The 144,179-nt window shown below is 36.0% G+C and overlaps 1 protein-coding gene across 3 annotated transcripts; it reads right to left on the reverse strand.

Moving 5' to 3' along the window:
- Window positions 1-4,350: 4,350 nt before the first annotated feature.
- On the reverse strand, window positions 4,351-100,663 carry LOC131045282 (uncharacterized). Of its 3 annotated transcripts, none has more exons than XM_057978842.2 (10): window positions 100,370-100,663; window positions 99,815-99,857; window positions 99,158-99,452; window positions 97,368-97,606; window positions 95,630-97,106; window positions 61,299-61,390; window positions 61,048-61,122; window positions 10,989-11,050; window positions 5,771-5,840; window positions 4,351-5,223 (listed from the first exon to the last, which is right to left on the reverse strand). In XM_057978842.2, the coding sequence occupies exons 3-10, from the start codon at window positions 99,393-99,395 to the stop codon at window positions 4,636-4,638; spliced, it is 2,841 nt and encodes a 946-aa protein (XP_057834825.1). In that variant the 5' UTR covers window positions 99,396-99,452; window positions 99,815-99,857; window positions 100,370-100,663; the 3' UTR covers window positions 4,351-4,635. The 3 variants fall into 3 exon arrangements, with proteins under 3 accessions (XP_057834825.1, XP_057834824.1, XP_057834823.1); XM_057978841.2 differs by having other exon boundaries at window positions 99,815-99,908; XM_057978840.2 differs by lacking the exon at window positions 99,815-99,857.
- Window positions 100,664-144,179: the final 43,516 nt, after the last annotated feature.

The raw sequence follows: 144,179 nt of genomic DNA on the forward strand, positions 1-144,179 counted from the left end.
CTGGCCAAAGCATCTTTTTGGGCCAACTATTGTCAAGCAAGTTTGAAGTAGAAAATTACCCTTCTCCCTTGCTTCATAAATGGCACCCGTCTAGCATCGACTAAAAATCCAAGCATATAAATCTTACAAATACTTAAATAATAAAACAAAAACAACAATCTTTGCATATCTACCTGATATTTATATGCAACATGAAAAAAAATGCAATCACATTTATTTCCAAAAATCTATTACATGATGTGTAACATAATTTATTATTTTATCTCCTCTTGGAATAATAAATCACTATACAACATTTCTTGAACATCTTACTAGAGCATTCAAAAATAGTTAAGAATAAATCCAATACTTTCATCCTCCAAATATCCTTACACAAAGGTGTCATCTATTACCATAATTGGACAATTGAATGGCGCATTTACAAACTTAGGCTAAGATCTTCTCATAATAGTTTATAATAACTAACAATCATATCTAAGATTATAATGAACCACTACATTAAATGTAGATAACCATAAATTAACCGATTGATTTTTATAATATTTTCACACTAAATCATATTATATTAATGTCTAATACACTAACCTTATTGATTCAATACCAATAGATCATTGTTAACTAGAATTGTTTAATTATTCTAATAAATATCATCTTTAGATAATATCACTTATATACATGTGCCACAACCATTTTCATAAATGATATGAAAGAATATCAAACTATGTGATACCTTGTTATAAACAATAACATATTAATAATAAGGATGATTCATGTTTAAACCTAAACAAATAGTTTAGAACAAATGTTCAGGGATAATAAAAGTAATTTAAATTAGAAGGTTCAAATACTATCTAATATACAAGGCTTCAAAAAGATGATAATAAGATATGATAATAAGATATGATTAATTCAACCAAATGATAACCATTTGTTAAAGCATGTAATTAATGATGCAATTTGATAGACTAACAACCTAAATAGAAAGTATCTAAAATGATAACAATTTAGCTCTATGTCTTATTCAACTACATATTGATTGGAATCAAACTTGCTTATAACAAGATACTTACATAAAGTGGATCAAACATGAATCTACAAAAATTAAAAGATTTCCTAGGATTATTATACTTCTATTAGCAATTTAGTTTATGTGATAAGATGTATGAAACCTTTCTAATTTCATGTTAAGCATCAATATTAAATTCTAGAAGTCCATATATGCACTAAGGCAGTATTAAACTTATTGGAGTTAGATCTCATTCTTTAATAATACTAAGAACTTAAAGATCTCGATGTAATCCTTAAATCTATATCTATCCTCTTTGATTTATTCATATAACCATAAAAAATCAAAGTATAAATAAATAATGTATTAATTATTTAACTCATTATACATAATTAAATAAAGATTAAATTCATATAAATCATCTATCATATCTTAGAAACAATTCATGAATACATTTATAACCTTAATGGAAGCGAAAGATTAGATATCAACATATTTTACAAGCTTACAATATAAAATCACTAAGATAAGATTAAGAGAGGAAAAGTGCACACTAATGAATTTGAAATAGAGATTTTTTCGTATTGCTAAACTTATCTACTTCCTAAATTAATAGGAGTTCAAATTCTTTTGTTATTATAACCATGCAGTTTCTAAAATTTCCCCCACAAAAAAATTGCACATATAATCGTTAAGAGCTAAGTAGCCATTTTTAAACTAAACCCAAGTACTAATGTCATGTTGTTGATGCATTTACTATTAAAAGCTTCTTTCAGTTGTTGCACAAGGAATCTCATTATTCTTATGGTTCAGACATAAGGAGTTAATATCAGCTAAGTGGAATCCTATTCCATAGAAACAGACATACTAGTTGATGGTTCATATGTCATCTATAGACATTAACCTCAGTAAACCAATAAGAGGTTTAACAAGTCGGTTCAGAAAATAGTTTAATCGATTTACATATATATCCAATTGGTTAAGTTTTTAATCTTTTCGATGACTAATCATCGTAGAGTCCATTTAAAAATTTGCTAAGAGAAGGAAATGATTTCAGAGTTTATATAAGTCAGCTCAGAGGATAAAGCAAGTCGATACCCAAAATAATTGATTTAAGAAAGAATGGAGTCGGTTCAGAGAGTATAAGTAAATCTATATAGAGATGACTCATATCGTTAAGGATTTCTTATGTGCAAATTCACCTATCTCGAAGCTCTCGGGACTAGCATAGATTTATTACTAGACATCACTGAAGGGATCGACTAGCCATGCATTCAAGAACTATTCGGTCAAATGATAAGAGGTATTAGTGGATCTAAATATAAAATCTGTTCATGCATGAATAAATCCTTGACTGGGTAACAATAAAAACAATGCATTTAAGTAAAAGAAAAGGTCTTATGTCATATTCTTCTTGGACATTAGATTCAAGAGGCAGAAAGAAAAAGAGATTTAGACGTCATATTTTATACTGTGCATGCTTTTCTTTGCTGGCTATTTATGTAATCCATAGACTGTTTGATCTTGTGAACGTGATTAAAAATATTCATTCATTCTCCATGAAACCCCTCTAAGTCAATTTTAAAGAAAATTTTCATTACCCCACATTACCTCTCATCACTTATCTGAATTAAAAGCATTTGTTTCATTTCCCATTAAAAATGGCTATTATTAACCCTACAAGGAAATACAAATTAAATTTATATTTATATATTTATTCAACAAATAAAATTAAGGCTATGACATTCCTGCAGTGGCACTCAGCATACATGTCATTGATTAAGGTTTTCCTTGGATTTTACACCTATTGTGTTGGTGAATATCATGTGGATCCTAAATTTTATATACCCTCTCTCTTTAAGTGGATCCATCCATGTATGCAAAAACACCTAAGAACGTATCATGGTGCAAAGGAAGCATGTATGCATGAAAGTGAATTTGACCATATGCATCTACAAGAAAATCAGCGCCTCCTTTTAAGTCATCTTGCAAACAAATATATGGTTTTGAATACAACTTAATGAGAAGATAAAGATACAAAGACACTAAACAAGGCAAAAACAAGCAATATCCTTGATGATTTATTGAACCACAATAGACTAGAAGTCATCATGCAATAGGCTACAAACCCAAGGACATGACCCAATGGTTAGACTAACATTGAACTTGAGCCTAATCTTGATGAAACTTCATGTTCACTTATTAAAAGTTTCCATCACATTGTTTAGTGTTCATATATTACCAAAGTATATATATCTATGCTTATTTATGATATATTTTACATCGACATATACATATATACGAACCTTAAACATAGAAAACAAAATTCCAAGGACAATGAAATTATTGATGATCACATGATCACTTTTTCATAGGTCGCACATTCACTACTACCTTAAGTTTACATCAGTAACATACTTTAACTTATGACATTTATTGATGACGATATTTATTTGTTAGCCTAGCTATGCACACCATTACATTTGAAGTCCATGTGTGCTCATTATAATCAATTTTATCATTTATGCCATATGTCACGTGCATTTATTGTATTATTATTCTTTGACTTCAAAACAAGCATCATATCACCAATGCTCAAATTGAGTTTTGCTAGCGCCATCTGTTAATTGCTTAAGCGAGGTGGATCCTTGCCAATTTTTTATACAAACGAAATTTTCCTAGCTCCATTCTTGCCCCTCCCTCTCTCATTTATGATCATTGCTATTTAAATTTGGATCGCAATTGTTCTTATTTCTACTTGCACCACAAAAACTATTCAGAAATCTCTTTCTTCTATTTTTCAAGCTTTCGTTGAGAGTACATGACAAAAATCCTACATAATGACATCTTGCAAGATCCATTATTCTATATCAACTTCTAATATATTCTTTGACATCTAAATATTCAAACTTTATATGCATGTTTGTGATTGCTACATACTTTTAGAAACAAAAAATTCTAAGATTTGAATGCACTTTATAATGCCAAAAAAATAATAAGACAAAACACGACACAAAACCAACAAACTTCTTTTTAAAGAAAAAATGTTGATGGTAACAAGTATTTTACTACACAATATTGACTCAATTACAATGTGATAGTGACATGAGATTCAAAGAATCATGTCTCCAATTTAGTAGCAATAAGACAAAAAGTTCAATTAAGATCAGACACACAATCATACTATAATTAATATAGTTATTTATTTTACTCATTTATCTTTATTATAGAAGCTACTTAAACTTATATAATTAATGAACATCTCAAAATTTGCTAAAATAATACTGTGATACAAAATTATAATAAATTACACTTTAAATTTTATAATTTTAAAACAATCAATATGATAAAAATAGAATATTTTGTATTTTATATATAAGTTTCATATATCCATTTACAACTTAAAAGAATGTAAGAATAACCCACTAATGCTCAGCCATGTTTAAGGAAATCTCTGTCTTGTTGCTTGCATCACATGTTAGAAGTATTCACAGGATCATCTATTTATTTTCCACGGCTCCTAATGGAAAAGAATATCATCCAAAGCCACTGGAAACGTTTTTAAATGCAAATATCAATATTTTAGAGAATAATGAATACACAATTTGTCAGCCAAAATGTAATACAAATTACAAGCCCAAGCCTAGTGATTTTGGTCGTTTTATTGCTTCAATAGGTTGGACAATACCTTGTCCATCTTTCCCCAGGCCAGTCCCTTCAACGAAGCCCATTTTTACCATCATTCTAGACCCAAAACCTTTTGTATGAACTTCGAAACTACCCATTTTGGATGAACTTACTGAAACCTTTCTTTCTAAGCTCAACCCATTTTGATGGGCTTTAACATTTATTTCAGCTATATTTACACACGAAACAGATGTTTCAGCAATGCCGGCATCTGGTTCCATCGTGCCACTAGAAACAAACGACATTGGCTGGTTTGCATAGTCAGTAACACGTCTCCTCTCACTCTTTTTAAGGGTACCCACCTTTTTATTGCCAGACACAGCAGTGTTACCCGAATGAACATAGACAATCTTAGATGGAGTACTCTTGAATTCGCGGAAAAAGGATTCATCATGTTTCATGCTGCAATAAGCTTTGCGAGCAGCACGCCTTCCTTTAGCATCCATTCGATTTTTTTCTGAAGAGGGCTTTGCCTTGTTGAACGAGCTTCTATAACTTACTTCGTCTGATTCCCAACCATCACCCAACAACTACAGATACAAAAATCATAATGTCAAAAAATACTTGTCCCAATAAAAAAGTGAAGCACTAGACCAAACAAAACACTAATATCTGACGCAAATGAGACAAACATGCCAAATAATCTATACATGCCCATACACCTTGACGACTTGTTAGACATTGACATCAAATAATAATCTTTGTTAAAGCAAATTTGTATATAAGGTTTTCAGTTAACTAATTGTATCTTCATGCATGTCATCCTTTTACAAGGTGCATCGAACAAACTCAGAGTTTAGAATATCCATTAGTGGTTGCAAACTGCATGACAACCACCGAGGCTAATTTTCTATATCGATCTCTCTTATGCAAACAATCATGGAAACCTACGCTTCTATAAATATTTCTGGCAAACGATAATACATGAGCTCGGTATAAACATTTGATCGATTGCAAATACATCTTGGTACACTTACTTATAACCTTATTAACTGAATGATAAGAATTAATGATTAGACTAAGCCAAAAGGTACAAAATGAACTAGACATAACTAATATCGAAACAGACCAAATTACCTTCAACAATCGGCTTTTGTCACTGGCAGACGGCATACACGTGTGTTTTGTGCGAGTCACCGTCACAATCCTGTAAAGCCATTCGCGTTGTAGGATATTAACATGAAAAACTAAAAAACATCACAGATGTAAAACTGACTGTAAACACTTCTAATTCCCCAATCATATAACATTACTAAATCCCTTGTTAGATATGCAAAAGAAGAACAGGAATACTAAATCCCTTGTTAGATAGGCAAAAGAACAGGAATACTAAATCCCTTGTTCGTATGGAAAATGAAATACAGATACCATTTTTAATATTCATGCAAAATTACTTCCAAACACCTGATCGCTATTGTTTAAATGAAACCTCACTGGTAAATTTTTCGAATTTAGATGTAAAATTGATGTGGTTAGAAAGTGTGTCTTGAAAAATGGAACCTTTGTAGGCACATTGAGGTCTCAGCTATGGTGAAGGGAATTTTCTTGTTTCCTTCTTGTCCAATGAGAACTGTCCTAGACCCTCACAGGTGGACCGTGGTTTATGGGTAAAAATGGATTCCACCTTTACAAATGGAGGCTGGGTTTTGATCCAGCATTGGTTTCCTTTTCTACGATCCCCATTTGAGTCCAGCTTTTGGTGTGGTCTTTGGAGTTCTCGGAGGAGGATGTGTTGATTGGTATTGCAAACTCTATTGGTCAGCTCACGCCTATTGATTCAGTTACAACATATAGGTCACAGCTGCTCTTTGCTAGATTTTGTGTTTTTGCCAGTAGTCCATGGGAACACTTCCCCAATAGTTTTCCACCGCCCCTGCAATGAAGAACATCTCAGGGACGCATAGACAGGAACAGAATGCCCCCAGTGCCACCCTGGTCTAAACAGTATTCTCAACATTTAACTTTTTTGCAAAGCGAAACCAATTGTTAACACCTCCCTTGTTTCTCCGTTCAGATTCCGTGAACCCTTTTGATTCAAGAAGAAAGCAGAGATCTTTCTAAATTACTAAAATTTCTGACTTCTTTTAAACATACATCTCTACTATTTTCAGGTGTCATTAGATCATCAATTTCTTGTTGTTGAATAAAGTTAATAACAATGGTCATGAATTACAAGCAGTTATCAACCAGAATCAAGCTGTTGTCAGCATTGTCCTGTTACAAGCATTCATTTTCGTTTTATATAATATATTTATTATTGTTATAACAGTAACACCTAGTTCTTTTATCCTGCATCCATTTCAGATTTCCTGAGTCAAGATAAATACATTCAGTGTTAATGCTGATTTTGATTTCAAGAATGAAATTGATGAGGAATTGATTGCATGCAGCCAAATACAATCCCCAAGCAGAACCAGAGACAGTTCAACTGCGAGTGATTGAAATACAATTGCCCTTCAAAGTTATCACAATTTGCCAAGGGGCCATTTAGCAGAAATAATCCATTACAGCAGTTAGCAACAATAGTTGACACAAATAGAGAACCTAATTCAGGTGGAAATTGATAATAGAAATGCGACAATTGCCCAAATGGTTGGAATGGCAGCATGACAAGGATCAATGCACACTTTTTGCGTATCCTTGGTAAAGAAGTTGGGGCCTGTGAGAAACTCACTTGAAATGAGAGTTGAGATGATCAAATTAGCTCAAAGAGAAATCATTGCACCATCAATTTCTAGTACACCAGAAGGTTCAAGTAGACCACCTTCATTTTATCATTTGGGGTAAGTGCAGTGGAACCTCACTGAACCCAATCAAAAATATGTTCAATGTGAGATACATCACATCTTTTGTATAACCTGTTTTCATTGTCATCGAATGGATTCTAAGAGTCCTAGTCTTGAAGAGATCTATGAGTGCATTTATAGCATGCTTCGCCAAATGAAGACTGCAATTTGTGCAAAAGACCCACCCTAGAGTTGCACAATGAGCATAGTCACCCCATCATCTAGAAAAGGTGTGAGAAGTTGAAAATTTTCTACACATGGCTGCATATACTTTGAATCCAAAATGGTATGTGGAAAGAGTTGGTAGATGTAATGAAATAACTTTCACAAGATGAATATAATAGGAAATTTGCTGCAAATACTTGATAATAATATGCCACTTTGAGTGGGCAATATTCTAATCCACTTTGAGGGGGATACCTCCAATAGTCTTCAATAAGAACTCAATACTCTACATGATGATAATAACTAGCCTATACCTCATATATATATACCATACTTATGCCTTGGGCACTACCTAGGCCAGATTAGATACTTAAATATAACTCCTAGAACATAAATACATATATATGATTACATTAATGATTACGTAGCTTATATAAGAGTTAAAGTAGCCACAAGCCGACTACTCATAACATTATACACACTATAGGGTTAGGGGCATAGCAGTAGACTTCTTCCTAATAATGATCATGGGTAAGGAATGGCCTCATTAAAGCCTTCAAAAAAATGCATAATTTAGAGGAAGCTTCATTGATCAGAAATGAGTTGTTTAAGTTCATGGAACTAGATGGTTACAAGACTTTGGCAAGGATTAACAGAGGCACTTTGGCACTGTATAAGCTAGCTAGTTGGTGGACAATCTATAGACCTCCAGGAGTCCACAGACTCACCAATCATCTTCACTCTAATTCCCCTGCTACTAAGAGGGAGTGATCCACATATAGCTTTATCCACTCTCTAAAGACGAACGGACTTAACGCTGTGAGAGTGAAAACTGTAAAGTTATTTCAATTTCAATTAAAGAACAAGTCATGAACTATGTATGCTATAAATGTATATGAGGAATTATGTTGAAGTCTAATAATTCTGATTTTATCTGCAGGTCTGAAAGAGAGAGATCATTTTATGTTTTCTATGTCTCCTCCAAATGAATTCAATTGGTATAAATATCATTTAGGCAACCGGTCAATTGGTGTATTGACCGGTCATGCCTTTTAGGCATGACCGATCAATGCACCCATTGATCGGTGCCTTTGTAATTATACTATTAACACAAGGCTGTTTATCGGTTCAAAACCTCGATAGCATATTGTAATATAATATAATGATTGATCAAGATAATGAATCGGTTCATGTAAACACCGATAATTCAAAATGCACGATGTATGTAATCCAACCGGTGCAGTTGTTAACCACTGTTAATTCCAAATGAAGCGGTGTATGTATTAAGCCCGATAACAAATATGCCCGATGATTAAGCCCGATAACAGATGTGGATCGGTGCCAATTGTTACGCACCCGATAGCAAGTATGTATCGGCTAATAACCCGATAACTTATAGCATTTAATATGCTAAGCAATGTTTGTAAAATCCGATAATCATATGCAATATAAGTTTAGACATGAAGCATGTAAATAACAGAACAAGGAAGGTTAGAAATATCTTATCTTGCATAAGCTACCATGCATTAACAAAAACACTCGTTGCAGTGCATAGTACCTTGTGTCCGGCTCACTGCAAAACATCTTTGTATAGGCAGAGCCCAACACAAAGGTGGGGCATAGAGCCTAAGGAGCCACAACAACTTGATGATGACCACAATGTGTCGATGGGATTGGAGGAAATAGATCCATTGATGAGGATTCCCATATATGCAGCTGCAGATGATGATGATTCTGATTTTTGAGCCTTCTGCTCAAACAAAAACAACTATAGATATTGCTTTGGCAATCTAATTTTCTCATTCAGATGCTTGTCACTTGTATGATGTGACTCCAATTGGTCCTTTGAACTTTCAACTTATTTGTATATTCAATTTGCAATGGATTCCAATTTTCAGCTACTACGATGATTTATGAATGATCATTGATATTCAAATATTAATTATACATATTGTTATTTTGATGTATGAAATTCAATCATGATTCAACAATTTGAATTGGTCCCTGGCATTGTTTAGTTTAACTTACATGTATCTCTTTTTAGTTTTTAACTTTTTTATTAAAACTTTTTATGAAAGCCATCCCCAAAATTTTAGAATTTTTTTGCCAAACCCAGCCCCACATCCCCTCGTACTGGAAACTTAGAGAAACAAAAGCAATGTCTTTTGCTGATACAGACAAACCACTCCCATCTTCAATTGCTTTATCGTTGAGCATTAGGAAGCAACATATATAGGTGGAAGATTCTAAAGTAATTCGTTTCATCTGCTGAAAATCAGATCATTCTTCAATAACTTGCAACCCCAAATTTGGTTTGTAGAAGCTTTTAAGTAAGAGGATTTCCTGTCCGCTTCAAGATTTAGCAGCTCAGGCATTATCAGTTAAGGTCATCCATACTCTTGACATTTCGAAAGAAATGGATGTTATGGTGAGTTACATCTCTAGGGTTAAGGTTTGATCCCCTATCATTGGGCCTTCATCTGTTAACGCTTTGAGAAATTTGGGGTTGAGAACCCCTAGTGTTTGTGGGATTCAACCATGCTGTCTGTTAATTTGGTAGAGAAGGGCTTTAGTTTTGGTCCTACAAAGAAAACTTTGGATAGAATGCAATGCCCTTCGGAGTCCTTTGGCTTTAAGCCATCATGATTCGATGCTTCATGTCCTCTTCTTTAGCTACATGTGGTACTTGTAGCTGGTTTCTGTTAATTGTTGTTTTATCTCAGTAGTTTGTGGAGCTTTAATGTATCTGATTTAGCCCATGTAAAAGATTTTCGCCCTTTCAAAAACCCACCTTTGCCCAAAAATTATAAACACTGCTTCCATGATGTCTAATAAAAATAACATCATTTTTGGCTTGTCAAAAATACAATGATAGAGTTTAAGCTGTCTTGAGAAACTACTGACTAGCATAATTACCCTAGCATGCATATTCTAAACAATACTTGTAGAGAAAAATATTTTCTGGTAGAATATATTAAAATTCATTATTCTCGTACTAAATCAGTGTTCAATTCATCCACTGAAAACCAATTATTATGCATGTCATGACAATAGGTAGAAACTTTTCCAAAAGGTCAAACTTACTAGATTCCAATTTATTTTACCTGCACAAAGACATTATTGAAAGGGCTTCAGAACATAAAACTGGCCTCACACTATTCAATTCCAAAAAACTGAAAAAGCACTAAAATGGAATGAATGTGAAGAAAACAAAAAAAAGATTGTAATGGTTATGTCACTAAAGAACCCCAAAGATAACTCTCATACAACCAGACAAAAGAGAAATATTTATTGTCTTACAGATGCTAAAACAGTATATTTTCAAAATGTAGATATGCATGTACCTTTTCTTGCCAGAACCTTGTCGTCCACTTTTCAAGCGATAAATTGAAGCAAGTCGCTGAACCTAGAAAAGCCCAAACATCACAATAAGCCATTGACATCTTTTCATAAAATTAACACGAAACCATGCAAAACATAGCATATACCAATTTTCTAAGCTTGTAGGTTCCATATAAAACTTGCCAAAAAGAAAACAGCATAACTTAAAACTCATCATCAAAGTTAGTAAAAGGCAGCATCCTGGTGAGTAAGCTTTATGCTTCAAAATCTGTATTTTCCAGTGAAGACATGATAAAAAAATTTAAAAATTAAAAAACTATAAAGAAATTATTTATTTCATACCTTCTGAAATTTCAAAATATCTCAGTTGTAAATGTTTTGATATAAACGGAAAAAATGCCTTAAGATGTTTATGATATTACATATGACCATTCCTAAGCATGTAATAAGTTATTTCTTATTCCAAGCCTAAAATTAAAATGTCAGTTTCATGGCCATGCCATCACCTGATATCCATCGGCACTGCACAGAGTTAGTTTTTTTAACTCACATTTCATCAGGTGGCTTCCCTCCTTTCATAAGATTACAATAATATTATAACTTACAGATAGTTGATCTTGGGACAAGCACTTTGACCTAATTCACAATCTTTGTTCCTAGTTCACTTTATCGAACAACAATTGCACTGTAGATGGTATTTATAATGATGACAATCTTGGGACAGAAGTGATCTAATGTTTGGGCTTCCACACAGAAAAAGCCATCTGCACTATGATATCAACTCATAACACGTGAATTTTTCTCTCACATCTTGTGAAAATCTCCATATGCTTATTGTGAATTATAAATGTAAGTTTTGTGTAAAAATTTGCTAGAAAAGATAAACCATGCTACTATTTTACTTTGATTTGGTATGTGGGACTCAAATGCACAGCCATGCTTATTAGCCACACAACTTTATGCTCTAAGATCTCCAATGAGGGATACCCCAATTGCCTTTAACAGGGGATCCCAGCAACACAAGGATTGCCTCTAAATCAAAGATCGAAAATGTGGACTCCACACTGACTTGGCAGCACAAAAAGTTGACTCATTCTCAAGACTTGGCAAATTGCACCCAAAAAATTATCACATTTACAGAAAAGAGAAAAAAAATTAATGCATTTAGAGAACACAAAAGCCTAATTTGATAATCAATTTGTCATAATTCAGAATATGTATAGCTGCTTTCTGGATTTGGTTGTGTGACTTTTTGATGCAAAAAAAATTCACAAAATCAAATCCAGAAAGCAGCTATACATATTATTATGGATTGTGGAAATCTCATAATTTAAATAATTCAAAATTTCAAACATTGCGTATGTGATATGACCCTCAAACTCCCAAAATTTGAAATGTCAAAGTTTCATGGTCAAACAAGACAATGTAACACAAAAAAATAATAAATAATAAATGTATAACAGCACTGTTACTCTTTACGTATTCATTGTTGGAAGATTAGAGGTCTGAATAGTCCTTTTAAGTAGCATCTTTTAAAGAGTTGTATAATAAAGCTGAAAGTTGGCATCCTCCATATTAAGGAAACTAAGATGCAGGAGACTACTTCTGTTCAGACTGTTAAGCTAAGTCACCACATTCGAATTCGAATTCGAGTTTGGCAACCATAAAATTTGGATTAAGTTCGGCAAAGGCAAAATATTCGGAAAAAAGATTTGGCACTAAATTCGCCTTTATAAATTTAAAAGTATAAAAGTATATTAATATAATATATTTTCTGCATTATAAATATACAATTTTATTTATATATATTTATATTAAACAATAAAAACTAATAAATATAAATAAAATTAATATATTACATATATAATAATATTAACAATATATGAAAACATGATATAAATGAATAATAAAAAAATTTATAAAAACATAATAAAAATTTAATGTTATTAAGAACATATTAAAAATAATACATTGGAGGCGAAGAGGGTTATCGGAGGTCCGGAAGAAACCATCCATGTCAGAGCCTTGCAAACCAAACGACATTGGCAAATACTTCGCGGAGCCCTGCAAACCATAGATAAAATGACACGCTGGATAAAACAGGAGGAAAAAAAAACACCTGAGTGGAATGAAGCCTTAGAAAACATTTTTCGTCAAATATAATTAAATAAACATAGCGTACATTACAGATATGAATATTCGACGAATTTCAGCGAACTTTTGGGTAACTTTTGAGGTTTGCCGAATTTCGAATTCCATGGCTGAAATTCGGCGAATACAGTGACATAGCTGTTAAGGATATTTGGCAATCAGCTTATTATCGTGTTTGTTCGACTGAAGGGGCTTCTGGAGGTATTGCTACCTTGTGGGATCCTGCTAGATTTATAGTTGTTAAAATGCCTCATTACAAGAACAACTTGATGATCTCCATGGAAGATTCGTATAACTCAGTCAAATGGAATTTGGTTAATATTTATGCTCCTAAGTCGAGGGTTGTGAGAAAAAAGTTATCGGATTCCTTGTCCTCTTTGAGTTTTGCTAGACAAACTGGAAAAATAGATGCTTGGAGGTGATTTCAATACGCTCCTGTTTCCTTCTAAGAAATTGGGTGGTATAGATGACTTTTCAGATAATATGATTGATTTTGCTAGCTTTCTCTCATTAGTAGGGCTTATTGATATTGATTTGCAAGGATCTCTGTTCACTTGGTCTAATAAGAGGCAAGGAATAAATCACATTCAAGTTAAACTTGATAGGTTCCTGATTTCCAACAGTTGGAATATTCTTCCTAGACTTTCTTTATCGGGGCTCCCTAGGACTGGTTTTGATCATAATGTTATTTTACTCAATTGGGATGATGGCTGTTAAGGGTCCTTTTCCTTTCAAGTATGAAATTATGTGGACTTCTCACCGTGAGTTTAAAGAGCTTGTTAAAAGTTTGTTTTAGAGTCCTTGTCATGGTACTTTGATGTATTGCTTAGTTAAGAAGATAAAAATTGTTAAAGAAAAGGTCAAAGGTTGGAATATGATCTCTTTTGGGAATATATTTCATAAAAATGAAATCACTATCAAAGATCTAAAAGGCATTCAGGGGCAAATGGAGGAAGGAAAGATTGATATGGAAACATGTACAAAAGAAAGAGAGCTGCACTTTGAGTGGTTTAGACTTAGACTTTCAAATATTGAGTAAGTCTTCTGGAAACAAAAATTTAGGATTTAATGGCTAAAGGAGAGACAAGAATATAAACTTTTCCCATCAATCCACTATGAAACATAGGAGGAATATGATAAGGAACTTGACTCTTGAAAAAGAACTGACCTAACTGAGGAAGATGATATTGCTGAGGCTACTGTTTCTTTTTTTAAGGAAATTTTTGCTGACTCAAATCCTCATTTCTTGGGTGTGGAAGATTTGATTGATGTTATTCCTAATATGCTGACTGACCAGGACCTTAAGGATCTAGGGAAATGCATCTTGTTGAAAGAAGTTAGAAGTGCTGTGTTCTCTTTGGACTGTATAAAGCTCCCAGGCCTAATGGGTTTCCTCCCTCATTCTTTCAAGATTTTTGGTATGTTATTTCAATTGATCTTCTCAATGCTGCCAGGCATTTTGTTTAGATTGGACAAACTTCTAAATCAATTAACTTCCACTTTTATTGTCTTAATACCTAAGAAAGCTGAAGCTTCCTCTATGCAAGACTACCGACTGATAAGCTGTAATATTGTCTACAAGATTTTCTCTCAACTCATTGTTAATAGGTAAAAATCTATCTTTCATTGGCTGATCTCTCCCAATCAAAAGGGATTTGTCAAAGGCAGACAAATTTTGGATGTTGCTTTATCCATTCATAAATATTTACATTCTATGGAGTATAGCAAAAAGTAGGGTATGGTTTCAAAATTGGATATTTCTAAGGCCTATAATAGGGTTTCAGGGCCTTTTTTGATGGCTGTTTTGCAGAAGTTTGGTTTCAAAGGCAGAATTTTGAACTTGATCAATTCTTGTGTCTCTACCCTGGAGTGCTCTATTCTTGTTAGTTAAGTTCCTAGGGGTTATTTCTTGTGTGGCAAAGGGCTTAGGCAAGGTAATCCTCTCTCACCATATCTTTTTATAATTGTTATTGAAGTGCTCGGAAGGAATCTTCAAAAGAGGCTTGACTCAAGATTGCTAAAGGGAGTTAAAGTTGCTTCTTTATTGCCTCCTCATCAACAATTTGTGGATGATGATATTGTTTTCGGGGATGCTTCAGTGGTTGAGGCCGGTCACTAGAAATCTATTTTGGAGGACTATGATAAGGCCTCTAGGCAACACATCAACTATAACAAAAAAATATGTTATAATTCAACTCTGATCAACAACTATAGGTTGTCAAACTGCTGTCCTACCGGCTACCTACCTTGGTGTGCTTTTGATTACTAAGAAGCATTCAAATATTTTTTGAAGTAGTATAGTTGAAAGGGTTCAAAAAAAGATGGTTGTTTGGTGTTGATTAACAAGGTGAAAAAGCTTGCAATATGAACTCAAACAAAGTGTTTGAAAATCAAAATCTTAAAGTAACCCTTAAAGAATGTGATTGCAAAATCAAAGAAAGAAAGAGAAAAACATAATTCAAATAACATCATATATACATGGAGAAACCCCTAAGGGGAAAAAGTTAAAAACTCCACCACAGTAAGAGAGGCAAGTATATATTACTAATCAAATGAGACGTTACACAACAATACACTTCTCCAAAGATCTCTGTAGAATCCGGCAACACCTAGACACCTACACAGCTGAACAAAACTTGATGCAAACCACTAGCTCAACACCCCATTTTATAGAAGCTTCTACGAGTGAATACCACTATGGTATCACAAAACAACAAGCAACAAAACCACTTGAAAAATCCCACGCCTACCTTCTTGGAATCATGCATGCAGCCCAATATAGCCCACTTATAGATGCTCTTATAGTTGTCATAAGGGATGCTCTTATAGTTGTCATAAGGCATCTTACCAACTTGGGTGCCTATGGACCAAGATAGCAATATTTTGTCATAAATGCTTTCATAGTATCTTATGACATTTGTCATAACGGTCATAGATGCTCTTACAACATCATACATCTGTCCAACAAACCCAAATTAGAAGATTCCAAAGTGGACACCTAGCTATTTTGTCCTTTTCCCAATGTCCAAACGGTAACTATAACTTTGTCTTTACATTGGCTCTTTTACCACCATTAGTTAAATGATTTCATCTCTTATGGGTAAATTACAAATAACATTAGGGGACCAAATAGTTCAAGGATTTACAAGGTTGATGGCACCTAAATCCTAACAGTTGGAAGGGTAAGCTTCTTAGCCAAGTTGGAAAACTTCGGCATCGTAAGGCTTCACTTCAAAATATTCTTGTTTACTACCTTTCCTTGTTCAAAATTCATGCTTTTATTGCAGATAGGATTAAGCAAATTTAGAGGAAATTCCTCTAGACTTGTATTGAGCAAAGATGAAAAAATCGGCAGAAAATTGCAAAAATCGCGATATATCCCGAGGCTTTCAGCCCACCGATTTAATCGTCCAAAAAATCGTCTACGATTTTTTCATTAAAAATCGTGAATCGTGTGCATTGAAAATCGCGATTTAATCGCGAAAAACTAATAAAAATCGCACATTGAAAAAAGATGGAGCCGCAACCCTAAAAAGTAAAAAGTTTAAAGTTAAAAACAAAAAAAGGGGCAAATTCGCCGGTTTCGACTTTGGAGGTTTGACTGCAGCCTCCCCACCGACGCGGCATTCATATTGTGTTACATGTTTTTATTTATTTTCTTTGCTCATTCATGATTCGAAATTTCGACAGCATTCATAATACATATTAATAATTTTGTTGAGCTTAATAATTGTATCATATGTATCTATGTCGACCTACAGTCACACCCAAATAAGAATCAATATTGGATCAATATTTAATAATAGTGTATATTTTTTATAATAGAGTATACTGTATATTATTAATTTACAGTCACACCCAAATTGGATCAATATTTATTAATAGTGTAACTGTATATTATTAATTTACAGTAGTTTTCCTGCAACACGGTATGAATAAAAAAATGTCACAAAATTAATTTGCACTGTAAAATTCAGTCACGAATGAGCAATTTTTTTATTAACTATTAATTTGCAGTAGTTTTTAATTAAAATTCATACTGTGTTGTATATTTATTATTATACTGTAGTTTTCCTAAGACTGTAGTTTACTATAGTTTCCTAAGACTCTAATTTACTATTATTATCTTACTTACTCTATTATTAATTTACAGTTTACTACACAGACACTATTATTAAAATTTAATTTATTACACAATACACTGTATTGTGTAATAATAGTAATAAATTACTAATAGTGGTGTGTCACTGTGTAATAATAAACTGTATTCACGATCTACAAACTGCAATAGTGGTTTAAAAATAACAGACTTGAGAGGTATCTAATTGATAATGGAGGCACCTACAATTAGCTTGATGAGACATTTATCTGGATTATGTAGTTTGGTACTTTGGCTGTGAGTCGTGACCATGCTAAATTGTCCAATTTTAGTTTGTGTTCATCTTCAATTTATATTTATTGATCCATGTTTGATCTCTTTTGATAGGTTTCTTTCGAATTTGTATAAAAGACAATGGCTTTTGCAACTAGAGGTGGTACAAGTAGAGGTGGTTGTAGAAAGAGGAATCCTATGTGGAAACATGGCACACCAGGTGCAGTGGAAGGTGAGGTTATTTGTAACCATTGCACGAAAACTATGACCGGTGGCATATACCGATTCAAAATTCACCTTGCACAGATCAGTGGACAAAATATTACGGTATGTGACAATTGTCCTAAAGAGGTTCAAAGGGAGGCAAAAGCAAGACTTTCAGAATTTGAGCAAAAGAAGGTAGAAAAAAAGAGGACAGCAGAGGCAATGGCAGCCCCAACAAGGAATATCAGTTCTACAGAGTCATAAAATATTGGGGTGGGTAGGAATATGTCTGGTTTTTTCATTCCTCGTAACACTCCTGGTGCACAACCTGGATTGTTAGGCACTTCATGGAATAAGGAAGTGCATCAGCGAACAAGAGCGGCAGTGGCTAGATTTTGGTTTTACAACAATATTTCGTTTAGTATTATTGAGAGTCCATATTGGGAGCAAATGGTCAGTGGATTGACCATTTCTGGTAAGGGGTTCAAGTCCCCAAGTCATTATGAGTTGAGTGGTCCATTATTGCAGGATGAGGTCCAAAACACACATCAGCTGGTGGAACAACAAAGGAGGAATTGGGAAAGGAATGGCTGCACCATTTTATCTGATGGGTGGACGGATAGTAGGAATAGGACACTCATAAACTTTCTAGTTGCTTTAGGGGGACAGGTGATATTTTTAAAATTGATTGATGCCTCAGATCAAGTGAAGAATGCAGAAACCTTGTGCAACATGTTGGATGAGGTGGTGACCAAAGTGGGAGTGCAGAATGTTGTTCAGGTTGTGACCGATAATGCAACTGCATATGTGGCAGTCGGTAAACTTCTACAAGCTAGGCATCCGTCATTATTTTGGAGCCCTTGTACTGCTCATTACCTTGATTTACTCCTCGAGGACATAGGGAAACTTAGTTGGGTGATGAATGTGGTTGAAGATGGAAGGGAAATCACAAAGTACATCTACAACCACACATGGGTTTTGGAGGTTATGAGACAACACACTGATGGTAAGGATCTTGTGCATTCAGGAGTCACACGTTTTGCCACGAATTTCCTCAACTTACAGAGCATATTACGTGCATTGCCCAACCTAAAGAGGATGTTTATGAGTGAAAGATGGTTATAGAGCCCGTATTGTAGGAAGCCTGAAGCAAAGAAGGTCGTGAAGGTTGTTTTTTGATGTTTGTCATGTATATATATATATATCCTAGATGAAACAATTATTTTATTAATTAATAATAATTATCAACGAATGATTATTTAAAATTTATTTATTATTTAATTATTGTTTATTAATATTTACTACTCAAATAAAATAAATTAATATTATATTTTACGTATTTTGCATTGTAAACATAATTTATATATTTGAAATTATAAATATATAACTTATATATTACTAACTGATGTTATACTCCCTTTACTTATCGGGAGGTCTTATTTCTCATCGTCTCTATACAAGAGACGTAGCCTTTCTTTGGAACCGGCAGTGAATCTGACATGACCCTTTGGGGCAAGGGTGTGACTAGCCAAAGAGGAATTAAAGGAGAGTAAAAAAAAAGACATCGGCAGGGGTATATGGATCAAATGATGGGGACAAAAAAAATAGGGAATGGCATGTGTTGAATCTTAGTAGCTTCAGTAAGATAAATGATTGAATGAGAGACTTCATTTATCTCTCATTCAATCATCTACCTTATCGATATAACTACAATCTAAATGTAGACCTCATGATTAAATAAATGAACTTGTTATAATCATCTTATGTGCATAATCGATCATACTATAATCATATTACTCATGTTGTGATTGTAATAAGATCAGACCAGATTTATGATAACTATCATAGCTATCATATGATAGCATCGATTGATGATATCATATGATAACTATAATAGTTATCATCCTAATCTCACATTATACCAATCGGTTATCTGATGATTATATTATTTGACGTAACCTGATTGTTTATCGGGTGATTATACTACTTGGTGTGACCCGATTGTTAATCGGTTAATTATACTATTTGGCGTGACCCGATTGGTAATCGGTTTAATATGTTAAATGACGTGACCGATAGTTATCGGTATAACACTTAACTGAAGCGGTGCCTATGCACCGATCAAGACATGTCTTGATCGGGCATGTCAAATGACATGACCGGTCAAGGCATGTCTTGATCAGTGGGCATTGTCTATAAGTATATGTCAATGAAATGTTGTAGAGGCATAGAAAATAATTAATGTTATCTTCAGCAACCTGTGACATAAGAAGCAACAGAAAATATCAGTAAAAGAATAACAATATTATACAACTTCAGACTTGAACATAAATTTGAATATCATTTACATGGTATCAGAGCCACGCTGATCGAACCTGAGGCATTCAAATTTGAGAAGTTCAAACCGAAGATATTAACATCATATTTCCCATGGCTAATGCTATCAGATTTGAGGACAAACTTGAAGGAGGCGACAATTTCTCAGCATGGAAGTTCAGAATTACGATGATTCTAAAAGAAAATAAAGTTGAATCATTCATAAGAGTTGAATCTAAAGAACCAGAGAATGAACCTGACAAATCGACATGGATTGAGGGAAATGAAAAGGCCATGAAGATCATAGTCGATGAAGTGAGAAATCACATCATGCCAATAATAACAAAGCATGAGACTGCCTACCATATGATCAAAGCACTCGAAAGTACATTTGAGATAAACAATGCAAGTAGAACCCTAGCTCTAAAAAGGGATATAAATCATTTAAGTATGAACAAAGGAGAGTCAATCAATGCATACTTTATGCAAATATCAGCCCTAAGGGATGAACTGGTAACGTTTGGATATGAGATCCAGAGCAAAGAGCTTTTGAGATCCAGAGCAAAGAGCTAACGCTCATTGCTCTAGATGGGTTGCCTAGTACATGGGAAACATTCGTCCAAGGCATTAGTGCAAGAGCTAAATATCCGAAATTTGATAGGCTAAGAACAGATTGTCTTCAAGAGGAGTCAAGGCTAAATAAGAAGGGGATCAAACAAAAGAACATAGATGAAGATCTCCATGTTCTAAATACCAACTCCAACAAGAAAAACAAGAAGAAACATTTCAAGAAGAGAAAGAACCGACATGAGAAAAGGTCATCTAAAAGAGACAACTCTCACATTCAGTGCTTTAGGTGTGATCAACATGGACACTATGCAGCAAGATGTCCGAATAGAATCAAACAAGCAGCTACATTTGCAAAAGTTAAAAGGGAAGAATATGACTCCAAGAAGCATGTATTCTACTCTGCCCTCTCCAGTCAAGTATCCAATAAATCTAACACCTGGATCATTGACAGTGGGTCTTCAAGACACATCACTGGGTATAGAGAATTATTGGATTCCATGTTAGAAGAAACTGATGAGGAAGTAACCATTGGTGATGACTCTACACATCCAGTGAAAGACGTCGGTACCTGCACCATTAAGTTGAAGACAGGCATGTCTCTTCAACTCACCGGAGTTCTATTCGTTCATGGCATCAAGAGGAACTTAATCTCCATATCTGCACTTGAAGATGATGGGTACAGAATAACATTCATGAATGGTAAAGTCCTAGAATGGCCACAAAACTCTTCCATCAAGAAGGCTACAACCTATTGTGACGTTTTCACACATCGCCCCATTGCAAATGGTGACCCCTGCTTTTTTTTGCTTTCTAGGGTTTGTTTTTAGGTCTTTTAGGGTTTTGTCCGTTAGCCTTTGCATTTTGAGTGTCGCCAAGGGGATCACATGGATAGCAAGTCTGGCTTGAGTGAAGTCCTAATCCTGAAATTTGGCTAAGTCTGGAATGTCCTGATCCTAAAATTTGACTAAGTCTAGAAACTGAAAAACCTCCAAAAACTAGATTTTGCAATATAACTCCTGGAGGTCTGAAACCACTCTCAAACATCCTGAAAGTATATATGGAATATAACTTAAAGTATAAGAAATCTTATACTTAAATGTTATATTCCATAAAAATTATCCTGATAGAGAGTTCAAAAAGTCAAAAAGCGCTCCTGTCCTTCACTGAGGATCCAGAGCGAAAAGCGCTCCTGTCCCTCTCCAAGGGACCAAGGCGAAGCGCTCCTGTCCCTCACCAAGGGTCCAGGGCGAAAAAGCTTATTTAAGTCATTCCTGACCTTGTTTGGCTAAATTGAGACATCAAAGGCATGGCGGAGGTCGAAATGAACGTGATAGAACATCCAGACTTGATTAAAAACAATGAAATGATGGAGTTTTTGCCTAGAAGGGAAAAAGTGCTCCTGTCCCTCACTGAAGGACCAGAGCGATTTTCTTTATGTGCACAATTTTAGACCTTTTTTGGACATTAACTCTTATTCGTAACGTGAAGTAAGATGAAATCTTCCCTAGCAAAGGAATTTCGAGGTGAAAAGTGAGACAATTTGGCTTAGAAGGCAAAAAGTGCTCCTGTCCCTCACTGAAGGACCGGAGCTTGAATTTCAAAATTGCACTACCTTTGCAAGATTAAAGCAATTTTACGATTTGAAGAAGTCAAGGGAAGCATGTTTTGTCCATTGAATATAATTTAAGCAGTTCACAAAGGAGTAAATCAACCCAAATGACAAAAAGTGCTCCTGTCCCTCACTAAAGGACCATGGCACTTTTTCAAGTTTCTCCTCTTTGTTTGATATTTTATGGCAAAACTTGACTTGGATGGGAAGGACGAATGATGTTTTATGCCTTAGATGCAATTGAGAGGTTTAAAGAACAAAGAAGTATGCCAAGATGAAAAAGTGCTCCTGTCCCTCTCCAAGGGACCAGAGCGATTTTCCAAAAGTGCTCCTGTCCCTCTTCAAGGGACCAGAGCGATTTTCCAAGAAAGTGTAAATCTCTAGCAAAGACAAGGCAAGTTTGTGATTGAAATGAATGGAAGAGGACATGATTAGCCCATTGAAGATAATTTGGGAAGCTAGCAAAGGACGGATAAGCTTGAAGTTGAAAAAGTGCTCCTGTCCCTCTCTGAAGGACCAGAGCGCTTAACATGTTATCTAGCCTTTCTCACCAATTTTGGACAAATTGAGGCCAAGGCGCAAGTTTGAAAAAATATTTAAAATGCCTTGAAGTGGAATTGAGATGCGAGAGTTGCAAATTTTGACGACAATTGGCAAAAGTGCTCCCGTCCCTCACCAAGGGACCAGGGTGCAATTTCCAAATATGACCATTTACCTTGCATTTTGAAATGATATTTTTATTACCAAGGCTCAAGATGGAGTGAAATGTGATGTTCTATGCCTGGAGGATAATTTGAAGTTGATATGATCAAGAATTCATGCAATGGACTCAAAAGTGCTCCTGTCCCTCACTGAAGGACCAAGGCGATTTTTATGAAATCAACAATTTCCCTCCGAAATTATGCTAAGGCAAGGTTGTGCGAGATAGGAAGGATCTTCTAAAGCATGGTGAACAAAGACTTGACTTCAAAATTTGAGAATACTAGCCTAAAATACTAAAAGTGCTCCTGTCCCTCTCCAAGGGACCAAGGCGAAAATCTTTGGAAAATCAATTTTGCCTTGCAAAAACAAGTTAAGCATGCATAGAGTGGACAAAAGAGATCATTGCTTACTCCACAACGAGAATCGACAAATGAAAGATGAAGGATTGAGGACAAAAGTGAAAAGGTGCTCCTGTCCCTCACCCAGGGTCCAGGGCGAAAATGTTATAAGGCACATCCCTTCTAAAAGATCAAGTGAATTAAACTCAAGACTCCAATCAAAAATGTCATTTTAAAATGCCTAGATGAAGCTTTGAACGTGAAAATGAGGAATGCAAGGCCTAAAATGCAAAAAGTGCTCCTGTCCCTCTCCAAGGGACTAGAGCGAAGTCATTGGCATTCATTATTTTTTGCCATATCCCAACATTACTATCCTCCAAATCGCATTAGATGCCAAATTGCTAACTTTGGAATATTTGGAAAAATTAATTAAATTGGCATTTAATAAATTAATTTTGGGCCTCAAAAAAAAATCGAATTTCTATTATAAAGGCATTTAAAATTAATTTTTGTGAAATTAAAAATTAAAAGTTGAGCGCACAAGGCATTATTTTGCCTTTATTGTTAAGTCGGCCTTCTTCTTAGTGGGATTTTATTTTATTTTAAAGCTTATTTGCTAGGTCGGCCTCAACAAGGATCAAGGTAAGCGCTCTATATAATGGGAGAGGTTCTTTAGCAAATTCAAATCATTCTTGCATTATCTCTCATGCGAACTTGAAGAGCAATTTGAGGAGGGCGAAATTCATCTTGAAGGCTATTGGAGAGGCGTATTTCTTGCTAGTTTGGAGGATTATTTCCAGATTTTTTGAAGACATTTGAAGGCGAACTTCCAAATTTTTGGAGAAGCTAGTGGAAGGTGAAGCTCTTTTGAAGGCCAAAGAAGGCGTACTTCATCCAAGGGAGGACTATAAATCTTGCCCAACAAAATCCGGTCTTCTTCATTCATTTTTCAAGGTTTTGTACTTAAATACTCAAAGGAGGAGGTATGAAGAATTACTTTTTTGAAGATCTCATTCAAGACTTATTGTGATCCCATTGCAATTTTGTAAAGTCTAAGTTTTGAAGATCCGATTTCCATTCATGATTAATTTGAAAATGTATAGTTCTTGATTTATCATGACTTTTTTTCAAATTAATATCTTAAGTTTTACCTTTGAAAGGTTTTTAATTTCATGCTTTAAGGTTTGATGCTCAAAAGACTAACTTTAATATTTTGTGTAGGCATCAAATGAAGATCCCGGAGTTGGAAAATCAAGCCAGATCAAGGACGGTCTCCTCCAAGAAGATCAAGCAAGGATAAGGGCGACTCCCTCCAGTCTAGCATCGACCAGGATGACCTTCTTCGATCCAGCACCATCAGGATAAGGGCGACCTCTTCCAATCCAGCATTCCAAGGCGAGGTACATCATTCATCCTGCACATCAAAGACAAAAGGAGTCGGAGCAAAGGGTTCGTTGAAGGAGCAGATAGTTCCAGAAGAGTTAATTAAAGCTAGCTTCTCAACAACATCAAGTTGAATATCTACCAAGATACAAGTGTCAGACGAGGTGGCATCCTAGTCATCACTCCTCCAGTCAGTGTGGTCCACCTCAGCATGTCCAGATTCAATGTACCTAACTCATGGGTGATGGCACAAACTTCGATGTACCTACCCCGGCTATCCATTGGTCGATTTTTCCAGAGAGGACATGTGTTCAATTAATACAATTATTTCATTGGTCGAGCATTAAATGTTATGTAATGGTTGTAACAAACCCTAATTAGGGTTTTCATTGTAAAATCTTGGCCATTGATCTCGAATTGATCTAAGCCATCGAATTGTATTAAGGGTACTATATAAGCCCCGACTCTTCATTTTGTAAAGGTAGTAAGTTGGAAGTAGTTGGAAGGAGTTAGTGAATAGAGAGTAGTTAGAAGGTGATTAGAATAGCAATTAGAGTAGAGTAGAGAGAGAAGGCAAAGATTGTTGCCAAGATGTTGTTGTAAAAGACTTGTAACTTCATTGAAGAAATGGTGAAATTTATGGGTCGATTCGACAATTTGCATGGTCTCTATACTTCTCATATTTGATTTCGTGTAATTAGATGAGTGGAAGAAATGTGCTTGATTGATGGTGGAATTCGTATATCCATACTACTAGCAGTGTGTTGATTGCAGACTTGCCTTGTGTAGTCAACTAGAATCATTTAGCTTAAGCTTAACTTCAATTGTCACTTCTTCATTGATATGCATCAACCTGATGGTGTCTATGCCTGCAGTGATGATTTGAACATCATAAAGCTTTCTTTCGAAGATCGCACTAACCTTGTGGAGATGGTCCTGTGATGTCAAAACAAGACTTAGTTAGAATTCCATCAAAGATCATTCATTGCTCTTACATTCTTAGTGTTAGGATTAGATCCTTTCCTCGCCCTCATCTTTTTTCCTTTTTTTCAAGTCAAAGCTAGTAGAATCCTGTGTTCCAGCAATAATCAAAGCAAATCAAAAGTTCGGTCATTGAGTGTAAGTCCCCTTGTGATTCCAGCAAATCACATCATACCACAGAGAGCTTATCCACACGTAGAGATCCTACAACGAAGAACCTTGGAGTCATCCTGATTGATCCTTTTCCGTGATATCTTCAGCAATCAGAGGCTTTACTCAAGAGAGGTTAAGGTACCCTTGGGTATTTTATTCTGTGTTTGATAGTGTACAAAATAAACGTCAACACAACCCTAGGACATAGAAATGGCTATTTATACGAGGTATGTACTGAATCTAACCTAGCCCTACTTCATGAGATTACAGATTCAAATGAAATTTGGCATAGAAGATTAGGTCATTTAAACTTTCATGCTTTATGTTCAATGGAAAAATTAGTAATTGGTTTGCCTAAGTTAAAACAATACCATTCTAGTACATGTAAGGGGTGTGCCCTAGGCAAAAATACTAAGAGTTCCTTTCAGAATAGTTCCAGGAAAACAAGCAATATTCTAGAACTAGTTCACTCTGACCTATGTGGGCCAATGTTTGTACCATCATTAGGGGGGTTCCTTTACTATGTAATATTCATTGATGACTTCTCTAGGAAGACCTGGATATATTTTCTTAAACGTAAAGAATCTGAAGAGATTCTCAAGAGATTTAAAGAATTCAAATCTCTCTCTGAAAACTCTTTCGAAAGGAAAATAAAAACCTTAAGGACTAATAATGGGAGGGAATACACCTCAGACATTTTTAGGGAATTTTGTAAAGATGCTGGGATTAAGAGGGAGTTCACTGTCCCTACAACCCCCAACAAAATGGGGTTGCTGAGAGGAAAAATAGAACCATTGTAGAGGCAGCCAAAGCCATGCTTCTTGATCAAAACTTAGAAACTCGTCTTTGGGCAGAAGCCTCCAACACTGTTGTATACATACAAAATAGATGCCCTCACTCCCACATTGAAGATAAAACTCCTTAAGAAGTTTTCTCAGGTATAAAACCTGATATCACTCACTTTAGGATATTTGGATGCCCTGTCTACTTTCATATACCTAAAGAGAAAAGAACAAAACTAGAACCCTCTGGAAGAAAAGGAATCTTTGTTGGATATAGTGAAACCTCTAAAGCCTACTAAATATTTGTGCCTGGACATAGCAATATTGAACTTAGTAGAGATGTAATATTTGAAGAAGACATAGCCTTCAAAAGAGCCAAATACTCTATTGAGTCAGAAATCTATGTTCCATCTTCATACATAGAAGAGGATTCCACTCCTGAGATTCAGAGGGAGTGCTCAGAAGAAGATGAAGAACAAATTCCTCCCCAAGAAATCGCTAAGAAAAGACCTCTGTGGGTTCACAAAACAATGGAAGATACAAGGGATTTTGCAGCTCCTTCAGGAACTTTTAGAGAAAGTAAGAGGCCTCGAAGATTCACAAGCTATGTAGCCCTAATGAATGATCTCTCTAAATCAGAACCTTCTAGTGTACCAAAAGCTCTTAAACATCAAGTTTGGAAAGATGCCATGTCAGAAGAATATAAATCCATCCTCAACAATGATGTATGGGAAATTATTCCTAGGCCAAAAGGGAAATCTGTTGTCTCATCCAAGTGGCTATTCAAAATCAAACATGCTGCATATGGTAGCATAGAGAAAAATAAAGCCAGTTTTGTTGCCTGGGGGTTCTCATAGAAAGAAGGAATAGACTATGATGAGACATTTGCTCCAGTTGCTAGATACACCTCTGTCAGAACAGTACTGGCCATTGTAGCAGCCAAAGGTTGGAAAGTCCATCAAATGGATGTGAAAACTGCTTTCTTGAATGGTGAAATTGAGGAGGAAGTCTACTTAGAACAACCAGAAGGGTTTGAGATCCACAATACAGAGACACATGTGTGCAGATTAAAGAAAGCTCTATATGGTCTAAAACAGGCTCCCAGGGCCTGGTATGAAAGAATTGACAGCTATCTGCTGGGATTGGCATTCTCAAAGAATGATGCATATCCGAATCTTTACTTCAAGAAAGTCAAAAGTGGCATGCTGATATTGATCTTATATGTTGATGATCTTCTGATTACAGGAGAAAATCACCTTATTGGTCAATGTAAGAAAGACCTTGAAAAGGAGTTTGATATGAAGGATTTAGGCCTTCTACATTACTTCCTTGGATTAGAATTTTGGCAAAACTCTAACAGCATTATACTTAATCAAGGAAAATACACCTTAGACATATTGAAGAGATTTGGTGTGATGAACTGCAAACCCATGACTTCTCCCATGGAAACTAATCTTCACAAACTGAAGGAGGCAGAAGCAGATTCCCCATTGGTAGATCCTACGCTCTACAGACAGATGATTGGATCATTAATGTACCTGGTCAATACTAGACCCGATATCTGTTATTATCCAGTAAATGCCTTGAGTCAATTCATGTGTGAACCTAAGGAGATTCATCTTATGGCAGTAAAACATATAATGAGATACCTTCAAGGCACTCTCAACTATGGACTCAAGTATGAGAATATTGATTTGAATCTTCACGGGTTCACTGATTCAGATTGGGTTGGAAGTGTGACTGACAGGAAAAGCACCTCAGGGCGTTGCTTCAACTTGGGTTCAGCCATGATATCTTGGATTAGCAGGAAACAGTCTTCAGTAGCTCAGAGCTCTACAAAGGCCGAATATATTGCAGCTTCCATGGCTGCACGAGAAGCTGTATGGCTACGGAAGCTACTTGTGGGATTATTCGGAAAACCAATGAAGCCTACTATAATTCATTGTGACAATCAGAGTTGTATAAAACTCTCCATGAACCCTGTGTTTCATGATAGATCCAAACACATTGAGATCCCTTATCACTATGTGAGAGATATGGTGGATAGGAATGTGATTCAGTTGCAGTATATCAGTACAGAAGACCAGATAGCAGACATACTGACCAAACCTCTAGCCAGAGTGAAAGTTGAACACTTCAGAAAAGGTCTTGTTATGATTGAGTTATAATCAATTTTGTAATTTGTACTAATATATGAGATGTTTAATGTGTAAACTTCTTTTGTCGTGTTATGACTTTATGGGCTCCACCCCCTGTGTACATTTCTAAAAGGTGACGATCTTTTAGACTATGAACACTTGTATTAAACATTATGAGGTGACGATCTTGTAATGTTGATATCATGCTGACTTGATATCACTCTGACTCATGGATGTGCCATGATATGCTATGGTAGTTTTTATGTGACGTAATGTCAATGCACATACCATAACCTGGATATAAGGGAATTCAACATTCTCAAGTATTTTATATCCAAGGTATCGCGTGTCATGTGATACTAATATCACGTGTTATGTGATATCTATATCACGAGATGATGTGATATATTCCTGTGTCACTCATTACGTGATGCATCATGTCACGAGATGATGTGATATGATCCTTTGTATTACGAAGTCGTGTAATACATTTTATTATGAGAAATATGATGCTTATTTTTACATAGGTCTCCAGTTATCTTCCCTAGCTAAGAGGGAGTGTTGAATCTTAGTAGCTTCTGTAAGATAAATGATTGAATGGGAGACTTCATTTATCTCTCATTCAATCATCTATCTTATTGATATAACTACAATCTAAATGTAGACCTCATGATTAAATAAATGAACTTGTTATAATCATCTTATATGCATAATCGATCATACTATAATCATATCACTCATGTTGTGATTGTAATAAGATCAGACCAGATTTATGATAACTATCATAGCTATCATATGATAGCATCGATTGATGATATCATATTATAAATAGTTATCATCCTAATCTCACATTATACCAATCGGTTATCTGATGATTATATTATTTGACGTAACCCGATTGTTTATCGGGTGATTATATTACTTGACGTGACCCGATTGTTAATCGGTTAATTATACTATTTGACGTGACCCGATTGGTAATCGGTTTAATATGTTAAATGACGTGACCGATAGTTATCGGTATAACACTTAACTAAAGCGGTGCCTATGCACTATCGGTATAACACTTAACTGAAGCGGTGCCTATGCACCGATCAAGACATGTCTTGATCAGGCATGTCAAAAGACATGACCGGTCAAGGCATGCCTTGATCGGTGGGCATTGTCTATAAGTATATGTCAATGAAATGTTGTAGAGGCATAGAAAATAATTAATGTTATCTTCAGCAACCTGTGACATAAGAAGCAACAGAAAATATCAGTAAAAGAATAACAATATTTTACAACTTCAGACTTGAACATAAATTTGAATATCATTTACAGCATGAACAATCGGGAATATATGGAAACAATAATCAGATCAGAATCAGGGGGGCTAATATTAAGTTACAGGCAGTAACATCCTTGTTCGTTGTGATATGCATAGGGTCATGTTTAATATGTATGCTTAATATAAGAAGCCTAATAATGTTCTTATGCAGAATTTAATAAATAAAATACTAATAAATTATAATAAAATACTGATAATAATATAGTAAATATGTCCGAGGGGTTGAGCTTAATTGGTTAAAACACTGGGTTCTCACCGTGGAGACCCAAGTTCAATTCCCAATAAGGACATCTAAAATGAATTCTAAGCTGCGGTTTCGGCCTATTACCTACCAAAAAAAAAAAAAAATATAATGTAAATATAATATTGATAATAGTATAATAATAATTGTCTTCGGACATGTAGTGTCGCGGTTTAAACACTTCATTGGTCAAGCAGCCACCAAGGTTCAAATCCCTACTGGGTCATTGTGCTCGCAAGGCCTTGTGCCTTCGCTAGGCCATTGTGCTCGCGGATTTGAACAAGTGAAGTGTGGGGATGAGGTCCCCCGTTTGTGGCCTCACCGGTTCATAGCTCCGGGTCAAAGCGTTCACGTGGAGCCGGAGGGCGTGTCGTGCCAGCGTCACCGGTCACGTTAAAAAGTTTACCAGGCATAGTTTTTAAAAAACAAATAGTATAATAATTATTATTATTATAATATTGACTGAGAAATGCTCTGCAGATGAATATAACAATAAAAATAGTATATATATATATATATATATATATATATATAAAATAATGTTTTAATCAAACAAATATATATTAGAATATAAATAAGAAGAATTCTTAAAGTGAATATCAGATAAATAACAATATTAGATTGTAAATCAGAAAGAGCTCATAAGGTAATAAACAGTACGAATAATATGTTTATATAAAATTCTTGTGACTATTGTCATTGTTTAAGAAGTTGGCAATTGAGATGTTTCCAAAAAAGGGCAGTTTAAATCCAGACAATACGAGGATTCCCAACATAGGGTGGGGATCAGTGTCCCAAGAACCTTGAGGGACAGGGTCCCAAGATAGGGTAAGGGCTAGGATCTGTAAACTTTGAGGGAACCTATTGTATTTGGTATCTAAGCACTTTGGTAACATTCACATCCTCTTCTTTATTAAAACTGAAGTAGTAACAAAATTTGACACTTGCATTAAGAATTATGGATGTATGATAGATGAGCAAGTTACTTATTAATAAATTAATTGATTGAACTATGGAATATCACTGATTTGATTCATGTTAAGATATTATTGTCTCCTAATTGATTTAGTTTTAGGTCATAAGTATGTTTAGATAGATTAGTTATGGTTAAAACAGGCCTAAACCTAGTAGGGGACATTACAAGTGGTATCAGAGTATAATCCTGTCATCCTGTGGGACAAAGCTACAACATTGCTCTTTAATATTTGTGTAGTTTCCAAATGAATATTTTATTTTTATAAGTATGTGCTTCCTACCATTTGTGATTACTAAATTTATTCATGTATGTTCCTTACTTGGGGGGGTATTCATAGGTGTACGGCTCATGTATATGCTTCATGTTCTATGTGTATTTATGTATATGCTTCTTGCTTTAAAGTCTATTTATGTGAATGTATGCCTTGCTCGTATTTATGTGCTTTACATGTATACTTCATACTACATGTGTATTCATTTGAATGCTTCTTGTCCTAAGTAAATAATTGACAATGCAATTCGAATAATGCCATATTAAATTAAATTTTAACCCATAGATTGAAGTGATCTGATTCTTTGCCTTTCTCGAATACTTACAAAGATAAGGAGTGTGTGGGGGAAAGGCAGAGTAAATCGGTCACATGGCGAAAATGTCCCAAGACGGGTAGCAAACTTTGAGGGAGTCACATGTAGACTGTGTCATGCGCCCTTTGCACAGTAAATCTTCCATCTTGTAAGGTTTAGCAGAATAGGGAAGAGGAGTCTCATGCAATCTATGGGAAGTAAATGATACAACAAATTAATATTATTATATGGGGTTCTACTTTTGATTGATCTAGAATAGTCCCAAAGATATGAATTGGTTGGCAAACGTGGATCAATCCAATGTGCTTTAAACTGCATGCTTACTCTAAGTGTACTCTTCATATGTGTACTTTTGTTTGCCTCACACTTGTTTACTCCATGAGGACATTTCTCATGTATGCTTAATGTTTACTGGCATGTATTGGAGTGTACTGTTTCATGCTTTCATGCTTGATGTATTCATTGCCTTATACCTGGCATATGTACTTCATGCCTTATGTGCATTTATGGTTCACGACTTGCAGCTATTCAATGGGCAATTGTTTCATATACTTTAAAAATATATGTATGCCTTGTGTCTTTACGTGTGCCTCATAACTGATGTGTCTTCAGCATGTTCACCTTTCTTATTAATGGTTTGTACCTTACATATATCTGTGTATTGCTTCAGGTCTTACATGTCTTATGTGCATACTTCATGCCTCAATGCATTAGTATATTACCTTGTATTTTATGTGAATGCTCCATGCCTTATGTATATTACTTCATGTTATTTCATAATTCATGTATATACTTATGGATTTGTACTACATGTCTAATATGTATTTAATTGAATTGCTTTATGCTTTAAGTGTATTTGTGTGCCTTATGTATGTTTCTCTTAAATGTGTATACACTTCGTAATTTGTGGATAATTATGTGTTTACTGTGTCTTCAATATGTTGCTCCATTGTATGTTTTATACTTGTACATGTATTACTTGTATTGCATAATTATATGATTGCTCCATGTTTGTCACGTTTTCAACATGACTATGTCACACACACCTTCCTAGTGTATGCTTTATGTCTTGAATATGCTTCGCATCATGATTGATATGTTTTCAATGTGTTATTGAATATGCTTCCCATGTGCATTCTCGAAGTGTATCTATCATGTATGCTTTACATGTGATTGCTTCCTATCTAGTGTATGCTTGTTCTACATAAGTACCTCTCTCATACCACATACATTCCATATGTATGCTTCGTGACTTAAGAGAATTTGTGTGCATGCTTCGCACCTTATGTGCTTCATAACTTAAGTGGATCCATGCTTATGCACTATATGATTCGTGTGTTACATGTATTTTACTTGTATGATGCATGCCTGAATTGTATTGACTTATATTACACATATGCTTCACACCTTGTGTATATTCATGTGTATACTCTATGTTTTACGTAGATGCTTCTTGCCATATATGCTTTGGATTTACACCTTATGTATTCGTATGTATGACTCATGTCTTAAGTGTTCATGTGTATGCTTGATGTATTGGGTTTTTGCATTGAGTGTTTACTCTGTATATACATGCTTTACGCTTCAAATCTTACGTGTATTTGTGATTATTGTTACATGCATTACTTATGTTTATGCTTCAAGACTCCCATGTATACTTCAAGCCTTGCATGTATTTAACATGACTTTATGCCTCACGCTTCATTCCTTGTATGTATTCACATTTCATGCCTCATGACCTTATATGTATTGTGTGTATACTTCATGTATGCTCATATATACATATGCATACCTTGTATCGCGAAGTGCCTTACTTTGGGAAACTTGTCAATTGCTTGAGGACAAGCAATTTTGGGAAGGGCGGACTGTCATGTCCCCTCCTTGATTGTTATATATATATATATATATCCTAGATGAAACAATTATTTTATTAATTAATAATAATTAACAACGAATGATTATATGAAATTCATTTATTATTAAATATTATTATTTAATTAATGTTTATTAATATTTACTACTCAAATAAAATAAATTAATATTATATTTTACGTATTTTGCATTGTAAACATAATTTATATATTTGAAATTATAAATATATAACTTATATATTACTAACTGATGTTATACTCCCTTTACTTATCGGGAGGTCTTATCTCTCATCGTCTCTATACAAGAGACACAGCCTTTCTTTGGAACCGGCAGTGAATCTGACGTGACCCTTTGGGAAAAGGGTGTGAGTAGTCAAAGAGGAATTAAAGGAGAGTAAAAAACAGGCATCGGGAGGGGTATATAGATCAGATGATGGGGACAAGAAAAAAAGAAAATAGGGAATGGCATGAACAATCGGGAATATATGGGAATACTGATCAGATCAGAATCGGGGGGCTATTATTAAGTTACAGGCAGTAAAATCCTTGTTCGTTGTGATATGCATAGGGTCATGTTTAATATGTATGCTTAATATAAGAAGCCTGATAATGTTCTTACGCAGAATTTAATAAATAATATACTAATAAATTATAATAAAATACTGATAATAATATAGTAAATATAATATTGATAATAGTATAATAATTATTATTATAATATTGACTGAGAAATGCTCTGCAGATGAATATAATAATAATATATATATATATATAATCAGACAAATATATATTAGAATATAAATAAGAAGAATTCTTAAAGTGAGTATCAGATAAATAACAATATTAGATTGTAAATCAAAAAGAGCTCATAAAGTAATAAACAGTACGAATAATATGTTTATATAAAATTCTTGTGACTATTGTCATTGTTTAATAAGTTGGGAATTGAGATGTTTCCAAAAAGGGGCAGTTTAAATCCAGACCATACGAGGATTCCCAACATAGGGTGGGGATTAGCGTCCCGAGAACCTTGAGGGACAGGGTCCCAAGAATGGGTAAGGGCTCGGATCTGTAAACTTTGAGGGAACCTATTGTATTTGGTATCTAAGCGTTTTGGTAACATTCACATCCTCTTCTTTATTAAAACTGAAGTAGTAACAAAATTTGACACTTGCGTTAAGAATTATGGATGTATGATAGATGAGCAAGTTACTTATTAATAAATTAATTGATTGAACTATGGAATATCACCGATTTGATTCATGTTAAGATATTATTGTCTCTTAATTGATTTAGTTTAGGTCATGAGTATGTTTAGATAGATTAGTTATGGTTAAAACAGGCCTAAACCTAGTAGGAGGCATTACAGTTCAGGAGACACGTTTTGCCACGAATTTCCTCAACTTACAGAGCATATTACGTGCATTGCCCAACCTGAAGAGGATGTTTGTGAGTGAAAGATGGTTGCAGAGCTCTTATTGTAGGAAGCCTGAAGCAGAGAAGGTCGTTAAGGTCGTTTTTGATGATAGATTTGCCAAACTCATGGAGGAGATCATCAATGTAAGTGTTCAAAGTTCAAATTTCAATTGATGATTTATTTTTTAATTTTCTAATATTACACATTGCTGATTTTTGTTAAATTTGTCATGTCTAGTTGTCAGAGCCATTGGTGAGGGTTCTACGAATGGTGGATGGGGATAAAAAACCCATAGGGTATCTATATGAGGCCATGGATAAGGCCAAAGAGGCAATTCAGCACTTGTATGGGTCAGAGAGGACTAAATATGAACCCATATGGCACATAATTGATCGAAGGTGGAACCGACAACTCCACCAACATATCCATGTTGCTGCCTACTATTTGAACCGCAAGTTCTTTTACTCCTGCAGTTTCAAAATAGATGAGGAGGTTCAACTTGGCCTTGACACATGTATTCAGAGGTTGGTTCCTGATGAAAATATTCAAGACATCATTGTTGATGAGTTGCAAAGGTACAAGAAGGAAGATGGGCCATTGTTTTCTTCACCTATTGGTATTCGTAAGAGAGACACCATGCTGCCAGGTAAAAAAAAATGTGCTCTTAAATCTATTTTACCATTTATTTCAATCTTTAAGTTTATAAAAATCTTTACCAAGTTATAAATGCCAATTTGTATGCTTGCAGATCTGTAGTGGGAAGATTATGGTGCCATAACGCCTAATCTTCAAAAGCTTGCAATCCGCATATTATCTCAGCCTTGTAGTGCTTCTGGTTGTGAGTGCAACTGGAGTGTCTTTGAGGCCATTCACACAAAAAAGCGCAATAGGTTGACTCAAAAGCGCTTGAATGACCTTGTATATGTGCGGTACAACCTTCGACTGCATGAAAAGAGGGTACAAGGGAACAATTCATATGACACACTTGACATTGATGAGATTGATCCATACACAACGGATTGGATTGCTGAACCTGATGGTGCTATTGGTGATATTGATGTGAATGCATTTATCACTGGCGATCAGTTAGATGAGATGGAGAGGGAGGCAACTGAACGGGCAGCAAAGATGGCAGAACGTGAGAAGGCAGGAGATGAGTTTGCTGATCCAGAAGAGGCAAATTCCTCACCGGTTGAGGATATTGCAGCAGCAAGAGCTGCTGCAACACCATCTACTTCAGCACCCACTCAGCGGCAACAGAGTTTTTTGAGCTTTAGTCGTAGACGCAATCTATGATTTCCAGTTTTCAATGATATGAAACCATGAACTTAATATGTATTCAAATTTCACTGAGTTGTTTTGTGGTGAAGGCTCTACAATATGGATTTGACTCAATCATATTTACTATTTAGAACTTGAACTTGTTTTTTGGTATATCACTTTGCTATATGGTATGTATTTGACTCAAAGTCTCAAACTATGATTTATATATGATGGAAACCAGTAATATGCTATTGTGTTCTATAAATTTAGCGTATACATGTGTTTTTTTAGAATATTTTAAAAAACTATATATTTTCAAATGTTCGATAATTTTGCCAATTTATTGCCGATTTTTTCCTGATTTTTCCCGATTCCCTATTTTTTTAAAATTTTCGGCCAAAAGATTTATTGCCGATTAAGATATTTACATCTTTGGTACTGAGGACCATTCTAGAATTTCTTTAATCAACTGGGAGAAAGATTGCATGCCTAAAATGTTTGGTGGTTTGGGTATAAGGAGGCTCCAATTATTTAACAAGGCTCTTCTGGCCAAGATTGGTTGGAACTCTTTAGAAGGACCTAAGGAATGGGTTGCTATTCTAAAAGCTAAGCATTTGAGTAATTATGACCAAGGGATTTTCTTATCCTCTTCTAATCTACCTCAAGGGCTGGTCATGTGGAATAACTTGCTAAAACTCAGAAATATCCTCAAGAAAGGTATTTATTAGAGACTTGGTAATGGGAAGAAGATAGCCTTTTGGGATGACTTGTGGAATAATAGACCTTCCTTGTCTTCCTCCAATCACCATGCCAAATCAAAGATATGCTTACAAGATTAAATGGTTGATATTTTCATTGATACATTGATTGGGATGGAGATAAGCCATGATGGAAAGACTTTTGGGGTCAGATGACTAGAGGTAGGCTTCTTATGAGTGGTAGACAACAAAGTTGGAATGCTGATGCCCAACTTCTAAGACAACAAATTGTCAAATTTCTTTTATGTTCAAGCGTTGACAGACAGAAACTTCCCAAGTTCACAAGGAATGGATCGGAGAATCCTACAAGGCATTGCAAGACATGTGAAACAATATGGTTGGTAAGCAGTCAGATTGATAAAGATTATTGGTTAAGGTCATTTCCCACAACATTAAGGGGAGCAGCTATTGACTAATTCTACACACAGAATCATGGGATAGCTTGAAGAAGGCATTCTAGAAGGAATTTAAACTCCTGAGGGACAACAATGAAATTGTGGCTGAAATTTATAACACCAAACAAGGAAAGCATGAGAAAGTGAGAGTTTACAATCGTAGGCTCAAGGAGTTGATAGATAAAATGGAGAACCAACCAGTCGATGGATTGAAGAAAAGATGGTTCATTGAGGAACTAATTCTCTCCTTGTGAAAGAAAATGAAGGCGGTGCCTCCGTCTTCATATGCCAATGCTTACAATCACACGATTGAAATTGAAAGTGAAAGCAAAACACCACAGGGAAAGAAGAAAGCAAGCAACGATGAGAGTACGAAGGACAGCAGCAATGAAGATGAATCAAAAACAATACAAGACTTGAGAAAGAACATGATGCGTATGATAGAAGAATTGATAATTGAGAAAGAAAATCCCAAGGAAAACAAAGAAATATGGTGCACCAATTGTAAAGTGGAAGGTCACACAAAAACAACCTATCTGAAAAAATTGTCTTGCAACATATGTCAAGTACTAGGACATGCCATCAAGGAATGCCCCTACAACTTAAAAACAAGAAGCACACAAATCCTCTTTGCCCAAGGGGAACAAGCAACCCCGTCGACCACACCACCAAAACCACTTACCAATCCCAATGCATCACCTAACAGATATTGTAACAAGCGAGGAAACCACTATAACAATAATAATAATAATAACAATAGTGGGCCAAGGAGTAGAATACAATATGACACGAAGGGAAGACCCATGATCCTGTGTTGAAAGTGCAATGCACGGGTCACTTCACTTGAGAGTGCCAAAGCAGTCAAAAGTTCAAAACAATGCAAGCATGTTGTGCAGGTGGTGTGGACCTAGAAACCATGAAGATGTCAAGTACCCGAAGAGAAAAGGGATAAATATGCTAGTCGTGGAAAAGCCAGACAAAGAAGTACCGACAATCACCAGGTTGCAAACGAAGAAGGCATACCCAAACCCCCATACAAAGAGGACTTTGAGAAGCCAAATCTTACGTGGAATGGGCAATGGCAGATAAAAGAAGAGCCTCAAATGAAGCCGCTAGTACTCCATTATGGTCGGAGTCAAAAAAGAATATAGTACGACAGGTGGTGCAAACAACAATACTTACAAAGGTAATAGACCTACAAACTATGCCACAATTGGGATGGCCATTACTAATATAATTGGTTAAGACATAGTTGACGAGAAACAATGCAAGCCATAGGAGGAACCAACAATGAAACCATTAGGTGAAGGTAACCTAACTAGCGATCCAATGTTACTTATGGTAAGCATTGGGAGGAAGCTTGCCATCGTCGAGATGGAAATAATGGGACAGAAGCTCACAAATACCATCATCAACGGAGGCTAGGGAGTTAATGTGCTAACAAAGGACACTTGGAAGTGCCTTGGGAAGCCAACACTCTGGCCGCCAACCTTCGACTTGGTGGGTGCACTAATTGCATTAAGTTGTTGGGGACACTAATTGCACAAAAAGTAACAATTGGCACGCAATACTTTTTCTTGGATTTTGTAGTGTGGTGACCTTTTTCACACATCACCCCATTGAAGATGGGGACCCTCTCCTTTCCTGCTTTCTAGGGTTTTTGTTAGTGCCTCGTGGGCTTCCGCTTCAATTTTGCTTGGTTCTGTCAAGTTTTGAACGGTTTGAATCCTAGGGATTGAAAGTCAGTTTTTGCAAACCAAGTGATAACAGAGTCCAGACACCATCAAAGTGCCTAGAAACACCAAAGGACGAAGAACGCAATTGATTTGAACGAATTTGGACAACTTTTTTATTTTTAGAGCGTTTGTTTTTATGCTTTTTCCCTATTTTTTAGGGATGTCTGCTTTTTGCTTTTTCGGAGTGGGGACCTAGGGTTTATGCTGGAACCATCGACCTGCATCGATCGCGATCAAAGATTTTCAAGTTTTGACCCAAAAGGTTAAGTTCCTACATTTTAGGGGTCATGACGCTTCGGATGCTTTACCTAAGTTTGGATTTCAAATATCCTTCTAATCTGGCGAAAATTGGTGAAATTATCAAATTTTGAAGTTTTTCAAGTTTTTCTCAAAGTCTGGCTAATCAATGTTTGATGGTGAGTGTTGTGACAAGAAGTTCAAAAAGTCTGCCCTAAGGAAAGATCAAAAGTCCGCCCATGATGAAGAAGGTGCCTAAGTCTCTCAAAGTCCGCCTTGATATGTGGTGCCTGAGATGGGAAAACTTTGCCCTACCTTGCCTTGAACAAGATTCACAAAGTCCGCCCGAGGTGATGGAGAGGGAGTCCAAAGAAGTCCGCTAAGGTGAACTCAAAAGTCTGCCCTCCTAACATCATGACCAGCTCAAACTCTGCCCAAGCAAGGCCATGAACTCCAAACCTCCGCCCTCCTTGGTGCCTAGGAAGAGAAAAGTCCGCCTTTCAAAGTGCATGAGGTTGAAAAGTCCGCCCAAGAAGAAGGCAAGGTCATGAACTTCAAAAAGTCCACCTTGATGGAGACTCTCCAAAGTCCGCCCAAGGTCATGAACAACAAAAGTTCGCCCTCCAAGCAAAGTAGATGGTGTTGTGAACTCCAAAGTCCGCCTTGATGGAGACTCTCTAAAGTCCACCCAAGGTGAGTAGTGTTGTGAGCTACAAAAGTCAGCTTAAGGTGAGTGTTGCCTAAGACTCACAAACTCCGCCCTTCAACACTCAAAAGTTCGCCCTCATGGTGTATGCTTAAGATATCAAGTGCCCAAGGCAAGAAAGTCCGCCTTCACCTTGAGTCCGCCATGGATGGGATGCATGAAAGTCCGCCTTGGAGGTATTTTAAGAGGTTCAATGCAAGGTAACTGTGGTCATGAAGATAGTAAAGTCGGCCTTCCTACTTGGAGATAAGACAAACAAAAGTCCAACAAAGGTCCGCCTTATAGATGATGATGATGATGATGGTGCAAGTAAGGTATGAAAGTCCGCCCTCCAAAGTCCGCCTTGAAGTTGAGTGCATGAAGTCCACCCTATGAAGGAGTTTTTAAGGTGCACAAGACTCCAAAACTCCGCCCCATGAATGATGGAGACTATTAAAACTCCGCCCTACTCCTAATAGCCAAGGTGTCAAGATGTTTAAAGTCCGCCTAAGGAGAGGTGTAAATGGTGCCTAAGACTCAAAGTCCGCCTTACGAGGAGAGCTAAAGTCCGCCCCATAGATAATGGAGAGGGAGCTTGAAGAAGTCCGCCTTGTTAAATTTAGAAGGTGTTTGGAGGAGAGAAAGTCTGCCCTCCTAAGATCATAACCAACCTAAAGTCCGCCTTGATGGAGGTCAACTAAATTTGAAAATTGGAATATTCCGAGTGATGTCAGCATGATCTTGGAGAATTTGAACCGAGTTTTGAAAATAGAAAGTTTCTTGAGGGATGAATTTTGGAGATTGAGTTGATTTTGGAACTGTAATCCGAAATAGAAAGTTGCATTCAAAGGAATTCGAACTCAAGGATGATGACTATGCAACTTGAAGCTGAATTAGAAACTTTCTTCATAAACGCTTAAGACTGAAATCAAAATGGAAACAGATTTTAGAGAGGATCTGCGTGTTTCTAATTATGAAATTCAACTTCAATACAAATAAGACATTCTTTCCTTCATTATTTTTCACAAGAGTTCGAACTTTCAAGTGTTGAGAGCAAAGTTAAGAGACATTCTTGCAGGTTGAGGGATATTCGAAGGATATTTCTGCAGATTGAACATATTTTTGGAGAAGTTAAGAGACATTAAGTATCATTTTCAACCTTATTCTCTCGCAACATACACAGATTTTGGAGATAAACCAGCTGATAGGAGGCAGATCTATCGAAGTTTCTGGGTTTTTGAAAGTTCCTTCTATCTTCTTGTCTTTTTCTTCTAATTCCACCAAAGGTGAAGTTGGTTTTGAAGGCAGATTTATTAAATTTTCTGAGTTCTTTGTTGGTGGATTCTAAAGGTTTTATCCAAATTTTCAATAAGAAAGATCAAGCTAATTTGACTATTCCTTTCTTCTTTCTTATTTTCTGCCTATCCAAGCAAGGTCGAATGAGGTCTTCAGAGTTATAATCTAAGTTCAAGTTTAAAATCAGAATTCAATATTCTCTAGGTTTTCACATATTCTTCAGAATTCTCAGAATACCTACATGTGAAAATTTAATTTTTATTACTAAGTGTCGAGAGCAAAGTGAAAATACCAACCACTTAGCCACCAAACTCACAAGATACTCTTAAAAGTATAAATTTTAACTAAAGTTGGTTTGATTATTTTGCAGATCTCACAAACAGGATGAAGTTTTTGGTGGATAAGGGTTCCCCTCCGGAATCCAAGATGAGGTCTAAGTGGAAGCTGGTCGGAGACACGAACCTGGGACATATCAACTTGAGGGAGTTCAAGAAGCGACTGTATGGCCTTGACAACTTGATGCCTACCACAACTGCCAAAAAGATGATGAGAAATGGAATTGTACAGGCTGTTGGTTTCCTTCCAGCAAACACTATAATTCTATAAGCCAAGAGATCATAGCACCTGACAGGATAGTCTTGGCGAATGTCAGCAATGTTTTTATCAGGGAAGCTTTCCGCATCCCTGAATATCATAACCCTGTTTACATGACCAAGGAAGAAGCAACACAGCTATACCAAGATAACATTGAAGAATATGAGGCCAACATCAACCATCATTGTTTGGAAAAACCAAAAGGTGTTTCCAAGTTACCTAAAGATATTATAAGAGAATATTTCAAGGAGGATATTGGAGATTTGATAGTTTTGCTAAACAGGGTCATGGGTAGTCCACAAGGCGCGCCATTTGAGCCTTGGATGTACTACATCAATGAAATAAACACCGGAGTCAAGATGATTGATTGGGCAAAGATTATAAGTGATAATCTTGATGCCCAACTGAAGGATTTAGAGAAAAATATGACATTCTATATGAGTTCCTATCTGGTGTACTCTCTTGCTCGAACCTACAGATATAGATGACTCACCTGTAGAGGGGAAGTGGGAAATAAAGAAAATCAATTTGTTGTCTACGATTGCTAGCCGCAGTTGCACTTAGAGGAAAAATTTCACTTCAAAAGAGTCAATGATGCATTCTTAATGCACATTACTAGGACACTCCAAGGTGGTCTGCATCACAGGCTCTCTCAGGAATCTAGAGATTTTATCAGCAGATTCGGGCATTGGTACATCCAATATCCTAAGTTTACTTATCTAAGAATTCAAGGATTCTCCGTATCTCCTTATAAGTTACCTATGTATCCCACCAATAGGGTAATATTGCTTGAAGTTGTCAGGCAACTGGAAAATTATATGATCATTCAGAGAGAGAAGCAGAAGAAGGCAAGGACATCTTCTCTTTGTTGATGATTTATAGTTTCGGTCGGAGTAATCTCATAAAATCATATGTATAAGCAATGCTGATTATATCATCAGTATGATTAATGATTTGTTGATATGAATATATACATATTAATATATGTAATAATAATAATAAGTGTTCTTATTATTATTATATATATGAATATTTATCTATACATAATTTATGATTGAAATATTAAATCATTAATCATGTTGAGAAATCATTGAGATTAAATTCATGTTAAATCGATAAGTAATATCGATTTATATTAATCACATTGTTTATACCGAATTGAATATGAGCACCGTATCTATATGATCATAAGTATCGATTATATTGATCAAATGGAATGATCAATATAAATCGATTCTCCACATTAATAGTTCGATATCATTTATCGCTGTGTATATCGACTATAGTCGATCTCCTTCCAAAACGATTATGTGAATCGTTACTTGCAGATAACAATGATAACCAACGATTATGAGAATCATTAACTGTTGTTAAACGATAACAAACGATTATGAGAATCATTATCTTACAAATCGGTTAATTGTTTCGGTATGTTGAGAGGCATCTCAATGAAGAGACATGTCTCCACGTGGAGGCATGTCTATGCATCGACATGTCTCCACATACGTAGAGGCATGTCCGTTGATTGACATGCCTATACCGTAAGATATATATTATGATGGAGTTTGATTCTAATAGGTAAGTACAGTAATCGAAAGTGAAAGCCATTAGACATCGATCTCCTTCATTTGCAGTCCTGCAAATACTTTATGAATTAAGTTGTGTTCTCTTCATATAAGCAACAACTTGCACATAGAATTCATTGTCATATAACTTAGTTGTGAACCAAGTATTAGAAATAAATTAAAACTACTCACATATCTAATCTGATCCAAACTTTAACATGGTATCAGAGCTAGTTTGAAGAAAAGATCCGATCAGATTTGTGAAAGGGAAACAACCAATCTCCATTAAAAGTTCTAGAATTCTATATTCGACAAAATGGTGAATGGAGTTAAACCTGAGGACCGACTTGAAGGAGCTGCAAATTTTGTATAATGAAAGTTTAGAATGATGCTCGCATTAAAGGAACATGAATTGAACACTCTTGTGGAAAAGGCCTTACCCATGCCCGATGAAGAAGACGAAAAACTCCTATGGACAAGAAATAATAATAAAGCTATGAAACTATTGGTGGATGGAGTAAAAGATCATGTTGTCCCTATTATCTCAAAATTAGATACTGCTTATCTAATGTTTTCAACACTAGAGAACACTAGCAGGGTTCTTGCTCTAAAACAGCAACTCCACCACATCAAGATGAACCAAAATAAAACTATCACTTCATATTTCATGAGGATAACGGAGCTAAGAAACCAATTATCTACAATTGGTCACACATTCGATAGCAAGGAGTTGACTATGCTGGCACTCAACGGACTTCCTACTTCTTGGGAATCATTTATTCAAGGAATTAGTGCTCGATCCAAACTCCCCAAATTTGATCGGTTGAAGACTAATCGTATACAAGAAGAATCCAGATTGATCACTAGAGGGATTGGAATTAACTCCCAAAATGAAGAGATGCAAGCCCTAAACTCTCAGTCTCACAAAAGAGGAAAGAGGAATAACTCCAAGAAGAGGAGAGGTAAGGACTCAACTAAGAAGCAATCATTCAAAAGGAAGAGGGACCTATCTAAAGTACAATACTTTAGATGTGATAAATATGGTCACATTGTTGTAAAGTGTCCTGACAAACCTAAGCCTCAAGACTCGATTGTTAAAGCAATGAGGCCAACACAAACTCTGAAAGATTTGTATTCTACTCAGCTCTATCCAATCAAGTATCAACCAGCCTTAACACCTGGGTAATAGACAGTGGGGCATCTCGGCATATAACAGGATTCAAAGAGCACTTAGACACTATGATAGAAAAGTATGATGAGGAAGTCACAATTGGGGATGATTCAAACTACCCAGTGAATGGGATTGGAACCTATACCATTCAACTAAAAGCAGGCATCGCCCTTCAATTAACAGGTGTACTATTTGTGCCAGGCATCAAACGCAACTTGATTTCCATATCAGCTCTTGAAGACAAAGGATATAGAATCACCTTCATGGATGGAAAAGTCTTTGCCTGGCCTAAGAACTCAAACATCAAGAAGGCACACACCATTGGAATTCGACATGGATGCCTGTACAAACTTTGCACCTCTCCTTCACAAGCACTTATTCATGAATCTTCTCACACTTGCGAATTATGGCATAGAAGATTAGGGCATCTTCATTTTCGTGTTTTACCCTCTATAGAGAAAATGGTGACAGGGATACCTAAGCTGACTCAAGAACATGAAGGAATCTGCAAAGGGTGTGCCTTAGGGAAGAATACCAAGGGTACATTTCATAATAGTGAAAGTAAATCCAAAAATGTATTAGAAGTTGTTCATTCTGATTTATGTGGACCTATGGCAGTACCCTCCTTAGGAGGATTTTTGTATTATGTTATTTTTGTAGATGATTATTCTAGGAAGACATGGATATATTTTCTAAAGTGTAAAGAGTCTGATGAAGTCCTTAAAAGGTTTAAGGAATTCAAGGCTTTAGTAGAAAATATATAAAGTAAAAGTATAAAAACCCTTAGATCAGATAATGGGGGGGAATACATCTCTGAAAACTTTTAAAAAATTTGTAATAATGTTGGGATTAAGAGGGAGTTCACTGTTCCGTACAACCCTCAACAAAATGGGGTAGCAGAAAGGAAAAACAAAACTATAGTAGAAGCAGCCAAAGCCATGATGCATGACCAAAACCTTCATACCTCATTCTGGCTTGAAGCCTCTAGTGCTGTTGTGTATATCCAAAACAAATGTTCACATTCCTTTCTTGATAACAAGACTCCTGAAGAAGCATTCACAGGAATCAAACCTGACATAGGTCACTTAAGAATTTTTGGCTGTCCTATTTACATTCACATCCCTAAGGAGAAAAGATCTAAATTAGAACCCTTTGGGAAAAAGGGAATCTTTCTTGGGTATAGTGAGACTTCTAAAGCCTATAGGGTCTATATTCCAGGTCAAAAACAAATTGAACTACGCAGGGATGTAATATTTGAAGAGGATGTTGCATTCAAAAGATCTAAGGATGTTAATGAAATAGATGATGAATCCCCTCAATACAGTGAAAAAGATCACTCCTCTGAGATTTAGAGTGAGACTCACGAATCAATTGAAGGCAACAATCACATTGATCCTATGGACTATATGGATGAACCTAGGGACACTAATGTGACTAAGAAGAGACCACTATGGACCAAGAAGATGATTGAGGCTGAAAATTATGCAACTCCAAAAGGAACTTTCAGGGAAAGTAAAAGACCTAATAGATTCTCCAGCTATATTGCACTAATGAGTGAAATCATAAATTCAGAGCCTTCTACTGTTGAGGAAGCCTTCCAACATCAAGCCTGGAAAGAAGCCATGACATAAGAGTATAAGTCTATTCTCAAGAATAATGTCTGGGACATTGTGCCTAGGCCTAAGGACAAATCAGTAGTGTCTTCTAAGTGGCTTTTCAAAATCAAACACGCTTCCGATGGAAGTATTGAAAAATACAAAGCAAGGTTTGTCGCCAGAGGATTCTCTCAGAAAGAGGGAATTGATTATGAAGAGACATTTGCTCTTGTTGCCCGATACACTTTTGTCAGAGCTTTGATTGCTATTGCTGCATCAAAGGGATGGAAAATCCACCAAATGGATGTAAAAACTGCATTTCTAAACGGTGTAATAGAGGAGGAAGTCTTCTGGAACAACATGAAGGATTTGTAGTGCATGGACAACATTCTCATGTTTGCAAATTGAGGAAAGCCTTATATGGGCTCAAACAAGCTCCTCGAGCCTGGTATGAAAGGATAGATCACTATCTATCAAGACTTGGCTTCTCAAAGAATGATGCAGATCCGAACCTTTACTTCAAGGTAATAAATGGAGATATGTTAATTCTTATCCTTTATGTTGATGACTTGTTAATAATAGGCCAAGAGCATCTCATCATCAAGTGTAAACAAGACCTTGCATCCGAATTTGACATGAAGGATTTAGGGCTTCTACACTATTTTCTCGGTTTAGAAGTATGGCAACAGACTAATGGGATTATCCTAAATCAAGGGAAATACATTATTGACATTCTAAAAAGGTTTGAAATGATGGATTGTAAGCCTATGTCCACTCCCATGGAAACAAACTTACACAAGTTAAGAGAGGCAACTTCAAGTTCTGAATCAGCATATTCCACCCTCTATCAGCAGATGATTGGGTCATTGATGTATTTAGTCAATACTAGACCAGATATTGGTTATGTTGTGAATGCACTCAGTCAGTTCATGTGTGAACCAAACCAGTTACATACAGTTGCAGCAAAACACATCTTGAGATATCTTCGTGGAACAATTGGATATGGCTTAAAGTATAAAGATGTAGATCTAAACTTATATGGATATACAAACTCAAATTGGGCTGGAAGTGTGGTGGATCGTAAAAGCACATCAGGGTGCTGCTTTAATTTAGGATCAGCTATGATATCTTGGTTTAGCATAAAGCAATCCTCAGTTGCTCAGAGCTCCATAGAAGCAGAGTACATTGCGGCATCTATGGGAGCACGAGAAGCAGTATGGTTGAGAAAACTCCTTGTAGGATTGTTTGGACAATCCTTAGATCCTACCATCATCCACTGTGACAACCAAAGTTGAATAAAGCTTTCAGTAAACCTAGTATTTCATGACAGATCTAAACATATTGAAATACCTTATCACTATGTTAGAGACATGGCGGAGAGAAAGGTAATTCAGTTGAGGTATATTAGTACTGAAGATCAAACAGCAGACATTCTCACCAAGCCTCTTGCCAAAACAAAGGTAGAACACTTCAGAGGTAAAGCTTAGTATGATCGAAATGTAAATTCTAAGTTTGAGTCTCAGCATTATTATTGTACTAATATATTCTAAAGATGTTTAATGTAAAGTCTTTTTGTCATTACATGACTTTATGGGCACTTGTGTGCATCATTAAGAAGTGACAACTTTACAATAACTCTACAGTCTATCATGATACATATCATATGGTTGATATCTGTGAACATGTCATGATAGTTCATATCTCTTAAAAACAATTTCAACTGTATATCATAAGGTTGATATCTTGGATTGTTGAGATATGTCATGGTGGATATTAAGTGCTTAATATCTGTGGGTATGACATGATCTTCTATATCCCTATGGTAGGCATCATATGGTTGATGCTAGTGCACATACCATAATGGATATGGTGAGCTTTTGGTGAGTATCATAAGTGTTGATATTTGTAGACCATTGCTCCTGATATCATATAATGATATCTACTACACTATGTAGTTCTTCTATAAGTACCTTGTGATCCTCCTCCCTAGCTAAGAGGGAGTGTTGATGATTTATAGCTTCGGTCGGAGTAATCTCATAAAATCATATGTATAAGTAATGCTGATTATATCATCAGTATGATTAATGATTTGTTGATATGAATATATACATATTAATATATGTAATTATAATAAGTGTTCTTATTATTATTATATATATGAATATTTATATATACATAATTTATGATTGAAATATTAAATCATTAATCATGCTGTTGATAAATCATTGAAATTAAATTCATGTTAAATCAATAAGTAATATCGATTTATATTAATCACATTGTTTATAACAAATTGAATATGAGTACCGTATCTATATGATCATAAGTATCGATTATATTGATCAAATGGAATGATCAATATAAATCGATTCTCCACATTAATAGTTCGATATCATTTATTGTTGTGTATATCGACTATAGTCGATCTCCTTCCAAAACGATTATGTGAATCGTTACTTGCAGATAACAATGATAACCAACGATTATGAGAATCGTTAACTGTTGTTAAACGATAACAAACAATTATGAGAATCGTTGTCTTGCAAATCGGTTAATTGTTTCGGTATGTTGAGAGGCATCTCAATGAAGAGACATGTCTCCATGTACGTGGAGGCATGTCTATGCATCGACATGTCTCCAAATATGTAGAGGCATGTCTGTTCATTGACATGCCTATATCGTAAGATATATATTATGATGGAGTTCGATTCTAATAGGTAAGTATAGTAATCGAAAGTGAAAGCCATTAAACATCGATCTCCTTCATTTGCAGTCCTGCAAATACTTTATGAATTAAGTTGTGTTCTCTTTGTAAATGATTTTCAATTTACATTTAATATGCAAGTTATATTCTAGTTGATATTATCTTGTTCTATGTATTACTGATTTAAAATATAAATCTGACTATCTTCTCTTGTATGGCAGGTGGCAGGTGAGAGGAGCATTTATTAATTTTGATGGCCTTTCTCACGAATGCCATTTGATATATATAGCAGAGTGGGTACGGTCAAGCAATGCCTTGACCGGCCATGTCTTTTAGACATGGCCGATCAAGACATTACTTGATCGTGCCCCTTCGCTAATCATAATAATACACGGTGTTTATTTACCAACAGATATCAAACAATGTGTGCTTATATTAACACCCGATAACAATCGGTGTATGCTTGTCTTAACACTCGATAACAATCGGTGTATGCTTGTCTTAACACCCGATAACAATCGGTGTATGTTTATTCTACCACCCGATATTAATCGGTGTATCACTCGATATCAATCGGTGCAAACATATGTTAACATCGATGCTAATCGATGTTTGGTTTACTCGATAATTGTTTGTTTACCATTAAATAAGTTAACCGAAACAAATCGGATTGCAATGGTTAACCCGATTTAATAATTGGTGAACAAATAATGTAACCAATATTAAATCGGGATTCTATGCTATAGAATGATAATTGACAGTTAAGCATTTTGATCGAACTAATTAGATTGATCATATACAAATAAAGAATGGTTTATCAAATGAAGGCTTGAAGTTATTCATCATAATTATCGATAGGATAAATGATTGAATGAGAGACTTCATTTATATCTCATTCAATCATTTATCTTACCGAAGCTATCATGCATTAACACTCTTCATATAAGCAACAACCTGCACATAGAATTCATTGTCATATAACTTACTTGTGAACCAAGTATTAGAAATAAATTAAAACTACTCAAATATCTAATCTGATCCAAACTCTGATCCAAACTCTGACACTCTCACTATTGGAAATGGATTGGAGACATGTCCATCGTCACAGGCTGCTGCTAGTGTTGAAAAGGAGCTTGCTTGGTATCCATTATTCCAGTATAAGGCTACAGCACATTTTGACCCTTTTCACAAGATGAAAAGGGTCGATGGTGAAATATTTGAGCATAGACCGGATCTCGAAGACTATTGGGCTGATGCAGCTGACAGTTTTGAAATCAGAAAGAGATTGTGGTCCAGACTTCCCCTGAATTTGATTAGAGCAACATAAGTATTTTGAGTAGCAGATCAACTTGAAGAGGATCCCGAGTTTGAGCAGCCTCACTTTGACAAACTGAGAAATGAGTCCCTTGCCTTGGTTAATTGGTCAGATTCTGAAAGGTCGGACTTGAGTGACCTTATGAGACCAATAATTGAATATTCGAAATGGTGGGCAAGTGAGAAGGCGAAGGATCTTAAATCCAAAGGTACCAATCTCACATATGATCTCATGGGGACCAATGAATCAATGTCTTCAAACCATGGTGTTTCGTCAAGTGCTGGGTCCAAGAAAAGGAAAGAACCCACTGAAAATTCTCTAAGGGGTAAAGGAAAGAAAGTAGTCGGAGATGCAGGCAGAAAATATAAATCTGACGAGGGTCAGTCAACCTTAAGTGTTGCATCCGCTGCTCCAATCAAGGCTACAGTTGATGAACAGAGGATGAATATTGATATAGGAGTAAGAGCTCCTTCCCCTTCAGTGGAAGAGGTAATGGAAGAACCAGCGCAAGAGCCGGATTCTATTAAGAATGTAGAGGTTAAAGAACCTAAGTCTCCAAGGGAGTTCCTAGATGGTATAGTTACAAGACCAAAAGAAATAGAGAATATGTTTGATGAAAGTGGCATGGAGTAGTCAACCATTCCAGATTGGCTAAAGGAAAGAATAAAAGCTCAGGCTCCTAAAGAGGATCATTTAGAGGAGAACACAGCAGCATTCTTGGCTATGGTGAGTAAACTGATTGAGATAAGACCGCCCAAGCCAGCCAAGAGATTCTCTTTAATTCAAAGAGATAATACAGGATTCAGAACAGTGCAGGTAGTTGTACCTAAAGAAGGTAAAACTCGAGACATGTTGCTCCGGAAGATTATAAGATCACTACAATAGAGTTGGGTAAGCCTACTCAGGCTCAAGAGGTCTAGTATTTTGATGATTCTTGCAACACCATCAAGGCAAGACTAGCCAAGGAGAAGGAGAAAAGAATTAAGGTTGAAGAAGAGAATCGACAATGGAGAATATATGCTCTCCATCTAACTAAGCCACTTGATCATGAGATACTTGTTACTCTGCGCATACCTCTTCCGCAAGAGTCATTAAAGGAGTATGAAGACATGAAGGCAACCTTCAAAGAAGTGAAGGAATGGACTGAGGATGCCTCAGAACGTGTTGACATACTCATTGAGAACCTGATAGCAGCACATGAGTCCACATCTTCCTTATTGAGCAGAATTCGAGACATGGTTGAAGCTTGGGAGATAGTGAAGATATTCAAAAGAGGATTATTCCATATCTGAAGGAAATCAGGGGACTTACTCGGCAAGATCTTGTAAACAAGAAAGTCATCCAACATGGTGACCTGTATGATTTCAGCACTTGGTACTTTACCTTGGTTACAAGGGCTTAATCTCTAAGAAAATCTGAGGATAAGTGTGTAGAAATTGAAAAAACCGTCAGAGATATTCAAGACAAGGTTTTCCTTGTGGCAGTTGAGATATTACAGCAGGATGAGGTGCGAGAGAAGCATCTGCGTGCGGACAATTTGAGGGCCAAAGTTCAAGGAAACTTCTTCAAAGTTACTGGGCCAGTTCTCAAGGAAAATCCCTCCAGAGTCTCGAGCTTCATGCGCATAGACGAAGATTTCCTGACACAAGCACTCGGCTGGGAAGATACTCTCGCCACTTGTATCGATGACATGGATATGGTTGACTTCCAAATCAGCAATTTGCCAAGTGTGACCCTAGAGGAGGTGCGGCTTATTGTGTCCAGATACATTGAATCTACAAAAGGGGAAACTAGACACTCAACCCAGTGAGAATAGCAGCTGCATCACTTGTCTTCTTCTTGTTCACTTTAACTAATAGAGTTTTTGGAAACTCTAAATAGGATTTATAACTTTCAATGGGCCCTTGATCACTGTTTGATCTCAGTTGTTCATTATTTTCTGAAACTATATAAGGCTACCTCCTCTCATTTGCAGAGTGTGAGGTTTTTGATATATTGTTGCATGAAGGTCGTTTTTTCAAATAAGACATTACATGTGCGCTTTCTCTTAAGGATTTGTAATCTTTGTTATTTGAGTGATTAGCATGGTTTCAATTTCCTCAACACATTAGTTAAAAGTTAATTTAGATTTGCTTTCAAAGTTGTTAGAATTGAATGAAGGATTTGATGAGTATTAATTAACGGTGTATCTCTGCTCATACTTTTGGTGAATGGATGATTTCCATTTCACTATGCAAAGTTAGTCTGAGCATATCCCATGTGTATGCCAAAACTTCGATCATAAGCACAACCCGTCCAAGATTGCACCTGCTTTGTGTAGTTGTCCTTAGTGTAGCGAAGCAAAGTGCGGTTTCCCCAGAGCACCCAGTTAATACCGTCTCCAAAATTCGTAGGTTTAGATCAGCTTTCTTAAACCCTATCCCCTTTTTCCCTTTTTTTTTTTTTGAAAGTCTAAATCTCGGAAAATCAAAAAAAAAAAAAAGAGAGAGAGCCTAAAAATTGATAAATCCATCCAAGTCCAAAAGCTTAAAAGACATTCGTAAACGTAAGTCCCCCTTGAGATTTTCAGCATACACTACTGTTGACGTGTATTTTGTACACAATCATACACAGAATAAAATACCCAAAGGCATCTTATCCTCTCTTGAATAAAGTCGCTAACTGCTGAAGATATCGCAAGAAGGATCAGTTAGGATGACTCCAATGTTCTTTTTAGTAGGGTCTCTACGTGTGGATAAGCTCCAGTGGTATGATGTGATTTGCTGGAATCACAAGGGGACTTACATTTGATGATTGAACTTTTGATCTGCTTTGCTGGAACACAGGCTCTTACTAGCTTAGATTTGAAAAAATGGAAAAAGGATGAGGGCGAAGAGAGGATCTAATCCTAATACTAAGAATGTAGGAGCAATGATTGATCTTTGATGAAACTCTAACTAGGTCTTGTTTTGACATCGCAGGACCATCTCCACAAGGCTAGTGCGATCTTCGAAGGGAAGCTTTATGATGTTCAAATCATCACCGCAGGCATAGACACCATCAGGTTGACGCATATCAATGAAGAAGCGACAATTGAAGTTAAGCTTAAGCTGAATGATTCCAGTTGACTACACAAGGCAAGTCTGCAATCAACAAACTGCTAGTAGTATGGATATGCGAATTTCACCCTCAATCAAGCATATTTCTTCCACTCATCTAATAACATGAAATCAAATATGAGAAGTATAAAGACCATGCAAATTGTCGAATCGACCCATAAATTTCACCATTTCTTCAATGAAGTTACAAGTCTTTTACAACAACATCTTGGCAACAATCTTTGCCTTCTCTCTCTACTCTACTCTAATTGCTATTCTATCAACTATATTCTAACTCTTCCAACTAACCTATTCTCTCTAATTCCTAATGCCTTTACAAAATGAAATGCCAGGGCTTATATAGTGCCCTCAATACAATTCGATGGCTTAGATCAATTCGATATCAATGGCCAAGATTTTACAATGAAAACCCTAATTAGGGTTTGTTACAACCATTACATAACATTTAATGCTTGACCAATGATAAAATTGTATTGCTTGGACACATGTCCTCTCTGGAAAAATCGACCAATGGATAGCCGGGGTAGGTACACCGGAGTTTGTGCCACCTTCCATGAGTTAGGTACATCGAATCTGGGCATGCTGAGGTGGACCACACTGACTGGATGAGCGATGACTAGGATGCCACCTCGTCTGACACTTGTAACTTGGTAAATATTCAACATGATGTTGTTGAGAAGCTAGCTTTAATTAATTCTTCTGAAACTATCTGCTTCTTCAACGAACCCTTTGCTTTGACTTCTTGTGTCCTTGATTTGCAGGATGATGATGTACCTCGCCTTGAAACGCTGGATTGGAGGAGGCCGCCCTTGTCCTTGCTTGATCGTCCTTGAGGAGACCATCCTTGATCTGGCTTGATTTTTCTTGAGGAGAACCTTCCGACTTGCAGATCCTTCGAGCTTGGAGTCGCCATCTTGATACCTACACAACATTTCAAAATTAGTAACATGTTTTGCAACGTGGAAATATAGACTAGAAAGAGGATTTAAGTTTTAAATTAGGAAACCTCATGATAAATCTTTGAATTATCATTTCCTAAATTTAACTAAGCCACTTGAGATTGAAAATTCAAAATTCAAAATTGAGACTAGGAGAATCTCGCCATACCTCCACTTGGGAATTAACTCTAAGAAAAGATGCAAAATTAAGCAAGTTTGCTAGGCAAAATGTGGTCAAAGTCTTCAAAATGTGCTTCTTCTATCAACTTCACCACTTCTAGCCTTCAATGTCTTGAGGAAAATTCGCTCCACCTCTAGCCTTCAACTCGTACTCCTTCTTGGACCAGATTTCGCACTCCTTCATTGCTCCTTCAAAATCGCACTTGGACAAATGATTGAAAGATGGATTAACATGCTCAACACACCCCTCTTATATAGGCGCTCATCTTGATAATTGCCCCTAGGCCGACTTGGAAAATAGGCCCAAAAAACAAATAAAATTTAATAAAAGAGGGGGCCGACCTTGCAAAATAATACCCCAAGCGCTCCCTTTTTTTTTAAATTTAATTTAATAATAATTAATTAAATGCCTTTGTAATTAAAAACTTCGATTTTTTAAATGCTTTAAATTAATTATTGAATGTCCATGCGCTATTTTTTAAATACCAATTTAATTAAATCTTTCACATTTTTATCGAATTTGGCATTTCAATGTAATTCGAAAATATTGGCACCTAAGCATGGGAGGAATAAGGGACACTAACCACATCGCTCTGGTCCCTGGGAGAGGGACAGGAGCGCTCCTTCATTTTGGCCTTGTTTTTCTTGTTTTTCATGTTCAGAGTCATGTCTTAGACGTCCAAAATAGCATTTTAATTGGGAATCTTGAGCTTAATTCGTCCCTTTTGTGGAAGGAGTGAGCTTTAAAGTACTTTCGCCCTGGTCCCTTGGTGAGGGACAGGAGCGAACTTGCCTTTTCCCTTGGGTCTTTGTCTCTTTAATCACCAATTTATATCGCAAGGCAAGTAACAATGTTATCCATTCATTCCATGCATACTTTACTCGTCTTTTACAACGCAAATTTGATATTTGAGTGAATATCGCCCTGGTCCCTTGGTGAGGGACAGGAGCGAACCTTTGTTCCTTGTGCTCATCCTTGTTTATATCAACTTGCAACTGTCTTCACAGTGCAAAATGATGTTCTTTACTCCCTTTCGAACACTTGAAATGTGAGTGGCAACTTAAATTTGGACACACTTGAACATTTCGCTCTGGTCCCTGGGAGAGGGACAGGAGCGAACTTGGGCATTTCCATCACCTTTACGGTCTTTGATACTTTACTTCCTCTCCGAGGCGTTCCAAACATCATTGCCCCTTTGTGTCTTAGCTTGGAGTGATTTAAGCTTGGAGGGAATATTAAATAACCTTGAGTTCGCCCTGGTCCCTGGCTGAGGGACAGGAGCGAACTTTCACTTGTAGGTTCAATCATGCTTTGCTAACTTTTAAAACCATCTTCAATGGATCCGATATGCTCCCCTTCACTCATCCTTGACATGAAATTTGCTTCATCTTGGCGAGAGATTTGTCTAAGGAAGAAATCGCTCTGGTCCCTGAGAGAGGGACAGGAGCGCCTAGGACAATATGGGCTTCACTTGGCGTTTTTACAATCTTCAAATTATCTTCAACGGACTCGTTACGCCTCCTTTGCTTGCCTCAAACTTAACACTTACTTGATTTTCGCCCAAAACCTGTCTTATAAGGAAAATCGCTCTGGTCCCTGAGAGAGGGACGGGAGCTATCACTTAAATTTGCCCTGGTCCCTGGGAGAGGGACAGGAGCGATTTTGCTTCTAGGGTCAATTTTCCTCATGATTGCGCTTTCAAGTTATATTCAACTGATAAAATGTATCTCCTTTGATCTTCTCAATTCGCGAAATCGTTCAAATCTTTCAAGGACAAGGCAATTTTGGATTTCAAGCTCCGGTCCTTCAGTGAGGGACAGGAGCGATTTTTGTCCTCCAGGCCCAAATGCTTCACTTTTCACCATGAAATGTCTTTGCTAGGGAAGATATCATCCTGCTTCATGCTATGAATAAAAGTTAATGTCCAAAAAAAGGTCTAAAATTGTGCATATAAAGAAAATCGCTCTGGTCCTTCAGTGAGGGACAGGAGCGAATTTGACCTTCTAGGCAAAACTCCATCATTTCATTGTCTTTGATCAAGTCTGGATGCTCTATCATGTTCATTTTGTCCTTCACCATGCCTTTGATGTCTTAATTCGTCCAAACAAGGTCAGGAATGGCTCAAATAAGTATTATCGCCCTGGTCCCTTGGTGAGGGACAAGAGCGCTTCACCTTGGTCCTCTTGGGAGGGACAGGAGCGAAATTCGCTCTGGATCCTCAGTGAAGGACAGGAGCGAAATTTGACTTTTCGAACTCTCTATCAGGACAATTTTAATGGAATATAACATTTAAGTATAAGTGACATTTCCTTCTATCTTTCTTCTTTCTTATACTTTAAGTTATATTCCATATATACTTTTAGGATGTTTGAGAGTGGTTTCAGACCTCCAGAAGTTATATAGCAAAATCTAGTTTTTTGAGGTTTTTCAGTTTCCAGACTTAGTCAAATTTCAGGATCAGGACATTCCAGACTTAGACAAATTTTCAGGACCTACTATCCTATTGATCTCCCCGACAGCACTCAAAATGCAAAAGCCAACTAACAAAAACCCTAAAAGACCAAAAAAAACAAACCCTAAAAAAGCAAAAAGCAAGGGTCCCCATTTGCAATGGGGCGATGTGTGAAATGGTCACAACAACTACCCAAGTAGCTATCCCACTAAAGTCACTTGTTCGCACATATGGACCTTGGAATCAGCAGTGATTTTTCAAGAGAGGATAGAATACCGTTGGGTATCTTATTCTAATGTTTGGTAGATGATAAAACGTACACCAACATGTAGTCATCCAACTACAAAAGAAGGCCTATGATGCACTCCTCAAGAGAGTTTGGTTGATTATCATATCAAAAAAAGAAAAAATAATCAGTATAGTCCTAATAGTGACACAAGAAGGCAAAGCATCCTGACAAACAACATCATTTCTTCTATTTTTTAGGCTCCAAGAGGCTATCTAGAGTATTCTATTTTCTAGAGGCAACATATGAGCAACATCACAAGGTCTAGTTTCCCCTCTAAGGTCTTCCTTGTCTACTTTCTCCTCCAACATCTGCTTTTTTGTTCTTTTTGGTTTACCATTGACTTGAGTCCATTCCTCTTTCGAATTACTATCCAACAACTTCACAGGAGTCTGAATTGCATTAGTACCGAATCCCAACAAGGAGAGGGATTCTTGCAAATCTCTACTCTGCCCATCCAAAGAACTAGACAAAAGGCCAACATTATCCAAAATAGTAGCCTTGGTAATATTATCCTGATTAGGACTCGAAAATATCCACCATTCTAAACTTCCTTAATTTCAATTTCCATTTCAATCTCTCCATCTTGTTAATGTAGATTAGATTTCTTAGTAGATAAAATAGAGGTGTCTTTTAAATTTATTATCTCCCAATTGATGATCTTCCTAACCTATGATTCTTGCAGGTTGCTACTAGGATGAAGGGAGATAGTATGTTCACGAGATACATTGAATTCCTAAGTTTTAACAATACTTCAAGTGCTGCTGATTATATCACAACTATCGTTGTGTTTAGAATAAGATCGATCTTCTTGGAATTGCACTGATTGATTTTGGTACGCTTCTCATCAATCTGTTTGTGAGTCATATATATTAGATGGGGAGGCACATCGATGGATAGGCATGTCTCCACACGTGTGGAGGCATGTCTCTCCACCGATATGTCTGTCCATCTAATATAACCAATACCAGTTCATAATCGGTAGTATTAGTAGACCGTTTATTGTTATAAACTAATACTGATTCATAATCGGTGGCATTAACAATTCGTTTGCCATTACAAACAATTAAATAGATATCAATTCATCTTCGGAGGTTAACTATTCAATTAACACAACCGATTCACAATCGGTATGTTAAATTGAAAAGTCAGTTAATCGATACACATAATCAATTTAGATAAATCGATACACATTATCGATTTATGTTGGATCGAAGAAGATAGTCGATACACTTTATCAACAGTGAGTGGATCATACATGATTTTCGATTTTATACTAGGGAGATGACAGTCGATATATGATCAATCATTATATCATTTAATTTATTCATGGAAAGATTATGTATGTATATTAATGTACATAGTAATAATAAACTCAATGATTATTACCATGTATATTGGTATACATATATGAAATATTTTGATGATGTAAGTCTTATTCATGATCATATTTATCTGACCGAAGCTATTATCTTTAACACATCTTCCAATATTTTTGAGGGAGGAGAGGAAACATAACCCTCACCATTAACAAACTCTTCCTTTTCAAGCAGAGAAGCAAATTGTATCTTCACAAGGACATTATTTTGGGGTACAACCTTCTCCTATTCTTTACTAAAACCTACAAAACGTATCTCGAAGTCATATTCCTTGTCCACAGCAAGTGCAAGGAAAGCAACTATCTCTTGTAACTTTTCCTTTGGACTGGCCTTGTCTTGCACCTTATTAGACTCATCATCCGCCTTCTACATGACTTCCTCCATATTCTTTTCATTCAGGTTTCGATCCAAAAGCATATCCTTGTCCTCCATATTCTCAACCTATCTGACCATATCCATTGCCAAAGCCAAAGACTTGGGACAACATTCTAGTCTTGTTGACCAACCACCCTTCTATTTCTAGCCATAAGTTGTTTTCTATGGTTATCACTCAAATGACCATATCTCTAACAAATCTAGCAAAAAGCCCTTGCATTTTCATATTCAATGGTTTGGTTCCACATACCATATTTTGATTTTAGAAAGATGCTAGAAGGCAAAACCGTGTTAATTGCCACATCAACACATATTCTAGCAAACACCAATCTAGATTTCTATTGTGTAACTTTGTCCACAAGAAGTAGATTACCGAAGGAATTTGCAATACCCTAAAAAAAATTGTAATTCCAAAACTCCAAAGCCAACCTCGAGAGGTGAACCCAATTTGGAACCACTAAGCCTAGATCATCCGACGAGTCAAACCCACGCTTCCATCTACATAAAGAGAGGAAATTCTTGTATTTTTTGTCAAAAGACCAAGGACCACCAATTAGCACCTTAATCAAGTCTTCTTGAACCAAAAAGCTAAAAAGGAACAGGCCATTAGCCATAGTGCTAATATTAACTACCCTTTAGCTTCCAAACTGCATCTGCCCATTTCCTCACTTGATCAATATTAGGTCGAAAAGCAAGAAACTTATCAAATAGGGACAATCGTAAAACTGCAATTGCTTCATCTTTCAAAATGCCAAGAGCCACAACCTCCGGCCATTCCACCATACAGGAAACCTTGAATGAGTCTAGAACCCTGGATTTGCTCATATTTGGAGATCTAGCACCCACCAGCTTATCAACATAGGGCACAAGATCCTCATCCAAAAAGAATGAGTCAAGACCATATGGACAGGAAATAGGAGCCTTTTCTAAATACCGAACAATCACCACGAAGAAGACAACACCTTATTCCTCTTTGCTTCATCCTTTGCTGCCGTAGAAGCATCGGCATTGGATGGGGGAGCCCATGGGGGTTGTTGGTGTTGGAAATAAGCCACACTCGGACTGACGATGGATTGGTCCAAGAGGGGCCAGTAGCTCAGTGGTGGAGCACTCCAGCAGCGTATGGAAGGTCCTAGGTTCGAGTCCTAGTTGGTCCATGTCTCAACATGGTATCAGAGCCAGGTCCAGGCTAGGAGCCCCAAGCACACGAGAGGTGTGGCTTAAGGGGGGTTGTTGGTGTTGGAAATAAGCCACACCCGGACTGACGATGGATTGGTCCAAGAGGGGCTAGTAGCTCAGTGGTAGAGCACTCCAGCAGCGTATGGAAGGTCCTAGGTTCGAGTCCTAGCTGGTCCATGTCTCAACAGGGGTCCCCCAACTAAGAAATCCATTGACTCCAAACCCTTGTAGACTTCAGAAATTTAAAATTGCAAAGCGTGCATGGAGATCCTTGATTGTTATTAATAAGGTAGTGTAATTCTTCAATGTTATTAGCGACCGAAATAATTTGAGAATAATTTTTCAAGTACTACTATTACCATTTTGTTCAATTTTTTTTGGATAATTTTAACATATTGCTATTTCCTTTTTGTTCAAAATTAAATAACATCAATTTTTTTGTGTAATTTACTTGTAATCCAAAAAAATAGTTTATTTGGCTTTTTAAATTCGAGTCTGTACAATTTTTCAAATGTATGGATTGAAGAATTATTTATATTAACTTCTACAAATGCAAACACAAAACCCATATAAATTCCTCATTTCGCTCCCTACAGTTCATAATCTAAAGACAAAAGAACCATAGCTACTCATGAGCACTTCAAGACATCTCTTTTAGAACTGATATAAAAAAGATGGATGTACAGATCATAATTTTCATAGTTTTACAACCAAACAATGTTTCAAATTTAAATGTATTACCTGTGAACAATCACGACTATGCATTGGCTGGAATGCTACCATGTCAACTGAATCTAGCACCATCTTTTCCAAACTCTGAAGATAATGAATTTCAAAGTAAAGAACATGCAAATCAAAATTCTATATATTTGAAAAGTTACAAGATATATGCAAACAAAGAATATTAAAATATTATAAAAATTAAATTAATGATATAGAACATGCTAAACAATCGAGAATATATATATAGCTATATTTATCGACCAACTCACATGATTAATTGATTCTAGATCAACTCCACGACGTAGAGATCTTTCCCGGCGTTTTGCAGCTATTGTCTCCTTGTGATGTTTCTTCTTTGCACCTATCAAATGTGCATTTGATTAACGTAATAAAAAATAGCTTGTTAAAGCAATACATATTCTTGGCATATTTTGTTTCTCACTTGAACTAGTTTTGGCATGTTTATCAAATTACTCTCAAAATAATTGAGGTTTTCATTACAGCACAACTATCATTGATCAGGTTACTGCTTTCCATTCAAATTAGATTGTCTTACTAAAAAGCAATAATTTGGTAAAGAGGGGCACTTAAAATGACCTTACCTATGCATTCAATTTGAAATTTTGGAAAATAAAAATATTGACACAATAATTAGGCAACCATCTATCAATCTTTAAAAATACTAAATATTAATGAGCATTTAATGCAAGAGCATCTCAAAGGTGGGTTCAGCCATCATCATTAAGCAAAATTATATCTATGTTGCAAGTTTGGATTATGGGTGGCCTAACCCTATATTTCCAGATGCAGGAGGCAATCTCTACTCTTCAAAAATTCAAATTTGAATGTTTTCCCTCTCATTTGACACTTGTACACTTGTTCATGATACCACACAGAAGTGAAGAATCATATTTTCTCGTAAAGGCTTGGGATGGTGGGCATCTTGCATGTTGCTTAGTCAATTTGCATGTTTGACCTTCATTTGCATGCCATTTCCCTTGAATGGGATGCCCACACATGCAAGAATTGCAAATTGAAGGGAATCTTGAAAGCCTTTTCTTTACTATGATGCCTAGGTGAGGAATGCATTTTCTGTTAGACCAGTGCCGGTAAGGGTTTACCAGAGTGTATGATAGCAGCCGATTACCAGGCCAATACCACTGACCAACAATTGAAATCAAATATACTTCACTTGATCCAAACATGCCAGAAGTGTCCAACAGATAGTCTCTTCTGTCGGTAACACTAGATCTTATACCGATAACCAAAACTTGTCTATCAGTAACCAATCATAATGGCTAGTGTTGACATCAATGCAACACATAATCAATTCTTCCATTATGCCAACAATCTCCCCCTTTGGCATTGATGGCAACACTAGATGTGAAAAAATCTAAGTACCAAGAAATGTCAAACAAGTCTCCCCCTGTGGAAGACAACCACCAATCAATAGATATCTTTGTAAGGTTCTGAATGATTTTTCACATTACTATCATTCCCCCTTTGACATCAATGCCAAAAATCTGACAAAAAATATCAAAGCAATAATATAAACTTTTGAATCTCAAAGCTGACTACTCCCCCTGAGTAGTAGTACCACTCATCAGTGTCGGAATGAATAATGTCTTTGATAATGCATGTCGGACTGATGACAAACTTCATCAATCAAGTCTCTGCAGGAGGGGCAGAAACCCCTAACCTATCTCTCAAATACTCAAATGATTCCTTAGACAGTGGATTAGTGAATATATCTGCAATCTGTTCTTTAGTGTTCACATAAACCAATTTGACTTCCTTTGCTTCTACCTTGTCCTTCAGAAAGTTATACTTTATTGAAATATGCTTAGTCTTAGAGTGAAATACCGGATTCTTAGACATGCCAATAGCTGCAGAGTTATCACAGTGGATAACTATCGGTTCACTACAATTTACCCTGATATCCTTCAACATTTGCTTCATCCACAAGACTTGGGTGCTATTAGTTGTTGCTGCAACATACTCAGCTTCTGCAGTAGATAAAGAAATGCATGATTTTTTTTTACTGATCCATGAAACCAGTTTCTTTCCCATAAAGAAAGCTCCACCAGAAGTGCTCTTCATGTCATCAGTATCTCCTGCCCAATCTGAGTTAGTATATGCACATAAAATGATATCATCATTTTTAGAATACCATAATCCATATTCTGTTGTTCCTTGCAAATACCGGAATATCCTCTTTACGGCACATTCATGATTTTCTTTAGGATTACTTTGATATCTTGAAACAATACTTACTGCATTCATAATATCAAGTCTAGTCTAAGTTAGATATAACAGACCACCAATCATAGACTTATACCTTGTCGAATTTACCGATGAAGAAGTATCCTTGATAGATAATTTCTCACTTGTAGCCATAGGAGTACTTACCGGTTTGGAATTTTCCATACCAAACTTCTTCAACAATTCCCTCAAATACTTAGTTTGACAGATAAAAATGCCTTTGTCAGTTTGAGTAATCTGCAAACCTAAGAAAAATTTCATCTCACCAATCATGGACATTTCAAATTCATTCTTCATGTTGTTAGCAAATTCCATGCACAATTTATCTTCTCCTCCAAAAATGATATCATCAACAAATACTTCAATAATTAGAATATCAGTATCAATGATCTTATAATATAAATTACTATCAGCACTGCCTTTAGTAAAACCAAGCTTCAAAAGATATTTGTCCAACCTTGCATACCAAGCTCTAGGAGCCTGTTTCAAACCATATAAAGCTTTCTTCAATCTGCAAACCATATCTTTATCATCTGTCAGTGAAAATCCATCAAGTTGTTCAATGTAAACTTCTTCCTCAAGCTCACCATTCAAAAATGCACATATAACATCCATTTGATAAACCTTATAGTTCTTATAAGCTACATAGGCAAGAAATAGTCTAACGGCTTCAATTCTAGCTACAAGTGCAAATGTCTCACCATAATCAATTCCTTCCATTTGAGAATATCCTTTACAAACCAATTTAACCTTGTTCCTTATAACTTGACCATCCTCATTCAGTTTATTCTTAAAAACCCATTTAGTTCCAATAACATTCTTATTTTTAGGCCGGGGAACTAAAGACCAAGTTTCATTCTTCTCTATCTGATCTAATTCATCTTCCATAGCCTTTAACCAATGTTTATCCTTACAAGTTTCAATAACAGATGTTGGTTCAACTTGAGAAATAAAACATACCTCTTCATTTGCCAGTTTTCTTCTTGTCATAACTCCCTTGTTTCTATCTCCAATAATTTGATCTTCAGAATGATTTAATCTTACATACCTTGGTGTCTTTTGAACTTCCGGTTCACTGCTCTGATCATCAGTCACAATTGAATTTTCTGATTGTGCCGGTGTAACTGTCTCAGCTTCCTATACCGGTTGAGGCATTGTCGGTTCAGTTATGATCATTTCCACTATCGGTTCCCTATCATATGAAATAGAATGATTTATGTATTGTTCATCCACTTTCACATTAGCACTCTCCACAATTTTCTGCAATCTTTGTTATAACATCTATATGCTTTGCTCTGAATTGAATAACCAAGAAATATCCCTTCATCACATCTAGGATCAAACTTTCCAATTGAATCATCTCCAAATCTGACTTGACCGCCATTGTATTCTTGCAGGGACAAAAATTTCCCCTTATCTCCAATCATATGATGTGAGCATCCACTATCAATTACCCATTCATCCTTATCTTCAACTTTTGCCGAGGCCTTTTCTTCATTTTTGATAACAGGTTCCGGTTCATCTTCCTTCAAAGCATAGAACACCCATTCTTTTCCATTTCCAAGTCCACTAGCAAAGTCTTTTGCCGGTTCATCTCCAGAGTTATCAGTAACTCCTTCCTCATCTGCTATGTAGCATTGTTTACTTTTCTTGAATCTATATATGTTTTGGTTAGGCTTAAAAAATTTCTTAACTCTTTCCTCAAACCTTGCATTCCTTTCAGGACATCGAGATGCAAAATGACCAATCTTATTACATTCAAAACACTTAAAATGTGTTTTTCCTTCATACTTACTTCCAATTGGTCCTTTAGGTACTCTTCTAGCAAATAACGCTTCAAGTTGCTCAAGTTCTTCATCTTCTTTCCTCATGTCTTCCAATTTTTTTGCATATAGGGCTTTCCAATTACTTTTGCCGGTAGATGTTGATAATGATGCATGAAAAGCAGGTTCAGACTTTACAGCTCCAGAAGATCCAAATTCTTCAAGCTCAAAAACAGATAATTTCCCAATCAGAATGTCTCTGTTAACTGAAGTGTTTGCCATTGTTCTTAACTCATTAATTGCAGTTGCCTTCATCTTGTAAGCCGATGGAAGGGCTCTCAAGAATTTGGAAACTATTTCATCTTCACTTGGAAATCCTCCACAACATTGAATTCTCATAACAATCTCATTTACTCTTTCCATAAACACAGCAATTCTTTCATTATCTTCCATTTTCAAGTTTTCGTATCTTACTCGGTAACCATCAAGTTTAGCAATTTTGACAGTAGGATCACCTTCATTCAAAGTTTGCAATTTGTCCCACATAACCTTAGCCGATGATTTATTAGTCAATCCCATGATCTGCTAATCAGTAAGTGCACATAAAAGAGCTTCTCTAGCTCTGCAATCATTTTCAATATTCTTATCCAAGTCTGCAGGAGCAGGATTGCCAGATGCCGGATCATAAGGTGTGTATCATTTCTCAGTGATCTCCCAAATATCTTTTCTAAGACATCTAAGTCTCCATTCGGATTTTCCATATCCCATAATTTGTTCCATCAAGCTTATGGATTTCTCTTCTTAAAATAGATGCCGGTGGATTAGAAGTGTTAGTTGCCATAGGATCTACCTCAAGCGGTTAAGCTTCTGCAAAAGAGGACCAAAGCTCTGATACCAATTGTTAGAATAACCGGTGAACAACTGAGAGGGGGGGGGGGGCGGGTGAATCAGTTGTTAACAGATTATAACTTTTAATCCACAATACAACCTTAAACAAATCAAGTACCGATAAAGCACATACAGATGCCAATAGGAACAGATACCGGTAAACAATTCAATTTAACAATTAACCAGATAATCAATGCAAAGCAATCATACCACATAACACCATGATTTGTACGTGGAAAACCCGGAAAGGGAAAAACCACAGTGGGAAGCCTACCCACAGTCAGATGATACTTCTGCAGAAAGTATGTGTTACAATGAGGGGCTTGCACTTGTAGGAAGGCACACTGCCTAGAGCGTACTGCTCATTACAAAAGAGTCTCACTGACTACAGAGAGGCTACAACCATCTCAAGATAAATCGACAATAATCCAATAGAATGAACTGCTAGAAAAAGCATCTACCATGCTTGATTACAATCCCGGTTAAGCTCAATGTCGGAAGACTAAATCCTCTTCTGAATCCAATTCGATCAGTAATGATTGACCAACTCCTCTGCCTAAATGATATTACAATATTCGCATATTACATTCCTTGACGATGACCTTTTCCATAACCATGATACATTACGAAGAGTTTCTACCTCTTATTTATACAAACCCTAAGGCCTAAATCGATTAGGTCAGCCACCTAAAAGATATTACAATAAGATCATTACATAATTCCATATTACAATGATATGCCATGTCGGCTTAAGACCAAAACAATAATAACAAATCCATAAATCATCTCGAAACATCCAGGTAACGTGTAGAGTACGCGTTAGCATGATTCCGGTCCATAACCTAGATAGGTACCGGACCTATTCTGGGTCCACCACGCCAAAGCAATGTCTTCAAGCAGTTTGAAGCACGATCAAAGAACATCTTCAACGTCCTGAAATCCATGAAGAAGTTGCACCAACACCAATTATGCATCTTGTCATGATTCCTCAATGAAAGCTCTGTCGATAAAGCCTTAAACCAATGCCGGCAAGGGTTTACCAGAGTGTATGATAGCATCCGATTACCAAGCCAATACCAACTGACCAACACATGAAATCAAATATACTTCACTTGATCCAAACATGTCAGAAGTGTCCAACAGATAAGTCTCTTCTGCTGGTAACACTAGATCTTCTACCAGTAACCAAAACTTGTCTGCCGGTAACCAACCATAACAGCTAGTGTTGACATCAATGACAAAACATCAATGCAACACATAATCAATTCATCCATTATGCCAACATTTTCTTGGTTCTTACTTTGATCTTGAGAATGGTTCCACTTCAGAAAGGTGTTGCACTGTCTTGGATCTGCATTTTCTTTGATGAAGATTCTCATTTTGGTGCCACACTTGGAGAGGTGTATAAAACCCCTTGTTTAAATTGGTAAATGTTAGCTTCTATGAGAGTGACAGGATGGATGAAGGAGATACAGTTTCATCTTTACTTTTAGGTCATCAGAAGCTCAAATGAAAGAATTGGGGGGAACCCAAATGAGAGGAGACTAAGGACAACTGTGTTGTGGGATCAGATTAAATGTCAAGCTGTCTTTTTAAGTTTGTGTATGCAAGTCAGCAGATAAGGCATTCAAGGATTGCATATGGATTGAGAGATTGTGAGTGTTATTTGGGCATGATGGAGGTGTAAAACCCATGATGTATTGCTTTCAAACTTTGGGTAATTCAAATTGTAATGTCCCTTTCAAATTCTCCTTAATTCTTGAAATAATATCTAACTCACAATTATAGCAGCATAGTCAATTACAAATATTATATCAACTTCAGAAAACTACAATTTTAACAGTTTATTTTAGTTCAGATATAATGTTTATAATATATATCAGAAAACAGTGAAATTATCCTTTGTATCTGCTGTTAACTATCCCAAATCTGCAATGACCTGTCTTCACTAGAATGTCTTTGAATTGCCTCCAAATCTGCCTGAATCAGGCATTTTCATCCACTAACTCAGCAATGGAAATTAGGGGGTTTTCATCATCAAATTTTAGGCCTTGAGGGGTTTCATCCTTAAATTGCTGAACCACAGTCCATGCTCCACAGGGAGTAATAATTAGATATAAAATGTATTCAATGATGATGCTTCTTCTCTTTGCTTTATCTCTCTTAAATACCGTTTTCCTCCAATAGACATAACCCGTCCTATGCCTCTTGATATTATTTAAAATAAGATTTTATTTATAGTTTTATTTTATCTATTACTTAACCTTTGTTTGGATATAGTTTAAGTTTGACGAGGGGACATTACACTAATAGAATACAGTGATTGTATATGTTGTGCTTAAAATCAGCGAGTGTATGGATGTATATTCTCATTTTTACATTAGATTTAAATCAGCAAATTTTGTGCGTCTTTCAGGAGTCTTTGAGTGTGTTTACAAATCATCAAATAATTGTAATTATGCTCAATCAAATTTGAGTTGTCAGGTTGGGTGTTGTGATCCGTTCAAAGTGTCACTGCTAGGTTGATTTGGGTATTGTTTTGGTTATTAGGATGTGATTTGGATAGGATTTATATAAGTGATTCAATTCAGACTATCCATGCAAAGAGTGTCACTGCTAGGTTGAGTTGGGTCTTATTAGGGTGTGATTTAAATGGGATTTATATAGTTGTTTCATCTCATGCATTGAGTCTAAGTTTGTGGGATTGTTTGTGTAGACACCTAAAATTGACCCAACACCTGGGAACGTCACTCTTACTAACTTTCCTCCTAATTAATTGAATAATTAGAATTATTTAATTTAACATTATTCTTCTATTAGAATTCAAAAATCAAAATTCCGTCTAATCCCATAATTGAATAATTTTTAATTATTTAATTATCTAGTTTTCCTCAAAATCTTAATTAAATAATTTTATTATTTAATTAAATCTCTCATATCCACTTTAATTAAATAATCTTTATTATTTAATTAAATATCAATTTCTACCCCACTTCTCACAACTAAATAAATTAAAGAATTTATTTAATTGTCCATCCCCTTTCAAAAATCAATTTCCTCCAAAATGAATAAAATATTTATTTTATTTATCCTCCTACAGCAAATGTTTAAAACGGCTGATTATTCCCTCTTGCTAACTACCACTAACTTCCACTTCAACTCACAATCACCTTTTTCTGACTGAGCCAATCAATCCACTTCACTCACAATCAATTCAGTTAACAACCTAGACATCTGTCCTAACAAATCAATCAAGCCAATTGACTAATCAATCAATTCTAGTCACATGAGCAAAAGACTCTCAGTCAAAATGTCTCAACAATCCTCAATCGTTGACCATTTTGCTGATCTTTAAATCTGAACCGTCAATTGATATCATGAAATCTATAAAAGCAAACCTTATTTCATTCATCAACAACCATAGTCTTTGAATTTTTGTGCTATCAAACCGCAGGAAAAGTGCTATGATTCTAAGAGCCATCACATACAACACAAAAAGGAAGAGAGAAATGGAAGCCTCTTGCATAAATTCGACATTTGGTTTGCTTTGTTATTGATTTATGCTTTTGTTGAATTTGTTTGCACTCTTCCATTGATTGTGATTGAGAATTTAGTAGTAGATTTGAGTTTGTGGTTGCTCATTTGATCTATTACACTATTCACTGTATTCCCCCAATTTTCAATGCGTACAGTTTGGTCTATCTGCAAGAAGAAAGCTGCTGTTCATTGGGACCCCATCCTTGGTTGCATCAACATTACTCTTGATTAAAGATTTTAAGCTTCCACAGTGCACAAAATATTTTACGAATAGATTTTGAGGCCAACTGTGTGAGATGGTAAAGAAACAAATTTGCTCATGGTCGATCTCATCGCATGAAGATTTTAGTACCATAGCAAATTGAGTCAAAGAATTCCATTACCTAGCTGAAGAAGGAACAAATCTGGGATTTTTCTAGTGTCCAAGCTGACAATGCTAGGTAATTAGAAGTCACATAAATAGAAAAAGGTCGTTACCATGTGGAAGAAAACATGCAAAAACACTACCAATTCCTAGAAATGCCTATAAGAGGCTGAATTCTTGATATATTACTCTTTAAAAATTGGGTTCCTGGTATAAGGTGACGTTGATCAAAAGACACTTTCCTGACTTTCTAGTTAAAATCGGTTTGCATGATAAAATAGAACACTCCACCTTTAAGCAGCTCCAGAAATGAAATTATGCATCCCATGCCACCCCACAATAGAGAGACTGACTCCATCATCAGTGTGAGTAACTGTACTTGGAGAGACAAAAGACTGCTTCGCAAAGTATAATACAAGAATCTTTCAAAATTCACACCCCTGTTCTTTTGATTATAAGAAAGAATAAACGGCTTCCACTCCCATTGGGAATTTGACACTTGCCATGACCAATTTTTGCATGCTGCAAGTGTATATGCTAGGAGGCTTTAGTACACACCCCACTGATAGGTTTCATGCAAATTATGTAAAGTCTAATTAAACTCCTAAGAACTGTGGAGTTTAAGGCTCCTAGCTATGGCAGAGTGAAGCTTCATTCTGACAACTATACAGAAGTGAACCTTGAAAGGGTTGGTGTGGTACTACTTTTCTCAGACAAAAATGATTATCCCTGTTTGTTTACAATATGCATGGGTTTTCCTAGTGTTTCAAACAACAAAACAGAAGCCACCACCCAAGTCCTTGAACTAAAAATTGTCCTCCAAACCGACCTTAATTTCCTTGGGATCAAAAGTGACTCTATAATGATAAAAAGCAATCCAAATTCATTGTCCTTCACAATACATTTGAGAAGACAGCCATCATCAAAAAAAATTGAGACTATTAAGTTTGGATGCTAGCAAGGATATGATCACCTGTAACATAATACATACAAATGGTGTAGTCAAGGGTCATATGACAAACGATCAACAAATTAGCCAGGTTAGTGTGCACAAACCCACATAAGTGAAAATTCACGCTCAAATACTTTCCTTTTAATTGGTTTGTAAAAAAGTACAGAAAGTAGCTGAGAGAGAGCATACTCCAAAACGTGATTGCTACCTAGAACTTCATTAGATCAACTTTGACTACACAATCAAACAAAATTTTGCATTCTATTTTACTTTTAGGCACCGTAGCAATCTATCTTTTAAGCAACACTCACTCACTAACCTCATAAGCTTCACAATTTTGCCAGCTTCACTCTTCTAAATGCCAAAACCCAAGGGCTTCAAACAAAAACACTCCTCTAGTCTACTCCCAAGGGCTCCAAAAAATCCCATCTCTAACTTGACTGAATATTTATTTTCACAGCTCTAGTCTTCTACTAGAAAGATGAGTTAATGAAGGAAAAGATAAAATAATTCACCTTCATTTGTTAAAAGCTCTTGGAAATTAAACTGAAACCAAACTTACACAATTGCAGATGTGACTTGAGCTATATGTCACATTTTGACATCCTAAAAGACATAAAAGAATGAACAAAGACACATCCTATGCCTCTAAAACTAGGAATAACTTGCTGAAGTGCACATAAATTGGTTCCCATTCAGGACTAGTGATAGAATATGCATGGTGTTGTGACCTTTTCAAACATCGCCCCATTGCAAATGGGGACCCCCTACCTTTTTTTTGCTCACGCGTCTAGTTGTTTTTAGGGTTTTGTTAATTTGGCAGTAATTCTCAATCTCTGAAAGCAATTCATTTTCAGAAGTTTGCACATTGAGCTATCTTAGATGAAGGGTCGTCAAGATTGCAGGGTAGAAACAAGCGCATAATATTGACAATTTTGCAAATGTTGTCAATATTGCCAATTTTTTGCTAGAATTGTCAAAACTTTGTCATGTTGTAAGGTTGTCAGAAAGAAGTCGTAGTGAGTGAAAAATTAGAAATTTCCTTCTAGGGTTCAATTTTCTCACCCTTGGAGAATAAATGATGAGTGAGAAAGAAATTTGAGATTCCCTTGTGGAAATCGACTTTCCACTCTTGAGGAAAATTTAAGAGGTCAATTTTGAAGGAAATTCAAATCTTCTTTGTAAATCAAGGAAATAAAATCTCCCTCGTGCATTTTGATTTTCACCGTTAGTCTTATTTGGAAAATAGAGGAGAGAGAAATTTTAAGGCAATAGAATTAAGCGAACTTCCTTTCAAAACAAGAAAATTTAAGCAAGCATTGAACAAATTTGAAAATCTTCCTTGTAATACAAGGAAATTTAAACCTTCCTTATCTTGTGCGCTTTTGGTCTTGACAATTTAAAGAATGATTTTGAAAGGTTAAATTTGGGCGAAATTGAGACTTCCTTATAAAACAAGGAAATTGGAAAAACTTCCTTCTGAAATGAGGAAGGTTAGATCTCCCTAATCATGTGAGTTCCTTCTAAAATGACAAAGATTGAGCTTCCTTATTATAAGCGACTAAGTGTTGATCAAAACTTCCTCCAAAAACAAGGAAGATTATTAACCTTATGCAATCTTCCTCAAAAAACATGGAACTTTTAATTAACATTGTGCGATCTGTTGCATCCCTCTTTCTTGACTTTGGAAAATGCTTATTATGCTTTGGTTTAGCTAATCAATGGCATTGCTTTTGTGTCTGCTATGAATGAAATTCATATAGAAAGGAAAATGATTGATGAAGTTATTTTGTTATCAGTTTTTTATGAAATTTGACAATATGATTAAGATGTGGGCTAATTGAATTTTCATGTAACCAAGTGTTTGCAAGAATTGCAACACCCTCAAGAGGCAGGGAGAGTATCATCAAGAGGATTGCAGATTTTGGAAAAGAACATTGCCATTGAATTTCGAACCAGAGAATTCGGACGCATTCCTAGAGCGTCACGGCCTTGGTTGAGTAAAGTCTATTCCATCTTTCTTGTTGGTGTTGGCCAAGAGTCACCTTGTCACCCTAGCGTCGTTTGAGTCATCTAGCATCCTTGGTTAGAACCAACTTCTTGCCGTTAAGTGTTCATGTTTATTATATATATATATATATATATATATATATATATATATATGTATGTATATATATGTATATATGTATATGTATGTATATGTATATATGTATGTATATATAATATATATATATATATATATATGTATGTATGTATCTATATATATATATATATATATATATATATATATATATATATATATATATATATATATATATATATATATATATATATATATATATATATATGTCAGGGAAGGCCATCATCTTTGAGGCATAAGTCTTCTTGTTGTAACGTTGGAACGTTACCTCCCTAGCAAGAGTTGTGTCGATTTTCTTGGCTCATGCTTCCTTTGGCGATAGCCACCCTGTGGGTAGTATTTATATTAGAATTTGGCCACATGCAGGGGTTGTTTCATTTGGGGAAAATCATCATGATGTTCGAAAGGTGTTAGTAGGGGACAGTGTTCTGTAATCATTTCATTGCTAGACGATTTTTGTTCTGCGATTAAGTGGTGAAAGGCAACTTATCCAAGTCGCTACCGAGATTGTTTCTTGTCAAGCTTGGGGCATTGTTAGAGTTCTTGTCCAGTTTCCAAGCCGATTCTAGTTCAGCTCGGCTAGCATTATCAGTCTGTACCATCATTCACAGGTATGAGACTACTCCTTTTCAATCTCTGTAAAAAGTATATTTTTTAACCGTGTTCATCCATTTTGTTTATAAGAATCAAGAGTTGATTTCTTAGTATGTTTGAAAGTTTATTTGAGCCGTTTACTTAAGCGATAATGTATGAAAGAAGCTCGATGAACATATTGTTTTACTTCCGTTATTGCATGTATTATTAGTTAAGTTGAGAATAGGATTGTGTGGATGCATTCATCAGGAGTCCTATGCAGCGTACCCACCACATGGTATTGCTGATGGGTGACCCGAATGTTGATATTCTATGTATGATGAAGCGTGTACATTACTGATAATGTTGAGATTGTAATCAGTCCTGTTTCGAATGTTTGACCTTTTTTTTTAGAAGTTATTCTCTATGGAATTATGGGAATCATGTGTAACCGTAAAACCATGTCCATTATATCTTAGCCATTTGGAGAAAGAATGTCTGATGTGTATTGTTGGATAACTCTGTTCTACAATCTCGATTATCTGTTATGATTGTGAAAATTGTTATGTATCTGTCTGAACCGGGTCAAGGAAGTATGGTTTAACACCAACACCCTGTAATAAGTTGAAGGTTTATGCTCAGATCCTTAAGGTTGGTTCATACCGATGTCTGTCCTTGATGTATGGTTATCCTGTGGCTTATCATTGGTCAGTTAGAGCTGAAGAGATGTTGCAAGTATGCAACTGTACTTTTCATTATGCCGAGTAAGGTTGGTGGACATTGACTGCACACTATAGTGCTTGTTATGAAACCTTGGCCAAGGTGGCACTACAGTTAGCAAGTGACCGTCAGTTCACAAGAACCAGATACACCACTAGCCAAAGTGTCATGGTAGTTAGGAGGTAACTATAGTTTATGATTGGCTAGTCAGTGTAGGTTCTAAACACTAGCCTCAAAGGGCTTAATGGTATTTGTTCTATCCTTAATCTGCTATCCTCGTGAAGGGTCGGGCCCTTCCAGTAGGAAGAGGCACTGGGGACTTATGTTCATGGTTGGGCAAAAAAGCCCTTGATGATGCTCTACCTCTCTATGTTTTTCATCGTGTATGCATTTGTTGCAGCAAGAAGTTTGTTTTTTGTAATCTCTTAACCCTCTTCTTTCATTAGAAATATAATTAATTACTATTTCAGTTAATTTCCTTTCTGCTGAAATGGTTAGTTAGTTGGTAGTTAAAGTTAGTAACTGTTTCTTTTTCAGCTGAACTTAATTATTAGTTGCAATTCTATCCGTAGAATTTTATTGAGTTGTTGTATTATTTCTTTTTAATATTATGGTCGTTACACGATCTTCCTCAAAAAACATGAACTTTTAATTGCCTTAATCAATCTTCCTTCTAAAACAAGTGGAAATCGAGTTAATGCAAGGGCAAGAAACACGGAATTCTTATTAAGCACACCAAATTCAGCAATAATCTAAATGCTAAAATCACAAGAGATGAAGGTTGCCTACTTGAGGAATGAAGGGATGTGATTTGTATTGACAAACAAAAATATTTAAGGCAAAGTCGGCTGGGTAAACAATGAAGAGATACAACCATTAGGTGTAAAGACTATAAAACAAAGGAAGAAAGTGATATTTATTTCAAGGCAAAATCAAATCTGCAAAGTCAAGTTCGCACCAAGACAATCAAGAGCAAATTTGCATTAAGGAAGATACTCTCAAGTTCACAATCAGCCAGCAGGTACTAGAATTTGAAATTCAATATTGTTTTCCAGCATTGAAAGGCAAAGTTAAGAGCAAAATCAAAATCGTTGGAAGAAGGAAGAAGAAGAGGCTGATCATAGATCAAAGCCTAATTTTTTTTTTGGCTGAGAAAGAGCAATCAAATTTGTGAGGAGTTTTATATTCAAGTATGAGATGCCAGATTTTGGTATAATTTGTGAGGAGTTTTATATTCAAATGTTGCAAAGTTCATAATAGTAATCCTAGAATTATCATTTAAAGTGTTCATTCTGATTTTAAGACTTAAATTCAAGATTCACAAGCAAAAATCAGAAATTAAGTAATTCTGGAATTAGTAACTTAGAAGCACTTTTTTAGTCATTATTTATTAATTATTTCCAAATCAATATTCTTGACTTTGAGGTTTGTACAGAAGCATGTTGGGAGCAAAGACTGGAGGATGTGCAAGGAAAGTTCAAATGAAGACCGCACTTAGAAGTTTCTTCCTAGAGCCTCAAATTCCATCGAGATGGAGGAAACTTGGAGATACCAACTTGGAATAGTTTGATTTGGTCAAGCTCAAAAGAAGAATGTTCGACACTCGAGATCATAGGCAATCCACCTTAGCAAACAACATGGTTAAGAATGGAATCTACCAAGCCGACGGTTTCTTGCTAGCAATTCAATGTAATGAGTTGATGGTTGAATGCACCAGGCATTATGATCCTCAAACAAGGACGATATTAGCACCTAACAGAGTAGTTCTTGCATTCCTCTAGGAAGAGGCAATTAGAGAGACATTTGGTATTCCTCACTGTGATGGGAAGTTGAATAGAACAAGGCAAGAATCCATGGCATTGTTTGAAAAGGCAACTGGAAGATGTATGGGACTTGTTACTTCAAATTGGATGAGCGGACCAAACAGACCACAATCCAAGCTACCAAAGAAGCTCATGAGCACTAATTTCTAGGATGAGTATAGCGATATGGTGTTTGTTGATGGCAAAAGTCTGCACTTTCAGTCAACGCAAAATAGAATGTTGAATGTATCCTACCCTCCCTTGAATAAGGAAATAGCTAATGCTATTCTGGTTGATCATGGGAGATAACCTCGAGGTTCATATTGTCAGGTCTTGACTTGCTAAGGATAAGTCAAGGTCCATGTGATTTGCTGGTAATCACAAAAGGGACTTATGATGCCTACTTTACGGATAGACTTTCAAAACAAGTTCTACAGGCATCTTTACAACTTCATAGGCCTCACCATCATCAAATTTTCAATGTTCATGATGTTGTGTTAGATGCTTTTACAACAAATTTTGAAAATAAATAGCAAAAGGAAGGATTTAGAGATCCTAAGGACAATGATAGTAATGGTTGGTGTTGTAGGTAGGCAGATTTCAAATTAAACTAGTTCCTGCTTAGCTAGAGATATACTCACAACTCCACAGGAATAGTACAAGCTCCAAGGGAAATAAAGGGATTTTCAGACTATGAATATTCATTTAGATACCCAATTTTGGCGCAATCTGAAACTAACATTCATAGTTGAACTATGAGTAAAGGTAGGCTCAAACTAACCATGCACAAGGACTTACAATCAGTATGCCTCCAATGGTATGAACCTGAAATCAAATCAAATACCCTCACACTTCACCATTAAGGTCACTTAACTTCAACTAACTTGATGAAAAGAAACCATGCAAATAGGTTAGGGCAAATGGCAAAACACCATGCTTCAATGCTTTATTCATTTGTTCTAAATGCTATTACAACAATTCATGTCCAATAATTCCTACTCTATTCTACTTCTACTTCTAACAACTGTCATTTCTAACCTACCAACTCCTAAAATTCTAACTGTCTAATCCTTCTAACCCCCTACAATGAGAGAGGCATTGGCCTTTTATAGATTTTACATTCTGAATCAATGGCCAGGATTCCATCCATCCAATGGCTCTGATCTGCCTTCTAGAAGTCTTCAAAGATTTTTGGTTAATGATCTCAACAACCATCAACCACTGTTTAAGCTACTTCAAACTATTTTTAATTAATCCCACTAGACGACAAAATTTCATGGGGCTCAACTTGTGGCCCCCTTTGAATTGCATTAAATAGGGCCAAAAGTAGTCATTTTACAATAAAATAATTGCTATTACAATAAATCAAACTTCTATCATTCCTAGCTGTTCATTTTCTGTTTCTGCATACTCTTGTAGCATTTTATGTCTACCACTACCTTGCAGAATTTTGGAAACATCACCAATTGGCCCTGCAACACACTACTTTGTTATCCTTCCTTCAATCTCATGCCCTAGCTTTCAACTTGTTGTCGTGCTAATGGTGGTAGTGGCCTTTGCTCGTCCAACCCCTCTTACTTTGCCTTTGGCTCTGTTCATTGACAGCTTCAGGGTGTCGACATGGAATTCTCCCTCTTTATCTTGGGAATTCTCCAGCTTGTTCCTACCCTCAATTGGTGCTCTAGATTGTAGTATTGTATAGCTTTCCTTACCCCAAGAATCTCTACGTGGCCTCCTTTGAGATCCTCATCCTACATGAACACGTAGGTCAAAGATCAATCATCATTTCGTCTAGTCATTCATTCACTATTCATTGAAGATCTGTCCCTTACAATGCTCGTTATCACTCACTTTTTCACTCATTCCCTGAAGGAAATCAAATTGATTACACCCTTTCTGATTCAACATTTGAACATTACTCTGCAATTGTATCTACGAGGGTCTTTTGGCTTTGAGAAAGCGATTTGGGTAGACCCAAGGATCAAACTTGGCATAAGGAAGTCCTGCAAGGGTAAAGTCAAACCAGGTTCTACACTCTTACCCCAAATTTGGAGAGTTTGTGCAAAGTTCGGCCTGAACTTAAGCATTTGCAAAGTTGAAAGAAATAAGAGTTGTTCTGATCTTTTGAAAATGTTGAACTTCATAAGCTTGGGATGAACTTCGGCCTAGGAAGCACCTTGGGAATGAAGACTATTCCTGATTTTGAGCTTCAATCAACACTGATTTTGGAATGCCACTTTGTTTGTCTAGGAAAGCTCCTTGATGCACTAAATCCCACCTTTTTGTGACTACAAAATCTAACTTTGAGAAGAAAACTTGGGAATGAACCTTGGCATTTGGAGGAGCATTAGGAACATCATTGAATTTTGGCATAAAACGAGAAAGTTCGGTCTTAAGCTCAGCCTTGGAAGGATCATTGGAAATAAGGCTTCTTCCCACCTTTATGAAAACACCTAAGTTTGGAAAGCTTGGATGGATTCATCAATCTTTTCAAGGGGATTGGAATACCAAAAGTTTTGAAAACACCGAACTTTGCTTATGTTTTGGTGAACTTCGGCCTTTTTTTAGGCGTTTGCAAGGGGATTGGGAAAAGAAGTATTCTGACTATCTACTTGCTAAAGCCGAACTTGAAGAGGTTTAGGATGGATTTTGGTGTTTCTTAGGCATTTGCAAGCACTTTAGGAATAAGCCATAATCTGACTTTTGGGCTTAAAAACGCCAAATTTGAGTTGCCTTTGTTCTAATTTGACCTAGGACTGCCTTAGCTTGGGCTCAAGATGGAACCCATTGAATGAATTCAGCACATTAAACATCTTTGGCAACAATGCTTTTTTTTTTCCAAAGCCAACCATCAAACTTTGCAGAGGAAAGCCCAAAATTCCTTCCTCAACTTAGGCTGGCCTATAGTTTGTTGGGGGGGTGGGGGGGGGTTTAGGCCTTGTTCCTTACCTCTCCTCTTCACTTGCTTTGTTCTTCTTATGCCTAAGCCCTCAAGCTCCTATGTTGCAGTACAAAAACAAGTCCATAGGCCCAAGTTCACCCCATTTCCTCATACTTGGACTTCACCCTGACCCCCTATACCCCAAAGCTCTCCCTCTCTCTAATGCTAGCAAGGCAAAAAGGAAGGGGGGTCTCTGCCAGAGACAAGAAGTGTGTGCATAGCACAACAGTGCTCGTGCTAAATAGAATCATGACGAGTCCTCAAGGAACAATTTTTTGAAACGTGGATGTTCTACTATATAGAAGAGATTTCTCTAGGTTTGAAGATGATAAATTGGGCTAAGCTGATTAGCAACAAGCTAGATGTGCAATTGAGAGACTTAAAAAGGACAAGAACATTTTATATCAGTTCTTATGTGATATACATGTTGGCCAGAAACATAAGGTATAAGGGGTTGATATGTAAAGGTGAAGTAGGAGTTAAGAGAGGTCAACTCAAGGTATATGACTGCTACCCCCAATTGCAACTGCATGAGAAGGAGCATCGCAAAAGCGTTAACGATGCATTTTGTGAGTCACCATTAGCACTCTTTCAAAGGGTGCTAATGGTGAAAGGGTGTGTCTCTTGCCAAAGGGCATTCATGATGAAGAGGTGTGACCTCTCCCTCACATTGAGAGATATGAAGGAAAGGAATCAAAAGCATCCAGGGACATCACCATTTGATCAGATCAGATCATAACTGTTGTTAAGTTACAGGCAGTAACATCTTGTTCTTGGTGGTATGCATGGGGATGTGCTTAATATGTATGCTTAATATATGAAGCCTAATAATGTCCTTATGCATAATTTAGTAGTTTTTATATAGACTGCAATATGTATGATACTAATAGGGAAATCAGTTATATATATCAGTTATGTCAAATTTAATTTATGTATGGATATATATTAGTTCATAGTACAATAGAATATCAATATATTCACAATCTACGTACTTAACAAATTCTAATTCTTCCCCAAAAAGAGTGTCATGTCCCCTCTTTGATCGTTATATATATCCTAAACGAAGCAATTATTAATATTAATTAATATAATTGTTGAAATAGTAGCTAGCTTGGATACCTATCTATTGTATTTTAATGTTGTCAATGACAATTAAAATACACATGTATTATCTATTATGTAAATCAAATTTTGGGCTGGACCCAATCATGTAGCATGGAGAAAATTAATTGTAACTTGTAACGTGGTGACACTAAATTGTTACTTAGGGCTGAGCCCAAATACATGTGACTTGTAATTATGTCTTGCTATGAATATCGGGCAAGACCTATATATAATGTAACTTGTGTATAGGACAGGCCCTATAAATGTAATTTGTAATTTGGTCTGACCCTAGTTGGGCGATGTAACTTGTGGTCCTATATTGAATGTAACTTGTAACTTGTGAATAGGGTAGACCCTATCTTATGTATCTTGTAACCTTAACCCTATGTTTTGGCGCCAAGTTGAAAGGGCCGACCTAGAGTGAATTGATAGGCTGAGTCACATATATATACAAAGGCTTAGTCATTGTATTAACACACACTCAGTGAATTGTCTTCAATCAGAAAATTATCTCCTTCATTCAGCAAATTGTTTCTCTGAGACAGCGAACTATTCTCAAGGATAGCGAACTTCATCTTGTGGACAGCAAGCTTCATTTGAAGGCTCCAAACTATCATTGATGACAGCGATCTTCATCCTAGAGCAGCGAACAATATCTCTGGGGCAGCGAACCTCCTTAACAGCAGATACCCTATGCTTAGACATAAGTTTATCATTTATCCTTAGTTGAAGGCGTTATCCTATTGTGCATAGTTTGCTGGTTCTAATTGCTTCAAGTGTCGAAGCCATATTGTAAGATACTTCTGATTATTGCATAATAAGATCTGAGATCTATAGCTGGGTTTTTCATCTCCAAGAGGGAGGTTTTCCCAGGGTATTCTTGGTGTTCCTGTGCACATTGTTTTTTGCTTTCTGTTATTGCTATTTTTGGTACAGTCTGATCCTAAAATTAACAATAATAATTAAGAACGAATGACTATTTGAAATTTATTTATTTATTAAATATTACAGATTAATATTTATCACTAATAATATTCTTGAAATGGTCAAATAAAAATAAATTAATATTATATTATAAATTATAAACATAATTTACATATTCTTAATTGTAAACACGATTTATATATTTAAAATAATTAAATAAAATAATAAATTAATTCCAAGAATATAAATACCTTATTAACAGTACTTATTTAATTAATAATTTTATAAGAATAATTATTATCAATTATTTATATGGTGAGTGGACGGAACCAAGGGCATGAATATTTTTGTGGCTATGTTGTCCAAGTTGAGAGTATTGTATAAGAGCAACTAAAGAAATAGCAATTATGGTGCAATTTACTCATGTTTTTACTCATGTTTCAACACACATAAATTAAGATAGAGAGGTGCGATCATCCAAAGTAAGTAATAATTAGTGATTAGTGTATCTAATATAACCACATACCATCCCCAAGCAAAGAAAGAAAACAGAAACGGACAAATGAAGGGACACTTGATCAGCGATTTACCAAGCAACAAACAATAAACATTAATATATTAATAACCATTGACTAGTCAAATAATTTCATGATGCTGCGATTAAGGGAGGAACAAATTGAAATAACAAAGAGGCAGTTATAATTAGTCTAAGTCGGTGAACTTCATAAATGACTCTTAAAAAAATCATGATTAAAAAGGCATCGGGTCCCAAGAAGGAATCAAAGAGACATGACATTCCAAGGGACGGGTCCCACAGGAAATGAGACGACTCCCCTGTCCTTCCTTAAGGATATAAAAGGTAGGAAGTAAGCTATCTTAGGAAAGAAAAAAGGTAAGGATTTATTTCTCGGATTTTTTAGCAGACTTTGGGGAAATTCGGAGGGAATAACAAAATAAAAGGGAAATATATATGCTGGTAGTCATCGTAAGTTACAGGCAGTAACATCCTTGTTCTAGGTGGTATGCATGGGGATGCGCTTAATATGTATGCTTAATATATGAAGTCCAATAGTATTCTTATGTAGAATTTAATAATAATATAAATGCACATAGTAATATAATAGTTATAATTATAGATATTACTATAATAATTATAATATTTATAATTATTATAATATATTTTAGAAACTAATCTGCAGTAATGCATAATAATTCATACAATTAGTAATTAATAAATATGTAAATGATTTATAATGAATCAGAATAAAATTAAGTATCTAGTATGATAGAGTTAATTATCTATTGGGGTAGATGAACAATTTACTTAGTAATAAATTGATCGATTGAACTATGGAATATCACCAATTTGCTTCACGTTAAGATAGATTTGTCTCTTAATCAACATAGTTTAAGTCATAAGTATATTGAAATAGCTCGACTATGGTTAAAACAAGCCTAAACCCAATAAGGGACATTACAAGTGGTATCAGAGCATAATCCTGCCATCTTGTGGGAGTAAACCACAACATTGCTCTTCAATATGAATACACTTTCCAAATGAATATTTCATTCCTTACAAGTGCATGCTTCCTACCTTGTGAATATTTGTGATTACTAAATTTATTCTTCATATATGTTCCTTACCTGGCAGGTATTCAGAGGTGTATGGCTCATTCCATACATATATTCATACAGGTTTCATACCTTGCCATGATATGCTTCATTTTCTATGTACCTATGTACATGATTCCTGCTTTAAAGTCTATTTATGTGAATGCTTATGTATGTGCTTAATGTCTTGCTCGTATTTATGTGCTTTACATGTGTATTCATTTGGAACGCTTCTTGCCCTTAGTAAATAAGTGACAATGTAATTCGAATAATGCCATATTAAATTGAATTCTTAACCCATAGATTGCAGTGATTTGATTCTTCGTCTTTCTCTAACACTTGCAAAGATAGGGAGTGTGTGGGGGAAAGGCAGAGTAAATCGGTCACATGGCAAAAAAGTCCCAAGACGGGTAGAAAACCTTGAGGGAGCCGCATGTAGACTGTGTCATGCGCCCTTGGGACAGTAAATCTTCCATCTTGTAAGGTTTAGCAAAATAGGGAAGAGGAGTCTCATGTATCTATGGGAAGTAAATATTTGTGGTTCTACTTTTGGTTGATCTAGAATAGTTCCAAAGATATAAATTGAGTGGCAAACGTGGATCAATCCAATGTGCTTTATATTACATGCTTACTCTAAGTATTCTCTCCCATATGTGTACTTGTGTTGCCTCATACTTGTTAACCCCATGAGGACATTTCTCATGTATGTTTAATGCCTGCTGGTGTGTATTAGAGTGTACTATTCCATGCTTTATGTGCTTGATGTGTATTCATTGCCTTATGCCTGACATATGTACTTCATGCCTTGTGTGCATTTGGATTCATGACTTGCAACTATTCAATGAATGTTTGTTTCATATGCTTTGAAATTATTTGTATGCCTTGAATGAATGCTCATATATTTGTATGTATGCTTCTTGTCCTATATGCTTTTTCATATGAATGTTTCATACCTTATATGTATTCATACGTATGGTTATAACGTAAGTATTTTCATGTGTATGACTTAGACCATGCGTATATTCATGCCTTGCAATGTATATGTTTCATGTTCTACATGTGTATGAATGCCTACGTATGTGCCCAATGTCTTGCTCATATCTATGTGTCGTACATGTATAATTTATACTTCATGTGTTTTCATACAAATGCCACTTGCCTTAAGTATATTCATGCGTATTCTCTATGCCCTATGTGTATACTTTATGTTTATGTGTGTACATGCTTCATGCTTTAAGTGTATTCACGTGCATTATGCATGTTTCTCTTAGATATATGTTTCATGTATATTTGCAGATAATTATGGGTTTTCTATATTATTAATCATTATTCCATAGATTGTAGGGATTCAATTCTTCTTCTTTCTCTAATACTTACAAAGATAGGGAGTGTGTGGCGGGGAGAGGACCGGTCACATGGCGAAAATGTCCCAAGACGGGTAGAAAACCTGGAGGGAGCTGCATGTAGACTGTGTCATGCGCCCTTGGCACAGTAAATATTCCATCTTGTAAGGTAGAGGAGAATGAGGAAGAGGAGACTCATGCAATGTATGACAGCTAAGCATACAACAGATTAACAATTATTCACCATATTTGATAATATTTTAACATTTCATTAAAGGTGTTCTATATGGATGTATATGAGAATGCTCAATGTTGTCATGTTTTCAGCATGTATGCTTTGAGTACTCTTTGCTTATATACTATACATACTTTGTACCTTATGTGTATTTGTGTATTGCTTCAAGCCTTGCATGTCTTATGTACATACTTCATGCCTCAATGTATTTGCATATTACTTTGTGCTTACATGAATGCCCTATGCCTTATGTATATTACTTCATGCTTATACATCATGCTTTTTGCATATGTCTGATGTGTATTTAAGTGAATTACTACATGCTTTAAGTACTTGATGCATATTACTTGCTTTGTACCTACTTCATGTTTAACATGAATTTACTTGTCTACGATTCATATCTTAAGTGTATCCCTGTGTATGAATCATGTGTATTTCTATGTATGATTAATACATATATTGTGTATACTTCTTGTCTGCTTCCCGTCTTTATATATACACATATGTACACCTTGTGTTTTATTGGGAGATGACTCAGTTTGAGAAAATTGTCAATTGCTTGAGGACAAGCAATTTCGGGAAGGGCAAACTGTCATGTCCCCTCCTTGATCGTTATATATATCCTAAACGAAGCAATTATTAATATTAATTAATATAATAATTAAGAACGAATGACTATTTGAAATTTATTTATTTATTAAATATTATAGATTAATATTGATCACTAATAATATTCTTGAAATGGTCAAATAAAAATAAATTAATATTATATTATAAATTATAAACATAATTTACATATTCTTAATTGTAAACACGATTTATATATTTAAAATAATTAAATAAAATAATAAATTAATTCCAAGAATATAAAAAATAAGTTTATAAGAATAATTATTATCAAATATTTATATGGTGAGTGGATGGAACCAAGGGCATGAATATTTTTGTGGCTATGTTGTCCAAGTTGAGAGTATTATATACGAGCAACCAAAGTTCCCAGACTAGGACTCGGCTCGGACTCGGCAAGGCCGACTCAACTCGGACTCGGCAAGGCCGACTCGACTCGTGACTCGGCTATGACTCGGCAAAATAAAAAAACCCTTAAAATTTAGAGATTTTTAACGATTTAAAACTTGTTTCATGCACCCATTATTGAATAAAGCTTAAAGACACTATAACATCACCAAATAGAAGCTCTAGCTCATCCTCAGCCTCAGCCTCAAAGTAGTCTGTCTGCCTCCTACAAAGGTGTCTAAGGTAGGTCTTGGATGACTGAGTAGCCATAGTCTCTGCCTGTGAGGTGCCACAATGATCAGCATCAGTTGTACCTGTGCCGGATCGTGCTCTATCCTCCTCCTCTGCCATAGCCACAGCCTCAGCCTCTTTGTTTGCCATGTCTGACATGCCGCAGCGCAAGTCCTGGAGCTCAGACTCGGCGAGTTTTACCATAACTCGCCTGACTCACCCGAGTCAGGCGAGTTATGAGGAAAACTCGCCGAGTCCGAGTCACGAGTTGTCAAAACTCGCCGAACTTGACTCGACTTGTTAGCTCGGCAAACTCTCCTGACTCATGGCGAGTTTGGGAACTCTAAGAGCAACTAAAGATTTTAGCAATTATGGTGCAATTTACTCATGGTTTTACTCATGTTTCAACACACATAAATTAAGATAGAGAGGTGCGATCATCCAAAGTAAGTAATAATTAGTGATTAGTGTATCTAATATAACCACATGCCATCCCCAAGCAAAGAAAGAAAACAGAAACGGACAAATGAAGGGACACTTGATCAGCGATTTACCAAGCAAAAAACAATAAACATTAATATATTAATAATCATTGACTAGTCAAATAATTTCATGATGCTGCGATTAAGGGAGGAACAAATTGGAATAACAAAGAGGCAGTTATAATTATTCTAAGTCGGTGAACTTCATAAATGACTCTTAAAAAAATAATGAGTGAATAGGCATCGGGTCCCAAGAAGGAATCAAAGAGACATGACATTCCAATGGACGGGTCCCACAGGAAATGAGATGACTCCCCTGTCCTTCCTTAAGGATATAAAAGGTAGGAAGTAAGCTATCTTAGGAAAGAAAAAAGGTTTGGATTTATTTCTCAGGGTTTTGAGCAGACTTTGGGGAAATTCGGAGGGAATATAAAATAAAAGAGAAATATATATGCTGGTAGTCATCGTAAGTTACAAGCAGTAACATCCTTGTTCTAGGTGTATGAAGTCCAATGGTATTCTTATGTAGAATTTAATAATAATATAAGTGCAGATAGTAATATAAAAGTTATAAATATAGATATTATTATAATAATTATAATTATTATAATATATTTTAGAAACTAATTTACAGTAATGCATAATAATTCATACAATTAGTAATTAATAAATATGTAAATGACTTCTAATGAATCAGAATAAAATTAAGTATCTAGTATGATAGAGTTAATTATCTACTATTGGGGTAGATGAACAATTTATTTAGTAGCAAATTGATCGATTGAACTATGGAATATCATCAATTCGATTCACGTTAAGATAGATTTGTCTCCTAATCAACTTAGTTTAAGTCATAAGTATATTGAAATAGCTTGACTATGGTTAAAACAAGCCTAAACCCAGTAAGGGGCATTACAGAGAGGTGCGGTGTTGTTAGGGAGAGGCAGAGTAATCCATCCCAAAAATAGATGAGCCCCAAGGGTGAATGGACTGATGATCCTGAAATCTGGGCTGCATTATGAGCGTCAAGGGTGAATGGACTGATGTTCCTAAAATCTGGGCTGCATTATGGAGGTGGTGTCATCGCACCCTAGACAAGTAAATCCCCATCTAGGGTTGAGAATTAGAAGGGACTAAGATTAGAGCTTGAATAAGGACAATATCCGTTCTACTATGAGCAACCATAGTTATTTAATATGTAATTAATGTAGCATAATAAGTAGTAATGTATGTTGCTCTTTAGGAAATGGCAGCCTCTTGATAGGGGACATTACAATTGGTATCAAAGCTTTGATCCTGCCATCCTGCAGGGTAAACACAAATCAATGAATCATTCTATTCAATAAGAAGGAATCTAACAATACATGTATTTGTGTGTATTCTCCGTGTTTTAATGTGTATACTCATTGTTTGATTCATGCCTAATATGTTTCCAGCATATTTATTCCACGTGTGTTCTAAAGCCATTTCATATTGGAAGTCATTTTGAAAACTCCATGATCAATCTTGAGGATAAGCAATCTTGGGTGGGGCAGACTTTAATGTCCCCACTTTGAAATATAATTTAATAATAAATTAAAATACAAAAGAAAAAAATTAAAATAAATTAAAATGTAAAAGAATATAATTAAATATAACTAACATTTGATTAAAGTTAATGAATGGTCAAAAGGCATGAAATGATAAGTTGTGATTCCCCCAAATATGAGGTATAAAAGAGAAAAGAGAACTCATTTGAAGGCACAATCATTTGGGGAATCAGAAGTGCAGATCTGATTTAAATAAAAAATGCAGATCTGATTGTGAAAGGTTGTGTCCCTTTCAAAGGGCAGAAATAATGAAGAGTTGCACTCTTTCAAAGGGTGCTAATGGTAAAAGGGTGTCTCTTGCCAAAGGGCATACATGATGAAGAGGTGTGACCACTCCCTCACATTGAAAGATATAAAGGAAAGGAATCAAAGATTCAAAAGCATCCAAGGACATCACCATCGATCAGATCAGATCAGATTAGAACTGTTGTTAAGTTACAGGCAGTAACATCTTGTTCTTGGCGGTATGTGTTGATGTGTTGTTTAGGCACATGCGAACACAGAATAAAATACCATAACTATCTTATCCTCTCTTGAACAAAATCTCTCAGATGCTGAAGCTTAGCTTGAGGATCATTCGAGAAGACTCCAAGGTTCATGAATGTAGGGTCACTACGTGTGGATAAGTTCAGTGGTTTGATATGATTATGCTGGAATCACAAGGGGACTTACATTCGAATGGCTGAGTGCTTGGTTTACTAGAACTTAGATCCTATCTATTTGACTGGAAGATAAAAAAAGAGCAAAAGGAATAGGGATTGAGAAGTCTATGCTAGGACCTAGAATGTAAGAATATAGATGAATGACTATATGGAATCCTACCCAGCAAGGTCTCACCATCAACTTGAACAATTTGACACAAACTTGGTGCAATCTTCTAAGGACGTTTCAAGGATGTTCGAATCAATACCATCAAACATTGATCACCATTCAAGTTAATGCATAAGCAATGAGTGTAGAACGATTCGAAATTAAGCTCATATCATTCCAATTGACCACACAAGACGCACTTACCATCAATAAGAGGCTAGTGGTATGGACTGGACGGATTCCGCACAAATACATTCAACAAATTCTTCCATTCAATCTAATCAACATCAAAATAAATTGAGAAGTAGAACCATGAGGCTTGTTGAAATAACAAATTTCACGATAACTTCAATGAAAAGAGTATCTCATTTACAAGTCATACCAACATTTCTTCCCTCTCCTAATCTACTCTAAATGCTATTCTAATTGCTATTCTATTCACTTTTCACTACTCTATTCACTACTAGCTAACTATTCACTATTAGCTATTAACCTTTACAAATGAAAGACTCTAAGCTTTTATAGAGAGCTCATTTACAATGAATGGCCAGGAGTGAATCTCCATCAATGGCCAAGATTTTACAATAAAACCCTAATTAGGGTTTGTTAAAACAAACTTTCCTTATCCAATGAGAAAATTACATTCAATGAGCATGGACCAATAGATAACAAGGGTAGGTGCCTCGAAGTTCGTGCCATCACTAGTGAATCGGGTACGTTGAATCAAGACATGCAGAGGTAGACCTTCCCTGATTGGCGAGTGGTGACTGGGATGATGATTAGGATGCCACTTCACACTTTGTAGGTTTGATCTTCTAACTTTGATTAACTTTTCTAAAACTATCTACTTCTTCAATTGTGCTCGATGTAGGCTTCAATCATAGATGTGCAAGGTGTACATCTTAGTTTTGAAGTATTGATGTACTTCTGATGTCACCTTTGTCTTTCTCCTTTGAAACTCCAAACCCTTTCTCTTGTGACTCTCTTCATGTCCTGCAAAACAAACAAGCAAGTATTACACATACTTAATATAGGTTGATTAAAGCATGTAAAGAGGATTCGCCATCATGAAACAACACTTGAAGTTGCTTTTTTTGCTCGTGAAGAGAAGCTCTCGAAGTCTACTCCCAAGCCTCCGCTCATGAGGTTCGCCTTGCTTCTCATAAAGTGATCTTTGAATTCTCATCTTTCATCCTTTCAACTTTAAAATGATTCTTTGCAAACTTCAAAGGTAGTAATCATGTAACCAATCTTGCACCTTCGCCTTCAACTATGAACACATGAAGTGGAGTTCACTCACTTGAATTTTGCTTTTGAGACTCCATTTGTAAAATCCACTCATATCTTTCAAATTGTGAAGTTTGCTCATGTCTTAATTCTTGAAGTTTATTCGTATCCCTTGGTTTGTAAAGTTGGAATTTTCCATTGAAGCCCCCCTATATGAAGCTCACTTGTCTCAAACATGAACTAAAGGAAAATTCGCTCATGAAGTTGACATTCGCTCTCCTTCTTGAACTCATGAAGTTCATTGTTAGTGGTTCGCTCCATTTTGCTCAAACATGAAGTAAAGAATTTCGCTTCAATTTACTAAGTCATGAAGTTTACCCTTGTAGAAAATTCGCTCCAAACCTTGAACTTATGAAGTTCTCTTCAGACCTTGAACTCATGAAGTTATAAAATCGCTCCAAAATGGCAACTCATGAAGTTGCAAAATCCGCTCAAAAGAGGGTGCACCTGAATTTTGTTTCTTTTATCTTGCTCATCAAATTTGTTCTTCCTCTCCAAATTATGAAATTCGCTCATGATCTCAAACTCACGAAGTTCATTGTTCTTGTGTGAAATCCGCTCCATTCCCTCTAGACATGAAGTTCACTCTTAATCCCTTAAACATGAAGTTGCAAACTTCGCTTCAAGGAGGCAATTCATGAAGTTCGCTCCAAAAGCTTGACTCATGAAGTTGAAAAATCGCTCTCAAAAGGCAAGTCATGAAGTTGTTAAACTCGCTCCAGAGTATGAAGTCATGAAGTTGGTTTATATGTGAATTTCGCTCCAAACACCTTGAACCTGAAGTTCGCTCCAAAACAGTCAAACCTGAAGTTCAACTTCGCTTCAATCCTTCAAGTCATGAAGTTCGCTCCTAATAGCAAAGTCATGAAGTCCGGTCCAAAACAGCAACTTATGAAGTTGCAAATTTCGATCTAAGGAGTATGCACATAAAGTCTTATTTCATTTGATTTGCTTGCTAAGCTTGCTGGTCATGAAATCTGCTCTAAACTCTTCAATCCTGTAGTTCGCTCCAAAAGCCTCAAGCCCGAAGTTCAACTTCGCTTCAATACTTCAATTCATGAAGTAATAACTTCACTCCAAAATGCTCAAACATGAAGTTCAACTTCGCTCCAAGAGGTGGAAACATGAAGTTCGCTCCAAAACACTTCAACATGAAGTTCGCTTGGAATTGCTAAGTCATGAAGTTTAGCTTCAGGTTGAATCTATTCATGGTGAAATGCTGTCCATCATTCTTCTCTCTTTTATTCCAAGTGTACTTATAGTTCTTCCTCTTACATCGTTCAAATACTCCTCATGATCTCAGGTTGATAAGCAGTTTTCTTAGTAATTTGCCAACCTTCATTTTCTAAGGAAGATCAATCCGGTGCTTCATTTTTAGCAGATGATTAAATTGATCAACTTTGATCACTTAGTTGCTCCTCATGAAATCGGTCCTTAAGGCTTGGTTTCTGTAATCTGTTTTGAAGCAGCTTTGTAAGCTTCATTCGTACAATCTTGGATTTACTGAACAAGCACTCTTCAAGGTCACTTTCTTCTTTGAAAGTTGATCCCATTGTATAGATGCAGCCTATATGATATGAATTCACACATGATCTTCACTTAGAACTGAACTGAGCTGAATCTGTGATTGAATTGTATGGATATCCAACACTCTTCCTTGTTAAAATTTGCATTTCTGAGTTCTTCACTCTCCCTGTATTGAATGTGAAACCTGAATTCTTGATTGATCTCCTTCGTTCCATGCTCCATGCATCCTTGCTCCCATTAAACCTGGAAACAAACATATTTTGATCAAGATACTAGAAAGAGAACAATGTTTTATCAAATCTGGAAATAAATTTCGAATCTGATTTCCCTTATTTCTAATATGGATTTGCTCCTTTATGTTGTTATTTGCTTCTGCTCTTTTATGATTTAGAATTTGCTTTGATTTACTTCATTTGAATTTAAATCCCAAATGGTTTTGGTCTAAAGGACACGTCTTTAATTTAAAGGGCCAGCTTCCTTATCATTAACTCCACACCTTGCAAGGAAATGGTGAGGTGGATGCTTTCTTCTTTTCTTTCTCTTTAAAAAAACGTCTTAAAACTTTTAAATCTCCACCTTAGAGCTTGGTGGGGGCCGAGCAACGATGTGGCAAAGCATGTGGAGACTTTTAAATTTCCTTCTTTGAAGTTTGTGGGCCCAAACAGTTATACGGTAGAGAGGGAGAAGAATGAAATACTCTATGTCTTAAGAAAACCTTTTAGATCTCCATTTTAGAATTTGTGGGGCCCAAAATGTAATGTGACACGGTGGAGAGAAATATGAGGGGGCAGTGGTAGGAAATGTTAAGGGTAGCTGCTATGTGGAGAAAGAGGGGGGATGGGATGTTGGAGGAAAGGGGGACATAAGGGATATAAATGATGGAAGTAGGAGATACGTTGGGGGAATGAGGTTTAGGATGTGGGAGGTAAAAGGGGTTGGAAGGAGTTCGGATATGTTGGGGAATAAAGTGGAGTGGGAGGTATAAGGGGGTAATGAAAGGGTAAAGGGGATGTAGGCTATAATGGGAGTTATAAGGGGAAAGGAAAAAGGGTAAGGGGCTAGGGTGGTAGGTTAGGATAGGGATAGGATATGGGTAGGCTAGGATGGGGTAGGTGATAAGATGGAAAGGTGTGGGTAGGAAGAAGGTAATTAGGAATAAAGGTGGGAAATGAGAATAATTAAGTAGGTAAGGAGGTTAGGATGTGGTAGGCTAAGGGGTATAGAGATAGGAGGGTAGAAGATGTAGGTGTGGGCAAAGGTAGGTGTAAATGTAGATGAAGGGTAGTGGATGAGTATACTAGGATGGGGAGAGGGTTAGGTAGGTAAAGGTATAGGTTAGAAGGGAATGTAAGGTAAGGGACATGGAAGTGGTAGGTTATGTAGAGATGTGACGGAGGTTAAGGCATGGGGTATGAAAGGTGGATGGAGGATAGAGGATAGGAAGGTAGGTGAGTTAGAAGGTATGGTAAATGGAAGTGAAGAGTGTTAGGGGAGGTGGAAATGGAAGGAAATGGAAATGGGAGTGATTGGGTTTGGGCACCCACTGATAGGATTGGGAGAAGTTGAAGAAATAATGTCTTGGTTGGGCAAAGGGAATGTTAAACCTCACTTCATCTCAAAGAGAAAGACTTGGCCAGGTCCTGAGCAACTACGAACAAAAGGTTAATAGCAAAGACTCGACAACAACTAACAACTAAGCTAAGAGGACTAACCTAGAAAGCGAAAAAGTGGGGGTCCCCATTTGCAATGGGGCAATGTGTGAATATGTCACAACAGTATGCATGGGGATGCACTTAATATGTATGCTTGATATATGAAGCCTAATAATGTCCTTATGCAGAATTTAGTAGTAAGATTTAATATAAACTGCAATATGTATGACAGTAATAGGAAAATCAGTTATATATATTTATCAGTTATGTCTAATTTCATTTATGTATGAATATATATATGTTCATAGTACAATTGAATATGAATATATATATGTTCATAGTACAATTGAATATCAATATATTGACAGTCTAAGTACTTAAATTCTAATTCTTCCCCAAGGAGAGGCATGGTGTTTTTAGGGAGAGGCAGAGTAAATCCATCCCAAAAATAAATGAGCCCCAAGGGTGAATGGACTGATGATCCTGAAATTTGGGCTGCATTATGAGCCTCAAGGGTGAATGGACTGATGTTCCTGAAATCTAGACTGCATTATGGAGGTGGTGTCATTGCGCCCTAAACAAGTAAATCCCCATCCAGGTTGAGAATTAGAAGGGATTAAGTTTAGAGCTTGAATAAGGACAATATCAGTTGTACTATAAGCAACCAAAGTTATTTAATATGTAATTAATGTAGCATAATAAGTAGTAATGTATGTTTCTCTTTAGAAATTGGCACCCTCTTAACAGGGGACATCACACTTACTTTTGGGAATGCAACGGCTATCAAAACTAGATACAACCAATCTCTTCACTGCAAGTTTTGATGACTAAGGTATAAACTCTATAGATCTCTTCATTGAAAGTACTAAAGAACTATTGCACTGTATACAAATTCACGCATCAAGCCAAAAAGGAGTACCAACTCAAAGCCCCTTCGTGAACACCATCACTACTCAAACCATCTTACAAGCTCCATTGCAAAAGACTAACAGCACAACCACATTATTCATTTTACTTACAGATAACAGGCTTCATGCAAAACTAAGGATATGTAGACTCCAATAACCCTTTTGATCCTCCCATCAAAAATCAAATCTTGATTCTCCCATGACCAACTATGCTAAGATATAAGGGGAATCACAAAACCATGAGCTAATACCCCAAAAAGAAGTGCCCAAATTCCCTAGCCAATTCAAGGACAAGGATCCTAAAAAGGGCACTGCCCCTCAACCCCACTAGGGGCTTCTGCACCCAGATCCTTGCTCTGGTTTTAAAAAGCATAAAATTAAATTTGTTTTCGGTTGCAGCAGATGGAAAAGCATCACTTTTTCCCCTGATTTGATTTGATATAACAAAAACAGCATTTTTCTCTGTTGTTATGATATTTCAGTGTTATTTTGTTTATTGTGTTTCTCCCAACTAAATCCCAAGTAATTGAATTCCATTTATACTTTTGGTTTTCCTCATCAATCCTAATTCCAAGTAAGGCTATGATGAACGAAACCGCATAGTGAAAAATTTCTCATTACAATCCCTTAAAAGCTTCAACCTTGGTTGAAATTTACTTTCCCAGAATCATGCCCTGGCTAAAATACGGTAGAACTCTTGAGAAGAGTAGTTTAAGGCATAAAATATTGTTCTTTGACCAATTAAATCACCACACTATGAAAACTGAGAGAATTCTCAGGTAGAATCAACGTGTGCTGTGTTTTACCTTTGCAATGGAAAAATTCTCTTTCTGCTTTATGATTAGGCTTTTCATTTTTGCTCCTTTGTTTTTCATTTTTGAATATCTTTCTTTTTTCTCTTTGTATACAAATAATAAAATGCATGTCTGTACATCTTGTTATATAGTTAGTTTTGGGAATTAATAAAGCATTTATTAAATGTTATTGAGCACATTATAAAAGCCAAGCCATTACTATAATCCACAACAAGAGCATCATTGTAGTGCTTCTGTTACAAAACGTTAGAAGTGTATATCTTATATCATTGATATGCTAACCAGTCAAAATGGGATGTTAACTCATGCCATGCATCTTATTAATCACAACCACCATAGTGACCTGCAATCTAAGTTGTGCCCTTGATGTGCTAGCAAAAGCTGGTCTAGAAGCATGTTATAATTTTTAATTTGCTTCTCTATGTGGCATGGTCAAAATTGAATATTAATTTATTTATATACACTATCCAAAGGTATAAATTGTAATTTCTAATGTAAGAATCAACAAAAATATCAACAATTTTGCACAGTCGATCTTGAGGATAGGATCAAATCTTGTGTCCAGGACACCAAAAAGCAATTCATTATGGATAAGGAAATGCTTTAGAATGGAAAACAAATTGGAGTTCTTATTTTTACTATAGGAATTCAAAAAGAGACTAATTTAGACCATGAGCATTAAAGAGCTTCATTGGTGATCAAAATTTGCATTGTTTTACTTCTCCAAATGTTATTTAACGTTATGCTTTCTAGAAAGAAAACAATCATAGCAATCTTATACCAATGTGTAATTATGCATCCTCTTCTCATTTTTACCATTTAAATCGTATTGTTTTACATGGATTGAGAGCTGCTCAAATTTCCTCAATTAATTGCTTCCATAGAAGTTGCCACGATATGTTCTGAAGTTTCAGAAAAACTATTAATAAGGTAACCTGATCTAACAGTAGGACAATACAATTAAGTTTTTAACACTCATTTTATCAAACTCAAAACCTTTTCAAATCATAAGCAAGCAATGTACTATCCATTACAGTTATAAGTGAACTGGAAAAAAGAATTGCTTAAAGAAAGGATTGCAATAAGACTAAAATTGGAAACATGGAAGAAACCAAGGTAAAGTTACCTGGAACTCCCTTATCTTTAATGTTTTTCTTATCAACTGACCAAGTATGAGGAGTATGGACAGACTTGTTCTTCTTCTTGTTTGAAGGAGTTCTAAAATCTTTTGAAATTACAATACCGGCAAGACTTTTCTCAATACTATCTTGATGATTAATTGCTTCTTGACCATCCGCATCCTCTTTTCTAAAACTTCTATTGCCAAAGTGTGTCTGAAACTCTGCTTCTGATCCGTCACTATCTTGCTCATCAAACAAAATACTTTGCCTAAGCTTCTCCATCTTTATATCACAGACTTCATTAGCAATAGATTTTCTGAAGCTCCCTTTCCCTGAGCTACATTTTTCTGTCAGATTTTCAAATGCATTTTGTCCATCGTCTGCCTCATCACTGCTTTCAGAATCTATGGATTCTTCATCAGTGCTTTCTGACATTTCTCCATGGGATATCTGTTCTAATGCACCTCTATCCAGTAACCACTCAGCTTTTAGCAATTCAGAATAACTGCCACCTAATCCCTCTAAATAGTCTAGTGCTGTTTCATCATCTATATCAGACCCACTTTCATAGTACTCTGAAGACTCAGATAACACATCAGAATTGCTGGTGGAAGAAATCTCTCCACTCATTGCCCTCGGTTCACCCACTATCTCACTGCTGAGCTGACCACAGCTTTTTGAACTGCCTTCCTCATATTGGTCTAGCATCACACTATCTACCTCTTCTCGAACAGAAACATCTGTAGTATAAATACGTGCACCTCCGATAACCAAAAATCCTTCATTTTTATTTTTATCTGTGCTTGTCTCCTTTTTCCATTTCCCTTGCTTCCAATATCTACCCTTTTTCTTTTTTTTCCTGTTAGATGTCTCTAGTGCTTTATTAGTTTGTCCACCTTTGCACTCTTCATCAGGTAATTCCAAATACTCTTCAGCTGGAGGTGGTATTGCCCTCTCCAAGTGATATCCTAATCCTGGCCTAGTTTCTTCATTTAAAACAATATCTGTGCTTCTATGATATATAGCAGATTCAGATGTGAGCCCCTTACCAGGATTTTTGTCAAGAAAAACTGCAACTTGAGTTTCTGAAGAAGGAATAACAATTGCTGGACAAATTTTGTTACATGGCGTAGAGATTGTAGAAACTTCCACTTCTGGTGCTGAATCAATAGCCTCCAGATAATCTTCGGCTGGAGATAGTATCGCCGTCTCCAAGGGATATCCTAATCCTGGCCTAGTTTCTTCATTTAATTCAATATCTGTGCTTCTATGATATGTAGCAGATTCAGAGGTGAGCCCCTTACTAGGATTTTTGTCAAGAAAAACTGCAACTTGAGTTTCAGAAGAAGGAAGAACAGTTACTGGACAAATTGTGTTACATGTTGTAGAGATTGCAGTAACTTTCACTTCTGCTGCTGAGTCAATAGTGCCCAGAGACTGATTCTTGGAAGCATGCGGTGTGCTAGAGTTTCCATCATAACCCTGTAAGTAATGGTATTTTGATTTTTTTAATGAGTTGAATACTGGACCAGTTTGCACTGTGTAACATAAAAAACCGAACAAATGCATAATGCAACATATGAGATGAAAATTTTGAAAGATCGAGTTAAAAAGGATATTCATAATAATTGGAACACATATTGCATGCATAGCTAAACCACAAAATGGTTGGCAAGAACCATCTGTACACCTATTGCTATATGGAAAAAAAAAAATTTATTTTCAAAATCAAACATTATATACCAAACCAAATGAAGGAGAATCAGTTGCAGCCTCCACATCAGAATAACGATAGCTGATAGAAGGGGAGCCCACTGTGATCTCCACATCAGGGTAGCTGTAGCTGATAGCATTATTGTTCTTATGTAAAATGTGAGGCCTGTTATGACTATCTTTCAGCCCTTGTCGTCTACCCCTTCCAGAAGTAGAAGCACTGGGTCTCTGAGAATCAACACGGCACTGCATGCTCCTTCTACCACTTTCTGCAGTATAAACCACAGTAGTAAGGAGCATGGCATTTCAATGCTAAGATCAAAAATTAATGAATACAAACTCCCATGCAATCATGACTTACACAAATGATGGCACATTGAATTTGCACCCAAAAGGGAAAAATAAACAATTTAAACAACAAATTGGTGATTTCTAATTTCAATGACTTTAAACAAAGACGCATCCTCAGACCTGAAAAAAGTAGGAACAAAAGCATCCTCGGGCTCAACAAAAGTAGAAACTAACAATAAAGACAAAATGCTGGGACCAATAGGTCCAAAAAGTGTGACCAAGTTGGTAAAGACTGAGCATTACAACATGAAGATCAAGGCTCGACTCTCACCCCAAGAACCATTGGGCATGTTCCCGGTAATAATGTATAAGCATAACAAAATGCGTAAAAACACGCTTGGACAATAGGCCCCCAATTGTATCTCATTGTTGAGGAGCCCAATAACCTTCATTAACCAGCCAACAAAAAAAATGCTAGTCCCATTGACTAACTTGGCTTTGCATTAGCATCATAGCACGTTGCCAACAAAAGAAGAAAAAGCAGAAAGTGATAATGCAGGAAGACGAAATCAATAATGAAGTTGATAGAAACAGGAAAATCAAATAAAGTTGCATCCTAAAATTAAAAACAAAATAAAATGTCATACTCAAATCCATAACAAATGAAAATAAAAAGCAGATTTTTATAGAAAATATTTGGTATGAAAAACCATTTGACAAGTAAAGAGTTGGCAATATAGGAGCCGAAGATTAGCTAAACACTCCAGGATCAATTGCAAAAACAAAGATAGCCTTCCACAAGAGAGTATGCAAGAAATGAGCTTTGCTATCAAATTTTTATAAAATAAAACAAATCAAATTTTAAAAATGGTAAAAGCAATAGCTAATCAAAAAACAGAGAAAATATTGGAATTAAATTTTTATTAAAAATATTATAAAACAAATGAAAATTTTAAAATGATAAAAGTAACTAATCAAAAAGCAGAGCAAATCAAAATCTTTACAAATAGGAAACGATTAGTAATTGGAAAAATAAGAAAAGTTGCCTGCACATGTAAGATAGATGAATTCAACATTCTTTTGGCAAAATTTGATCTGTAAGACCAATCCTACACCAAATTTAGAAGATCGCTATTAGTGTGCAGTTTTAGAAAGCCTACATTAAAGAGTGTTAACTTGTTTTGAAGGTTGTTTCTATGAGCACGTAGATTAAAATAAAAATTCCAATGTTTGTTCGGTTCCATCATCTTGATTTAAGATAGCAAATATGTGTTATCATGCCTGATATCACTATAGAGTGAGCAGTCTAGAAGGAAATGCTTTTCATCTTTTTCTTCATTTAAGTTACACACCTTACAAAATCTTTTTTCCCAAAGTCTCATTGAAAAAGTGTCCAAAAATCTTATTCTATATATTGTGTGAATTGATTCTTAGTTTTGAAATTATGTTTTTCTTTATAAATAATGACACTAGAAAGAGCAACAGATAGAAACTGAAAAAGGAAATAATTTTAAAATCAAAAATGTCACCTCTTGAATTGCCGAGAGGCTGCCACTCTGCTAAAGCTCCTCCCTCCACAAATAAGCTTTGACCAGAATAGCCACCCCGTCTGAAGCCACCAATTCCATGTCTATTATTCCTGAGACGATGATGAGAAGCTCCCCTGTGCCTGCCCCCCGACGGCTCTCCAAATTCTTCTACCATATCTTCTCCTTTCCCTGATCCACTTCCATTGCCGTGCCTTCTTCTTCCCCTTCCCCGACCCATCTGTGTAGTAGATCACAAGTCTGGACTCCGAAACCTAATTGATGATCACTCCAAAACCTAAAGAACAAAAGATTCAGAAAAGGTAAGACCCCTTACAAAACTTCAGATTCTGAAACACTAGCAAACGCTAACTCATTCCTCCATTAACCTTTCCAATAACATTGGTGCTTCACGATTTATATCCTTTCAAACAATTACAAAGTTTTCCATTTCCTTATGCTTCCAAACCCTCAGAAAAAATTATTCCCTAGGCTTGCAGAGAGTTTCATTTCCCTTACTCAGGCTATCATACTTTTGAATACCCTTCGATTCCCTTTTTAAATTTCTTAAATTCCAATATAAATTTCATTTAATAGATCTCCTACTAAAAATGGCATTAATAACTAAATTTCCTCATTAAAAAAACATATATAAATTACACTTTTTTGAAGTGCTGCTCAATAATGTCCTGCTCCAGCAGACCTGTTCATTTGCTAGATCTTCTAATAAAAATGGTATTGATAACCAAATTTCCTAAACAAATTTATACATACGAATATCAATTTACAAGTAATATTATGGTCTAACACTTTTCGTAATAAATTGAAGCTATCAAAGTTACTTAAGTGTTAAACTACAGCCAATTAATGTTTATGGAATATTAATCTTTTACAAGCCCTGTCAGACCATATCTTCCCTATTTCGAGCTTCCAAACCCTTACAAAGAAATTGATCTCCCTACGTTGTCAAAATCTTGCAGAATTTTTCATTTCCCTTGAAATTGTCAAACCCTTTCCTCCCAGTTTTTCAAACCCTTATGTAACTTTTGATTTTCTTTTCGTTTCCCTTAAATTAAGCTTTCAAACTCTTACACACCAATTTATTATAGATTTCTGTCAAAAAAAATGGCATTGCTATCTATTTTAAATCAATTACAGTCAAATAATGAGCCGATGCAAATAAATACATTGAAAATAAAAAATCGAAAAGAGTACCTGCAGAAAATTTGTTGTGATTTTGATTGATTTTATTTTTCCTGATGAGATCTCAGAAAATGAAACGTTAACCGCATATCATGTAGAGCACCGCTTCAAACAAATTTTGTCTTAACCTCCGGGCGTGTTAAATGAGCTCGAAGTACGATAGCGAGCTCCCACAATGTGAGAAAAAAGTGAGCCGTCCGATTGGGTAGAGTAGCGCCACGTTTAGGAGACTAACAAATGAGAACACGGTAAATAGTGTTTGAATGAAATGGTCCTTTGCTTGGAGAAGCGATTCAACTTCTCATCGTATTTTGTTGAGAACTGGAATCGCGCTTTCCCAGATAATTTTTTTTATGACATGATAAAATGCTATTCTTAAATGTTCAAATTTTATTTTTATTTGAGAAGGAAAATTATCTTTTCTTTAAATGCATTATTTAGATTATTTAATCAATGTAAGAAATAAGAACCTAAACTACTTTATATAAGAAAGTTATTGACAAATTTATTAGGAAATTGAAGTAATAAATATTAATTATAATTTCTAATTGAAGTATTAAACATTAATTATAGAAATTAAATTGGGAGCATACCCACACCTTAAGTTGCGATCTACGATCAGGTGAGCTAGGGCTGAAGCCCATAGTCTCAAATTTAGAAAAATCTATTGTCTTTATAATGGACGAAGCTTACAAGTCTATGTTACTTTTGTACATACTCTCATTTCTTAGTTTGTCTTAACCTTCGGGCGTGTTAAATGAGCTCGAAGTATGATAGCGAGCTCCCACAATGTGAGAAAAAAGTGAGTCGACTGATTGGGTAGAGTAGCGCCACATTTAGGAGACTAACAAATGAGAACACGGTAAATAGTGTTTGAATGAAATGGTCCTTTGCTTGGAGAAGCGATTCAACTTCTCATCCTATTTTGTTGAGAACCGGATTCGCGCTTTTCCCCAGATAATTATTTTTTATGACATGACAAAATGCTATTCCTAAATGTTCAAATTTTGTTTTTATTTGAGAAGGAAAATTATCTTTTCTCTAAATGCATTATTTAGATTAATTAATCAATGTAAGAAATAAGAACCTAAACTACTTTATATAAGAAAGTTATTGGCAAATTTATTAGGAAATTGAAGTATTAAATATTAATTATAATTTCTAATTGAAGTATTAAACATTAATTATAGAAATTAAATGAGTTTGAGAAAGGTATGTAATCCCCCAGTGTGTACAACCCACTCACAAGGTAGCAACAAACACAGAGTTAACACAGTCGTGGACTCGAACTCAAGACCATGGGGAGCATACCCACGCCTTAAGTTGCGATCCACGACTGAGTGAGCTAGGGCCGAAGCCCATAGTCTCAAATTTAGAAAAATCTATTGTCTTTATAATAGACGAAGCTTACAAGTCTATGTTACTTTTGTACATACTCTCATTTCTTAGTTTGTCTTAACCTCCGGGCATGTTAAATGAGCTCGAAGTACAATAGCGAGCTCCCACGATGTGAGAAAAAAGTGAGCCGTCTGATTGGGTAGAGTAGCACCACGTTTAGGAGACGAACAAATGAGAACACAGTAAATAGTGTTTGAATGAAATGGTCCTTTGCTTGGAGAAGCGATTCAACTTCTCATCCTATTTTGTTGAGAATTGGATTCATCCTTTTCCCCAGATAATTATTTTTTATGACATGACAAAATGCTATTCCTAAATGTTCAAATTTTATTTTTATTTGAGAAGGAAAATTATCTTTTCTCTAAATGCATCATTTAGATTAATTAATCAATGTAAGAAATAAGAACCTAAACTACTTTATATAAGAAAGTTATTGGCAAATTTATTAGGAAATTGAAGTATTAAATATTAATTATAATTTCTAATTGAAGTATTAAACATTAATTACAAAAATTAAATGAGTTTGAGAAAGGTATGCAATCCCCCAGTGTGTACGACCCGCTCACAGGGTAGCAACACACACAGAGTTAACACAGTCGAGGACTCGAACTCAAGACCATGGGGAGCATACCCACGCCTTAAGTTACGATCCACGACCGGGTGAGCTAGGGTCGAAGCCCATAGTCTCAAATTTAGAAAAATCTATTGTCTTTATAATGGACAAAGCTTACAAGTCTATGTTACTTTTGTACATACTCTCATTTCTTAGTTTGTCTTAACCTCTGGGCGTGTTAAATGAGCTCGAAGTACGATAGCGAGCTCCCACAATGTGAGAAAAAAGTGAGCCGTCTGATTGGGTAGAGTAGCACCACGTTTAGGAGACTAACAAGTGAGAACACAGTAAATAGTGTTTGAATGAAATGGTCCTTTGCTTGGAGAAGCGATTCAACTTCTCATCCTATTTTGTTGAGAACTGGATTCATGCTTTTCCCCGGATAATTGTTTTTTATGACATGACAAAATGCTATTCCTAAATGTTCAAATTTTATTTTTATTTGAGAAGGAAAATTATCTTTTCTCTAAATGCATTATTTAGATTAATTAATCAATGTAAGAAATAAGAACCTAAACTACTTTATATAAGAAAGTTATTGGCAGATTTATTAGGAAATTGAAGTATTAAATATTAATTATAATTTCTAATTGAAGTATTAAACATTAATTACATAAATTAAATGAGTTTGAGAAAGGTATGCAATCCCCCAGTGTGTACGATCCGCTCACAAGGTAGCAACACACACAGAGTTAACACAGTTGGGGACTCGAACTCAAGACCATGGGGAGCATACCCACGCCTTAAGTTGTGATCCACTGTCGGGTGAGCTAGGGCCGAAGCCCATAGTCTCAAATTTAGAAAAATCTATTGTCTTTATAATGGACGAAGCTTACAAGTCTATGTTACTTTTGTACATACTCTCATTTCTTAGTTTGTCTTAACCTTCGGGCGTGTTAAATGAGCTCGAAGTACGATAGCGAGCTCCCACAATGTGAGAAAAAGGTGAGTCGTCTGATTGGGTAGAGTAGCTCCACGTTTAGGAGACTGACAAATGAGAACGCAGTAAATTGTGTTTGAATGAAATGGTCCTTTGCTTGGAGAAGCGATTCAACTTCTCATCCTATTTTGCTGAGAACTAGATTCGTGCTTTTCCCCAGATAATTATTTTTTATGACATGACAAAATGCTATTCCTAAAAGTTCAAATTTTATTTTTATTTGAGAAGGAAAATTATCTTTTCTCTAAATGCATTATTTAGATTAATTAATCAATGTAAGAAATAAGAACCCAAACTACTTTATATAAGAAAGTTATTGGCAAATTTATTAGGAAATTGAAGTATTAAATATTAATTATAATTTCTAATTGAAGTATTAAACATCAATTACAGAAATTAAATGAGTTTGAGAAAGGTATGCAATCCCCCAGTGTGTATGACCCGCTCACAAGGTAGCAACACACATAGAGTTAACACAGTCGAGGACTCGAACTCAAGACCATGGGGAGCATACCCACGCCTTAAGTTATGATCCACGACCGGGTGAGCTAGGGTTGAAGCCCATAGTCTCAAATTTAGAAAAATCTATTGTCTTTATAATGGACGAAGCTTACAAGTCTATGTTACTTTTGTACATACTCTCATTTCTTAGTTTGTCTAATTTCTTATTGACACCTCAACTTGAGAACTATTGGTATTTCAAAATATCTTTTTGAGTTGTCTATTGTTGGGGTATATGTTCTCCTAGGTTAATCCCAACAAAGACCAACCTATAATTGTGTGAATGCTTAAAGAAAACAGAGTTCCAAATGTGTAGATGCTTCTTAGATGATTATGTAAATTTAAGTTACTTTAAGTGCTCCAATTGTGTGTCACTTATATGCTTTTGCAAGTAATTACTTGATTTATGAATGATCTAAATGAATACGATTGAATGTCTTCAAATACAAGACGTAGCAATAATCATACAAAAATGTGTTTAATTGGTTCTAGAAGGAAAGGAATGGGTGAGGTTAGGTCAAAGTTTGAATTTGAATTTTAAAATTGGTGTAAGATCATTCCCAAGCTTGTAGGATTGCCCTAGGACATGAAAAGGATAAAATTAAGGTGGATGATGAATGTATGGGAGTGGTTTCTATAATGGGCATTATAATAAGTGTTAGAGTAATGAAGTAATCACATTAGTAATTAATTAATCAATCATTGGTTACTTGGGTCCCTTATTACGTTATCACACTTATGCTAAATTTAGGAGTGATTTTCTATTATTAGATTGAGCTAATTATAGGTCAAGTTCTCTTAATTCAAATGATTTAGACACTTTTCATGCTCTAATTTATTCCTCACCTAGGTTTAGATCTAGGGTTTTATCTTTATGATTTCATAAACATTTATTGTAATCAATCCACATTTATCCGATAAATCAACTCAAACATATCTTTCATGATTTCTTGGATCAATTCTCTCTCAAAGTTTCAAAGCATACAATCATGGTTTCTTCTCTTCGAATGTGATAGGTGTTTTGGTTGTAGGTGATTTTTGGGAGCTGTGGGATTAACTATCAAGTCCAACATGGTATTAAAGTACTAGATTTGTTACTTCCTATCCAAATTTTAAGAGATTCAACCTTGGAAGAAAAATTGACTCATCTTGGAGTGAAATGTGCATCATTGTTGGATTCAGGGCATCCAAAAGTATAAGGATCGATTGTTGTTTCATCAAAACCTAAGAAGATCATTTTTTGGGTGCTTTTAAGACACAAAATTTGAGGAAAATCAACATTTAATGCAAAAATAGTGCTTTCTACAGCAAAAAGGACCTTGTCATTGCATTTAGAAGGCCTTGAAGCCTAAAAATAGCTTATCCAAATGCCAAAATTGGTGATTGGAAAAACTAGGGCAATTCTTGAGTGGGCCTTGAAATTCATGCATCAAAATGTATACTAGCACATGGATTGTACCAAGTCACTATTAATTCGTGTGTCAAAAAAATGAAGTTGCCTTTTTTTTTTTTTTTAATTCTTTAAAGAAAATGTAAAATAATAATAAATAAAAAATTCTAAAGCACTTTTTACTACTTATGTAAGTCATCTCAATGAAGGCCATATGACCTACACATGTTTGGTTAGGCATCATCCATGACAGGCGGCCCCAAAGGAATATTCCTCTTTTTTTAATGAATTGAGCAAAGAATCTTGGAGATTCCTCTAAATATTTCAACAATTAGGCTTTTTCAACTTGAGCTAGATTTTTTGCTAGCATGGAGGAATATTCACAAATATGTTGGTGGTGGCATCAACATGATTAGTGCAAGAGCACTTGGTTGAGTTCATGCCTCCATGAGGCCATTTTGTAAATCTTTGTTTTAGATGGTGTTTAATCATGTAATGAGGTCTAATAGACTATGTTGAACTTGTTTGAGTCCGGTCTAGGTCTTAGAAGGTCATTTTTGGATCATATGTCAAACATTGTAAAAGTTATCATATTGTCAAAAAATGTTGTCATGTAATTTTGTCATCTAGTGGAAGTTGAACGGTTGGAATTCAAACGGTAGTTGAAAAAACTGTTGGGTTATGCTTGTAAATGATAAAATATGACCTAGGAAATCGATCCCAAAACTGGGGGACTTGTATTTGAAGAATTTGCAATACAAGTACCACAGTTTGACTATAATTTAAAATATTTTTTGTTGTTGTAGACCGTTGTATGGCCATGTACGATTAGATAACGATCTAAACTTGGTTGGGTTGGATAGAGGAGTGAATATACTTTCTATTAAATCTAGTTTCACTCAATTTCATTAAGATTTGAGCATTTTATAGCCATTTTTCTAAAAATTGTCTTGAAACCCTAGGTAAGAAGGTTTGAGCACAAAAAAAAATGTTGTAACTCCCATTCCACCTAATGGAATTTGATGGAACTTGGTGAAATAGATTTTTTAATTTTTTTTTGTTTCTACAAAGTTGCAGGAGTGGGGGAGTGAGTTTGGTGCAATTTTGGTGATACCCTAGGCTAGAAACCACTTGCTTTTGGTATGAGAAGATAGCCAAGAGTTGGGTTTTGATTAAAATCCATTAGAAAAGTGTAGGAATTGGTTTGGGAAGCATAGAAAGACCATTTGGGACATGTTTGAGCCATTTTTATGAAGGTTTGGGGCCTAGAGTGTGAAAACCTTCTCGTGATCGAGTGAAGCAAGCCTAATTAGGCCTATTTGGAGCTAGGATAGTCCAATTTTCAAGAACATTTTATAAAGGAACTGTAGACACCTAAAAATGTCTCATTGATCATGTACTGATTATTCCTCTAATTGATTAAATAATTATTTAATTAAGTTAATTAATCGTATTCTTCTAATTTCATATTTCCTCATCATCTTACTAATTATTCTATTTTCTATTCTATCATCATTTTAATCATTTTCTAAATATTAGTTAAATGTTTGTTATTTAATTAAGTCTAATTAATTCTCCAATTCAAATGATCTTTGTTATTTAAATAATTCAATTCTCAATTTCTATCTCTAATCATCTAATCATTAACTCTTTTCTAAATATTAATTAAATATTTATTATTTAATTAATTGTGATTTAATTCTTTAAATTAAATAATCTTTATTATTTAATTAAATAGTTTCTGTAAATTGTTTAATTAACTAATTAATTTTTTTAATTTCATTTAATTTTGTATTCTTCTGATTTCATCAAATTCAAATACATGTGCATGATTTCAAAAACCAAATTGAAAATCAAAGTCAAGTTCTAAATATATTCAAATGCTAAATTGAATTAAATAAATTCAATTATTTGAATAAATTTCATGCAAAGATTAAATTGAAAATCTAAGTTAGAGTGCAAGCACATGCTAAATTAATTAATTAATTAAACCATTTATCTCTCCAGTCTCTATTTTCATCTTCCAATTCTCTTTGTCATCTTCTTTATTTCTTCCAATCATTCTTTTTCTTCTTTCAGTTAGCTTTTTCTCAATCAGTTAACTCCATTAATCTATTCAATCTATTCTATTTCACCTCAAAGTCAGCAGTTCAACTATCAATCAGCATGTGAGCTCACCTGAGTTCCACCTCTTGATCATTTTGTTCCACCTTTTCAAGCAATCTCATCCAAAAATCTATAAATTGAGCATTCAATCCTCACAATTCCTCTAGATCACGAACTTTGAATCTTTGTGTCAATTGCAGGTTGTCAGTGCAATGTCTGAGAGCCATCCTACCACAGAGAGAAGAAGAACAATGGAAGCTATGATGCATAATAGGGAGTTTCATATTGCTTAATTTAATTCCATTTTGCATCTATTTCATTGGTTTTATGTTTGAATTGCTTAGATAGTTAAGGATTTTGTGATTATCCCTATTTCCTATTTACCAATGGTTTATTTGAGCATGCGACATTTTGGTGAACCCGACGTGAACAACAACTAATTAACCTTCTTTGTTTTATGTGTTATTTTTTGCAGATTGTACGGATTTTTTTCCTTTTTTGCAGGTTTTGCACAAATTTCAAGACATATCTCTTCGTCATGCATTCGTGGTTGCATCATCACGCAATCGCATAGATAGATCTACGCAATCAATCAGACAGGGTTACGCATTCGTGCAGAACCCATCACGCAATCGACCTTACATGATCACACAACCGATCTGATATTGTTACGCATTCATTTTGGATTGTTCTAATCTGATAATTTTATCTTCATTCCTTTTCTGTTTTCTGATCTGTTTAATTCTGCATGAAATTGAGTAAATCTGGAAACATATTATTTTTATTGCATGTTTTGGTTTTAACAGTTTATGGCACGTAAGGTACAATTCAGGATTTCAGGTGCTAGAAGGACAAAGGAACAAAGAAGACATGCCAAACGCTATCAAAGGGTTCTCCAAGCAAAAAAGTAGATACAAGATTGGGAAGATCAACCAACCTTTGATAGATATAACAGCTTAGTTCTCTCATATCAAGTTAAATATGATCTAATTAACATTGAATGGATGATGAGAGATTTAGCTAGGGCCTCACAATTGGTTTTGTAGGTTTCTGATCAAGTTTAGTTTAATTTTTTATTTTTTTGTGTTATCTGCCTATCTGTCACGCAATCGTCCTGTTTAGATTATGCATTAGATCTGTTAGTGTCAAGCATTCAATTTATCAAGATTACACATTCGCTATGTTATGTTCACGCATTGGCTCTGTCAGGGTCACGCATTCACGCAGGTATTATCACGCATTCGTTTCTGTCAATTTTTTATTCTCTATTTTCTGTTGATTTGATTTTACTGCTAATCATTTGTTTGCAGCCTGTGGTGAGTTTACAGAAAGGATTGGATTAGTATTAGATCAATTGCACTCATAATCTCACACTTCATATTTTGGTGCTTAAAATCAACAATTGTTAAAATGGACATGCATGCACAATCTCACACTTCAGCTTTTGGTGCTTAAAATTAACATTGGTTAGAATTGACATGCATGTATAACACTTCGATTTGGGTTTAAAATCATCAACAGTTAAAAATTGACATGCATGCCCTCACATTTCAATTTGGTGTTTAAAATGGACATGCACATGCGTATTCAACACCTCAATTTGGGCTACAAAATGAACGTGAATCAGGCTGCATTAGATTAAATCACATTTGGTTTTCTTAATGTAAAGAATTTTTATCGTGTTTGGGGTGGACCTACTGTTGTATTAACTAACTTTCCACCCGCCTTCGGGGTCTTGGGAGAAAGGAAGGAGGTGGCAACGACATCTAATTTTATTTTATTCCACGTAGTGAGGGGTATCTTTGACTGGGTATTTCATCATCCCACAGAGGTGCTTCGAATTGGGATGCGTTGGGGATATCATCTCTCCCAAGGTCCTTTCGAGCGAGTTTTTTGAGCTGCTATATAAATATATTGGTCAGGCGGCTAGAGTGTTGAGTGAATTCGACGTATGTGGGGGTCTTCCCTGCACCAATAAGCTCAACTAAAGTCTTAAGTGGCTTGCTCTAAGAATTCGTCGTTGGATCGGGACCCCTTGAAACCCTATAATAAGAACCAACTTAGTAGCCCAAAACCCTACATTCAGTGATTCTGGGAGTGTGGATCATACCCCATAGATACCCTTCATGTACCTTACACTATGGTACAGGAATCCCTCGGCTTTAAGATCTTCGGATCTTTGGGGGTAAGAGAGACTGGCATGCTCGAGAAGTTTGTATTGTGGAGTGGAGCCAGTGCTGCCAGACTCTCTATATGTTCGTTTTGTCTCGGTATTTCGTAAGGGCCTCATTGAATGGTGTCCACTTTCTGGCCTAAGATTGTATTTTGTTCTTTTTTATGTATCGTTGTATCAGACCAGCATTGAGTCAGTCCTTTGGGCTATTTCAAGCCCTATCCTACGTATCTCTAAATTCTCTGAGATTGTTTCAAAAACCAGTTCAGTCAGCTATATCTACCTCCAAACAATTATTCTCAGACTTGGAAAAACCATAAAACTTGTCCTACACATAGAATTATTGAGAACGAAGTCCATTTTGAAACATTAGACAGTCCAACAAACTCAAAATTTTACATACTTGTGACCATAGGAAGTCCTTGTTTACGTCCTTACTATTGTCCTTAGTCTTTACATAGTCCTCATTTACATCCTTACTATCATCTTTAGTCTTTGCATAGTCCTCATTTACATCCTTACTATCATCCTTAGTCTTTGCATGGTCCTCATTTGCGTCCTTACTATCGTCCTTAGTCCTTACACAGTCCTCATTAACATCCACATTATCATCCTCATATACATCTTCATATAGATTTCATATACATTTGTCTTAGTCCATCATCATTGACATAATCATCCTATAAAGTCATAGCATGCATCCTAATGGGTCTCCCAGGTGATGGTTTGCTCCCCTTCGAGCAACCTAATCTAGTGTCAAATGGCGGTCAACGAGAAATCATTGAAGGTCTAGCTAACTTGGCCTGGGACTCAAGGAGAAATGCACCCCAATATATAGGAGTCGAGTACGAGATAAATATTGAGTATAAAATTGGCCATAGGATTGATAGAGAAATTCTTGCAGAACGTCTAAGAGAAGACATGGAAAAAATGGCTTTACAAAAATCCGGAAATACTCAACAAGTCTCACGTCAGAATCCCCAGTATAGAGTCTAGTCTAGTTTTTCATGCACCATACCTATGTCTAGAGTCTAGCATTAGTCGTCATCTTGCATAAAACCACCCTCATATAGTAATTAAATGCCCGTCACAAGGTCACAAAAGGCAAGTGTACTACATCATCCGCCCAACCAGGGCAATCTAAGTATGGTCTCCAAATAAAATGTTGAAGTATGTCAAACTAATGTCTCCAATACAAGGTGTTACCTAAACCCCTATGTCTGATACATGTTGTGTACCTAAAATCATGTGGCTCACCAGGCTGCAAATCAACATGAGTAACAGGCCTCGAAATAGAAATATGCTCACATGCCCAAGTCTAGAGCAATGTCACACCACAACTGATAGACCGATACCCAAGATATACAATCCCATGCATCTGATAATACAACATGGCAAGAAGACATGGACCCCACACATATACTCGTCAATGAACAATCATATCAAGGAGCACTCTGCCCCATCCCACTGGAAATTCGTGACCTCGTTTGTTAGGTATCAACAAACTACCAACAACACCGCATAGTACAATAGTCATGTCATCATAATCTAACCAGGCCCAAGGGATGTCATATCGGCCACTGATCTGTAAGTCTTGTATCTCACACTCGAAAAGTGCACACAATCCAACAATGCCATCATCATGGTCATTCACAACTCTCTCACCATGAATTGGAATACACAGTATATGTCATACATCCTCTAATGTAATGGATGCCTCCCCAGTCGGAAGATGGAAAGAACATGTCTTGGAATGCCATCGCTCTATCAGCACTGTAATCATGGCCTTGTTGGCCATCACCTCTGGCAAGTGTAAAACATAATACAAACCAAGCTGTCGGATATGCTCAATCTCCTCATCAAGTAAATCAGCACGAAGATCAAGTCCACTGGGTTTGCTCTATCGACAATATAACACTCCAATATTCTCCTGCAAAGAGAAACAACTTAAAATATCAGATATCAAATTATGAAAAAACTAAAAAAATTCAGACGCATGACAAAAATTTACACATACAACGAATGCGTGATAGTTACTACTAATGCGGTACACTTATAGCTTTTGTGTGAGATTTAGAGCTAATGCGTAATGATATAAGCTAATGCGTAACACTAAACACTTATGCGTGATGATATGAATGAATGCGATACATTATACACTAATGCATAATGATATGAGGGATTGTGAAACGGTGAAGGTGTTTGCGGTATAGTTAAGGTGAATTCGTAAAAATCGACAAGCGATTGCGTGATGCAAAGCAAAAATTGATCACTGGATTTTTTTTGAAAAATAACGAAAAACAGGCAAAAAATAAAATAAAAAATAGAAAAATACCATGCCGCCAGTCCCAGGAGGTCTCTAATATGAACGTACTCGGTTAGACAAGTGCAATCGAGCTCTATAACTAGCCATGATGATCAAATACTCAAAAGAAAGCACAAGATTTGCAGAGAAAACAAAGAACTTACCAAATTCCAAATGAGCAAATGAAAACCTAAAATACCTATTTATAGCTCAAAATTAGGGTTTTTTTGACACCTTGACACCTGTGGTCCCCACTAGCTTCAAACAACTTGTAGCCTACTCAAATGATCTCGAAATTGCCCGAAACTTCACACGATTGCTTATTACACTGATATCGAAAACATGGTCTCAATTTTTTAATTTTTCGACCACCTTTTCTGAGGGGGCATATTTACACTATACAGTGGTACCAAGGCATACTGCGACATAATTTTTTCGTTTTCTTTGAAACATTGTCATTCCGACTTTGTCTCAAAGAGGGGAAAATGTAGACACCTAAAAATGTCTCATTGATCATGTACTGATTATTCCTCTAATTGATTAAATAATTCTTTAATTATTTAATTAAGTTAATTAATCTTATTCTTCTAATTTCATATTTCCTCATCATCTTACTAATTATTCTATTTTCTATTCTATCATCATTTTAATCATTTTCTAAATATTAATTAAATGTTTGTTATTTAATTAAGTCTAATTAATTCCCCAATTTAAATAATCTTTATTATTTAAATAATTCTATTCTCAATTTCTATCTCTAATCATTAACCCTTTTCTAAATATTAATTAAATATTTATTAGTTAATTAATTGTGATTTAATCCTTTAAATTCAATAATCTTTATTATTTAATTAAAGTCCATTTCTAAAATAATTAAATAGTTTCTTTAAATTATTTAATTAACTAATTAATTTTTTCAATTTCATATTCTTCTAATTTCATCAAATTCAAATACATGTGCATGATTTCAAAAACCAAATTGAAAATCAAAGTCAAGTTCTAAATATATTCAAATGCTAAATTGAATTAAATAAAATAATTATTTGAATAAATTTCATGCAAAGATTAAATTGAAAATCTAAGTTAAAGTGCAAGCACATGCTAAATTAATTAATTAATTAAATCATTTATCTCTCCAGTCTCTATTTTCATCTTCCAGATCTCTTTGTCATCTTCTTTATTTCTTCCAATCATTCTTTTTCTTCTTTCAGTTAGCTTTTTCTCAATCAGTTAACTCCATTAATCTATTCAATCTATTTTGTTTCACCTCAAAGTCAGCAGTTCAACTATCAATCAATATGTGAGCTCACTTGAGCTCCACCTCTTGATCATTTTGTTCCACCTTTTCAAGCAATCTCATCCAAAAATCTACAAATTGAGCATTCAATCCTCACAATTCCTCTAGATCACGAACTTCAAATCTTTGTGTCAATTGCAAGTTGCCAGTGCAATATCTGAGAGCCATCATACCACACAGAGAAGAAGAACAATGGAAGCTATGATGCATAATAGGGAGTTTCATATTGCTTAACTTAATTCCATTTTGCATCTATTTCATTGGTTTTCTGTTTGAATTGCTTAGATAGTTGAGGATTTCGTGATTGTCCTTATTTCCTATTTAGCAATGGTGTATTTAAGCATGTCACAAAAATGTACACACACACACACACACACACACACACACACACACACACACACACACACACACACACACACACACACATATATATATACCTATAATTGTCATGTCTAATTAAATAAATATCTTTATTTATTTAATTATCTTAACCTAATTCTTATATTAATTAAATAAATCTTTATTTATTTAATTAATTCATTAACATTTTCTACCCATGACACATGTCATTCATCTCTTTATTCCTACACTATCTATCCTCTCATTATTTTCTTATTTCCTCTACCTAACCTCTAATCATAGCCGACCATTTATCTTTTACACCTCAATCTTATCCCTCCATTTCTTATTGTGTCTTCTATATAAGGAGATGCTTTCTTCATTATCAAACCCCCTGGACATATACATTCTAATCAAGCATCCTAGCATTCGAACTTGCATATGCGATCCTACTTGCAACCACATTTTCGTTCTTTGTTGAGCTCTTGTGCACATATAAAATCTGAGAGCAAATATATCAAGCAAGATCAATGGAGATAGGAAGAATGGAGATCAAAACCCTATTGGACATGTGATGGTATAATCTTTGTGATTTCATTTGATTTGCATTGTCTTAGGTAATATTCATATGTTATGGTGGATGTTTGTTGTTGTTAGGCTAGGGTTTTGTGGTTGAATTCATTTAGTCTTTCAACATTGTTGTTTCCACTTTTCACCATATATATATATATATATATATATATATATATATATATATATATATATATATATATATATATATATATATATATATATACGTATGTATGTATATGCATGTATGTATGTATGTATGTATGTATGTATGTACATACATACATGCATATACATACATACATACATACATGCATACATACATGCATGTGTGTGTGTGTATGTATGTATGTATGTATATAGATATATGTGCAGATATATATGTATGTATGTATGTACATATGTATATAGATATATGTGCATATATATACATAGGTACATATATATGTATCTATGTATATACATATGTATGTATGTATATATACATATATACATATGTATGTATGCTACATACATACATATGTACATATATATATATATATACACACATGTATATATACATATATAAATGTGTGTATATATGTGTGTGTGCGTACATACATACACACACACACACATACACATACACATACACATACACATACACATACACACATGTATGTATGTATGTATGTATATGCATATGTATACATGTATGCATGTATGTATGTACATGTATGTATATGTATATGTATATGTGTGTGTATGTATGTATGTATGTATGTATGTTTGTTTGTTTGTTTGTATGTATGTATGTATGTATGTATGTATGTATTTATTATATGTCATCACTTTGGCTCTTTGACTTCTGAGGCCTAATTGAATTGTTGATTCTTCTCACACCACTTACGTATTCCACATTTTCATCAAATTTCCAATTCAAACCCCAATTTGGAGTCCCGATTTCTAGGACCATGACATACCATGTCTTGGGCCTCTTAATTGGGCCCCAAATTTGCCCCCCTCAATGGTCACATAATTTGAGCGGGAACCTAGATCCCATGTCAAGCTACTCTGAAAAAATTAATTTTATTTTCAAGTTGTTAGCCCTATTTTTAACATGTAAAATTTTTAATGTTCATGTCAAACTCCTTAGATTTATAAGCTCCTCACTAAAAGTATCTTTCATCATCTACAAGCTCTTTGGGTTTTAGCTGTGAAATGCAAAGGCACGAACTAGGCATGTGAGTAGTATAACGAGTATTTCTCAAGGAATGCCATGATTGTATGATATACCATAATGGTAAAGCTCTCAAAAATGGCAAACGTGTTCATAAGAATATCATTTAATTGAGATTATTGTCAGATATTCTCATCGATATGTCATGCATAGGCATTTTTAAGGAGGCTCTCAAACGTATAACAACAAGTACCAAATGAAGCGGTTATTAAAACTTGATTTGTCACTTCACATAATTACCCAGGACGTCCAAGTTTCCAATGAAATAAAGAAGTTAAATTGTTGAAGATAGATATTTTCATCAAATTGCATATCAAAATGATATTTATGGGTCAGTTTACAAAGATTTGAAAGAGATCGATTCACTCCACTTAGTTCTTCACTAGTCGGTGAGTTGTTCAAGTTTTGAAAGATGTCGATGCATTACAAGTATGAAAAGTTAGTTATTATAACTCACTCATCTGTCGGGGAATTTTTCAAGTTTCTTAAGTTGCCAAAAGCTCAATTCATTAACATCATCGATAGGTTGTTGTAGTTTTCAAAGATTTTGATGACATAAAGTAGCCACCATCATTCACAAATTATCAATTCTATTGGAAACTTACGACATTTTTGCAAATCGAAAGCGATACCCTTATCATAATGATTCGATTTGAATTGGCTCACATAACTAAAATATCGATGCATATATTTGTCTCATCGATGAAAAACATATTGGTAAGTTTGTATTCCAAAATAAAAGTGTGAAAGAAGAGTTAGTTATTATAACTAACTCAAAGATAACATTATGAATCATTCTTTAGCAAGAACGGGAGTTCCAGGATACAATATCGACATTCAATTAAGGTTCATAGGCTTGAGATCTAAGATGTGGAACATGAACATAAATGTGCACAAATAGTAATGGTGTGTGAGTCACTCAAATCGAATACCCGACATATTGTCCCATGAAATGCAATAGTTGCTACACAAAATGGAGATGTTGAAAAAGATTTCGAAACTTTCAAATAAATGCAATTTGCAGGAGTAATATCATGTTTCCCAACCATTTCCCAATGCTCTTCATGTCTTCACAACAATGTATGGTCATGCACTAAAGTACCTTCAAAGGCAAAATTTTGTCAGATACTATAATTGGAAAAGCATGGTAAACGTGCATGAAAATGTGGAATCATAGCCCAAGCAGCTTGAACCTATGATATAATGCTTCAAAGAAATGTGGTCTCATGATAAGCAAAGATTGCAGGAAATGCACAAATTGGTCTGTTAAAAAAAAAATCCTTTATAAATTTTAAAGTCGATGCAATTGGCGGGTGTAAAGCCAAATTCCGTAACCTCTATTAGCATCCTTCCACCTTTGCCAAAACGGGTGTTTTGCAATAGCGCTTCAACATTCATCAAAGCATCATGTGAACTATTTGACAGAGTGCCTCAAAGAGACCGTGTTGATCAAAGAATGAAACATAATGATTGCAGTAGAAACAAGAGATTTGAGACAACATATAGATGTCCAGTTAGAGCACAAGGAAAGAATGTGAACGTTTGACAGAATTAGTTAACACAAAAGTGGTTTTATGGTACACAACAAATGGTAAGGTATACACAAAATAGCTTTATTGAAAAGGGCTTCAAAAAATCTCTTGAGCACATGCAGTAGGCATTTATAACCCGAGCTACATGACCATCATATTTTATGTCTGTAGCAACACAGAAGATTTGAATATGGATGTCCATTAACGTAGCCGAGAAACTTTCAAGAAAATACAATTGGTAGGAATGAAGCCAAGCTCCATAACCCATACAAATTGCTTTCAAGTCAACGCCATGGTATCTTGATCGTATAGTAGTGCATTGCCCGATTGAGGCAAGATACATTCAAAATTTGGAATCATAGCGTTGGTTGACATACTAGCTCAAAGAGATATCATCACAAGGAATGGAGCGACATGATTACAAGATCAAGCTCAAAGTTGCTAGAAACTACAATCTAAGTGGAAGTTGTGACATCTAAGAGTATTCAGGAGGTTGTGTTGGTGAGCTCAATTTGAAGCATGATCAGATCCATAACTTTAATGATAAGAAAAGATGACTAAATCTCATTAAGGAATCGGCCCCAAAGGTGTAGATGTTTCAGTATGTAGCTACACCTCGCAGTGTAAACAAAGAGTTGATACTAAAATGGTTACAAAGACAAAAGATGCAGATGAAGATATGGAGGTCATCTCAACAAAATTTACATCGAGTTCTTTCTTCAAAGTAATAGGTTTCTAATTGATGTCACTTTATTGTAATTAAAGTTAGCCTTTTGAATTTAGCTTTGTAAAAGTTAGGTAAATCCTAACTTATCTACAAAAAGGTAGTTATCCCAAGTGATTAAGTTCGGTAGTTATTTTAAGTTCTCAACTTAGGTAGTTACTTTAAGTAACTATTATTTCAGAATGAGTTAGTTATTTCATGTTGTTACACTTAAAGTGAGTTAATTATTCGAGGTAATTATAAAGGTGGTTAAGGTAGTTATTGTAGGAAGGACTCGAATAGTACTATTCAAGCAAGAAAGCAATAGAGAAATGTTTTGGATGTGTGTTCAATTCATCTCAAGTGTTATTGTTAATATTCTTATGTCCTATCAATGATAACCATTTGCTTTTCTTTAACATTGCATGTGAAGAAGATTATCATTTCAAGTTTTCGTATCTTAACTTGGATGTATGGAATTTAAAAAATCGATAAGTTTATATATTATTTCTCAATCAGTTTTGATTGTACATGTTGTTCTTTAAATCTTAGAAAATCCATATACCCCCATCATACGAGGGAGATGCCCCTCTCAAACGCAGAGAGGAATTGCTATTGTTTTGCAATTCTTCAACTGTTGTGAACATTTTGTTGCTAATCAGAAGGTGAAATAGGGTTCTTCAAGAAGATTACTTAAAGCAACAAATATGTTTACCAACATAAGTAGACCAATGTAAAAGGGGGTCTTCCCCTCTCACTTGAAACCTAATCAATCAATTTATCATCCTACACTCTAGCAACATCAAGTGAGCAAGCAATTAGTCATTCATCAAGCATTGGAGTAGAAGTGAAGTCAAGTTAAAGAATTTAAGATGGCATTCATGATCAATGTTTTATGAAGACATCCTACATAAGACCCTAATTGCTTTGTGTGAAGTCAAACAAAACTTGATCAAGGTAAACATTGTGGTTTTCATCATTATATTTTAGATTTAAGTCTTTCCCTCAAAAGTAAAGTAATTTACTTTAGTCTTTCATTACATTCATCAATTAAATTTCATGGTTAATTACAAAACTAAGGTTTGACCTAAGGCAAACCCCTATTCTCAACATATTTCCCTTTCTTTCTATGTGCAAGAAACAAGTGTGGAGTTGTACTTGAGAAATCCAACAGAGTCAATAGTGACGAACATGTGGACTTTCGATGATAAAAAATTTGGAGGACCAGGGTGAATCTTTCCTACCCGGTTTCAAAAAATCAGGCCAAAATTTTGGGAACAAGTCCAAGACATCTTCTTTTGCCCATATCCAAGTTTGTGGCTCAAGTGGATATATGTAGCTTTCTAGTTTATGTCAGATTGCTTCAATACTTCATTGTTTTTCCCTAATTTCACAATCAGTATAATTCAACTTTAAAAAGAGGTTAAAACACAATCAAACCCAATTGAATCCAATTAGAATCTCAAAGCCCTTTCCTATTAGGATTTAGCCAAGATCTAGATTGGGTTCAACCCTCTTTCAATGTAGTGGTGTTAATTGGGCTAGTTAGTGGCCAATTCTTAATTTTCACCATAAAATGTTTGGTGAACCCAACATCTTGCATGCTTAATTCTATTTTATTGTCTCATAACTAATCTTGTATGCATTCTAAAATTCAAATTTGCACTTATAATTGTTATTTCACATTGAATTTCATAAATTTAGAAGTTAAATTCACAAAAACCCTAATTTATCATTCTGAATTAATTTATGGGTTGCATAATTTTTCAAGTATATCTTCAGATCTGATTATTATTACATATTATGTTATGATATAGAGGCATTTGTCATTCAAAATCACAATTCAAACTGTTCTTAATTAATTGGTTAATCAATCATTGTTACGATAAATTGCATTATTTAATCATGATTTTCAATTTGTGCATTAAAATTTTCCTCCTTTGTGCATGAGTTTTGTTACCATTAGTCCTACATACAATATTATCATGAGAAAAAGTTATAGAATTAAGGCTTCCCAACATTTAACCACCAAGGGTATGGAGCCTCAATTAGATCGCTTATTCCATGAGAATGTTGGTGCATCCTCTAATGCAACTAATGACATCATTAATCCTCATTTCTCCTCATTATTCTCATGATGTGGATGAATTGCTAACTAGGTTACTGTTGACCACTTGGATAAGATTGACATTGAATTTGAAAATATTCAACAATGAAAGAGTCAACAATACCTAGAAAGTGAGGCACTCTTACTTGAAGGATTAAAGAGAATGGTGCAAAGTGATAAAATTGGTGTTGATTTATCGCGTGGCCTTTCTCATATTGCTAATACTAATATCATGCCAATCAAAAGTTGTACCAAAGTCCTTGGTCACTCTCAGCCCACTAGTCAAGCTAATCATTCCATTGCTATGCCTACATCCTTGCCTAGTGTGTTGCAAGTTTGGGCAGAATGAGTTGTTGGTATATTTTCAATGATGTCAACATGCTTTGGTAGTCATTAGTGACTGGTTGGTATAGTTGTTGATTGAGTTTCTTGTGCAGACGTGCTAAGATATTTGCTTCACATTTCTTCTATATTGTACATCTATTCATGCAGTTTGGATATGTTGTTAAGCAATGTTTAGAGATTTGGTGCTCTGAATTGCAGTGCTAAGGAAGTTGAGTTTACCAGTTGTTGAGATGGGATATGAATCAGATGTGTCTACCGGTAAACAACAAGAAGAAAAGGCTGAAGAAACATAAATGTAGAATGATAAGGAAGATGCTCCTAAAATTGAACCTAAGAATCCAAGGTATGTGTAGAAGAACCATTTAGAGAAACAAATTATTGGACACAAAAATAGAGGTGTTATCATAAGAAGTAAAGTAGTTGAAGAACAAGCGAACTTATGCTTAATTTTAGAAATAGAGACAAAGACAATAAAAGAAGATTGCAATGATTAGCATTGGATGAAATGAAAGAAGACTTGAAATAGATTGAGAAGAATCAGACTTGGGAACTTGTCCTAAGAAAAGCTGACAAGAATGTGATAGGAACTAAATGGGTATTTTGGAACAAATTGGATGAAGATGATCACATGGTAAGGAATAAGGTAAGAGTTGTATGTAAAGGCTCCTCATAGGTAGAAGGAATAGATTTTGAGGAAACTTCTATTCCTGTGGAAGGAATGTAAGCTATCAGAATGTATGTGGCTTTTGTGACACACAAGGTTTATCAAATGGATGTGAAGTTTGCATTCCTAAATGAAGGACTAATAGAAGAAGTGTATATAGAACAATCAAAACAATTCAAGCTATCAAACACTCTGGATATGGTCTGCAAATCAAAAAAGGCATTGTATGGATTGAAGCAAGCTCCCAAAGTTTGGTATGCAAGTCTTGATAGGTATTTGATAAAGCAAGGATTTCAAAAAGGTAATATTAACAATATTCTTTATTTTAAGGTTAAAAAAATGATATCTTGATTGTAATTGTTTATGTGGATGATATAATCTTTGGAGGAAATGATGGTATATGAAAAAAGTTTTCTGATGAGATGTAAGAAGAGTTTGAAATGCCTATGATTGGGGATATGGATTTCTTTCTTAGTTTACAAGTTAGTCAGAAGGATGATAGTATATTTATTTCATAGTCAAAGTATGTTAAAGAAATGTTGAAGAAGTTTGGAATGGGAAATGCTAAACTTGTATGTACTCCTATGGTCACTGGTTGTGAGTTGAGCAAAGATGTTGAATCTCCAAAGACTGATGAGAGAAAATAGAAATCAAAGATTGGAGGATTATTGCACTTGACTACTACTAGACCAGATATCATGCATGTTATTTGTCTTGTAGCTAGATTCCAACAAGATCCTAGAGAGACAAATGTTGTTGCTGTGAAAATAATTTGTAAATACTTAAAAGGAACAAGAGACTATGCATTGTGGTATCCCAGAAGATCTAACTTCACTCTTATTGCTTTTACCAATGTAGATTAGGTTGGTTGTGTGGATGACAAGAAAAGTATAAGTGGGGATGCATTTTTCCTTGGACCCTAGTTGGTTGCTTGGTCAAGTAAGAAACAAGACTTAGTATCTTTGTCTATTGCTGAAGCTGAATATGTTGATGCTACAACTTATTTTACACAAGCATTACGGATGAAACAAACTCTGAGAGATATTGGAATATTATTTGATGAGCCAATTGGTATCTTTTGTTACGATACCGATGTAATAAATATTTCAATGAATCTAATAATGCATTCAAGAATGAAACACATTTCAATCTGATATCACTTTTTGAAGGAGAAATTTTTGGAGAGCGAGGTGAAGCTTGATTATGTACCGATAAAAGAACAGATTGTTGGTGTCTTTACTAAAGCGCTCTCTAAGGATACTTTTGAATCTCTGGGAGAAATTGGGGGTTATTGCCCCTCCTTTTTTTGAAGTAAATGCATATAGAGGTGCATTAGTCCAATGAACTTCATGAATATTATTATTCTAGACTAATGATTGGGGTTTCATCTTAGGAGGAGCTAAGTGTAGTTGTGAGTTGTTGAGGAGAAGAATAGAATGAGCTAACAATTTTTGTTTTCGAGCCTTTGTCTTTGATGGAAAAGGGGGAGAGAATGAGAAGTTGGGAGAAGTTTGGAAAAATGGGAGAGTAAATATGAGTAAGAAAGTAACTGGAAAAGAGGGAGAGTAAATATGAGTAACAAAGTAACTGGAAAAGAGGGAGAATAGTGTATTGGAAAACACTGAAAATTTGGTATGAGAGTTGTTGATATTGTTGTCATTGATGTGTTGCCATCAATGGCAAAGGGGGAGATTGTTGCAAGTTTGAGAAGAACAAGTTGCTAGTGTGTTGTAATTGATGTCAACATGCTTTGGTTTTCATTTTTGACTGGTTGGTATATTTGTTGATTAAGTTTCCTATGCAATTGTGCTGAGAGATTTGCTTCACATTTCTTCTATATTGTACATCTATTCATGTGTTTTGGATGTGTTGAAAAGCAATTCTTAGAGATGTTAGATTTGGGATTTGGTGCTTTAGATTGCAATGCTAAGTAAGTTGTGTTCACCAATGTATGGTGATGTTTGACAATGTTTTTGTGTGAAATGAATTTTCCACATTTGTCCACTTCATGGTTTATGGTGTTGTTGTTTTGCAGATAAGTTGCTAATGTCCTTAACTTCATTCTATTTAGTTGGCATGAGTTCTTGGGCTTTGGAAGCATGGTTTCAAAGGTCGATGGTGTTTACTCTAGGTTTGGCTGACCTTGGGTGTTTACACTTCACATTATTGCTCTGCTGCTTATGGATCATTGTGTAGCATGCATGATGTTTATTTTGGCCTCAATTAAGATGTGTTGTGGTCCTCTTTATATTATTTTCCATTGCAAGAATGTTTAGTGTCGACCTAATTTGAATTGTGTTCGGTTAAGGTGCTTAGCCAACCTTGGGATATTTTGCATTTGTGAGAATGATATAAATAAAGGGTAATTTATTAAGGATGACATGGTGATTTGTGTGAAATATGAAATGGAAAGGAATTGAAACATGACATATGTGTATGCGATGACGGTGTGTGAAAGAGGATCTATTTCTTTGATCATTTAAAAAATGTTGTTTGAGTTAATGAAAAGTGTTGAGTAGTGTGGACTTTCATGTGTTAGCTACCAAAAGCAATGAGTTGAAGGTATCTACAAATCTTATGATCATAGAGGTGTATCTATGGTGGATTCTTTCTCTTTTATTCTTCTTCATTTGGCTAGTGAGCCCTCTGATAGTAAGCCTTTCTTTCTTTTGAGCAGTGAGCCCTTGGTGATGAGCTTTTGGCAGTGAGCCTTTCTTAGTAAAAATCACCTTAGCTAGTGTCACCCTAACAAGTGTTTATATATTAATGTAGCGTCCTAAAATTGTGACACTTGCAATTTCGACTGCATTTCGGTCTTCACGATGGCGACGCAACACGCAACCTGAATGGAGACCCCAAAACTTGCTCGCGACACTGAAAACTGCATTTTTCAAGCACCCTGGCCTGAACCTCCTTGCACCCTGCTGTCCTGGGAGGTCGGACCAGAGCGCCCAGCGCCCTGGTCCCCAGGACCATGGCACCCAGCGCCCTAGTCCCTGGGTCCTATTTTGGGCCCGGTCTCCTAAGGGGCTCGGGTCTTTTTGTTTGCAATTTGGAAATTACATTTCCTGGTCGGCCTAAGGTCGGGAAAATCAGTCTATCAGCCCTAATTGACAAGTATATAAACTACATTTTTCTCTCTCATTTGGGAAAAGAAGAGATACATGAAGAAGGATATGTGTACAAAGCGTGGAAATTATACTCAAGCATTCAAGTATTCAAGCATTCTTTCAAGCAATTGATCATTTCAAGTCTCCATTCAAGGCTAAGTGTTGCATTCAAGTCAAGGATTCAACCATTGAAGAGGAGATCACATACTACATGCTACAACATACAATATACAACATCTATACCTTCGCACATAAGGATACAAACATCCTTAGAATAAGGTATTAGTACTTGTTTTACAGTTATTTACATTTACAGCTCTTGCTCATTTCTTGGTTAATTCCAAAACCGGGGTTTGACCTAAAGGCAAACCCCTAATCCCTAACCCCCCAATCGTCTTCACTTTTCTGTGTGTAGGTTGCAGGTACGCGGCTGAAATTGAAGATCTGGAATCCTTGTGCAGAGACGAACAGATCCCCCTTCGTTTCACGGATTTTTCAGAGGACCGTGGCGCCGGGCGCCATCGTCCTGACAACTTTTGCTCAAATTTGCAGGACAACGCCGTATCGACATTTTACTGCTAATTCCAGGTCCGCAGCTTCATCCTATAACCCGAACTCAGTTTATAAGCGAATCTTTGTCACTTTCTATGTATTCCTAGCTTAATTCTTCTATGCACATTCTTTACAAAAGAGGGTAGCCTTGCTTTTCTAACCCTTGAAATTCATTTAGCATCCAATCTTACATTGTGTGGGATTGGATCTTATGAGTTTCAACCCCTCTTTTGAATGTAAAGTCTCTCCCCTAAGTGAAAACCATTGAATCCTAGCAAACCTCCCTTCTCTCTCCTCGGAGTTGGAAGAGGGGAGAACAACTAGGGTTCGATCGCGATTTTCCGCTTTACATTTTGGTGAACCCGACGTGAACATCCTTTCTGATTTTTCATGCTTAGATCTGAAAAAAAAAAAATTGATTACATTCCCATGTTTGATCTTTTGCAAAATTTTAGAGGTGATTGCATAAAAACCCTAAATTTTTCTTTTTAGTAATTGAACTTGCGAAATGTCTAAATGTTAATGCCTGTTTCAGATCTGCCCTTCTATTACAAATTTTCAATTCATATTTGTGCTTTAATTCTGAAAATTAAGTGGTTAAATGTCAAAACCCTAATTTTTGAAACCCTCTTGATCCAACCTTTGTCTGACAATTTGACCGATCAAAACATCTCCAAATCAGCTGTAACTTTGGATTCTGCAATAAAATCACAATATCTTTCATCCCTGAAAATTTGGAAAAAAGTTGCGAGGACCGTGTTGCACTCCGAGCGCCATCGTCCCCGACATTTTTTCCAAAATTTCGGGAGCGAGATCTTGCTGTATTTTCCTGCTAAAATCCAGAATTTTGGCTGATTTTGTCAATTATAACACTTTCAAAATTACAGTCAAAGTTGGTCTTGCGATTGCTTGGTCTAAGGCTTCTAATCATTCAAAAATCATTGAAATTAAAATTTTGTGTCAAAATTGCGTTTTTATTATCATAAATCTGAAAATTGTGTTTGCATTCATTCGAAATTTCAGTGCTTTATTCAAATTCTTGCATTTTGTGACTTTTGAAATTAAGTGTTTAATTACAACAACTTCGATTTCCGCTTTCAAAATTGAATTTTGCGTGAAATTGAGTCAATTTTCAAATTTCAAAATTTGCATTGCTCTTGACATTCCCTCTAAACTCATAAAATTCAAAATTTCAGTTTCCCTCTCTTTTTCAAAATTCAAAATTTTGCATTTTTTGACAATCTTGATAGGGTTCAATTTTGAATTTGCAACTTTAATTTGGCCTATCTACAGATCGTAAAATCACTCAATTTTTTCAGATTAGCTCTAAAATCATCATACCTTTCATCCCTACAAATTTCGAAAAAAGTTGCAAGGACCGTGTTGCACTCCGGGCGCCACGGTCCCGGACATTTTTTTCCGAAATTTCGGGAGACTGTTGTGATTGCATTTAATAGCTTAAATCCAAAAGATTGGCTGATTTTACTGAAAATTGCTACCTCTAAATTCAAAATCTTCTCTCTCTTTCTAGTGCATGAGTTTTACAACAATAAGCCCTACTTACACTATTCCCGTTAGACGAAGCCGTAGAATTAAGTCTTTCCGAGGTTTAACTACTGAGGAGATGGAACCTAATTTGAATAGCCTTTTTAACGAGGACATGGGTAATTCCTCTAATCCTCCTAATGATGAAGAAGCTCTCCATGAGGTTTCTGTAGAACAACTTTCGAAATTGGATAACCAATTTGACGATTTTCACCAATGGATGTCTCATGAGTATCCCGATAGTCAAGCTCTTCCTTTAATTGAGGGTCTAAAACGTATGCTTCAAAGTGATAAGAATGGAATTGATATTTTGCGTGGTATTGCACACATTGTGGATTCGAATGTGATGCCTATGAAGAGTTGTGCTGAAAATTTGGGTTATACACAACCTCCTACTCAAGTCAATCATTCTATTCCTTTGATGACTTCTACTGCTAGCGTACCTACCTTTACATCAAACATAATGGCAACTTCTACACAAGATATTCCTCCTATGATCACCAGTCATGGGAGCAACCCTTCTTCTTCAATTAACCCTCTTCCTTCATTTAATCCGACTTCTTCATTCATTCCTCCAATGAGTGTTCCTATTACATCTTCACAAATGAACATGACGCAAGGGGGCAATTCATTTAACCATTCCATTCCTCCTTGTAGTGTTCCTCTTGTCCAATCATCTCCTATGACTAATTATCATAGAGTCCCACCACCTTACTCTTTACCTTCTTTCAATAACATAACACCTCCATCTCAATCTAACACATCCAATATGAATTCTTCGACTGAAGCGACCATTAACAATCTAGCACAAACTGTCTCTTCTTTATAGCAACAAATTGCCTCTATGAATCAATCTAAGTTCAGTATGCCCACATTTGACGTTGCGAGCCCACTTTCTCTTGACATTGTTCGAGCTATCCCTCCTAAACATGTTGAAATCCCGCATTTGGAGCTTTATAATGGTAAAGGAGATCCTCTAACGCATGTTAAGACTTTTCAAACAATTTGTACTGATTTTGCTTATGACCAAAGGTTGCTTGCAAAACTGTTTACTAGAACATTAAGAGACAAAGCTCTACAATGGTATTGCTCGTTGCCTTCTTATTCTATTACTTCTTTCGAACAACTTGCAAATGCTTTCATTCAACAATTTCAAAACAATATAAGTCCTAAAGTTACTTTGATTGATTTAATGCACTGTAAACAAGGTGTTAAAGAAAAAGTGACTGATTTCATTGGTAGATATAAGCATTTGTATGCTCAAATTTCTTTTCCAGTGCCTGACAATGATATTCAAAGAATCTTTATTTCTAATTTACAAAAAGATATTCGAGACAAACTTCTGTTTTCTGAGTTTACTTCTTTCCAACAGTTGTGTGCAACTCTTCACAATTATCAACTGACTGTGAGTCAAATGGAACAATCACATCCTATGGCTCCGAGTGATAAGGGTGATAGCAGTCAACAACCATTTGGGAAGTTTAAACCGAACAGAGATTCCATCAAATTCAATGAAAACATCATCAACAACAATGTGAATGCAGCATCAGGTGTGCCTCCTATTTCTAAATTTTTCAAGAGAGAAAGAAAGTATACTCCTTTGAATGAATCATTGCATAGTATTATGAATAAGTTATTGGAACAAAATGTGCTTACTCTTCCTCCTATAAGACAAATTGATCCTGCAAAGATTACTTCACCTTATTTTGATAACAAAGCCTTTTGTCAATTTCATCGTCAGCCTGGTCATGATACTGAAAAATGTTTTTCTTTAAAGGGTAAAATTCAGGATTTGATTGATAATAATACTATTTCTATTTCTGGAGTGAATGATAAAGGCAACACATCTGTAGCTCCTCCTAACCAAAATCTTCAGATTTTCACTGATCCATTGCCTTCTCATACCTCTAATGCAATTGAGGCTAATGATTCCTCTCTTTCATTTGATGGTCTTGTGTCTATGACCCCGAATGTGATTAACTTTGTAGAGCAGCAAGAAATCCCTGAAGAACCTTCCATCACATTTGATTCCAGTGAAACCATTAGGGCACCTGATGGTCCTTTATACATAGTTGCAAAAGTTAAGAATACACCTTGCCGTGGAGTGCTTATTGATCCTTCGTGCATGGTTAATGTTATTACTGAAGAATTTCTTTTTACTTTGCAATTGAATCAAGTGATCTATGACAAAATAGATGTGATTGTGAAATTATTTGATGCATTTTCTTCTCCCGCAATTGGTTCTATTACATTGCCTATTGAGGTCCATAACAAATCCCTTGATGTGAACTTTGCTATTATCCCTTCATCCGAACAATTTCGTGTGAAGCTTGGCTATCCTTGGCTATCTTCCATGAAAGCTATTGCTTCTCCTATCCACAAGTGTTTGAAATTTCCCCATAATGGTGAAGTTGTTACTGTCAATCATAGTCTCTTTAAACCAGTTGAAAGAACCTCTAGTGTTCCTATTGATTACTTTTGGCCTAAACAATTCCAATCTCTTCCTCCGTGAAGTGATCATCTTTTCAAATCTTATCAAAAGTGGAAAACAGATATGATCTTATCTCTAAGTGAACCTAGAACACCTAAACTTGACATTCCTATCATTCTTGAGAAGGAAGTTCTTCCTTTGAAAGATAAAACTAATGTTTTTCCTCAAGAAGATTCCCAACCCATCCCTATGGATGTGACTATGTCTATGCCTAATAAACTTCCTAAGAGTAGACCTATACCTCCTCGTCATGATGGACTTGGTCTTCTCCCTAAACCAAATATTCCTCCCTTATATGGAGCAGTTCCTCCTCCTTCTTTTTATAGAGAGAAGAGACCTTCTTCTTCTCCTATTATCCAGCCTAAGAGACCACAACCTAAACACCCAAGTGCTATGGATGAGAACATTCCTCCTCCTCAATCTTCTCCACTTCCTACTAAGACTAGACGAAATCGTTCTGCACGTGAACGCCGACGAAAGCGTCGTCTTAGAGCTCAGGCAGCTGCTTCTCAAACTTTGCAATCTCCAAAAACACCTTCAACAAGCATTATTCCATTTTCTCCTCAACCGGACATTGAGCCTAAATCTCCTAAACATAAGATGCATGATGATCTTGATCCTGTGCGAGTTAAAGATCCTATTTTTATAAATCTTGATGACGATATAGATGAAAATGTTACTCCTCTTGCTTCTGATAGTGAATATGAACTTGTTGATGTTGATAACCATTTATCTAATGAATTTTCTAAAGCACTTATCCTAGCTTCTAGACAAGAACAATGTGGCTCGGAACATGAACATAGCCCTTGTTTGGATCTTGTGATAGCTCCATCTGCTGTGTTGGATGTTCCTCCTCTAGCGTGTTCCCTGCCTTCCTGAAACATTGATCAGCAAGATCGGGGGGTAGATGACGTGCTAGACTAGTTACATTAGCATAGCAGATTCTCTCCCCCTCTCTTTTGTTACTTCTTCTATATGTTATTCTCATTCTTCTATTTGTTGTCCTTGGTGTTGTCTACTTGAGGACGATGCAAAGCATTGAGATCTCTCGGTCTCTCTCATGTTGACTCAAAAGACACATGTGTTCCCTTCTTCTATGTGACCTTCCTTGATTGGGGAATGAAGAACAATTATGCATACATACATATGATATATATACATGAATTATCATACAGCATACTGACCCCGAGGAAAGTGAAGTCACCTCGTGCTTTATGTTTTGTGTCTATTATCCTTGGGTTTATCTCACACTTGGGGGCTAAATCCTTGCGATAACGTGCTCCTTTCTCATTTCTTATGTGTATCACTACGTTAAAACAATCACCCCCGGTGAGGCGTGTGCGATCGCTTTAACGTAGGGGGGCATACATCCCGTTCATATCTTTTCAAGGTACTTGAAAATTTCTTGGTAAATTTAACCTTGCCTTGAAAATTTTTGATATCTTTCTTGCATGACTCATAGTGAGGGAATCTTACTACTGACAGTCATGGTTCTCCCTCGTGATCTTCCCTTTTACTTTGTCAATCGAAGTCGTAAGATCCTTAGTCCACTGGGGGCTTGGTGTATCTTGCCTCCTTGACGTGGTGAAAGTTTTTCAATGTTGTTTCCTTGTACTTTACCGGAAGTATGAGCATACATACTCCCGCTAAAGTGGGGGCTAAATGTAGCGTCCTAAAATTGCGACACTTGCAATTTCGACTGCATTTCGGTCTTCACGATGGCGACGCAACACGCAACCTGAATGGAGACCCCAAAACTTGCTCGCGACACTGAAAACTGCATTTTTCAAGCACCCTGGCCTGAACCTCCTTGCACCCTGCTGTCCCGGGAGGTGGGACCAGAGCGCCCAGCGCCCTGGTCCCTGGGTCCTATTTTGGGCCCGGTCTCCTAAGGGGCTCGGGTCTTTTTGTTTGCAATTTGGAAATTACATTTCCTGGTCGGCCTAAGGTCGGGAAAATCAGTCTATCAGCCCTAATTGACAAGTATATAAACTACATTTTTCTCTCTCATTTGGGAAAAGAAGAGATACATGAAGAAGGATATGTGTACAAAGCGTGGAAATTATACTCAAGCATTCAAGCATTCAAGCATTCTTTCAAGCAATTGATCATTTCAAGTCTCCATTCAAGGCTAAGTGTTGCATTCAAGTCAAGGATTCAACCATTGAAGAGGAGATCACATACTACATGCTACAACATACAATATACAACATCTATACCTTCGCACATAAGGATACAAACATCCTTAGAATAAGGTATTAGTACTTGTTTTACAGTTATTTACATTTACAGCTCTTGCTCATTTCTTGGTTAATTCCAAAACTGGGGTTTGACCTAAAGGCAAACCCCTAATCCCTAACCCCCCAATCGTCTTCGCTTTTCTGTGTGTAGGTTGCAGGTACGCGGCTGAAATTGAAGATCTGGAATCCTTGTGCAGAGACGAACAGATCCCCCTTCGTTTCGCGGATTTTTCGGAGGACCGTGGCACCGAGCGCCATCGTCCTGACAACTTTTGCTCAAATTTGCAGGACAGCGCCGTATTGACATTTTACTGCTAATTCTAGGTCCGCAGCTTCATCCTATAACCCGAACTCAGTTTATAAGCGAATCTTTGTCACTTTCTATGTATTCCTAGCTTAATTCTTCTATGCACATTCTTTGCAAAAGAGGGTAGCCTTGCTTTTCTAACCCTTGAAATTTATTTAGCATCCAATCTTACATTGTGTGGGATTGGATCTTATGAGTTTCAACCCCTTTTTTGAATGTAAAGTCTCTCCCCTAAGTGAAAACCATCGAATCCTAGCAAACCTCCCTTCTCTCTCCTCGGAGTTGGAAGAGGGGAGAACAACTAGGGTTCGATCGCGATTTTCCGCTTTACAATTAAGAATAACATTCTTTGTGGTTTTCCCCTAAACAAAGTTTTCCACATCAGATCTGGTGTTTCATTGTGTATTATGTGTTCTGCTTTTCATGTTCATATCTTTATTTGGATTAAATGATAAAGTTAATTTTTCGTGGTTTTGATTTAAAGAAAAGATTTATAAGTGGTGTGTACAATTGATTCACCCCCCCCTATTAGTTGTCTTGTGCATAAGATCATTCAACATAGTGTACCTACATTTACATCTTCTATCATGGCTACTTCCATACAAAATGTCAATCCTATACATGTTAGTCATGGAGGAAATATTATTAATCAATATTCTTATATACCTCCTTTCGTGAGTCTTCCATTTTTATCCCAATCATCTCCCATTCCAACATACCATAGTGTTCCACCTCCTTATTCTCAACCTCCAACTACATACAACAATATTACTCCTCCATCCCAATCCAATATGTTCAGTTTCAATCCATCCACCAAAGAAACCATCAATAATATAGCCCAAACTATTACATTCCTACAACAACAATTGACTTCCATTACTCAATCCAAGTTTAATGTGCCCAAATTTGATGTAGCGAGCCTATTATCTGATGATATTGTCTATGTGATTCCCCCTAAACATGTGGAAATCCCTCAATTGGAATTGTATAATGGATAAGTTGACCCATTGAATCATTTAAAGACATTTCAAATTTTGTGTAGTGATTTTTCTCATGACCAAAGACTTATGGCTAAATTGTTTACTCAAACTTTTAGGGATAAAGATTTTTAATGGTATTGTTCTTTGTCTCCTTATTCTATTAAATGATTTCAACAATTGGCTAATGCTTTCATTAAACAATTTCAAAATAATGTTGGTCCTAAAATTACTTTGACTGATTCGATTCATTGTAAGCAAGGAGTTAAAGGAAAAGTGACTGATTTCATTGGTAGATATAAACATTTGCATTCTCAAATTATTTATCAAGAGACTAATTATGCAGTTCAAATAACCTTTAATGTTAAAAAAAGACATTACAGATAAAATTATATTTTCTAAGTTTTTTTCCTTTACACAATTGTGTGCAGTGCTTCATAATTATCAGCATTAAGAAAGTCAATTTGAATAATCTCCTTCAATGGATCTGGTTGATAAGATTGAAGGTGCTCAACAATCGTTTGCAAATTTTAAACCGAATAAAGGATACATCAAGATAAATGACAACATCAACACTCAAGTGGCAGTCATGACATCATGTGTGGTCCTTTATCCAAATACTTTAGAAAAAAATTTACTTCTCTTTCTAAGTCTTTTCACATTATAATGTTGAGGTTGATAAATTCTAATGTGTCTAAAATTCCTCCCATCAAATTGATTGATGCAGAGGGTTTGAGATGTTATATCTCTTTCTTGGTTTTTACTCAAAAAGGGTCTTCACTTGGTATCACCCAATGGACCAATATTTTTAACCTTCTCAAGATTTCTAGAGCTTGCCCTAGATCCCTCCCAAGGATCTCTTCACTCGGTACAACTCGCAATTGACAAGGAGTCTCCTACCCCTAAGGTTGCAACCCTTCAACCAAGGACACCTAACAACCCCCAAACCCCAAGCAACATGATCTTTACTAAAAAAGTGGAAACTAACCTATGTGAGTGTTTACACATGTGTTATATGGAATTTTTATTGATCTTGACCCCTTATATGGGTTTTTACTATCCCTTTGTATCTTTTCCCCTTTTGGACCTAGGAAATAGGGCTACAAGCAATTAACCCTCCATTCAGGCTTTTCTTGATTTGTCTCACAACCTACCTGAACAACCCCCTAAATAAATTTGATATTAGAATACCCTTTTGGTCATTATACAAGGTTCCAAACTTGTGCATCTGGGTTTTGAGTACGAATGGTCAAACCCTACTGACCCTACTTAGCCTCTTATAGTCCATATTGGGGTTTAAGCTCTCAAAAGCTTCACCAATAACAAAGGAATGAAAGGATAAAAATTGAAAAGGGCTTTCACTTGTTAAAGGTTCCTTCTCATGCCAAGTTTGACCATCCTTCAATCTGTTGTTCAAGGTTTCCACTCTCTTTTCCTAGTCACAAGCTTGCCACATGAGCGATGTCAAGCCAAGGGCATCATCTTAGGAAAGAAAAATGAAACTTCATGTCTTCACAACCACTAGGAACATATAGTATACATGAAAAATCAACAACCTACCAGGTTTCAAATCGATCCCACAGAGAGATATTGATTTGTGCCATTGTTTGCATCCAAACCCTGATTTTGAGGGTTTTGTCAGGCCAGTAGAATAGAAAATTCAGTTTCTCCCAACCCCGAAGCCTTCAAGACCTCAGATCAAATCCAAATGGATGGTGAAACTCTTTTACAACTTTCAAATTTTTTAATTCATTCCCACCATTCATAGGGAATTATGCAAGAACAAAAAACTCAAGAAGAATGCAGGAAATCACAATAACCGTTTTTCTTTGAAAATAAGAAATTTATTCAAATTTATCTCTCTAACTAGTAGGAATCATTCCTCTAGGATTATATCACACCAAGGAACTCCTCCAACTACCTCTAATTCATACACTCAACCAACTAACCGTTGGGATAACCATATTTCAAAATCTTGCAAGAAAAGTTGCTTAAGACAACAATGCAACTTTGTAACTTTTGACAACTTTCTACAATTCGGTCTTGCCTTCACACCAAAGGTCAAGAATGAACCTACCACATGTTTTAGACCCCTAAACATCAAAAATACATATAAAATTCCCATACAAGGCCTTTGACCAAGTTGACACACCTTGGGGCCTTAAGGCTTATTACATTTCCTAGGCCTAATCAATAGGCCTTCAAACACACACATTGCGCATTCTATTCCTAACATAACCATGAATCAAAATGATGTAGAAATATGAAAAAATGAAGTAGACACATGTCCTAGTGCCCCTGCACCATACTCCCTTGGACAAGAAAACTCAAGTCCCTTGAGTTGCCTACTGGTTGATTGTGGTTCCATGCTTGAGGATATCACTTTCACTCATCCAAGTAGCCTCAGATTCAGGAAGCCCCTTCCATTTGACCAGATAGTATCTGTACACACCTTTCCATGTTTGTTTGATCACCTTGGATTCAATAATGCACTCCAATTCCAATGGCTTTCTAGGCGGGAGATCCTTCATCCATTCTACATCCTCTTCCTCAAGAGATGAATCAGGTACTGCATATGTCAAGGATCCTTTGAAGGCTATCAAATCACATACATTGAAGATGGGAGATATTCCCAAGTCTGCTGGAAGATCAACTTCATATGCATTGTTGCCAAACTTATGAACCACCTAGAGGGGACCTATCTTCTTCATGAGCAGTTTAGAAGGTTGGCCTTTGGGTAACCTTTCTTTCCTTAGGTAAGCCATCACCAAATCCCCTACTTTGAAATGAACATCTCTCCTCTTAACATCTTCTCTAAGTTTATATTTATCAACACTTTGTTGAAGTGAAGCCTTAACTTGTTCATGAATCTCCTTCATGGTGACAACAAAGTCTTCTCCTTGGGTACTCCTTTTGTCCATGCCTCCAAGATCTCTGACTTCAAGTATCCCTCTGGGATGTAGGCCATACACAACCTCAAATGGACTTCTCCTTGTGCTCCTATTAACTGAATCATTGTATGCATATTTAGCTTGTCCAATCACTAAATCCCAACTTTGTCCATGCTACTTGGTAAGGCATCTAAGGAGATTTCCAAGGGATCTATTAACCACCTCAGTTTATGATGAATACTAAGAGGGGGGGGATTAATTAGTATGCCAAAAATCACTATACTTAAACACTTTACTAGACTACCAGTAAACTGGTAAAACAATTTAACAAACAAACCGGTTAGCACACATGCAAACCAAATAGCAAATAATGCATTCACCCACAGAAGCACAAACACCATAACACAAGAGATTTTGACGTGGAAACCCAAATGGGAAAAACCATGGTGAGATGAAACTCACAAGTAACTATCTGCAGAATAGGAACCAGACTGGTTAAGGATAGACCGGTTAAGGTCATACAATGTTCTTTACCAGAACAGATCCTGTTAGGAATCTCAATCTCTGTTAGGAGATAAGTCTGATTAAAGACTACCTTGCTAGAGGATTTTAGATCTACAGATGTGAACCACCTTGTTAGAGGATTTACAAAAGGCTTTTGGGCCTACTCAGTTAAGGGCTTCAGACTTGTCGAAGATGTGAGTAATCAACAAGTGAATGATCTAGCAAATAGTACAGATTGCTTGGTTAGATCCTTGATAGCTCGTTCCTAATGCATTCCAGCATTACTTCAGTCTTCAACACATTCACACTCTATCTATCTTGCACAGACCTAAACTTGTCTTCTGTGTTCTCTCTTACAAAAACTCATCAACCACCTTAAACCCTAGCAACAACAAAAAACCCTAGACATGATGTCCTTATAAAGGAATCTAATTTCATGTCGGTCCAATAGGATTACAATTCAATTTCCTAGGTTCAATGCATCTAGACATATTTGGTAACATGACACAAAAAGCACCGCCAGAGTGTCAGCACCGCCAAACAATCGGTGGATGGTAACTCATCACAAAATGCTGGTTGGTAACTCATCACAAAGTATTACCGGTTCATACAGAATACCGGTTTAAGCAAAATACCAGTTTCCAGTTTGACAAAATGAAGACTGGGAAATATGAGGTGTGCTGCTTCATCCCTTCGTACCACTTGAGATCCTCGAACCGCTTGGGGTCTTCATACCGCTTCAGATCGGTAAACACTTTCTACAAAACACCGATAGTCTAAAGACTATAATACATCATACCGGTTGGAACAAATACCGGTTGAGCTTTAACTCATACATACAAAAAGTGATCTCAAATCAAGTGTGTGTCCATCAATGACAATCACAACATCAATCAGCAAAAATGCCAACAATCTCCCCCTTTGGCATTGATGGCAACACTTAGGAAAATTTTGACATCTAAGTGTTTTACAACAAAAATATGCCATAATCAAAATTACTCCCCCTAAGCATATACACTATCCCTTTTGCAGAAAATACAATGTATACTACTCCTTAACAGAAATAACATGAAAGTATACATCAAAACATTCAAAATTTATACTTCTCCCCCTTTGCCAACAATGACAAAAGTATTGCAGACTAACCCCTATTTCATTAAAATAATAAGTGTTCATGACAGTAAAGAGTAAAACTTGTCAAAAACTGATTTAAAGTCCTGCAAAAATTGCTTCATGGATAAGGACCATGAGTCAAGTAGGGAGGTAGCCACCTCTTTTTCTATCTGCATCTGGGAGACTTGTTCTTCCATGGCATCTATCATGCTCATCTCTTGAGTGACCATTAGGGCATCAAGATTTAGGTAGCATTTCTGGAGAATTTGCAGCCTTGGCAGTAGGACCAGTTGAAGTTCCTGCAAATTTTGTGTTCGGTTGCTTATCTTTGCCTCTAGTCTTGCAGACTGTAGTTGAAGCCGGTGAATAGTTTGTCCATATGTGGAAAAGCAATCATACGACATCTTGAAGTTGCTAATAAATGACTGCATATCGGATTGCAGTTTGTTCTTCTGAGTGAGCACATCATCACAGAATAAATGAGGTTGGCAAATCTTGCTGAGTAGAAGATTGCCCTCATTCACTGCATCTCTAATGGCCTTTTGTGCCTTCTGGAGACCAGACCGGAGCTCTGTTAGGTTTTTCACCAGGGCAGTGTCTAGAGCCTTTTGATGTTCCTTCTTGGCATTTGCTTCTGCAACCTCTTCCAAGCTTTACACCTAGTCTTCTACAACTGTGCATAGGAGCTTCAATTGTGCAAGTGAGGAATCGGTACTGGGAAGGTTCGTACTAGGTATCAAACTGGTAAGTGTTTCCACCGCAGTTTGGATAACATCTTCCTCCTTTTTCCTCCTTAGAGCATCCAATCGCTCTTGAGCAAGCTTAATGCTCTGCAACAACTCCGATTCATTTGTAGACTGGAGGTCAATAGGACTAGTAATTGTAGCCGGTTTAGCTTGACTACCGGTTGCCATTGGAGTCTCCACCAGTGAGCTCTTTTCCGCTACTTCCTTGTCCTTGGCTTTTTGCTGGTCTTCTTGAGCCTTCCTATGCTTCTCTTCTTCTTTCTTTCTTTTCTCTTCTTCTTGTCTCTTCTCTTCATCTTTTCACTTCTTCTCTTCTTCACCCTTCTTCTTCTCCTCTTCCTTCTTCCTCTTTTCCTCTTCTTGTTTCTTCTCTTCCTCTTTCCACTTCTCCTCTTCTTTCTTTTCCTCTTCCTTCTTCTTCCTCTCTTCCTCTTGTTTCTTATTTTCCTCTTCTTTTCTCTTCATCTCCTCTTCTTTTCTTTTATCCTCTTCCTCTTTCTTCTTTTTCTCCTCTTTTCTCTTATCTTCTTCCTCTTTCTTCTTTTTCTCCTATTTTCTCTTATCTTCTTCCTCTTTCTTCTTTTTCTCTTCTTTTCTCTTATCCGCTTCCTCTTTCCTCTTTTCCTCTTCTTTTCTCTTATCCTCTTCATTTGTTTGTTTCTTCTTTTTTGCTTCCTGTTGCTTCTTTTCTTCTTCTGCCTTCTTTTCCTGTCCTGTTCCTTCTAATGGTGTATCCTGAGTAACATTTTCACCATCTAAGGCATCAACATCAATGGGGTCCATTTGTTCTGTGACCGGTTCTTCTTCACTGTTATACACCTCATCCAGTTTGCCAGTTTCTGGTTCTTGCTCAACTTTTTTGTTGGCTTTAGCCACTTGATGCATCTTAAGAGCTTCTTGAGCATGAGTATGTGTATCTTTGATCACTTCATTAACCTTTCCTTCCAGTAACAAGAGTCTTCTTCATCTCATGAAGAAGAGGCCTTTGTATTTATTCATAACTTCAAAAAGTTCTGAATTTGATACATCAGGAAAATGTTGAGCGAATATTTCCTCCCTCATTTCCTGTTCCTTTTCTATGGCAATGTGTCATTTATTGTCTAAGGAATTATACAAAGAATCCAGTGTCTCAGATCTTATTTCTAAAGGCGACCAATCATTAACACACAAATACTTAATGATTTCCTGTTGAACTTCTTCCTTTTCATCATCATTGAAGTCATCAAAACAATCAATTAAATCATTCAACACTTTTCTCCTAATATTCTTTATAGTTCTTTGACAAAGTGTCAAAGGTTTGTAAGAAGAAATGTCAATATTTACCGGTGCAGATGAAGTCGGTTCATTCTTTGTCTTTTTCTTTGTTTGCCTAGTCTTCTTCTTAGGTGGTTCTTCTAACACAGTTTCTTCTGAGTCAGGTGTATTGCTTTTTCTCTTCCGCTTCCTCTCAAAGACTTTTGCAGGTGTAGCTTTTGGTTTCTTCTTAACTAGTGACCGGTTGGTCACTTTGGGATTGGTTGCAGTAACCGATGCCGATGCTAAAGGCACTGCCTTTCTTTTCTTTTCAGAGGGTTCTACAACCGGTGTAACCCTTTCCAAATAGGTGCCGGTTCTCTTTGCCTTAGGATCAAGGGGTGAGGCAATTAGGGTAGAAGCATACCCATCTAGCATATCATTCATTACTTCATAGCCCATAGGCTCTACATCTTCCTTTCTGGGTTCAACAGCCTCCATTATGCATTCATCCACTTTGATGGTGAAGCAGATCTCTTCCTCATAGTTTTTGACTAAATCACCGGATATCCTTATCCTTTGGCTCATCTTGCATCTGAACTCATCAAAGTATTTGTTCTGTGCTTCCAAATAGCCGGTTCCAACCGCTTGTAGGCTCTCCTTGATTTGTTTTGTCACTGGTTGCTTGGCAGACCACTGAATGCCACCTACGCCTGGAAAGTAGCCTTGGAAGTAAAAGAGCAACCCAACCAGTAGTTGTTCAAACTTGAATATCATTGCATTGTCTTGTTTGATCGACTTAAGATTCAACATAAGTTGTCTTTGCATACAAGTGCATAGATCAAACGATGCATCTTCCTTGATCATCCTATAAGCGGCATTTACCGCTGCAGTAGAGACAAAATTAATTCTGCTAGTAGAGAACGTCCGGTAACCTATCACCATGTAGACATACTTGACCAGATCATCCTTGATTGAGTTGACGGTCATACCACGTGAGTCGCTCACTGAACCGGTGAGCTTGGACATTTCAGTCTTGCCAACCTTCCTTAGGGCTGGCACTTCCCCTGTGTTACAGAAACCAGTGATGGCATGAATAGCTTCTGGTGTGATATCATGCATCCGCTCTAGGTACATCTTGTCACAGTGTACCTTGCTTAGAATAATGCAAATGTGATCGTCCGAAAATTCTTCAAGAAAGTAAACTGCATTTTGAAGTTTCTTCTTTTCCAGAATGCTGAATTCTAGTTTAATCTTCTTATCCTTTCCACAGAATAATCTCAAATGGGAATGGATTACAAGAGACCCTAGGTCTTCGATTTTGCACTCTATGTAATCAGAAATCCTTTCTTCTACTATAACACTAGCTGGTACTTGAGATAGGGCATTGTATTTTGACTTTCGCTTAATGAAGTCCATAGAACCAACAGTTGCACTAGAGCTATCATGAGATGCGAAAGCCCTGATAAACGAAGAATTATGAGAAATACCTTCACAGAATGAAATTTAGGGCTTCGCAATTTGAACTTTGCTTCACACTCCTTCGGTTGCAGAGACACCGCTTTGCGTTCTACACTCCTCCAATAGATGTTTGCTTAAGATTCTTCTTCGGGAATTTGATAAATTCTTTGATTCGTAGTTTAAATCGCTTTCCTTCGCTTTGCACTTGAAAAACTTCTTTGCTCAAAAAATGATAAGTGAGAAATGGCTTGAAAATTACTTTTAAACAGGTTCTCCACCTACCATAATAAATGCTCCAATATTAGGGCATAAACCCTAATTTGCCTTTCACCATTTCCGGTCTTCTGCCAACTGATAGGTATCTCATACCGGTTAAGGTCTTTTACTAGTGTAAATTGGGGGTTCGAAGTATTTCACCGTTGACTCCCCCTAAGCTTTTCTGATGCTTAGTTTACTAGTTTCATGATTTCCACACTAGGTGCAGAAACCGGTTCTTCTTGCAACACTGTTGATTTCTTTTTCCAGGTTTTGTTCATATCCGCTTGAACAGTTTCAATATCAATCTTTCCTTCCGGTGTGACCGGTATGTCATCCGATATGTTCTTTCTTATTCTGTAGAATTTGACAATGTGACCCGGTTTGTTGCAATGATAGCAGACCATTCTAGGTGCTCTCCAAGGTCCATTATTCATGTTACCATTCTTCCTTCTGCATGTTGCAGCAGTGTGATCATGACAATGACAGATCAAATAGTTTGCTCTCCATCCGGTTGCCGCTTGATAGCCACCACTTCCTGACTGATGATTAAAGGTATTAAACCGGTTGTGATTCCAGTTCACAAAAGGTTCCAGACCAACTCCTTGAGTCCTCTGAGGATATCTTCCAGTGTTGTTCATAACATACCTGCATTCAGATGCTCTATACCCAAACTTGTTGCATGCATAACAATTACCATTGAACTTATTGGATCTAGGTACATTATTTATAAAGTAAGGAAAATTATTGTAGGCTTTGCTCCTACACACATTGGTAGTATGTCCTTCTTTAAGACAGTTAAAGCAAACAGGTTTAAACTTTTGCTTACCTTTATCCTTTGATGCCAGTTGTTTCTTCGATGCTCCAACATTTGCACCAAAGATCTCACCTTCCTCATGACTAAAGTAACCAAGTCCATCAGTATTCTTGACAGGTTTGGCCGATTCAAGCTTTTGCTCTAGCTTAACAGTACTCTTGTTGAACTTAGCAAGTATTTCCTTTGACTCAGAGAGTTCTTTGAAAATAGCAGCATTTGTTTCCATCAAGTTTACATTCTCAGAGATGGCTATGTTCAGTTCTCCTTGCATGTCTTCCTTTTCCACTTTGCTCACATGGAATTGAGCAGTTAGGGCACTAATCTCTTGCTTTAGCTTGGAGATTTCATGATCTTTGTCTTTTACCAGATATTTAGCTTTCCTCCGGTTCTCAAGCTCTTGGCACATTCGAATAGTCAGTCCTTCCAACTCCTTTCTTAGGTTGGAATTGGATTCATTCAATTTTTCTACTTCTTGAATCAGGGCTTCCATGTCCGCTTCATCAGAAGAACTATTTTCAGATAGCTCCATCAGTTTTTCAGCATGTTCTCTCCTTTTTGCATGAGAGGCCTTATATTTGACCATAAGATCATCATAGGCTTGCTCAGATTGAGTGAGTCGATGAGTAAGTTCCCTCATAGTGTATTCCCCCATATCTATTTCCAAGTGGTTAGACTTATAGAAAGGTTGGCTTTGATACCAATTGATGAATACTAAGAGGTGGAGGGGTGAATTAGTATGCCAAAAATCACTGTACTTAAACACTTTACTAGACTACTAGTAAACCGGTAAAACAATTTAGCAAACAAACCGGTTAGCACACATGCAAACCAAATAGCAAATAATGCATTCACCCACAGAAGCACAAACACCATAACACAAGAGATTTTGACATGGAAACCCAAATGGGAAAAACCACGGTGAGATGAAACTCATAAGTAACTATCCGTAGAATAGGAACCAGACCGGTTAAGGTCAGACCAGTTAAGGTCATACAATATTCTTTACCAGAACAAATCCTGTTAGGAATCTCAATCTCTGTTAGGAGATAAGTCCGATTAAAGACTACCTTGCTAGAGGATTTTAGATCCACAGATGTGAACCACCTTGTTAGAGGATTTACAAAAGGCTTTTGGGCCTACCCAGTTAAGGGCTTCAGACTTGTCAAAGATGTGAGTAATCAACAAGTGAATGATCTAGCAAATAACATAGATTGCTTGGTTAGATCCTTGATAGCTCGTTCCTAATGCATTACTTCAATCTTCAACACATTCACACTCTATCTATCTTCCACAAACCTGAACTTGTCTTCTATGTTCTCTCTTACAAAAACTCACCAACCACCTTAAACCCTAGACATGATGTCCTTATAAAGGAATATGATTTCAGGTCGGTCCAATAGGATTACAATACAATTTCCTAGGTTCAATGCATCTAGACATATTTGGTAACATGACACAAAAAGCACCACTAGAGTGTCGGCACCACCAAACAATCGGTGGATGGTAACTCATCACAAAATGCCGGTTGGTAACTCATCACAGAGTATTACCGGTTCATACAGAATACCGGTTGTCGGTTTGACAAAATGAAGACTGGGAAATATGAGTTGTGCCGCTTCGTTCCTTCGTACCGCTTGAGATCCTTGAACGGATTGGGGTCTTCATACTGCTTTAGATCGGTAAACACTTTTTGTAAAACATCGATAGTCTAAAGACTATAATACATCATACCGGTTGGAACAAATACCGGTTGAGCTTTTACTCATACATACAAAAAGTGATCTCAAATCTAGTGTGTGTCCATCAATGACAATCACAACATCAATCAGCAAAAATGCCAACAATTTGTCCATCAGTCTGAGGGTGGTATGCTGATGAAAATGACAGATTGCTACCTAATTTCTTCCAGAGAGTCCTCCAAAAATGACCAACAAACTTGGAGTCTCTATCAGTGACAATATTGAGAGGTAATCCATGTATCCTTACAACTTCTTTGAAAAACAACCCTGCAATATGAGATGCATCATTTGTGCATTTACATGGTACAAAATGAGCCATCTTGCTGAACCTATCAACAATTACAAAGACACTATCAAACCCCCTAGGAGTTTTGGGCAATCCAAGTACAAAATCCATACTAAGGCTTTCCCAAGGCCTAGTAGGAATCGACAAAGGCTGATACAAACCAACATTGGTTGAAACACCTTTTGCCCTTTGACAAATAGGACAATGCTCCAAAAGTCTTCTTACCTTTTCCTGCATCTTGGGCCAAAAATAAAACCTTGATACCTGCTCTAAGGTTTTGTCCAAACCAAAATGACCTCCAAGACTGCCATTGTGTTTTTCTCTAATGATATTCTCCCTCATAGAACATTGAGGAATGCATAATTGATGTCCCTTGAAGAGAAATCCATACTGCAACATAAAATCAGAAAACTCAACATGAAAAGAGTCAGCAAACTTAGTACATACATCATATGCATCCTTGAAATCATGATCCTCCTTGTACATGGCCTTAAGAGAATCAACAACAACACTCTGCAACTAAATTTCTTGGATAGTGAGGGTTCTCCTACTCAAAGCATCTACAACCTTATTAGTCACACCCTTCTTGTGCTTGATAGTAAAGGTGTAAGGTTGGAGTTGTTCAACCCACTTGATGTGCCTTTGGTTCAACTTCTCTTGCCCATTAAGAAAACACAATGCATGGTTATCAGTATAAACAATAAACTCCTTTGGAAGAAGGTAACAACACCACTTTTTGAGTGCTTGCACCATAGCATAAAGCTCCAAATAATAGGTTGAATACCTTTGTTTAGCCTTATTCAACTTCTCTTAAAAGAATGCCACGAGATGTCCTTCTTGACTAAGGACTGCACCTATTGCTTGCTTGTTTGCATCACATTCAACTGTAAAAAGTTGATCAAAACTAGGGAGTCTCAAGGTGGAAGTTTTTCTACCTTCCTCTTCAAAATATTAAAGCTTTGGGCTGCTTGCTCTATCCATTCAAACCTACATTTGATTCCTCCTTTTATAGTGTTAAGGATGGGAGCACAAATATGACTAAAGCCCTTGATGAAATTTCTATAAAAAGTAGCCAATCCATGAAAGCTCCTAACATTACCTTGTGTCCTAGGTGTAGGCCAATTTACAATAGCATCAACCTTAGAAAGATCCATTTTCAAACATCCATTTGAAACTACAAAGACTAGATACACCAACTCAATTTTCACAAATTCACACTTCTCTAGGTTGATTACCAATTTCTCCTCATGAAGCTTCCTCGAAACCTGATCCAAATGCTTCAAATGATCTTCCTATGACATGCTAAACACCAAGATGTCATCTAGATAAACAATAACAATTTTTTCAATAAAT

Source organism: Cryptomeria japonica, chromosome 9 (assembly GCF_030272615.1).
Source record: "Cryptomeria japonica chromosome 9, Sugi_1.0, whole genome shotgun sequence".
NCBI classification, from domain to species: domain Eukaryota; kingdom Viridiplantae; phylum Streptophyta; class Pinopsida; order Cupressales; family Cupressaceae; genus Cryptomeria; species Cryptomeria japonica.

Bases quoted from the DNA above. Each gene is read 5' to 3' on its own strand.
- LOC131045282 (XM_057978840.2), bottom strand. From the start codon at position 99,395: ATGGGTCGGGGAAGGGGAAGAAGAAGGCACGGCAATGGAAGTGGATCA. The intron at 97,607-99,157 runs GTGACATTTTTG...TTTATACTGCAG, and splicing joins GCCTCTCGGCAATTCAAGAG to AAAGTGGTAGAAGGAGCATG. The intron at 11,051-61,047 runs GTAATACATTTA...GGGCTTTTCTAG, and splicing joins ATAGTCGTGATTGTTCACAG to GTTCAGCGACTTGCTTCAAT.